General features: G+C 39.6%; 2 protein-coding genes and 1 pseudogene across 8 annotated transcripts; 1 reads left to right on the top strand and 2 right to left on the bottom strand.

Annotated features, from left to right (window-relative positions):
• Positions 1 to 23510: 23510 nt before the first annotated feature.
• LOC127643492 (homeobox protein PKNOX1-like) lies at positions 23511 to 41731 on the bottom strand. 5 transcript variants are annotated; one of them, XM_052126291.1, is made up of 11 exons: positions 41670 to 41731; positions 40440 to 40547; positions 36577 to 36728; positions 36264 to 36435; positions 33061 to 33231; positions 32860 to 32974; positions 32639 to 32736; positions 32290 to 32418; positions 30491 to 30567; positions 30224 to 30387; positions 23511 to 25661 (listed from the first exon to the last, which is right to left on the bottom strand). In XM_052126291.1, exons 2-11 carry the CDS (start codon positions 40488 to 40490, stop codon positions 25462 to 25464), a joined length of 1329 nt encoding a protein of 442 aa, XP_051982251.1. In that variant the 5' UTR covers positions 40491 to 40547; positions 41670 to 41731; the 3' UTR covers positions 23511 to 25461. The 5 variants fall into 5 exon arrangements, with proteins under 5 accessions (XP_051982251.1, XP_051982249.1, XP_051982252.1 ...); XM_052126289.1 differs by lacking the exon at positions 41670 to 41731 and adding an exon at positions 40007 to 40171 and having other exon boundaries at positions 40440 to 41619; XM_052126292.1 differs by lacking the exon at positions 41670 to 41731 and adding an exon at positions 40934 to 41619.
• Positions 41732 to 49493: 7762 nt separating this feature from the next.
• Positions 49494 to 132434, bottom strand: LOC127643491 (intersectin-1-like). Of its 3 annotated transcripts, XM_052126286.1 has the most exons (40): positions 132275 to 132434; positions 119709 to 119772; positions 116876 to 116971; positions 111065 to 111128; positions 109350 to 109510; positions 108865 to 109038; positions 108695 to 108773; positions 108480 to 108589; positions 105897 to 105960; positions 104676 to 104813; positions 104312 to 104424; positions 103854 to 104116; positions 97735 to 97884; positions 97479 to 97619; positions 97045 to 97132; positions 94687 to 94826; positions 87016 to 87125; positions 86709 to 86914; positions 86418 to 86539; positions 85900 to 85914; positions 83481 to 83800; positions 83122 to 83302; positions 80438 to 80643; positions 80000 to 80082; positions 78845 to 79011; positions 72316 to 72361; positions 71557 to 71678; positions 71081 to 71204; positions 69198 to 69389; positions 62951 to 63072; positions 62172 to 62278; positions 61683 to 61866; positions 58948 to 59046; positions 58585 to 58752; positions 58152 to 58364; positions 57938 to 58059; positions 54357 to 54439; positions 54168 to 54251; positions 53896 to 54069; positions 49494 to 51586 (listed from the first exon to the last, which is right to left on the bottom strand). In XM_052126286.1, the coding sequence occupies exons 2-40, from the start codon at positions 119734 to 119736 to the stop codon at positions 51438 to 51440; spliced, it is 5208 nt and encodes a 1735-aa protein (XP_051982246.1). In that variant the 5' UTR covers positions 119737 to 119772; positions 132275 to 132434; the 3' UTR covers positions 49494 to 51437. The 3 variants fall into 3 exon arrangements, with proteins under 3 accessions (XP_051982246.1, XP_051982247.1, XP_051982248.1); XM_052126287.1 differs by lacking the exon at positions 85900 to 85914; XM_052126288.1 differs by lacking the exons at positions 49494 to 51586; positions 53896 to 54069; positions 54168 to 54251; ... (6 more) ...; positions 62172 to 62278; positions 62951 to 63072 and adding an exon at positions 64594 to 66911.
• LOC127644107 (quinone oxidoreductase-like protein 1) lies at positions 130487 to 142631 on the top strand (annotated as a pseudogene).
• Positions 142632 to 144179: the final 1548 nt, after the last annotated feature.

The following is a 144179-nucleotide window of genomic DNA, read 5'->3' as shown; positions in this document are numbered from 1 at the left end:
CGATGCTTTCCAATTTTCTATATGTCTTTTGTTGTCCACTCTTGTTGTTACTGTCTGTTCTAACATGTTGTGATCACTGCTCTTGTCCTTGTTTCTCTGTATATAGTCTGTGTATAGTGTATTGGTATGTATTTATTAATTTCTGTGTGTAATATCAACCTGCCAGAGGGTCTGCAGATGGAAATTAGCCTAAGGCTATAATCTGACATATTTACATTTGTGAAAATGTTCATTAATATGTATTGTCCCTTTTAAGAAATTAAATTAAATTGTAGGTGCCTCACTGAAATCCAGATTTTTTTTTTCTTTAAAGGAAAGGAGGGACAAGTCACAAGTAATTTTGTGGTAATCAATATTACGCAACACATTTTGTTGACTGAGCTTTAGGCTACTTGTTTTGAACCCGGAATATTCCTTTAATGTTTGGGCCTGTACAGTTTTCATTTGTCTCAGTGTTTGTACATTTGAGTTGTTTTGCTAATTAAACAATACAACATTAAGAAGAAGGGAAAAAAAACTGAACACTACACAGCCAGGCAATACTTTATATAAAGACAATAAAATGATTACTTACAACATTTTATGTCATTCATATCTTATTTTTCAAGTTTGTTATTTTTTTCAAATACTGTTATTTTTTTATTAAAAAAATGAAAACAGTGGTTTGTTCTTTCCATACTTAGATTTAATGAAAGATGCCAAACAAAACATCTATAAAGATAACTGAAAACTGGACATAATATAAACTTTGTTTGACCAACTAACATAATGAATAAGGACAACTGCAAAATAAAAATAAAAGGTTTATGGGTGTAAAAGCACAAAATGTATACAAGAAACAACAATATTAGAGTTTAATGTACTTTCTAGGTAATAGTTACAGGAAAGGAAAAAATATTTATGAATAATCCTTTTAATCTTATTGATTGTAATTAAATATTTATGCGGTAATTTCCAGATTTTCTTCAAGTGTCAGGGTTTTTTTCTTTCTTCTTCTGTCTTTCTATATAATGCTGCTTTCTTGATGGTAAATCAAACGAGCTTCAGATTATCCCGTAGTCGTGACTACATGCTGGAGGGGGAGGAACGGATTATAACTATAACCGCGCAAAAAACGGTTCCGTTATCACACAAGCGTTTGAGTCACCGGTGCCTCAGTGCCCACTTCACCCATAACAACTGAGAAGGCGCTGACTAATGAACAGCTGCCTAAAACCCCGAACAACGATTCGTCATGCCACTGCAGAGGTGCATTAAAGCATTTTAGTGACGTCTGCTGGTAAAACGGCGTCATTACATGTATGTACAAGGGCCACAGTCTGCATAGACACACATTTATGTGATGATATTCAAGAAGATTTCCAAATGGTGGCGGAATCTCCAAAAATGGGCGGGACTACAACGAAAGGGCGGAGTTAATAATAATAAAAAAATGGAATCCCATTCATGATGCCAGTTTATACTTCAAGTGGTTTGTGTTATTGTCATCTCACATTTGACTAGTTCATCCAAGATGGAGAGCAGATGAAAGGAGAGTCCTGGCTTCTTCCCAGACAGCAGAAGAGACAGAATGGCCAGTTTCAGAGAGAGGAAGCCGAGGTGAGAGGCGGTTAAGGAAGCATGAAGAACGGTATTTCATGTCAGAGAGCTTGCTGGTGTCCTTGCGAGTTTGAAACATTTTAAATTCTAACGAGAGTTTGACAAGATTGTATTTCTTTTTTTTCACATAATTTGCCACACCTTGAGACACCCTCTCTCTTTCTCTCTGGCTGTCCAGCTCTTATTGTTTGTCTTTATCCATCATTCTCTCTCTCACACACACACACACACACACAAATTCATTCACTTCTATGACCAGGACACACAGGACCCCCATGTGCCTGTTGAGTTGCCCACTGAGTGATCTACCCCACTGCCTGTGTATTAAACACTTAACATTCAGATTCCACCCAGTCCCGGTGTGCCCATCATCAAGGTCCAGCCCTTTCTTGATGGTAAGCAATGTCACTGACTACTGATCACTTATACGGTTTATGGTAAACAATAGTCTTCTCCTATTTATGCTTATTTACTTATATACCATGTCAATGAAAAAGATTTACGCTTAAGTATGGAGACCATTGGGGGAATTTTTAACCTATTCCTTATGAAAATGTATCAACAAAAAAACATTTTTATTTAAAAAAATATTTATGTTGGAATAACACTTATACTGTTCCCAGTCTTTGTGTAACACCTTTTTCCCAATGCATGATGCAATAACACAGTTTTCACCTCTGAACTAATGTCTACTAGTTCAAATTGTCTGTAGACCTCCGAGACAGGATTGTATCGAGGCACAGATCTGGGGAAGGGTACAGAAAAATGTCTGCAGCACTGAAGGTCCCAATGAGCACAGTGGCCTCCATCATCCGTAAATGGAAGAAGTTGGAACCACCAGGACCCTTACTAGAGCTGGCCGCCCGGCCAAACTGAGTGATCAGGGGAGAAGGGCCTTAGTCAGGGAGGTGACCAAGAACCCGATGGTCCTTCTGACAGAGCTCCAGCATTTCTCTGTGGAGAGATGAGAACCTTCCAGAAGAACAACCATCTCTACAGCACTCCACCAATCAGGCTTGTATGGTAAAGTGGCCAGACGGTAGCCACTCCTCAGTAAAAGGCACATGACAGCCCACCTGGAGTTTGCCAAAAGGCCCATGAAGGACTCTCAGACCATGAGAAACAAAATTATCTGGTCTGATGAAACAAAGATTGAACTCTTTGGCCTGAATAGCAAGCGTCATGTCTGGATAAATCCAGGCACCACTCATCACCTGGGCAATACCATCCCTACAGTGAAGCATGGTGGTGGCAGCATCATGCTGTGGGGATGTTTTTCAGCGGCAGGAACTGGGAGACTAGTCAGGATGGAGGGAAAGATGAATGCAGCAATGTACAGAGACATCCTTTATGAAAACCTGCTCCAGAGCGCTCTGGACCTCAGACTGGGGCGAAGGTTCATCTTCCAACAGGACAACGACCCTAAGTACACAGCCAAGATAACAAAGGAGTGGCTACGGGACAACTCTGTGAATGTCCATGAGTGGCCCAGCCAGAGCCCAGACTTGAACCGATTGAACATCTCTGGAGAGATCTGCACTCAATCTTTAAACACATCTTGAGATCCCTTAGTTCAGATTTGCGCTCCATCAAGTGTTTTGAATGCAAGAACGTAACATGTGTTTGTGTTGTGCTGACTACTGAAGTGTTTTCTTCACTGTATAAACTGTGCGTTGCTCATATAGCTGATATTTCAATTACTGCCCTCTGGAGTAAACAGGTGGTACTACAAGCTTGCATTTCTCAGGTATCTTCTTTATTACGGTCCGGGGGGCATTGCGATTAATTGCGTACATTTTTTTAATGTGTTATGTTTTGTAAAATTAATCGCACTGAATTAACACGTTAAATCGACAGCCCCTAATACATATACATACATAAACATACATTTATACACACACAGACACAAACATACATTCACACATACACAAACGTAGTGCACAATTAAATACAAGTCTGTTATATAAAGTGCAAGGTAATGTAATGGCAGAAGAAGTTGGATGTGAAGGATCAATATAAAAATACTAGACTGTGAATTGCACATAATTATTGCTCAATGGGGCAGTTTTATCTGTTCATGAGATGGATAGCCTGAGGGAAAAAACTGTTGCTGTGCCTCACGGTTCTGGTGCTCAGAGCTCTGAAAAGTCATTGTGCAAATATTCACAGTGTAGGTTGGAAAATCATAGGCTAAAGACGTCAACAATAGCTAAATATAGCCATGAGTTGGCAAACCTGGGACCCAATTAATGAAACGAGATTGCAGGTGTGGGTTGGGTTTACTTTGACTTATAAAAAGCACTCAAACATTTTTAGTTTGCTATTCACAAGAAGCACCTTCTGCTGGAAAGGGTCCACAGTTATAAGAATTCTCAATAAATGGAGACAATTTATTACTGTGGTTACTCTCCCTAGAATTGGCCGTCCAGCCAAGATGACTCAAAGGGCACACTGCAGAGTGCTCAATGAGGTAAAAAGAACTCTAGAGTGACAGCTAAATACTTCATCATTGGAGTATCATTGGAACTGTCTAACATCTCTGTTCATGAGTCTACTGTACGGATAAACATGGCAGGACACCCCGAAGGAAGCCGCTGCTTTTCAACAAAAACATTGCTGTGCACTTGAAGTTTGCCATAGACCACCTTGAGACACCTCCACAACACTAATAGGAAAATGTTTTGTGTACTGATGAAACTAAGTTTGAATTGTTTATGAAGAACACGCAGAACTACGTATGGTATAAAAAGTGCACCGCATACCAACACGAAAACATTATCCCAAGAGTGCAATACGGTGGAGGGAACATCATGATTATGGGTTGCATTGCTGCCTTGGGGCCTGGACTGCTTGTCATCACCGAGGGAGTTTATCATGATATCCCACAGGATAATGTCAGAATGGCTATGCACTAGCTGAAGCTCAGTAGAAATTGGGTGATGCAGCAGGACCCTAAACATAAAAGTAAATCCACTACAGAATGGCTTAAAAAAAAAAAAAAAGAAATTCCATGTTATGGAGTGGCCCAGTCAGAGCCCAGACCTTAACTCAATAGAGATGCTGTGGAATGACCTCAAGAGAGCTGTTCACACCAGACATCCTAAGAATATTGCTGAGCTGAAGCAGTTCTGCAAGGAAGAATGGTCCAAATTCCTTCTGAACGTTGTGCAGGTCTGATTTGTGTGTTTAATTTGATAATTGTTTGTGTGTTGTTAGCTTAAGCACATTGAGTTTGTCTATACTTGTGACATTGATGAAGACGAGATCCCATTTTATGACCAATAAATGCAGAAAACCAGCTAATTCCAATCTCTCACATACTTTTTCTTGACACTGTATATATCAAATTGAGTCTGATGGAGAGTGATTTGGGCCAAAGACTGTCCAATAAGAACAGTCCAATGACTGACACTACATGGCAAATTGATCTCTACTGTATCTAAACATTTTAAAGTCTCCAGAAGACACAATGTCATTCAGAGTAATCTTTGATATCTAAAAAAGCAGCCAGCACAGAGGCACTCTCTGTTTCTCTGGTGTAAAGTAGAAAAACTATTTAAAATTCACTGAAATGTTAGAATGGCTGTGTCACGAACCCCGCCCCTCTGCCCCATCCCCGCTTTCGTCGCACGCACACACTCCCTCCACGAGCTTACACGCTCGCTTCCCTCCCTCGAGCTCACACGCTCGTTTTGCTCCCTCGAGCTCGCACGCTCGTTTTGCTCCCTCGAGCTCACATGCTCGTACGCTATCTCTTCCCCCGAGCTCTCGCGCTCGTTTTGCTCCCTCGAGCTCTCCTGCTCGTACGCTATCTCCCCCCTCGGGCTCTCATGCACGCTCCTATGGCCAGAACATTATGACCACCTGCACTCGTCTCAATCACCCCTTTATTCGTTTCACCTGCACTCGTCTCATCACCTTTATTCGTTTCACCTGCACTTGTCTCATCACCTTTCATTGTTTACACCTGCACCTTCCCCTATAAATACCACAGCACATCCGTTTCACGGGTGTTGGTTATTGTATTTAGTTTCCCGTGTCTTTGTCTAGTTTTGATCTCCTCTTGTCCTCCTCTTAGCTTGCCAGCTCCCCTTGTTCCCCTGTCTTTTGCTCCCACTAGTCCCGTCTACTCTGATCCTGTTTCCCGGCTTCAACCTCCCCACTCTCGTTGACCACTCTCTCCCGGATTTGTTTCCCCGGCTTTTGACCCTACGCTACCCTGACCATTCTCCCTCTGGATTTTCCGTGCTGTACTTTTGTTTGCCTGCAAATAAATGCAGTTTTGACATACATTGTGACTGTCTCATCTTGTGTGTGTGTGTGTGCGGGTTACAGAATAACCAACCTCACCGTAGACAGTCACAATGTATCACGCGGAGGATTCGCGCAGCTCACTAGAGCGGAGATACACGTCACATTCAGCGCGAGGAGCTACTGTTCGGACACTTGACCAAGCGCTCGCGGCCCAGGGGCAGCAGGTATGTGCTATGTCTGATTTATTTCACCCTGTTTCACCTGTGTCTGCCCCTGAGCCCGTTGATGCTCTCCATGCATCCGCGAGCGCCGTATGCTCTCCATCCCCGGAGAGGTTTTATGGCTCTTCTGACGCTAACCAAGGGTTTTTCATGCAAGGCAGCGGTTGTGTAACTCATAACCCCGCCCTTGACATTATGGAGCCAGCAGCCCGACTCTTGGTTTTGCGCCAGGGGAGCCAACCCTTGGAGGCTTATGTTGTGGATTTTTGTGCCCTGGCTAACCAGGTGAATTTTGATGAGGTGGCTCTGAAAGACATTTTTCAATATGGACTGAATGAGCCAGCCTCATCATTCATGCCTGGTGGTCACTGCTCTCTCAATCTGGCTCAGTTTATTGACCTCGCCCTACTGTACGCTGGTTCCTCGTTTACTGTGGGGGAGGCAGACACTGAACCAGCGCTCCACACCACGGCCCCCGTCTCGAAGCCTACCACGGCCCCCGTCTCGAAGCCTGACACGGCCCCAGTCCCGAAGCCTGACACGGCCCCAGTCCCGAAGCCTGACACGGCCCCAGTCCCGAGGCCTGTCACGGCCCCAGTCCCAAGGCCTTACACGGCCCCAGTCCCGAAGCCTTACACGGCCCTAGCCCCGAAGCCTGACACGGCCCTAGCCCCGAAGCCTGACACGGCCCCAGTCCCGAGGCCTGTCACAGCCCCAGTCCCAAGGCCTTACACGGCCCCAGTCCCGAAGCCTTACACGGCCCAGTCCCGAAGCCTGACACGGCCCCAGTCCCGAGGCCTGTCACAGCCCCAGTCCCGAAGCCTGTCACGGCCCCAGTCCCGAAGCCTGGCACGGCCAGCGAGTCAACGCCCATGCCCGCCACGGCCAACGAGCCAGCGCCCATGCCCGCCACGGCCAACGAGCCAGCGCCCATGCCCGCCACGGCCGGCGAGCCAGCGCCCATGTCTGCCACGGTCAGCGAGCCAGCGGCTGTAGCCTCGACCGCCCCCAGAGCCAGCGCCTGTAGCCTCGACCGTCCCCATGGCCACGTCCCCTGTTGGCCGAAGACGTAAGAGAAGGAAGAGGGCCCCTTCTCCCCAGTCTCGTCTTGTGCTCAAGACCGCAGAGGTTCCCTCAGAGTCTTCCACAGCTCTACTGACCTCTGCTCCGCCCTCAGAGTCTTCCACGGCTCTGCCGGGTTCTGCTCCGCCCTCAGAGTCTTCCACGGCTCTGCCGGGTTCTGTTCCGCCCTCAGAGTCTTCCACGGCTCTGCCGGGTTCTGCTCCGCCCTCAGAGTCTTCCACGGCTCTGCCGGGTTCTGCTCCGCCCTCAGAGTCTTCCACGGCTCTGCCAGCCTCTGCTCGCCCCTCAGAGTCTTCCACGGCTCTGCCGGGCTCTGCTCCGCCCTCAGAGTCTTCCACGGCTCTGCCAGCCTCTGCTCGCCCCTCAGAGCCCAGGGCTCCGCTTCACGAGCCTCCCAAGGCTCCTCCTCCCAAGCCTCCCAGGGCTCCTCCTCTCGAATCTTTCAGGGCTCCCCCTCCCAAGCCTCTCAGGGCTTCTCCTCTCGAGTCTTTCAGGGCTCCACCCCTCAAGCCTCTCACAGCTTTGCCTCTCGGGTCTCTCAGGGCTCCTCCCCCCCTCAAGCCTCTCAGGGCTTCCCCTCTCGAGTCTTTCAGGGCTCCTCCTCCCCTCGAGCCTCTCAGGGCTCCGTCCCTCGAGTCTTTCATGGCTCCACCCCTCAAGCCTCTCACGGCTTTGCCTCTCGAGTCTCTCAGGGCTCCTCCCCCTCTCAAGCCTCTCAGGGCTTCCCCTCTCGAGTCTTTCAGGGCTCCTCCTCCCCTCGAGCCTCTCAGGGCTCCGTCCCTCGAGTCTTTCATGGCTCCACCCCTCAAGCCTCTCACGGCTTCGCCTCTCGAGTCTCTCAGGGCTCCTCCCCCCTCAAGCCTCTCACGGCTTCGCCTCTCGAGTCTCTCAGGGCTCCTCCCCCTCTCAAGCCTCTCAGGGCTTCCCCTCTCGAGTCTCTCAGGGCTCCTCCTCCCCTCAAGCCTCTCAGGGCTTCTCCTCTCGAGTCTTTCAGGGCTCCACCTCCTTCCAAGCCTCTCACGGCTTCGCCTCTCGAGTCTCTCAGGGCTCCTCCCCCCCTCAAGCCTCTCAGGGCTTCCCCTCTCGAGTCTTTCAGGGCTCCTCCTCCCCTCGAGCCTCTCAGGGCTCCGTCCCTCGAGTCTTTCAGGGCTCCTCCTCCCCTCGAGCCTCTCAGGGCTCCGTCCCTCGAGTCTCTCAGGGCTCCTCCTCCCCTCCGTCCTCTCGGGGCTTCGTCTCTCGAGTCTTCCAGGGCTCCTCCTCCCCTCGAGCCTCTCAGGGCTCCGTCCCTCGAGTCTTTCATGGCTCCCCCCCTCGAGCCTCTCGAGCCTTCCAGGGCCCCACCTCTAGAGCCTCTCAAGTCTTCCACGACCTTTTTCCCCGAGCCTCTCACGGCTCTACTCCCAGAGACTCCAGAGCTTCCAAGGGCTCCGCCTCTCGAGCCTCCTACGGCTCCACCTCCAGAGCCTGACACTCTCCCTGTCCTGTGGCCTCTTCCCTGGCCTCCTGACCCTGTTCCTGTCCGGTGGTCACCTTCCAGACCCCCGGACCCAGTCCCTGTCCTCCAGTCGCTTTCCAGACCCCCTGACCCAGCCTCTGCCCTATGGCTGCCCCCTAGATCTCCCGACCACCCGCCTGTCCGCTATGTTCCCCTTGACCTTGCCTTGAAACTGGCCATTGACCCCATGGACTGTCTCATTTCCCTCTGTGCCCCTTGGACTTCCGTCAATTTTGGTTTTTGTGTTTTGTGGGTGGTCTGTTCAGGGTTTTTTTTTGTTTGTTGGGATCGTCCAGCACCGCTTCCCAGGGGTCGCGCTCCTCGTTGCCGGGCGCGGCCGTCGGGAGCCGTCCGTTGTTGAGGGGGGAGTACTTTCACGAACCCCGCCCCTCTACCCCATCCCCGCTTTCGTTGCACGCACACACTCCCTCCATGAGTTTACATGCTCGCTTCCCTCCCTCGAGCTCACACGCTCGTTTTGCTCCCTCGAGCTCACATGCTCGTACGCTATCTCTTCCCCCGAGCTCTCGCGCTCGTTTTGCTCCCTCGAGCTCTCCTGCTCGTACGCTATCTCCCCCCTCGGGCTCTCATGCACGCTCCTATGGCCAGAACATTATGACCACCTGCACTCGTCTCAATCACCCCTTTATTCGTTTCACCTGCACTCGTCTCATCACCTTTCATTGTTTACACCTGCACCTTCCCCTATAAATACCACAGCACATCCGTTTCACGGGTGTTGGTTATTGTATTTAGTTTCCCGTGTCTTTGTCTAGTTTTGATCTCCTCTTGTCCTCCTCTTAGCTTGCCAGCTCCCCTTGTTCCCCTGTCTTTTACTCCCACTAGTCCCGTCTACTCTGATCCTGTTTCCCGGCTTCGACCTCCCCACTCTCGTTGACCACTCTCCCGGATTTGTTTCCCCGGCTTTTGACCCTACGCTACCCTGACCATTCTCCCTCTGGATTTTCCGTGCTGTACTTTTGTTTGCCTGCAAATAAACGCAGTTTTGACATACATTGTGACTGTCTCATCTTGTGTGTGTGTGTGCGGGTTACAGGCTGCCCTATCTTATACAGTATTGTGAAGAAAATATTTACCCCCTTCCAGATTTTTGTGTATTTTTCATACTAAATTGTTTTAGATCTTCAAACAAATTATAACATAAAACAAAAGCAAGCCGAGTAAACACAAAATACAGTTTTAATACATAAATCATGGCCCCCATGGAGCCCCCCACAGATCATTGTGTATGTCTGAGAGTACATAAAGAGACAGAAGCAATTGAGACAGCCTGAATAGTTCGAAGAACTGTGGCGAATTCTCCAAGAAGCTTGGACCAGGTGTACCTAGGAGAATTGGTGCAGTTTTAAAGGCAAAGGTGGTCACACTGAATATTGACTTTTTTATGTTTACCGGACTTTGCATGACATTAAGTGATAAATGAAAACTATTTTTTACTCTTTTGGAGACATCCTCACTATGCAACATTTTTCACAAATGCCTATAACTTTTGCATAGTACTGTATATATATATATTTTTATTGAAGCCAAAAAGTTGAACACCTATATCACCCATGTGGAAAAACGAACTGCCCCTTTAAACTTAATAGCTGGTTGTGTATAATGTGTGACAATAATAAAGTCTTCTTTATTAGTGTTTCACAACACTGTGGTGGAATTTTGGCCCGCTCTTCTTTGCAGAACTGCTTTAGTTCAGCCACATTGGAGGGTTTTCGAGCATGAACTGCCCATTGAAAGTCCTGCCTCAACATCACAATTGGGTTCAAGTCAGGACTTTGACTAGGCCACTCCAAAACTTTAATTTAGCTTCTTTTGAGCCATTCAGAGGTGGACTTACTCTTATGCTTTGGATGATTGTCTTGCTGCATAATCCAGTTGCGCTTGAGCTTCAACTCACAGACTGATGACCGGACAGTCTCATTTAGGATTTTCTGGTAGAGAGCAGAATTAATGTTTCCCTCAATTATTGCAAGTCACCCTGGCCCTGAAGCAGCAAAGCATCCCCACACCATCACCACCAATCTTGACCATAGGTATGATGTTCTTTATGTGGAATTCTGTGTTTGATTTATGCCAGATGTAACATTTTCGACTCATCAGTCCAAAGGACATTTTCCCAAAAGTTTTGAGGATCATCAAGGTGTGTTTTGGCAAAATTCAGACTAGCTTTAATGTTCTTCTGGGTTAGCAGTGGTTTTTGCCACGCAACTCTTCCATGGGTGCCATTTTTGGCCAGTGTCTTTCTGATAGTGGAGTCATGAACAGTGACTTTTATTGATGCAAGAGAGGCCTGCAGTTCCTTGGATGTTGTCCTTGGCTTTTTTGTGACTTCCTGGATGAGGAAGTCTCCGCCACCCAGATTGAGGTGAGTATCTGCGCCACCATGAGGACCTACTAAGTAGTGGGAATTGGGCATTCCAAATTAAAGGGGAAAAGGGGATAAAAAAAATAAAAACAGTATTTTTCTTTACTCAGATTGCCTTTGTTTTATGTTAGAGTCTGTTTGAATTTTTAAACAATTGACCATGAGATATACACAAAAACAGAAGAAATCAGGATGGGGCAAATACTTTTTCACAGCACTGTAAGATGGTGTTTTAAGCAGATGCTGTCTGTGGGATAATGTGTCTTAAAAAAGAAAGAGGACAACGACTCCTTTCTAAAATAATAAGGATGGATGATAAATGAGAGAGCTGTGGCTCAGTCTGACATGGCAGCCAAGATCGATTTGCTTCAATACAATAATAAATGGAGGCAGAAAAATGAGGCAGAATGGGAACATTGTAACTGTGTGTGTGGTACAGACAGAGATATTGATGCCACTAAACGTTTCTATCTTCACAGAAAGACTCAGTGGCACAGTGACTGTTCTCAAATGTATGGGTAAGTGACTAATTATGTTTTTTCTTTTAATTAAACATTTTGATCAAATAAACAATAATTACTCTCAAAGTGAATATTTTGTTTTTGGAGTTAAGAAATGTTTCCTCCATTTTGATCTTGGCAATGTGTATATGGCATTATTTGATCATTAGGCACTAAGCACTACTTAGGCAAGCATCACTATTGATAAAAAATGAATTATTATTGTCCACATTTATCTGGATACATTTGAAAATGGCGTTTTTGTTTTCGCCGGACAGCAATTCAGAGTAAACTTACCGTCACTTTTGAAGGTATACATTGTGAAGTTTGTATAAAGTAACATTTATCTATAACAACGCTGTCAAAGTGAAAATAAGGCACAACAACGTCGCTACAACATGGGCCTTCATTTTGATTGTTTTGTGTTGAATAGGTCACATGACTGCATCACATGACAACAAATACGTCATTGTTTTCAGATATCTCCATTTTCCCTGTACACACTACAATGTATCTACTTGGGAGAGTGTTTTTGAAAAGCTCAGTTTTTGCTGGAAAACCACACCATCTCAGTGTGGACAGAAGGCCAAAATGTAGAAAAAAGATGCCTTTCCAAATGAAAACATATTAGTGTGGATGCGGCCTTCGGGTTAGGGATTTATCCTTTTTTTTCAATTCAAATTTGTATTGATTCATATATATATATATATATATATATATATATATATATATATATATATATATATATATATATATATATATAAAACAAAGAATAACAACATATTGTTATGAATACCCTGTCTTGTTTCACTGTTGCCCTTTTGTTTACCATTGTTGTCACTTTTGCATTTCTTAGTTTTCACTTTAGTCCCTTATGTAACTCCATAGTCTCTTTTGTTAGTGTTCGTGTTTCCTCTGTTCATTGTTTTCACCTGTCCTCATTAGTTTGCCTTTTACTTCTGTTAATCACCTTGTTATCTTGTTTGAGTTCTGTTTGTTCATTGGTCCCTTTTTCCCTTGTTTATGTATTTATACCCTGTGTCTTTGTTCAGTCTTCGTCTATCGTTGTCTGATGTTAACCCGGTGTATCTTTCCCTCCCGAGTTCCCTGTTCGTGTCTACCCTGGTCAGCTTTCTCAGTTTGTTTCATTTCCCCATCGTGGGTTGTTTCTTTGTGTTTTTCCTTTGTACTTAATTAAATAAAGTTTAAACTGCGTTTGGATCCGCACCTCCTCGTTGCTCAAGCGTAACAGAATGATAGACCAACTATGGATCCAGCAGTTATACGGGCCAACTGCCGGTTGCTCAACCTCAAACAAGAGGGCCGCCCTGTTGAAGACCACATCAGCGACTTCCTCGCGCTGGCGAAATTCACAGACTTCCCGGACTCAGCCCTGGTGGTCTTCTTCAGGGACACTTTACACTGTTCGCTCAGGGAGCGTTTGCCGCCGGCAACGCTTGGCTGGACTCTCCACGACTTCCTGGAGGCGACCTTACTGGTCTGCGGCTCACCCTACACCGTGGTCTTCGCCGAGGAGGATTCCACCTCTCCTCCCACTGTGGTGACTCCCCAGTCGTCCTTGGCGCTTTCTGTCGCGCCAGCCCCACCTGTCAGCGAGCCCGTCCCCACGCCAGTCGCCTTCCATGAGCCAGCGCGGCCCACTGCGTCTGCCCGGAGGAGGGAGAGAAGACGGGCTTCCGCCTCCCGGCCCGCGCCAGCCCCGGTCTGCGAGCCAGAGCCCACGCATGTCACGGTGAGCGAGCTACAGCCCACGCATGTCACTGTGAGCGAGCCTGAGCCCTCGACCGTCCCCGAGCCAGCGCCTGTAGCCTCGACCGTCCCCGAGCCAGCGCCTGTAGCCTCGACCGTCCCCGAGCCAGCGCCTGTAGCCTCGACCGTCCCCGAGCCAGCGCCTGTAGCCTCGACCGTCCCCGAGCCAGCGCCTGTAGCCTCGACCGTCCCCGAGCCAGCGCCTGTAGCCTCGACCGTCCCCGAGCCAGCGCCTGTAGCCTCGACCGTCCCCGAGCCAGCGCCTGTAGCCTCGACCGTCCCCGAGCCAGCGCCTGTAGCCTCGACCGTCCCCGAGCCAGCGCCAGTGGTCGTGCCCATCCTAGAGCCAGCACCTCTCGAGCCTTCTAGGGCTCCTCCTCCCGAGTTTCCAGAGCTTTCCAGAGCTCCGCCTCCCGAGCTTTCCAGAGCTCCGCTTTCCAGAGCTCCGCCTCCCGAGCTTTCCAGAGCTCCGCCTCCCGAGCTTTCCAGAGCTCCGAGCTTCCCAGAGCTCCACCTCTCAAGCCTCTCGAGCCTTCCAGGGCTCCGCCTCTCAAGCCTCCCAAGCTTTCCAGAGCTCCGTCCTCCGATCCTACCAAGGCTCCGCCCCTCAAGCCTTCCAGGGCTTCGCCTTCCAGGCCTCTCGAGCCACCCAGGGCTCCGCCTCTCGAGCCTTCCAGGGCTCCGTCCCCAGAGCCTCTTGAGTCTCCTACGGCTCCGCCCCCAGGGCCTCCTACTGCTCCGTCTCCCGATCCACTCAAGCCTTCGACAGCTCTGCCCCCAGAGCCTCTCGAGCCTCCTGCAGCTCCGCCCCCGGGGCCTCCTGCAGCTCCGCCCCCGGGGCCTCCTGCGGCTCTGCTTCCAGAGCCTCCTATGTCTCCGCCTCTCGATCCACTCAAGCCTTCGACGGCACCGCCCGCCGAGCCTCCCGAGCCTCCTACGGCTCCCCGATCGAGCCACTCAAGCCTTCGACGGCTCCGCCCTCAGAGCCCCCCGAGCCTCCTACGGCCCCGCCTCTCGAGCCACTCAAGCCTTCGGCTTCACCCTCAGAGCCTCCTACGTCTCTGCCCCCAGAGCCTCCAGAGTCTTCCTGGTCTCCGCTCCTAATTTTTCCCACGGTGCCGCCTACCTCGGCTCCGCCTCCTGAGCCTCTTTCAGCTCCACCTCCTGAACCTCCTTCAATTCCACCTCCCGAGCCTCTCCCGGCTCCGCCTCCGAAGCCTCCATTGGCTCCGTCTTCAGAGCCTTCTTCGCCTTCGGCTCCACCTCCAGTGGCTCCGCCTTCTGAGCCTTCTACACCATCGCCTCCCTTGGCTCCGCCCAACATTGTTCCGCCTCCTGACCTGCCCAAGGCCTTACCGCCTGAGTCTGCCACGGCCCTGCCTAAGCCTCCTTTGGCACCGCCTCCCAAGTCTTCTACGGCTCCGCCTCCGAAGTCCTCCTTGGCTCCACCTCACACGGCTCTGCCAGCCTCTGTCCTGTGGCCTCTTCCCAGACCTCCTGACCCAGTCCCAGTCCCGTGGCCTCTTCCCAGGCCCCCTGACCCAGTCCCTGTCCGGTGGCCTCCACCCAGGCCTCCTGACCCTGTTCCCGTCCTGAGGCCTCCCCCCCGGCCTCCTGACCCTGTCCAGTGGCCTCCTCCCAGGTCCCCCAAACCTACCCTTGCCCGGTGGCCAGCTCCCAGACCATTGAAACCTGTCCCTGCCCGGTCGATACCACCCCGGCCTCCTAAACCTGTCCCTTTGTGCCCCCATGGACTGCCTAATTGTCCCTTTGTGCCCCCCGTGGACTGTCTCATCTCCCTTTGTGCCCCCCGTGGACTGTCTCATCTCCCTTTGTGCCCCCGTGGACTGTCTCATTTCCCCTCGTGGCCTCCCCGGACTTCCTGCCTGCCCTCTGTGCCCCTTGGACTGCCTCCTTGTTCTTGTGCCCCCCCTGGTCTGCCTGTCTGCCCCCGGTGCCATCATTTTGTTCTCTGTGGGTTTTTTGTCTTTGTCTTCTAGGATCGTCTGGAAGCCGATCCTTTTGAGGGGGGGCTCTGTTATGAATACCCTGTCTTGTTTCACTGTTGCCCTTTTGTTTACCATTGTCACTTTTGCATTTCTTAGTTTTCACTTTAGTCCCTTATGTAACTCCATAGTCTCTTTTGTTAGCGTTCGTGTTTCCTCAGTTCATTGTTTTCACCTGTCCTCATTAGTTTGCCTTTTACTTCTGTTAATCACCTTGTTATCTTGTTTGAGTTCTGTTTGTTCATTGGTCCCTTTTTCCCTTGTTTATGTATTTATACCCTGTGTCTTTGTTCAGTCTTCGTCTATCGTTGTCTGATGTTAACCCGGTGTATCTTTCCCTCCCGAGTTCCCTGTTCGTGTCTACCCTGGTCAGCTTTCTCAGTTTGTTTCATTTCCCCATCGTGGGTTGTTTCTTTGTGTTTTTCCTTTGTACTTTATTTAATTAAGTTTAAACTGCGTTTGGATCTGCGTCTGCCTCGTTGCTCAAGCGTAACACATTGAATCAACTTTTAACATTTAACCCCTACTATTACCCCTCTCCCCTCCCCAATCACCAACTCCACCCTGTCCCCCAACGAACACCCCTGTGGTCACATATGAATACAAACACACAAAAATAAATAAAACAAAAAGAAAATATTATAATCATACTTATAATATAATATTCAAACTAAACTTCTCTCTCCACAGCCCCTCCCAGTGACTCCCCATAAATGCTAAATAATTGCCCCATTTCCTATCAAATAAATCCCAAAACCTCAGCCTTCTACTTGACACCTCCTCAAAAGCTGCCACCCTCCCCATCTCCGCACACAACTCCAGAAAAGAGGGTGCTACATCCGACTTCCATCCCTTTAAAATAACCTGCCTACCAATCATAACAATGGCCAGAACCCAATTTTTATGTGTTTATCCTCCATATTGATGACCACCCCATTGCCCAAAATACAGAATCTGGGGCAAAATGAAATTTGAGTGCTGTTAGTCACATATTAAACTCTGAACCTTCAACCAAAATTCTTAGATCTTAACACACCACCAAAAAACATGGGTTGCATCTCCATCTTCTGATTGGCATCGCCAGCAGTTGGGTGTGTCTTTAAGACCAAGCCTATACAATCTAGAGGGGGTCCAATAGAATCTATGTAAAATCTTTAATTGCATAAGGCGCACCCTTATATCTCTAGTTGCAGACTTGATGTTTTATAGAATCCTAGCACACACTCCCTCCACCAATAACAAGTTTAAATCTTTCTCCCATAATCTCTGATAGAAGTTAAAGCTCCATCCCCAGACTCTTAATTAACAGGGAGAATTACACTGATGCCTCATGTCCTTTTCCAAAAGCAGTAATCACCTCTCCCAGAGTATCTGCTGCTTTATGGGGGCATGTGCTACTCCCAAAAACAGTACAGAGCAGGTGGCACAACTGTAAATACTTATGGAACTGAGATCTGTGAATCCCAAAATATTGAACCAAATTTTCAAAGGATCTCAACACTCTACTCTCACATAGGCCACCGAGCATATTAACCTCCCTCACAATCTACTCTGTCCAGCAGAAAGGGGACTTATTAATACATAATTTGGGTGTGGCAGGGCGGAGGGCGGGGCCGGGTCGTGATCATACACAACCGGTCCCTTATCAGCCTTTATCCCTCTCCAAGGCTTAATTAGCCTGATAAGGGACCGGGTGTGTGTAATCACGACCCAGCCCTGCCCTCTGCCCTGCCACATTGGGGTTCAGCCATATGCTCGAGGCAACATTTAAATAAATGTCTGAATTAAACACTCTGGACACTTTTGTTCATACCGAGTGCAAATGTGAGATAACAGGGTGTAACTTAACTTCTCCAATTTGTTTGATAGAAAGACTTTGCAATGACAAAATAGGGGCAAGAACTTCCTGTTCAATTCAAAACCAGGGAGGGGCTCTCTCAGGTGGAAGCAACCAATGGGATAAATATCTGAGACCGAATGCATAATAATAAAACAAAATCTTAGGTAGGCCTAGCCCACCTTTGTCAATCGGCAAACCTTTGTAACTTATTGAAATGTAATCTGACTTACCATTCTTTCCATTCCAAGTTAAGGACTTTGCTATGCTATCAAATTGCTTGAAATAAGAGAGGAGGACATCTATAGGGAGAGATTGAAGCTGGTATAATACCATTAACCTTCCCAATCATAGATAAATGTAATGAAGCCCTCCTGCCCACATTGCTCGAAAGCCTTTTTATAAAGGGTTCAAAATTAACTCTAACTAAATCAGACAAATTTGCTGGAAATAAAATGCCCAAATACTTAATGCCCTGTTTAGGCCACTAGAAGGCACCCGGCTGGAAAGCCCAAAATGCCCAAATACTTAATGCCCTGTTTGGACCACTGGAACGCGTCCTGCTGAAAAAACGTTACTGGGCAGTACGCTGTCAGAGCAAAGCTTCATATTTAGACCAATTGACTCTGTATCCTGAGAACTTAGAAACGGAGTTAAGGCATATATATAATGGGGTCAGAGATGAATAATAAAATATCATCTGCATAAAGCAAAATCTTATGCGCCCTACCTCCCACCACCCCTGGAAAATCATCTTCCCTTCTTAACGCAGCTGCTAATGAACAATAATGGGGAAAGAGGACAACCCTGCCGGGCACCCCAATCCAGAGTAAAATAATCTGAAATTAATCCATTTGTTTGTACTGCTGCTACCGGGTATCTATAAAGTAACTTAATCCATCCAATAAAAGACTAAAGTCCAAAATCTTAAAAAGGTAATCCCAATCTACAATATCAAATGTCTTTTTGGCATCAAGTGAGATGGCAGTTACCGGAGTCTGATCATTTGCCACTGACCACATAATGTTATCAGAAGAGCTGCGGCCCCGAATAAACCCCACCTGATCTATATGTATAAGAGTTGTCATAACATTATTAATAAGTCTAGCTGGATCAGTGAAACTGGATGGTACCTCTTACACACATTTGGATCTTTGTCCTTTTTAAGGATCAGACTGATCCAGGCTTGTGTTATGGTTGGATGAAGCTTTCCATTCTTTAATGATTCCATATAAACTTCTAACAAAAGTGGAGCCAATTCTGTAGCATAAGATCTAAAAAATTCAGTGACAAAACCATCTGGCCAGGAGCCTTACCTATAGGCAAGGCCTTAATTACCTCGCCAAGCTCTTCCAAAGTTATCTCAGAATCAAGAGAATTTTGCTCAGTCATCAGTTTAGGGAGTTCTAATGGTTCCACAAAGTTCCTAATATCTTCGTCAGTAGATGAAGACATGGAACTATAAAGATCAAGATGTGATCAAGATAAAATATCCCCAAAATAAAAAGCAATATTAATAACAACGGCCGAGGTAAATATTTCCCCACCAGCAGATTTCACAGAGGGAATGGTAGAAAAAGACTCCCTCTGCTTTATGTATCTAGCCAAAAGCTTTCCTGCTTTGTCCTCCGACTCAAAGTATGACTGCCTTGCCCTGAATAACCGAAACTCCACCATCCACGACAAAATTGTTTTATATTATATTCAATCGGGTCAATTTTCTGAGGCCATCAGACAACATTCGGTGCTTTAGCTCTGCCTCGGCACTTTTAATATTCCCTTCCAACTCCATGAGATTGTTTTGGTGAATGATGCAAACTGTATGATGTGTCCCGTAAGAACTGCCTTAAGTGCCTCCCAAGCAATGCCCACAGAGGATACTGAGGACCAGTTGGTCTCAATATAAACATTAATTTCAGCCTTTAACATTTGTTGAAAATCAGGATTTTGCGAAAGGGATACATTAAAGCACCAACTATATGATTTCCTTTTCTCTGTATGTGGCAACGCCTCTAAACTCACCAGGGTGTGATCTGAGACTAAGATGTTTCCAATTGAGCAATCAACAACAGAATAAATGAGGGACTTAGATAAAAAAAAAAAAAAATCTATTCTAGAATAAATCTTATGGACTGATGAAAACATGTATAGTCCCTACCTAATGGGTTCAAAAGTCTCTAAATATCTGTAAGACCAAGATTTTACTCATCCTGTGAAGCGTCAATGTTGCTCTAGGGGGCTTACACACTTTTGCTTCACTATGATCAAGGACTGAATCCATCAATAGATTAAAGTCTCCTAATATTATATCATGAGGGGTACTAGCGGCTTGCAATATCCCTTCAAGATCTAAAAAAAGCCCTGTCATCAGCATTAGGTGTGCAGATATTAGCCAAAATCAAACTTTGCCCCTGCATTTCTATCATTAATCTGTTTGAGACATTTGAATTGTAGATGCTTACTTATCAGTGTTATGACTACCCTGCTCTTACTTGAGCCAGCAATAAAGAAAACATGTCCACCCCATGTCTTCCCCAGATTTTCATCTTCCTGCAGGGAAAGATGCTTTCTTGAAGAAATACTATATATTTTTTACGTTTAAGAAGAGAAATAACTTTTCTTCTTTTTATGGGGTGCCCCAACCCATTCCCATTTCACATGGAGAGATACAATCCACCCATACTAACATTTGACATTTTTACATATTAGAAAAAATTAATTGTGTCAAAAATTTAATTATAAAGACCGCATTCCACATTAGTGCAACAATCAAACCCCCAAACCTCCCCCCGAACCAAACAAACATAAAAAAGAAAAACATGTGCAAATAATCAAAGAGTGGTATTCTTAGTTGTACATAGATTCAGTTCTAGCATAAAAAAAGAGCATACTGAGTAGATACAAGGGTATTCATTGCCCTATTAATCAAAGACTTAATCAGTGGCAAAATGCAGAAAGCAATAAAGGCTAATATCAAAAGGATTACACCAATTGGGATTAATGCATTCAGAAATAGCTTCATCCAGCTATTCAGCCAGGCCAAAGTTTCAGCATCAATTACTTCTCCACTTTGTAAATCATTAGCAACTCTTGACATGTTCGGCAAAATGTCATCAATCAAATGGCCATCAGCATCGTTATCAGGGATAAATGTATAGCATATTACTCCTACAAGAACACAAACTCCTCCTTCAGGTTCAGGTTCTCCAGAACTCTCGATCTCAGATTCTCCTGATCTCAGTGGCGCTTTCTCTCCTGGGGCTGCTTTCACCCATCCAGTGTGGATCCACTGCAGCTGTAAGTCAGTCAGCACCCCGGTCCGTGTCACAGCAATGACAGTCGTGGGTCCCAGGTACCTTGGCTCTCCGAACTTAGTGGGCTTCAAATACTTCACCAACACTTCCTGTCCAGGAACCAATTAATTAGTTGGCTTTTCTGTGGGCTTAGGAAGAGACAAAGAAACATCGCTATTGATTCCATTCAAAGTTTTGATTAGGGAATCCACATAATCTGAAATCAGCACCTCTGTCTCCTGTGGAAAGATTGCCAGCACGACCTTTAAACCATGGGGTTGGGAAAGGTTTACTCATTCATATTTCAAAAGGTGACATCTTTGTGGTTGAGGATGGGGTCATTCTAATCTCTGTTAACACCATAGGAAGTACATCTACCCACTTTAATCCCGTATCTAAGCAGGCTTTAGTTATTCTCACCTTAACTATTCTGGTAGTCACAAGCATATACTTATTGTTGCCATGAGGTGGCATGTGTGTGTGAAGTCTATCTGTAGATGCTGGAAAAGCAATTCTGGATGTGGGAGGGATTTATGGGCCACTGAAGTACTGTATGCCTATTCGTCTAGGCGCATACCAAGCAGGAATCTAGCGAAAAAGAGGCAATCTTTCTCACATTCAGGATACAGAACAGTTTGTTAATGTTTTGAACAACTTTCTCCTTGGCAACGTGTGATATACCATGATTGTGTCTACACAACATTACTAGAGCAGTGTTTGGGATTGCTAATCTGCTTTGTTTGTACATCGTTTGCAGCCCAATGTTCTAAATCACTCTGACTTTCATGTCTAAATCCTCAGTTAACATAGAATGGATTATAGGCACGTCCATGCCCACTTTGTCCAGAAATGGACTTACCATTGCTTCCTTAGCTGCCCATTTGGCAACCACGTCAGCAAATCTGTTTCCCTTTGCCTCATCTGATTCTCCTGCAGCATGTCAGCCAACCTTGACTACTGTCACTATATCTGTGCTGCAGATATAAGCTTGGCCATAATGCTATAATTAGCAATTGGTTTTCCCCCTGAAGTTTTAAAGCTTCTCTCTTCCCATAATTTAGCAAAATCATGCACTATACCATATACGTATTTAGAATCAGTGTATATGTTCACGCACTGTTCTTTTGCCAGTTCACAGGCTCTGGTTAATGCAGTTATTTCTATTCCATCTAATCATGAATATTTTACAGTGATTGATTTATGTTCTGCTTTTTTCAGTGTGCCAGTGGACCTTGTGACACAGCCACTGCTCACATTCACACAGGTGGGATCCAATACACGTGGACATGCCTTCCTCAAGGGTTCAGCTATTCCCCGGCTATGTTTTCTGCTGTAGTGCACAACGCCCTGAAAAACGCACAACTGCCTCCCAACACCTGCCTGTTTCAATACACAGATGATATTCTGGTCACTGGACAGTCTAAAGACTTGTGTGCTGCTACATCCACCATTGTTTGCAATATCCTCACTGCTGCAGGATTTAAAGCCTCCAAAGCAAAACTTCAATGGGTCCAGAGGAAGGTGGAATATTTGGGACATATCCTTACTGCCTGTCTCCACACAGAGTGAAAACTATCACTACATTCACTAATCCAAAAAACAAGAAACAGATGCAAAGCTTTCTGGGACTGATGAATTATTGCAGATCCTGGGTGCCAAACTTACATTTACATTTATGCATTTGGCAGACGCTTTTATCCAAAGCGACTTACAGTGCACTTATTACAGGGACAATCCCCGTGGAGCAACCTGGAGTTAAGTGCCTTGCTCAATGACACAATGGTGGTGGCCGTGGGGATCGAACCAGCGACCTTCTGATTACTTCTTATTACTAGTTATGTGCTTAAGCCCACTACGCCACCACCACTCCCTAACTATGATAAGACTTTGCTCACCCAAAACCAACTGAATTGCATCAGAAGACATTGACATTGAACCACTGAAGTCTTATGGATTACTTTTATGCTGCCTTTATCTGCTTTGTGGAGCTTTTGGAGTTCTGGTCACCATTCACTAGCATTTTATGAGCCTACAGAGCTGAAATATTCTTATAAGGAAAGAAAGTCATACACATCGGAGTTGACATGAGGGTAAGTAAATGAGTCATTTTTGGGTGAACTATTCCTTCAGAAACCAATAAGCTGAGAAACCGCTGATGTCCGATCAGTGACTCGAGAGTCGGATCATTCTGATTTGTTTTGTGTAATGGAGAAACCCAATTCATTGGAAAGATCTGACTCACCAATAAAATCAGACAGCTAATAATAATGTTTTCAGCACTAATATTTATTTCAGAAAATTTAAATCTAGTTTCTCTTATGTTTTTTTTTTTGGTTAGAAAGAAGAGGATCAGAGTCAGTCAGCATCTCATAGTGGACGAGCTCCTGCTGAATCATGGATCTGATAAATTGAAAGAATTTTCATACGTACCGTTTTACATGGCCTAGCAGCCAAATATGGTTTTTATAAGAGAAATATGCCATATAGTGATGTGTGGTACAGTCATTTTCAGAGACACTGATAACAAATATTCACAGTTGACAATTTATTTGCAATTTATTGCACTATTAATTTATTTGTGACCAAATTATTCATTTATTTTGTCATTGCATATTTATCACTGGCTCCATGCATATCTAAGTGTATATTTTTGTATTAAAGTCCAAATATTGTACACACACTTAGGATGTGATGCTTTAATATTTATAATCTTCATCAAATTTGTTTATGTAGATATTTATGTCATATAATACTTTAGTTTTTGAGTCTCTATTCTGCTCCTCCAGAATGTCCATATTCTATACACAAAACTCAGAAATAAATAATGATATGAAAAAGTATAACACAAAACCAGAGATAAAGTGAGATAACTGATGAATATTCCCATGATCTACATTACAATTTTACCCCCAAGTCAAATAATTTATATGTCTGTGCAGCAGACTGAGTCAGTGAAGGTTACACTAAAAATAATCTCTGGCCCCTATCATGAATGCAGCTCATGATCTGTGAAGACACAACAAAACTCAATAAAGAAAATCAAGCACAACAAATGTTTTTCAGGTAGTGTTTTTTATTACAAAATTAAGAGTCTGAAAGGCAAATCTGTGTGTGTTTGTGTCTATGTGTGTGAGAAAAGCGATTATAGAAGCAAAGAAAAAGATGCTCAAAGCGCTAAGTTTAGCATTTAAACCCCCCATGCTGAGCTAACGGAGTTGACTGTCTGCTTTTGGGTTAGTCATCTGACTGATGGTATCACAAGACTATTGATGCAAATGAAAAGCTGCTCAGAACAGACAACCTAAAGCACTGAATACGCTAAATAACAATAAAACAGGATTTATGAGTTCAATTAATGAACTGACATCTGTAAAGAAAGAATTTTAGGTCATAAAATAAAGTAAAAAATTGGGGCAAACCAAGTAAAATTCATATTCTATATTGGCTTTTAAAAACCTTGAAATGCCATGCATGAAACTTATCATTGAGAATTAATTTAATAAGTCAAACTGGTCAATGGTACAAATTTCAAGTGCTTTACATCGTGAGATAGATTTGTGTAATCTGCTGCGAGCGTTTGAGCATATTTTCTAAAACAAAAAATAGTCAATGTTTCTTTACAATAATAAATCAAAACCCATGCAAACAATCTATAGATATTGAAAAAAAATAAAAAATTCTTTAGGAAATGTCCAAGATAAAAAAAAAAAAAAAGTTCTGCCAAAAATGTACATAAATATAAAGCTGATATCGTTGATATCTGTCTGCATTCCACTTCTGCAAGATTTTTTTTTTTTCTTCAATGTAACCATTAAAAAGCAATAAAATTGCAAGCATTGAATATCATAAATATTATCACAACCTAGCACATTTTTGGAAATGTTTTTATCCTGATTGTGCAGGACATCAGTGATGTTTCAAACAAATATGAGAGCGTTTCACATTGTTCCATCAGAAATGTAAAAACGTAAGGCTTCTGAGTCTATGCCTCCAGCTGATAACTTTTCTGGAATTTCTTTCGTTGTACTTAGTAGTTACCACAATTCAACCCCCCCAATAAAAAAACAAACAAACAGGGGGACCTGTTTTCTTATTTTTTTTTCTCCATACATTCCTTACAAAACATAGCAAATAAGAGCCAAAAAAAAAAAAAAGAACAAATATTTGGCACCAATCATTTCTGACAGTGTACTATAAAAATAGTTCCTTCTTTTCCTGGTGCCTGGCAATTAATGCAAACACAGGCATGCATAAGACGAAATCTCATTGTCATAGTATCCAAGACGATTAGGATAAGTACATATCTTTCAGCATTAAGGCTGAAGTTCACCAAAAAAAATGTTCTTCATTATTTCCAGTACTCATGTTGTTCCAAACCTGTATGACTTTCTTCCATGGAACACAAAAGGACATGTTAAGCAAAATTTAAACCTGAGTCACCATTCACTTTCATTGTACGTTCTTTATGTTCCACGAAAGTAAAGCCATACAGGTTTGGAAAGACGTGAGTAAATGAGTTTTCATTTTTGGGTGAACTATCCCTTAAATTTTCTTTTTTTTGTACATTTTCTTTACCTCTTTCAAACTGTGCTTTGAACACTTTTAAGTTTACAGTATCATACAAAAAAAACTGCACTCGGCTAACTGCGTCGCATAACCGCAGTTCCTGCGAAGGAAATGCTTCTTGTGTTCGACCGCGTGAGAGAATGACTGTGCACTTGTGCTCTTCATTTTGACTGTGTACATGAGCATGTGTGGGTTGTTTGTGTGTGTGTGTGATGGCTTTAAGCCCTTTCTCTGTTCTCCAAACAAGCTGTTTGACAACTTGAGGACGTGTGCAGTGATCTTCAAAACATCAGCCAAGGTTTGTTTGCTTGTATGTCTCTCTCTCTCTCTCTCTCTTCATGTCTACCTACCGTCTTCCACTGTCTTTCATCTTAGTGCTCTGATACTCCTCTGAAAAATGTCTTTCTCCACATCACTGTAATGTCAGTGTAAGAGTGTGTGTGTAGTTGTATTACAGCGAGTCGCTAGTCTCCAGGCCCAGCCTGGTCATGTCAGAGTGAGAAGGATCATCTTCTTCATCATCTTCCTCATCATCTTCATCCTCCTCCTCACTGTGACCTCCCATCATGACCTGATGCATGGCCAGCGTAGCTCCATCCGATGAGAGCGTCTGCAGCCCATCTTCACCCACACCGACTGTTACCGTGGTACCTGGAAACGACAACCAAAACATTTCTAACCTTGCTAAAACAGGCAAAAATGTCATTTTCCGTTAATACTAGCTATTGTAATGATATATTATGCATTTATAATAATCGTAGCTGTGCTTGATATGGTGAATTTACAATTGCTCATACTTGGGGTTCTGCTCCTTATGTGCTATGGACATGAATGATACCTCATATCCTGTGGCTTCTTGAGGAGAAGTGTACTATTACTTTTCTAAGTAGACAATGTTTACTTGGCAGGTGATAAATGGGTGAAAAATCCCATAGACTAACATTAAAGAAGGGACCCAAATTATATCGGAATCATCAAGAGTCTTGACTTTGGGCAGTGAGCAACCACCCAGAAATGACACAGAACATTGTACAGGCTTCCCACCCTTTTGGACCTATGCTATTCAGTGACTTATCCATGACCTTTCCAAGTGTTTGATTATTCAATACAGATTTTTATAAATATTTTTTATTCAAACCAATTCGCAACAGATTTGTTTTGATCAGTTGTGTCGCATCACTGACCCAAAAGAATGATTCTCTTGCACATTGGACATAATTCTGTCTTTCAAGCAAGTTTTAGGGTCCGTTCACACCAAACTCATTTTCCCATCCGTCTGCATTGCTGTGTAACATAAATGGGAACTCCTTCAATACTGTTTGAAAAGCATCCCAGGGTGATACCTCAAGATGTTGGTTGAGAAAATGTCAAGAGTACATGTCTGCAAATTCTAGGCAAAGAGTGACTACTCTGACAATGCTCAAATATAACACAGTTTTGATTTCTTTTGGATTTTGTTTAGTCACAACATAATTCCTATAGACCCATTTATGTTATTCCATAGTTTTGATGACTTTACTATTATTCTAAAATGTGAAGAAAAAAAATTATAATAAAGAATGAGTAAGTGTTTCAAAAGTTTTGACCGGTAGTATATATATCAGAAACTGCACCAATTATTCTGTGAAACCAATACATCAGTCTACCTCTAGTCTGTAGGGGCTCTTAAAGCTGGACTATTTAATTTTTTTTGTTAAAAATTAACAAATTGCCATTATTGATTAAAGTTTTTACCTTACCCCGAGTATTGTAAGCTGTCGGGTCCAATTTAGTGCGAAATCGCTGACTTATGACGTACACCCTTGCGTCATAATGTCATGTCAGTGAACATAGAAAAGAAGAACTGGCTGTCTCGTTCCCATGTAAACAGTAGATGGCGGGAATGTAACTGTTTTAGTTTACAAGTAGCTGTTAAAAATAAGAAACTACAGTTCATTCAGTCACACTCACACAGTTCAGCACTCCCGACACTTCACTGTTTGTATCACTCCGCTTGTTCGTACCGTTCTAAACTAAAGTGTAAGAGCAGTGCTATACGTGTCTCTTTACCTTTAATTTTGTGACTTAACATATTTTAGCCAACAGCCACCATTTTTGTGTGTAATATGAGCCAGTTGGTGACATGAAGCCAGTCAGCATCAGTCAGTGTTTTCATTCATCAGCACTACGTGATCACTTGTATTACTACTACACTAGGAAGTAGCTTAAAACTAACAACTTCAGCATTAAGGCTCACAGCAGAGAGACAAAACAGACTGATTAATTACACAAACTCAAGGTGCTTAAATCCTACCACAGTTTCCACATTGGAGAGGACATACTGTTCAAAATGGAAGAGGAGATTGTGGTTTCAATAGTGAATGATCCTTACGCACAGGCTAACGTGAAATAGGGAGGAATACCACCACATGGACGGCTAATTTACCACTGAGAAAATAGGATGAATTTGATAGGTGATCGCACAAGCTCAATATCTCTCTCTTGCTCTCTCTCTCTCTCTCTCTCTCACACACACACAAACACATCCTTGTTTCTCCAATAACTTGTTAGAATGAAGGTTTGGACGCATCATTTGGTTTGAAGAAGCAATGGCAGGTTCTGATCCATCAGGTAAGAAAGTAATTCATGCACAAATGTATTTTTTATGACCATCCTCAGTTTTTCCAATTTTCTTTTAAATTTACTTGTTCAATGAACTGTTGTATATTAGAAATATCACACCCGCAATCATGCTCTATGGCCCTAAATCAGCACTGCTGTGAATACCTATGGCAAGAGGCCAGAGCAGTGCTGATGTAGGGCAATATAGCAGTCTTAAATGTGTGATATTGCTTAAATATTAATGACTTCTGAAAGTGACTTCTTGTAATGGTTATATTGCAATTTTAAGCATATAATTTTCATGTTTAATTAAGTATATCTTATCCCCGTTTTATGTTTTAGTTTGCGGTTGTGTGCAGTGCATAGACATACTATTGTAGTATTATGGTTCACTTGCATTATCAACCGAGGCACAATATAATATAACAATAGAAAGTCTTCCACTGAACTCGTATCAGCCATATCACGAGTATCACCTCTTAAATTGATAAGTGTAATACAATACAAACATTAGTAGTAGATTAAACACTTGAAAAATAATATTAAAATATACTGGTGGTGATTTAGGTGATTGAGTCCCCTGTTCTCTACGTAAAAGCGCTTTGAGTGCAGTGTCAGAAAAGCGCTATAATTAAAATTCATTAATTGAAAATATGTGAATACAAGTGTTATTTATCTTCATCAAAGCAAGTAATATTTGAGTTTTAAAGGTTTAATCATATAACATTATATCAACATGAAAATGGCACCTTATGACACCAGCTCTGAATATCTCCAGTCATGATCACACACAGACAAAGCTCAAATCATGAGATTCATCCACCAGAAGGGCAGTGCCGAAACACGACTCAAAGTATTCTTCCGCAAATTACTTGAAATTTAAAGTTTCAACCACAGATGTCGCTAGAGAGCAAAAAGTTACATAGTGCAGCATTAATGCAGTAATCTCAACGAGAAGCCACACGATTGTAAATTTCACTCAATGGACTTCCGATAGCGAAGAATCCTCCAGCGCTAGCCACAGAGGATTTTTTAAAAAGATCAGCAACTATCAGCACAGGCGATTCTGTGAAAGCGATAGATCGGTCTACTTCTAGTCTTAACAGCCCCTTAAGGCCCGATCACATTTACCTTCAATTGAAATATTTCCACGGCCGAATCACAGTCACCACAATAAGATATCAGAGCAATCTTGAATTTCGCTCAATGGTCTTCCGTTGGCGAAGAATTTACCCTGACAGATTACATGTCCATTGACCAACAGGAAGTTACTTGGTTTGACAGTGACCTCGGTGTTGGCGGTGCTTCATACACAGCAACAATGAATATTAACAATGGACAAGATATAATTTTAGAGGTGAGTTTCTTTTTAACTAGACTCTCCCAGAGTATTGAGTGCAACATTAAAAAGAGGCTGCTTGGCAATTCGTTTATTGCTGGTTTCACATGCACTCAACTTCCTTCCGCGCCGTAGCCATGGGAATTTCGCCATGCAAAATTAAATCTGACCATTCCATTACTCTTCACAAGAGCAATATCTAGTGGAGGAGATATTTTTTGACCAGTGGAAAACAAGAAAAATTTACATTCATTATAGAAATTTGCATTAATTTTAAGATTTTATCAATTTCCAAGAATTTACCAGGCGTTTAAAATGTCCTGATATTTCCAGTTTTTCCATCACAGTGGGAACCCTGATAGTATCACACTAAGAAAAAGTCAGAACACCTTAGCAACTGCTTAACACACCCTGGCAACCACCCACAATGCCCTAGCAGCGTGGTAGTTAGTTTTGCATGGGCAAGGACCACTCACATTTTCTTCAGAAATGTACAAATCTAGTTCAAATGTATAAACCACTGTTCCCTAAATCAATACTCTGGCCACGTTCACGCAGTCAGTGTTTGGGATTGACAACCGCATTTACTTACAGGTGTGAGACTTGAAATGTCCTGTTCATACAACATCTTACAGTAGCGGCTTGAATACTGTTTGTATGAACGAACAACTGAAATCACAACCGTATTCTGACAGCTATAAACATAGTGACAGTGACTGAAGTAAATATTATAGATGGCGACATCGATCACACCGGGATGTCTTATCACAATAAGGCTGCATTATTAAATAGTCCAAAAAATTAGGGTCAAATTAAGTGCAAGTTCATTCATCAGACCAATATTAGCCGACAGCTGCTTTGAATGATTTTTAACCACGTGCAGAGCTCAGCATTAGACTTGCGGCTCACAATTGCATGCAGCTTCGGTAAAAGATAGCGGTTGGAACTTCGGATGACATGCAGCTCATATAGTGACAGGCATGCTCTTGTACAGTGCAGCGTGGCTTTCACATTATATGATCTGACAACTAGTTGTCCAGTGCGGTTCCATTCACACATCACAGGTTTGCCACGAATGCGGTTGAGAGACCTGAAAATTTGCTGGTGTCAGTTTGGTAAGAGAATGTGGTTGTTACACACTGTAAATAGCCATCCTTTTTATGAACACAACCATATTAAGCACTTAAAACAGGTCTGACAACCGTATTCTGCTACTGTGTGAACGTGGCCTCTGTGACATAGCTCTCATTTATGAAGTTCTTTTTGGCCATACCGTCTTCCATGGTAACTTTTTGCTGGGAAACAGAAGAGGCGAGGGTGTTGGGCCAGAAGCGTTGGAGGGGGCGTGTCTGGGGCGTCTTCTTTTTGCTCTTGGGTGTGTCTGAGGAGCTGGCGTCTAACATGGGCTGCAGGATTCGTCTCCGTGCATTTATGAACCTGAAGAGATTCGGCCAATCATAAGTTATCTAGACATGTACACTGATCTACCTGGGTCTCAAGATGTTTCCGGCCTCTGTTTTACACTAATCTAATAACTCACCAGTTGTTAACCTGCAGCAGGGTCAGGTTGGTCTGCAGGGCGATCTGTTTCTTCTCATCTTCTGTAGGATAAGGGTGCTGAAAAGGGAAAGAAAGATCTGAACTTAAATTTCGGTAACTTCTGAAGACTTGGAATATAGTGCATGAGTTGCACTGACGACAACTGTGGTTTTGTGCTTGTTGGAGTAGGAAAGCATTGCAAAGCCATATCAAATTATTCCTTTTGTGTTTCACGAAAAAAGTCCTGGTTAGGAACAAACTTTGGAGAAAATAATGACAGTATTTTCATTTTTGGGTGAACTTACACTTTTAAAAGGAGGTAAAGGGTAGACAAGAACTTTCTCAAACTCACTTGAGTCTCTTGCCTACCTTCTTTTCTCACCTATATCTTTCAGTCAAACACACTCTTCCTATTTTAAACTTCATTAGAACAATGTCTCTCTGTGAGCTTCCCATCTAAACCGATGCCTGACAGACAATCTCCCCCCGGCAGGCTCTTCGGCTCTTGAACTTTTAGCGCTCTCTCCAGAGCCCCAGTCATATGAGGAGCTGACATTTGTGAATGTGTGTGACTGCTTCACGTGTCAGTCATCCACACCTCATTCCACTTTCTCAGCAATACATTAAAAAAATACAACTAAATAAAAAATTCAGTATAAAGCAAAACACAACAAGCTGTTTTTCCTCAGCTTGAAAATTAATCTGTATTCTGTTAAGCTTGGGTGTTAATTAGATTTCAGTTCCCTCCCCAGTTTTACCATGGGAAGGTGCTAAATTTTGTAAAAAAAAAAAGTAGCTCCTTTTTTTTTTTTATATATATATATATATATATATATATATATATATATATATATATATATATATATATATACACATACATGCATAGATACATACATAAAGTTTTGTGCAAAAGTTTTAGGCACTTAAGATGTTTCACAAAAACTGTCTTAAGATGGTTATTTATATCTTCAGCTTTAGTGTCAATAGGAAAAATACATTTTAGACTACCAAACATTCCTTTTGCAAATAGAAAAGATTAGAATAGAAGTACAGGGCCCTCTGCAAGAGATGGCATGACCCCCACAAAGCCCCCCACTGAACATCAAGTCTGAGATTACATAAAGAGACAGAAGTTATTGAGACAGTCTAAATAAATAGAAGAACTGTGGTGAATTCTCCAAGAAGCTTGGAGCATCCTATCTGCCAACAGCCAAGAAAAACTATGTTCAAGTGTACCTAGGAGAATTGGTGCTGTTTTAAAAGCAAAGGTGGCCACACCAAATATTGATTTAGCTTTTTTATGTTTACTGGACTTTGTATGATGTTAATTGATAAATGAAAAGTATTTATGGCATTATATTTGAAGACATCCTCACTATGCAACATTTTTCACAAGTGTCTAAAACATTTGCACAGTACTGTATCCAATTGTATTTTTCACTATTACATCACCTTCATCAGACTAGGTATTGTTAAATGTGCTAATATATTCATCTGTCTGCTGTCTAGGGATGTGCTCGATTAACTTGAGTACTCCTTCAGTTTTAAATATTTGACTAGTAAAAACACTACTTGAACATTGCAATTTGATTTTCCTTTGTGCCTTTGCCTGCAGTTGGCAACATTGAAACAGCTTCTCCCATCTAAACCTTGCGCTTAATCAAGTACTCCATTTATTAAAATGATCAAGGACACGTTTATTTTAATTTTGCATTAAAGCATGTGAATGACCACATTTTTGTCTGCAAGTCGTTTTGCCACTTTGCTTTTAGGCTAGCAAAACCTCCAACACTGACTTACACCGATGTGCTGGAAGAGCCAAGAGCGCATGACATTGGTTGCATGTTTGGGCAAGATGCCTCTCTTTGCCTTAGACGAGCTGTCCTCCTGAGTGAAAAAACTCAGATCCTGGTTTAATTGCAGCTGAAGCTGTGGGTAAACAAACACAAGTGTTTGGAGTCTGTGTGTCTTGAAGCTTCATAATTAATTATTATTAATAAACAGTATAATACATGAAGTACACTTAATGTTTAAAGTATATATTTGAACATCCTGATTACAAACTATGTGGAGACATTTATTTTCATTCGTTAATGCTGGAATTTGAGCCATCTCCAGAAAGAGTGTGGAAGTTGAGGACATCACTCACCTGTGAGTTCTGGATACGTATTGTTCCAGGTGACAGAGTCTGTGTGACCACCTGCCCCTGCTGAGTAACAACTGTAACGGGCTGATATACCGTACCACCTGGGCAAACAAACAAACAGACAGTCAATATATGGAAAAATGAGAGACAAGAAAATATACACAGATATAAACAGAAACAGAGAGAAAGTGTAATAGTAAAAAAAAAAAAAAATATCACTACACCTGTGACCACCTGTGTGGGGTTTACAGCTGTGACAGTAACATTGCCCTGCTGTAAGGCAGATGCTGGTACTATAATACCTTGAGGACTCATGGCTCCAGAGAATGAGCTTAGTGGCTGAGAAGAGAATACACACAACATTCATTTGTTTGATAGACATCTGAGTAAAGATGGAGACAAATTTAGGGGGTCTCTTTTTGTACCAGTGTCTGTGTTGGGGAGTAGGGGCTTCCTGGTTCCCCGCTCAGCAGAGTCTCGCTGTTCATCTTGGTCTTGAGGCAAGCGATGTAGCGGCTGCAGAAATCTTTACACAGGTCGCTCACCTTCTCCAGCTCCAGAAGGTGAATCCGCAGCACTTGGATGGCCTTCACCATCTGAGCGAGTACACCCAGATGGACAGAGTGTTTGTGCACATGCTCAGAATGAGTTACGTTTGAAATACACATATGAAATATTTATATCTTCATTCACTATGAAACCAAACTCGATGCAAACCCATAGTTATACATTACTGACCCAATCCTGGCCCAAAAACCCCCCACATTTCGTCAAACCCATGTGCTGGGAAAAAATAATTAAAAATAAAACAGCCCAGCTGGTCAGTGCTGGTTCACTAGTCAATTTAATTATTAACTGACCCCATCATATTAATCAGTATAAAGCATGTTATGGGCAAATTCATGCTGGTTTTGGTTGGTCACCCATCGTGGCTATACTGGTCAAGCTGGTCTACCTGCAAAAATACAGTGGCAAGAAAAGTATGTAAACCCTTTGGATTTAGCTGGTTTTCTGCATTAATTGGTCATCAAATGTGATCTCATCTTCATCAATATCACAAGTATAGACAAACAAAATGTGCTTAGGCTAACAACACACAAACAATTCATAAACAAATCCCATTAAACATTCACAGTGCTGTGGGAAAATAAGTGATCCCTTGGGTTTTAAAACTGGTCAGTCCTCCTTTGGCAGCAATAACCTCAATCGAACATTTTCGACAGCTGCCGATTAGACCTGCACAGCATTCAGAAGAAATTTTGGACCATTCTTCCTTACAGAACTGCTTCAGCTCAGCCATATTCTTAGGATGTCTGGTGTGAACGGATCTCTTGAGGTCATTCCACAGCATCTCTTTTGGGTTAAGGTCTGGGCTCTTACTGGGTCACTCCAAAAGGTGGAATGTCTTTTTTGAAGCCATTCTGTAATGGATTTACTTCAATATTTAGGGTAATTGTCCTACTGCATCACCAAAATCTACTGAGCTTCAGCTGGCACACAACCACCCTGACATTATCCTGAAGGATATCTTTAAAAAAAAAAAAATGTTCTCCCCTTTTCTCCCCAATTTGGAATGGCCAATTCCCAATGTGCTCCAAGTCCTCGTGGTGGCATAGTGACTCGCCTCAATCAGCGTCTGAGACCGGCACTCCGTGCATCTTATCACGTGGCTTGTTGTGCGCGTTACCACTGAGACATGCGTGTGGAGGCTCACGCTATTCCCTGCGGCATTCACGCACAACTCACTATGCGCCCCACAGAGAGCGAGAACCACATTATAGTGACCACGAGGAGGTTAACCCAACGTGACTCTACCCACCCTAGTAACCGGGCCAATTGGTTGCTTAGGAAGCCTGACTGGAGTCACTCAGCACACCCTGGATTCGAACTTGCGACTCCAGATGTGGTAGTCAGCGTCTTTACTTGCAGAGCTACCCAGGCCCCCATCCTGTAGGATATCTTAATGAATTTGGGAATTCATTTTACCCTTGATGATGGCAAGTGGTCCAGGCCTAGAAGTAGCAAAGCAGCCCCAAATCATGATGCTTCCTTCACTGTACTTCACCGTTGGAATGTTTTCATTTTGGTATACAGTGCCCTTTTTACACCATACATAGTGCTGCAGGTTCCCAAACAATTTGTGGTTTTGAACCATGGACACTATGCCTTTTTAATGTTTTCCGTACAGTAGACTCATGAACAGAGATGTTAATCAGTTCCAATGATTCCTTCAAGTCTTTAGCTGTCACTCTAGAGTTCTTTATAACCTCATTGAGCACTCTGCAGTGTGCCCTTTGAGTCATCTTGGCTGGGCGGCCACTTCTAGGGAGAGAAGCCAAAGTAGTGAATCATCTCTATTTATATATGTCTAACTGTGGGCAGATAAATATCTAATCTCTTCTTGAGAACTTTGTAACTCTTTCCAGCATAATGCAAAGCAACAATTCTTGCTCGTAAGTCTTCTGAAATATCTTTTTTGCAAGGCATGGTCCACGTCAGCAGAAACTTCTTGTGAATAGCAAAATTTTGAGTGCTTTTTAAAAGTCAAAGTAGATCTAACCCACATTAATTAATTAATTGTATGCCAGGTTTGCCAACTCCTGACTCTAATTAGCTTTTGTTGACATCTTTAGCCTATGGATCACTTAACTCAATGTTTAATGGGATGTGTTCAATAAAGACATGAAAGATTATAATTGTTTGTGTGTTGTTATCTTAAGCACACTGTGCTTTGTCTATACTTGTGACATTGATAAAGATGAGATCATAATATATGACCAATTAATACAGAAAACCAGCTAATAGCAAAAGGTTCAAATACTTTTTCTCGACACTGTAACCAGCTTGTGTTAGTAACACACCAGCATTACCCATTTAAAACCAGTTAAAAGGAATGTTCCGGGTTCACTACAAGTTAAGCTCGATCGACAGCATTTGTGGCATAATAATGATTACCACAAAAAAAATTATTTCAACTCATCCCCCCTTTTCTTTAAAAACAATAAGCAAAAATCTGGGTTCCAGTGAGGCACTTGAAATGGAAGGGAATGGGGCCAATTCGTAAACATTAAAATACTCACTGCTTCAAACGTTTAGCAACAAGATGTAAACAATATGCATGTTAACATGATTTTAGAGTGATAAATGCTTACTAAACTTTTCTGTGTAAAGATATATCCACTTATACAACTTTGTTGTCATGACGACATAATGCTGTAAAACCCTTAAAACGACCACAAAAACAATTATTCAAACTACTTTACAGCACCAATAATACATTGGTTTTGACAGAAAAATTAACATGTGCTTTTATCAAATTATAAGCTACACATTTCTGTTTAAACAAACAAACAAAAAAAAAAAAATATTGGCCCCATTCACTTCTTTTGTAAGTGCCTCACTGTAACCTCGATTTTTGCTTCTTTTTTTTTTTTTAAAGAAAAGGAGAAACGAGTTGAAATACATTTTTGTGGTAATCAACATTATGCCACAAATGCTGTTGATTAAGCTTTACTTGTATTGAAACCAGAATATTTTTATACAGTAATTTAAGGTGGTCCAAATTGGTCTAATATGTCCATCTGAAGGGCCCAATCTATGGTAACATTTTAAAGACAAGTGTTCTTACCAGATTGTCTAAATCGGGGTCCTCACTGAAAAAAGCCTTGCCTTCTTTCTCCTGGTTCCGTACAAAGTTTTCGATGTCCACATCGAAACTGGCTGAAGTCACGCAATCGGAGCTCTGAGTAGATTGCTCACATTTTTCAAAGAGCAGTGCCAACAGAGGAAACAAGGGATGTCTGAAGTCAACAAAAACATTGTTTAACTGAAGATTCACACTGGATACTAAGCATAAATATTCAACTACACCTCAAAAACATGCCCAATTTGAAAGTGAGAGAGAGAATAGACAAAGAAAGTAAGAGAAACGAATGTCTTACCTGTAAATGGCTGTCTTGTAGAGCTCCATAGGAGTCTGTGTCTCAGATGGCACTGAGCTGCTCTCCTCCTCCTCCTCCTCCTCCTCCTCCTCTCGCTCCTCTTCTTCTAAACATTCTTCTGCTTGTCCCGCTGTCTGTTCCCCCATTTGCATCTGCATGGGAAAGCGGAGTGGGGGGTAAGGGGGAGTAATAGATAAAGAAGATGTTGAAGGCAGTTTGTCTGTGCTGGGTAAGGTATGTGGAAGTTAGCATTGTCAGCCGCAATGTCTTCGGGCACTAACTTCCATATGTGGGCCATAAACACAGCTCCTCTTTCATAGTACAGACCCCAGGGTGAACGAGACCTTCAGGGTTGACATGAGGTTTCAAAGCATGTAATAAAACCTCATTTTCACAAAAAGGCTTCTCTCTAACTTCTCTGACTACTTCATCATCGTCTGTCACATTTAAAAAAGGTTTCACAGATTTAACACAATGGCTTTCCACATTAGTTTCAGACTTTGGCAGGGGAAATTGAGGAGATACAGAATTAGCAACACCTTAAGTGGCTTTTGGGACTCGAAAATGCAGAGTAGAGCATGTATCTCTCATATCTTGGGATAATTTGCATAATTATTAAGAAAAAAAGATATGAACAACCAACCTCAACATCCAGACACAATGCAGTCAACAAAGAAAACTGATTTATTGCTCAAAATATATTTTATTGGCTGTGTAATCACTTTCATAATTTGCATAATGAACATAGAATAATCTTTCATATATTAAAATTATGGTAACACTTTATAATAAGGTTCCATTTGTTAACATTATCTAAAAATGAACAATACTTTCACAGCATTTTTTAATTTGAATGTTAAATTCAACATATAGTAATACATTTTTTTAATTAAAAGTTGCATATGTTAACATTAATTAATGGAATATGAACAATAAACAATTGCATTTTTATTAACTAACACTAATATAATGAATAAATATTGTAAACAATATATTGCTTATTGTTAGTTCATGATACTTAATGCAAACTTACTATAAAGTGCTACCAAAATTATAATATATTACAACAGTGAGCTACTCACCCCCAGTTTTGCTGCTATGCTTTCTTGTTAAAGCTTTTTTCTTTTAACTTTATAGTTGGACAGGCCCACATGATTGAGTGCATGTGATGGAGTGCAACAATAGCGTTGATTGAAATGGGGGAAATGTTAAAAATATTTCACGACTGCCGGAACATCTCGGGTTAGTCTCGAGTCACTCTATCTCTCCATCCGATACCACAGAGTTCTCAGAATTCAAAAGAAATCAGGATGTAAGATTATAGCAATTTATTTGTTGATTTTACTGGAATTTATAAAGATGTGTACAATTTATTTAAAAGATGATGGAGCCCAATATAAGCCTCATTTATAAACAATGCTGATTTATGAGTATTTATCTGCCATCACCTGCAACACAATGCAGTTTTCTAAATTTCAAAGAGACGATCTAGACTTTAGATGTTCATACACTCACTGAGCACTTTATTATGAACACTATGGTCCTAACGTGGTCTTCTGCTGTTGTAGCCCATCTGCCTAAAGGTTCAACTTGTTGTGCTTTCTGAGATGCTATTCTGCTCACTACAATTGTACAGAGTGGTTATCCGAGTTACCGTAGCCTTTCTGTCAGCTCGAACCAGTCTGGTCATTTTCCATTGACAGGGTTGGGGAGTAACAAAATACATGTAACGAGATTACGTATTTAAAATACTAAATATTAGTAACAGTATTCCACTATAGTTACAATTTAAATCATTGGTAATCAAAATACAGTTAGATTCAAAAAGTACTTTAATTACTGAATAGATTACTTTGCCTTTTATTGTAATTTGTTTCATTTAATATTTAGTTAATGTTTAGTTGGAAAACATTTATCCATATAAATGATGTGATTTCAACAGTGCATGATTGGTTTCATTCATAAGAGCACTTTCACTCTGTTGTGAGTGACCAATGTTGCCTTTAACCTTGTACAGAAAGCTATAATACATTTTACACCCTCATTCTATGAACAGAATCCACATACGATCAGATGATGTGAAAATGATGTGGTTGAGTACACTCTATGAGTTTTGAACTTTAGAGCAGCAAAAATAGTCAGCCTTGTGTAAATTGCCATGTGAACATTTAGCTTTATGCTACGATAAAATGCTATTTCTTGCCTTTACATGCATCTATTACCAGGTAGGATTGTATTTTATAATGAATTCTATGAAGAAAATTCACAATAAAGCATAACTTTTTTCTTCTTCTATTAAGCTCTTTGATATTGGGGCAAAGATGTACTGCAAACATTTTATTCTTAATGAGAATTTAAATTCTCCTGTAAAAATATATTAAAATCCTTAAAACAAGATACATTCCTTGAGTAGCAAAATTGCACAAGATATTTAGGTTTCTTTTCAGAAAATTTGTTTACAGAGGAGTTATTTTCTCACTTTATTCACTTGTTTATAGTCAAAAATCTGCCAGTGCTTAAGTAATCCAAAGTATTTAGATTACGTTACTGGCCTTGTGTAATCTAAAGGAATATGTTACAAATTACATTTGACAGAATATATTCTGTGTATTCTTAACATTTTATCATCAAAATGGCGTTTAAATGAATGAATTCATTAAACTTTAAATCAAATGAAATTATAACAATTGATTTTCAACATAATGTTGTATTATATTTTATCAAATTAAGTGCTTTTATACAGAACCTCACAGCACAGTCCAAAATACAGCATTGGAGTTATATTTTGTCAAATAAATGGCTGCATAACAGAGTATCACAGATGTGAGATATTGCTCAAATAAAACACAATTACTATTGATTTATTCATGTTATTATTAGTAGTAGTATAGTGAATATTACATAACTTTACATTAGTAATATATTTCTGTCATACTTTTCTTGTAATTAAATTAAGCTTTTATTTTGAAGTGTTTCTGCATGATAATGGAAGGTTTTCAGTCTGAAATGTGTCGCTACAGTCTTGTGTCGCTACGTTACACAAAGTGATTACTAAACAACAAAGGCTGCTATTTAATTAAATAAGTATGTACTCTGTTTGTGCCTTGCACTACTATGTGAATTTGCGCTCTGTTCGGTCATCTGCTACAGAGCGCATGTATGAGCCAAGGAAGAGCTTTAAAAGTTATGAGCAGCTGGCGTCGGCACAACACTGTCTCCACACATACACAATTGCTCACATTTGATGAATGCCATACATGCCAACTATATATTTATCTCATTGAATTTTGCACAGCTTTTGCGGTTAAATAATCTCACTAGAACATATCGTGATTACAATTTTTACGAGCACAAGTAGGAGTACATGAGTGTGGTATCAGACCTGATTCCGATACCAGTATCGGGATATTCCTATTTAAAATAACCTTACCAACCCTGTCCTTTGACCGCTCTCATCAACCAGGCATTTCCATCTGCAGAACTGTCGCTCCTTGGATGTTTTTGGCACCATTCGGAGTAAACTCTAGAGGCCGTTGTGTGTGAAAATCCCAGGAGATCAGCAGTTACAGAAATACTCAGAGCAGCCCGTCTGGCACTAACAATCAAAACAGATTTTTTTTTACCCATTCTGATGGTTGATGTGAATATTATCTGAAGCTCCTGACCCGTATATGCATGATTTAATGCATTGCATTGCTGCCCAATGATTGGCTGAATAGATAATTGCATGAATAAGTAGGCGTACAGGTGTTCCTAATAAAGTGCTCAGTGAGTGCATGTAAACCTTTCTAGATCATTAAAACACAAAACAAAAGTAGTTGTTGAGCAGTATACAGAGGCACTAGCTCTTTGGCAACACAAACCTGTTCGGCCTCTTGGTAATCCTCCATGGACACTGATGGGGATGTCATCATAGTTACTGTTGCCTTGGACAACGCTTGGGCATTCTCTAAAGCTGAACTTCAGCACCACTAAACCAACACAGCCACAACAATGAGAAACATTTATTTGGAAGAGCTGCAAGAGAACATTTCAAACTCTTTTTTTTTTTTTGTGTGTGTGTATTTGAATTTCTGTATAATGAAGACTGAATGTTAGTTGCTATGCATTATCTATAAATATAACACACCACTGCATCAATTAGTAAAACAAATAATAATAAGAGTGTAATTTTGCTTTAAATGTACTGTATAAGGGAATATGAGTACAGGGTGTTCATGAAATTTTCTGCATGCACATTACAACGAAACATTGTTCTAAAAGATGAATAAAGTCATTCTTTATTGGAGTGTATGACAACTTTAAGATTAACTTGTGCAGTATCAGACATATAATATGTGAAATTGAATAAACACACCTACTCGTTTGCGACCAAACAAATACAGTATCGCGATATAAATAGTAACAGCAAAATAATGCCACTGCAGTAGGATATTCAATGAGTGGTTCACTTTGAATTTGAGAAAGAATAACTGAAATGATGTGCATTTGTTCCCAAATTCGATTAGCGAATTAATTGTAGGGAATCATTAAGTTAATGGCAACCGTGCTCATGTATCAGACGGTCTTTCATATTCTATTACTGTAGGCGCCATGCTTCTAGTGAGCTTCTAGTCTGAACCACTCCATATGTTCAGGTGAATATATAGTTGTTATTCGATGCGCTACAGAATCAATTAATAGTCCAATTGTTACGTCATAATGGAAAAAAATATTCCGCTTCGAATAAAACGTTTTCGATGACTTATTTAAAAAAAATCGCCCCTGTCCCTTTAAATATAATAAAATGCCTGCCCATAATCGCCTATCAATCAATCTAAGGGACATCAGGCTATCCCTCCCCACCAGCGCAGCCGCCATCGCCGTTCGCACTTCTACAAAAGATCATAAAAAAGAGCTGGGCCTAGACTGTGTCGAGCCAGAAAAATCTCTCCCGAAACAGCCGTCCAAACATCCGATTTCACCCCAAAACGTCCAGACCTCGCGACTCCCGCGCAAACCTCGAGCTTATGTGCCGCGTGCATTTTAAAAGCGCGGCCCAGATCGCCTGATTGATAGGGAGTCGGAAAAGAAGATTTTGAGTGACAGCTTACCTTAGTGCCAATCTTCGTCACAATGACAAGCGGCTGCAGCAATCGGGACCCGCAGTACTTCCATGTCGTCATAACGTAACGGCACGCAGGCAACTTTCCTCATGAATATTTATGATGTGGGAGGAGAAATTACGGTATAGGGGAAAAAGTGCTCGCCCCCAGAGACTTCTATGAGGGGGTCATGTGTAACATGTTTAAAAATGTGTATTTGTGTGTATACGTTATAAATGTGTACAGTTGTTGGTAATTTTCAGCAGTCATTCATAGCGTTTTATAAACTAAATATTTGAAAATGGTGAAACAACTTTATTGTTTTGCTTTCCTTTGCAGTTGTGTACAGTTCTGCCACTGCAGAAATAAGTTAACTGTATATAAATTGAATATAAGTGACCCATAAAATATAATATTCATAATGTGAATTAGATATTTCAATGCCATGGTGGGTGTTTTCTTTTCGAGCTGCCTTCATCCATAATATAAATATATAAAAATATAATAACAGAAAATAATCAGAAACTATTGATTCTGGATCATCCAACATGCCTAATAACTAACCCAAAAGTGGTTTAACTCAAAAAGAGTTAAATAAATTGTTTTTTTTTTAAATAATTATATATATATATATATATTTATACATATATACACCAGAGAACTTAAATTCTGGAAACGCTGTCCACCCCCGTAGTCTCTGGAGTTTGGCAAGTTCTTCATTGAAAGCTTTCTCATACTCTGATCCTGCATATTAAAGACCACCATACACTCAATGGGGCAGGATTAATCATATTCAAATCCATTGCTATGAATGGAATGTTTTAATGTCATTCGGCTTATGAAATGTATTTCATACCAGCTCTTTGTGGAGTATTCACAAATCTAGTCAAGAAAGAGTCTCTGTATTGGATCAAACTGAAGTGCAGATTTTACAGCAGAAAGCAAGACAAGCACAATAGATCTTATAACTTTTAATAACTATGAATTCTACTACTATAATATAATTCAACTTTGTGTATGATTTATAGCATTCTTGTTATAATTCTACTTCGCTCCAATGCCTTTTGAAATTCAAATGAACCAATATTCAAATTTGTAATAAATTATAAAAAATTATAAACGCAAATGATCTCCATTATGCCCCTGGAGTTTGCTAGTTCCAATCCCAGGGTGTGCTGAGTGACTCTAGCCAGGTCTCCTAAGCAACTAAATTGGCCCGGTTGCTAGGGAGGGTAGAGTCACATGGGGTAACCTCATCGTGATCGCTATAATGTGGTTCGTTCTCGGTGGGGCACGTGGTGAGTTGAGCGTGGAAGCCGCGGTGGATAGCATGAAGCCTCCACACACGCTACGTCTCCGTGAAAACGCGCTCAACACGCCACATGATCAAATGTGTGGGTTGACAGCTGGGCAGCTGGGATTCGTCCTCCGCCACCCGGATTAAGGCAAATCACTACACCACCACGAGGACTTAAAAAAAGCACATTGGGAATTGGGCATTACAAACTGGGAGAAAAGGGGGAGAAAATCAACAAAAGAAAAAAAGAAGAAAAAAGTAAATTATAATATTCATGATAAAGAATATCAAGGTACTTGGTTAGTCCACCCTCTTGTGGTAAACATCAGAATAAGTGAGAAGATAAAATGACTTCAGATTTCACAAGTCAAGGCTTTGCTACAAATAAACCCACATAGATTCAGCACAGATAAGCAGAATCAAATATCTGTATTATGAGAAATTTTTTACAGAAGCTGTATACATAAAATACACGTTCACTTTGTTGTTACAGAAAGTTAGCTCTTATATTCAGACATATTTTAGATTGATAAGATGTAAAATACACTACCTCATGTTTTAACAGCATGGCATGTCTGCATTAAACTCTTCTAAAGCTAGCATGGATTAATGCAGTGCATATTTTAGGTCATATTCATATTTTCTACGAGGAAAATAAGGCTGTGTATCCCAGATGTTAGAACTAGACATTAAATTAAAAACAGAAAGCAAATGGACTGTAAAGAAGGAATAATATTATATAAACCATGCACAAACTTTTTTTTACCGACACCAAACTAATGCATTTTATTTGGGGAGGGGGAATAACAGAAGCATTATATGAAGCACAACAAGGTACAAACTTCTTATAGAAATGTATATTTAAAAGGCAAAACAGAAAGATTTAAATCTATGAGTAAACCTATTTCAAGAACAATTTAATCTCTGGCTATAATGTGGTTATAGCTAAAAAGTATATAAACATGAGCTTGTGGACGCTATCTTTATGGTAATTTATCACTTGCATTGTCTTACAATATCGTGATATCGAGCAAAATCCGTCTACCAAAATGAAGGAGGTTGCAAAAATCTAAGGATTACTCTTTATTTGTAAAATACGGATTGATGAAGGTGTTGATTGCAGGAAAAGTGGCATACCTTCAGGCGACTCTCCAACTACATATGTCTGCACCTCTTCATCTAAAACCCCAGTCTGCACTAGAACTGGGTCCTTCAAATGATTAGAGCTTGGAGCATCACCAGTCACTTCTGCTATACCAGCTACCATTCACCAGTTACCAGCTTCACTTACATAGGCTGATGTTCTCAACAACTGGAGGTTCCTCAGTTGGTTCAGGTGAAGGTACCTCTGGGATGAGATAAGAGACTGCTGCTTATTCTGGTGTTGCAACAACTTCTTCAAGAGAAACTTCTAGAAGGGTTGAAACTTTAGAGATCACTACTGTAGCTTCAGGAGTGGCTTGGCTTTAGAAACAGCTGTGCCATCGTGCACCTCTTTATCTAACACTTTGGTTTGCATTTAAACCAGATCAGTCAAAATATTGGAGACCACAGGTCTCCAACTGTTTCTGTCAAATCAACAACCTTTTCAGCGGCGCTTACCAGTGGCGGCTGCTGGTCTTTCAAAGAGGGGAAGCTCATTTTCGGCCTACATTATAAACTTATTTACCCTATTTTTTGCACTAAATCAATCTTAGGTGTTGATCTGCCCTGCTGTTTAATTCTAATTTTTTCCTCGTAAGGAAGACTTTCAAATGGCTTCGCCAAAATCAGGTCGACAATATTAGCACTGTCTGCCATCGTGCGCAGTTTCACCCATACTAACGCTAGCCTAGCCTACTGTATGAATGAATGAAATGAGCGAACGAACGAGCGAACGCTCTAAAACAAAATATATTAAACTTGGTAAAACTGAAACAAGGAATGTGGTGTATAATTGTGTGAAATGTATTATGCAAATTGACTAGCAATTTCGCCAAACAAATATAAAGAAATAGGTTGCAGCAGTTTGTCTTTCGACTACACTTGAGAAATCCATGATGGGACTGAGCTGAAATAGCTTCAGTGACTTCTTATAGTACAGATTCAGCTGTCAATCAAAAGGAGATGCAGTCTTTCGACAGATCCTCCAATCATCACGCGGAAGCCCGGAGTCCGGGCCAGCCCACTCCTCATTCACTCCCAGAGACGCTGAGCGTCCGTGGGTGGGATATAATCGCAGCATTTATCCAATGACCGTCTATTTTCAGAGCACTGAAAAAAACTGTTCAGAGCAGCCCCATTGAAGTCAATGGACGCTCGGCTTCAACAGGGAAATGCACTGACGCTACGGGAATGTATGAGAAGCAAATCCAGTCAGCCGACCTGCTATATGTAATGTAGCTGATTCTGAACGAACTCGTCTTCGAGATGAACGTGTTCTAATGCATTTTTAGTCAATAAATTGTTTACACAATAGTACATATTTAGCCATTATTTTTTTGACATTATAGGGGAAGCTGAGCTTCCCTTGCAGTCTTAAAGAAATCCCCACTGGCGCTTACAGGCGCCGATATAGTCTTGGGATGTTCCTCACTTGGCTCAGGTGAAAAACCTTCTGGGATGGGGTCAGCAACTGCAAACTCCTGGAAGGGTTACAACTTCACCAGATCTAACTTCTGAGGATTCAGCAGTGGAAAATACCCAATCTCTTGGCTAGAAGATGGTTTATCTGCATGGACAATTGAAGACAACATAGCATCCTCAAGTGGCAGGAAGAGACTCTAGAGAATGTATGGATTAAAGAAGCGTTGTAGGATCATGTGCAGATGCCACATTTACATAAGTTGAGGCATTGGTTGCTTCAGCCACGGGAAAATAAAATTTCAGGAGTTGCCATAACTTTGGAGGTAGCCATACTACCAGGAGTGTACACGGTTTAATTGCTAGCAACTCATTTCTGTGTAAATGTAGAAACAAATACATCTTTAGATACAGAAGTGACTTCTCCAAGATGGAATGACTTCTGTGGCATCTGTTCAAACAGAGTTCAGAAACCGAAATTATCTCTTTAGTCATATCACCTTATTACCATATCACGCATTAGGGGAAGGTTTAGTTTCAAAGGCAGTTCTATTCTCTGCTGTTGCTTGAAGAACATGGGCATCCTCGGCGGCTATGGTAGCCTCAGTTTTAGAAGAGTTGTGAGTTGTAGGCCTGGCTACTGCTCCAATATCTGCAATGACTTGAGATCGTCTTTCATCCACAAAAGTGGTAGCTATTGACAAACCTTGCACAGCATCTTTTGCTGGAGGGATACTGGTCATACTTTTAACTTTTGCAGTGGGAATAATGTTGGCTGTGACAGCAACCTTAGCATCAGATTGGTTTGGTGTGGCAGGTTTGGTAGTACTTGCAGCAACTTTCAATGCAGTGGCAGCAATCACAGCCTGCTTCCACTATTTATTTTCCCTAGTCTTTTGCTGCAGTAGTTTAGCAATATCAAGGAGAGTTTTGGGTTTTGCCATTTCTAAGGTAATGATAATACAACACACAATATTAATACTTGTATTTTGTGACTTTATTGCTTTAAAAAAAAAAAAAAAAGAAGTGATGCGACACAAATCTGTACTTCCTTGGAAAGTGCTTGTTATATGTACACTGTTTACTTTTTGTGTTCAAATGTTTAACTTTAGAGACTGTGAACATTTACCTTTAAAACCCTTATGCCAAGCACTCTGGAAGGACATTATTGCGAACATCCCTCACAACAGTACTCAGGACGATTACTTATTTTGTATAGAAAGCCATAAGGGTCAAAATTCACGTTTTTTTTTTTTATCGCCGTATTAAGATATGAAACGCCGTTTTCTAAACGCCATGAGTCATTAAGTAAACGGTGTTAGGCGTTACAAAAACGCTGTACGCCATCACGCCTTAAGTTAATGCATGTTATTTTAGCTCCTCACATAACTTAATAAGCCTTCATTTGCTCATGTACATAACTCCTCCTCTATCACGATTGAGGGATCTATGGCATGTCGGAGGATTCAAATCATTAATGACAAAGAGAACCTTTGTTTCACATTGCAAACGCACATTAAATAACTGCAGCCAACTTTTGGCTAAGCTGGATATTCGCTAACAAGCCCCTATTTACTAACTTTAATTCACAAATTGGTATTCACTTACTGCAGTGTGTGTGTGTGTGTAATATTACAGAATCAGGGTTGCCAACTCTCACGCATCTGGCGTGACACTCACGCATTCAGCCTCACCGTGAGATTGAGGCTGAATGCGTGAGTGTCACGCCAGATGCGTGAGAGTTGGCAACCCTGCAGAATAATGCCGTTTACTTAACGCCTCATGGCGTTTAGAAAACGGCGTTTCAAAGCTTAATACGGCGATAAAAACCACGTGAATCTTTACCCTTATGGCTTTCCATACTTTTGGGAAGCGTAAACATGCAGTTTTACGTGAAAGGTATCCCTGAAGAACGTGCAGAACGAAAACAGCGCGAAATACTTCAATATAACGAACAGTACGAGATGACAACATTGAAATAGTAAAATATAACAATGCAGGCAAAGGAAATGTGACAAACAAGTTTTTATCCTTTCGAAGCTTAACTCTTGCTCTCTTTCGACTGTGATATTTTTTCATAGGCACCGCTTGTTTACTTGTTAATCTTGAATGAGGACTGCTCGAGCTCAATAGCCATATAGTATAATATAGAAGCTGTTCAAACAGGATTAAAATGACTTTTATTGAACAACGCCCGCAGAAACAAACACAAGCAGGATTGCTGTACAACAAAGAAAAGTATAAGTATAATAAATTGATAAAAACGTTGCGTAATCGAGGTCTGAAATGCCACGCCCCTTAACATGCATAAAGAGAGAATAAACGTTGTCACAGGACACTGTCACTGTGGTCAAGACATTTTTCTCAAGAACTTTCTCTTTTCACAAGACCAAATGGCTCAAACCGTAAGAAAAAAAGTGGTATTTATTTGAAAAACAGTAGCAAATTTAGGAAATCTGGAAATTACCCTTAAGTACAGGTTGGCATTTAATTTAACCTGCTATGCTACATGTTATATATATCGTAGACGATTTTAAAATATATTTAAGATTGATTAAACATGGTTTGACACCATATTGAATATTTGTACTTTAGTTTATTTTAATTATTTTAAAATTGCAATTTATATTAATAAAAAAAAAATTGACCTTAAAGGGATAGTTCACACAAAAATTTAAATTCTCTAATTATTTACTCACAATCATGCCATCCCAGTAAATGGGGACCAAAACTTTAAAGGTTCTAAAAGCACATAAATGCAGCATAATTGCAATCAATATGACTCCAGTGGTTAAATCTACATCTTCAGAAGCAACATGATAGGTGTAGATGAGAAACAGATCAGTGCTGTAAGCGATTTTTGTTTTTCATGGAAAGGTATGCACATTTCTTTACTACTCCCGAAGGGATATTAATGAAATAAGTGCCCTGATCTCTCACGTCTCTGACAGCTCTAGGCTCTGTAAACGGCAAACAAAAATGTGTCCATGGTCCACGGACAATGACACTTTCTGCCTGTCAATCATTTTGCACGTTCTCATTTTATAGTTGCAGCAAATTATTGAGGCATAATGCCACTTTTATGCCATGTTGCTCATAACGGTTGTCAGTTGACGGGCAATTTTGCTGCTGTTGTTTTTGACAACCTTATTTGGTATCTTTGGAGTGCAGGTTTTGGATAAAGGGGGTGGCTACTCCAACGGTTCAGTTTGTGGAAATTCTAGAACGGTTAAAATCGCTTACAGCACCTTAAAGTCCTTTTTTACTATAAATCTCCACTTTCACATTCTTCTAATATTTTTTGCCGATTTGCATTCTTTGTGCATATCGCCACCTACTGGGGAGGGAGGAGCATTTAGAGTTAAAAGGACTTAAATATTGATGTTTCTCACCCACACCTATCATATCTTTTCAGAAGACATGGATTATACAACTGGAGTCTTATGGATTATTTTATGTTGCCTTTATGTGCTTTTTGGACCTTCAAAACATGAATTGTATGGACCTTCAGAGATTAAATATTCTTATAAAAATCTTAATTTGCGTTCAGAAGTAAGTCAAACACATCTGGGACGGCATGGGGGTGAATAAATGATGAGAATTTTCATTTTTGGTTGAACTATCCCTTTAAAGTATGCCAAAAATTGAAACTACCTATGTATCATAATATCAAATGAATACTACCGTATTCCTTGACTTAAACCATTGTAGTAAACTTTACATTTATGCATTTGCAAGAGGCTTTTATCCAAAGCAACTTACAGTGCACTTATTATAGGGACAATCCCCCCAGAGCAACCTGGAGTTAAGTGCCGTGCTCAAAGACACAATGGTGGTGGCTGTGAGGATCGAACCGACAACCTTCTGCTTACCAATTTAGTGCTTTAGCCCACCACTCCATAAATGAGAAACATTGTAAGCAACAATACTATGACAAATAATAATGATGTTTTGGACAACCATATTTACCTTGGTCCAATTGAGTTTTATTTGCAACATTAAGACAACACACTGCTTCTACATTGATAACAATACACTGTCATCAACTTATTTACTTCTCAAGTTGTAATATATTATACTCCATTCAAAGATTTAAACATAGACATATATTACTGTTGAATCAATGGGACTTTGCAAATCATCTGGTTTTAAATGTTCAGTGTGGGAGATATCCGATGGGGCAAAGTTGGGAAGGTCAGGATAGAAAGAGAAGAGGGGATTGAAGATAAACATGTGACCATGTCCCCTTGCATCATCTAAAATATTATTCGAGAGGGGGTTTGGGAAAGTGACCCAGCAAAAACCATTCAAAGCACTCAGAATCACTCTCTCACGCATTGACAAACACAGAAAGACCAAGTGGACTTGCTGGCCCCAAAATAGCTGTTCACCTTGATCACTCTGACATCTCACTTGCACAGCAGTGGAATATTAATATGTGTTTTGCATCTTGACAAACAACATACACAAAAATGTAATGATACAGATCCCCTGCTACAGTCTAAAAGGAAACAGCACATTTCTCAGGCTCAGTAGTGCAATAACTGGGGTGTAAACTAACAAAAAATTGTAAAATCCACACAGCCACATTTGATCATACCATGTAAAACAGTTGTCTCTTTCTATGATGCACATATTTGGAAAACTTTTCAGTAGATATGGGTTACGATTGATCCCTTTTGCTCTCTGGTTTAGGATTGAACTGATTGTTGTAATACCATTTCTACCTACAGTAACCTTGCAAACCTGTAACACTATATTCCATCTTGCTATTCTTTGCAGACAATGAAAAGCAAATAAGAACACAGTTCAACAAAATATTAACTCTTGAGATCTCTCTTTTTACAAATATGACAGTACTACAGTGTTTATCACTATGCCTAACAACAGTACAATACAAAAAATCAAATACATTAAACCGAACTGTGAACTCAATTGTTATGCAGTATTAACTTAAATATAGCACTATATATTAAATAGCTTATTCTGAAAACTAAAAACTCAGGGTAAAATTGAAGAATCTCTTTATGAAAATAAATTTGCGGAATTATTGCTCAGACTTATAAACTCATGCTGGAACATATTTGAGCTTATCATAATGGCCTTTTAGGAGCGTTTCAGAGATACTCTTGTAGTCTGTTTTTTTTAGTGCATGTTATATAAAATAAAAAAAATACCCCAATTAATTTTGCATATATTAAAATAATCGTTTTGCAGAGTTTGTGGCCATATTCAGCCAAAACACTTAGATTATTTTTTATCCTAACTTGCTCAGGTTTAATAGACCCACAAAAACAAACATCTAGACTTCATTCAAGTGTTCAATTGTCACCAATATCTTTCAGAAAAATGAAATGAAAACAAATAAACAAGTTGTTTTAGACACTAGAGAGGTTTCCCTTATCAAAACCTGGGTTTAGTTTTTAGTGTTAATGACTGAAATAATGGAATAAAATGCTGAACAAACATTAAGACTATAATGAGACTTTCACTGGAATGGCACATCGCTTGGAATGCATGTTTATTCTAGAATGAATCTGTGCATTCTAGAATAAAGAGTTCTGAGGCACTCCTGTTCCTGGAGTATTTTTACTATAAGCAGTAGCTCTCTGATCAGAATGGATAGAATCTTTAAGACTTACAGCATCCTGAGATGTCCACCATTCAATTACAGTACATCCTTTTACACTCGCACACTAGACTTGTCTTTAAATGGTACCAAGGACATAAAAATTAATCTGGATCACAGATTAAGACTGTTGCAGCTTTCTGCAAACTCGCACAATACACACATTCACACTCTGCGACTCATGATACTGGGTGGAGTGGGATTGTCACATTAGGCTGGTGGGCTTTCACCACAGAGGAGTAGCGGATATGGAATCTGGGGGTCAAAAGGTCAGGTCACACAACATGGGTCAGGGTTCGTCAAAGAGCTGAAGGTCCAGTCGGACCACAATTTCTCCAGTAGGGACTTCGTGTAAAAGCAGACGCTTAGTGATAGGGCCTTTAGAGCCCTGGTCCTTCTTAATGTCAGCCAGTCGAATCTCCGTCCTGCCCAAGAAATCTACCAGGACAAGGAAGAGGAATAGGGTGAGAGAAGTTGTTGTGTGGCTGAACTGCTATACATTATTTACACTTGAAAGCGGCAAAGAAAAATGAAGTTAAGCCACAGTCACACTATACTTTGCACACCATTCACTCCCATTCAAATGCATCCGAACGTGGGAGACCAGAAAGGCAAGCTCACGCTTAGAAATATCGCATTTCGCTGCAAAAGAATGGAAGAATACAAGACCGAAACATCACACCTCTTTGTTAATACAAAGAATACTTATTTAAAGATGGTTTTTATTGTTGCAGGAAAGTGAGTAGATGGTATAGTTTACCATTCTGAATATAATATTATGTGTCTTTCGTGGTGTATTATTTATTAAAATAAGAAGAACTCCCACGTTACATATTATATCCTGGTCCCTTGCGCAGGCAAAAAAAGACTAGTGTGACTGCCCCTTAATACGAAAAAACAAAAGAGCAGGATGTGTCATATATATAAGACAAGATGTACATTTTACTGTTTTGAATCTTTTGTTTTTAACTCATTTTCCATCATGTGAAGCTATTTATGCACTGATGTCAGACTTATCACGGAGCGTGTTTGCATGATATGCCGAAAATCTGCTTTTTTTTTAATAATCCGACAAAGCAAGAAAACCGCATTTACATAAGATTTTAAATAATTTTGTTATTTTGTTTTTGACGTCAAACCGCGAAGAGGCATGTGCGCAACACTTGCGCACATTGGATAAGCCAGTAAGAACGTGCTAGGCGGCGGCGTTGTAAAGGAAAGACGTGTAATGCGTTTATATGACCACATATGTTGTCGGCTTAAGCATAATCGGTGTAAGAACGTGCATGTAAATGCGCTCAATCACTCATTTGTTAATGAATAACCTTACTCTTTTGGTTTGCATTAATCAAGCTCTGAATAAAATGATCAATAATAAAAAAAATAATAATCTAATAAAGTACCTTTTATTTATAAAATATTGAACCCCTTAAAACGCTATGTGGGGTGCTATATTGCAAAAAAGTTGACGCTTATAACGTTAAAGTCTCAGTATACAGAAGTCAGACTTGTGAGGTATGATTTGAAAATTAGATAGAGATAACTATCACTTCTGCATTTGTTACTTAAAATAACAAAATAAGGCCTCAAAACATTTGCATTGAAAACTAGCACTCCCTTGAGGTAATGGGGTAAACATATTTATATAAAAATAGAAGTCCTTAAAATAGCACCTAAATGGACAAGTTATATACTGCATCAAGTTAAAGCTCTCATTCTCAGCGACTGTACATATCATTTTGTTGCCCAAAAATCTTTCACAGTTTGAAAGATTTTCAAAAGAATAAAGTGAAATATGGTTTCTGTAAGTGATGTAAAACAAACATCTCTTTTATGCTCCAATAACTGCTGCTGTAAGCCCCAAGTAGCCCAAACCTTTATATATCTGCTTTTACCTTTAGGGAGTTCTCTAAAGATTTTGTACTTTTCTGTGAGCTTGCTTGGCTGAATAATCTAATGTTATATCTTAGATGTCCTGAACAAAATATGCCATCCATTTTCTACCCAATTTGTCATGTCCAATTCCCAATGCTCACTAGGTCCTCATGGTGTCACAGTTGCTCACCTCAATATGGGAGGTAGAGGACAAATTTCACTTGCCTCCGCTTCTGAGACAGCCAGCTCGTGCATCTTTAACACATGGCTTGCTGGGCGCGTTACTGCAGAGACTTGTCATGTCATGATATTCCCCGCACACAAATTACAATGCGCCAATCGAGAGTGAGAACCACTATATCGCAAACAGGATGAGACTAACCCATGTGACTCTTCCTTCCCTTGCAACCAGGTGAATTTGGTTGCTTAGGAGGCCTGGCTGGAGTCACTCAGCACACCCTGGATGTCAGGTGTGATGCCAGGTGGGTTAGTCAGCGTCACTGCTTGCTGAGCTACCCAGGCACCATAATGGGTGGTGCTTGAACTGAAAATTAGACTGAATGTCTATGGACAAGCACATCTGTGAGGGCTAAAATTTATTAAAGTGCCACCTACATTTCAGATCTGTTTATTGTGATGGAATGTGAAAAAGAATAAATTAGACTTTGCAAAGTGAGGTAGAGTGAACAGAAACAAAATTACATGCTTACAAAGTTGAAGTTTAACATTTTTTTTTTTTTAAATCTGATCTGTTTCTCATATGTTTACAAGTACATACAATATTATTTATGAATAATTAGATTATATTTTGAAATAAAAGTACTAGATATAAAAAAAATGTTTTGGTCATGTTGCCCATCCCTAATACTAACCGTCCGGGGAGAACTGATCCCTTTCAAACACAGTGACACACAGCACGTCCTGCTCCAGGTCTTTGATGAAGAACTGGCAGTTTGAGTTCCATTTGGGATTCAGGGTGTCCTGCAGCGTCTTAGTGATGTGACACTGAGAGCCCATCGTCACTTCACAGTATGGGTTACTCTTACCTGCACACACGATGGACATTTACGGTCAATGATCCTTACAGCCCAGTAAAAGTAACCTTAAAGTATAAACCAACATCTATATTTCAACATGACTTTACCATTTGAACGGCAGGGCTTCAGCTCAATGCCTTCAACAATGTTCACCATTAGCCTTCCAATACCTGTAGCCCTCTGAGACCTCACTGCAATCATATTATGAACACAGAACTAATGCTCAGTATATTCAAAGCTTCATTATTGCAGTATAGTGTTAATATGAAGTGTGTAGAGAGATCTGTGATACAGACCAAGGTAGGCTTTCTCTCTCTTCTTCTTCTCTGTTTCGATAAAGAGCTCAGAAGCTGCTTTGATCTTCTGCACCCATGCAGTCCTGTGGGATTAAAGGATGGAGACAGGAGAACATCATGTAGCTATGTGTGATTAACAGCTTTAATGAGAGATCTATGTATATGCTCCTTGAAAATGTCTGTGTATGCAACAATGTAGAGCCTACGTTAATGGAATGTTTAACCCAAAAACCATTTACTTCCTCATGTCATTTAAAAATTAATTTGACTTCCCGTGAAACACAATTATTGCTAACACCATATGCTAGGCAGAATTTTTATGCTTCACATTCCCATACAATGAAAGTAAAGTTAAGCTCCAAACTGACTGAGGTTTAGGCTAGATTAGGGTTAGGTTTAGCCTAACCCTGTGCGCAACATTCCAAACACAAATGAGAATCAATGGTATTTAACATCATTGATGTAAAACCTTAATGCACAATATTTAAATGAACATGTTTTGAAAAACAGCACTACATTTATCATGTTTTTTTAGTCATTTTTAAAGCTTTTTTAAGTGTTTAATAAAAACAAAAACAGGGTTTTACCTTTGACCTTCATTAATGGGTTTACTATTCTTATAAACAGTTTTTATTTGAGTGTGTGTGTAAAGCACTATTTGGATATTTACATTAATGCATATCCAAAACGACACACAAATGAGGAGTTCAATAGAAACTATTCATCCTAAGGAGGCAGTAATACAAAGCTGCAAATTGCTTGGAGAAAAACAAGTAGAGAGGAAGGTGAGAGACTGTAGTGAACAAGAGTGAATTTAGATTTATTTTTTTATTTTATTTAGTAGAGAAAGACAGTTTTTGCAATAGTAGGATTGGGTCAAGTGCTCGTGAAAGAGATGTGTCTTCAGGCTAGAGAATCAGCAGCTCGGGTGAGGTTTGGAAGGTCATTCCACCTGCGAGGAATGGATTATGTGAAGGTCTGGGAAAGTGATTTTGTGCCACTGCGAGATGGTACCTTGAGGCGGTGCTCACCCTCTGATCTTAAGCTTCTGGACAGACTTGAAGTAGCCAGTGTATAGAGGGGGGTGCGGAGCCAGTGGTTGTTCTGTAGACAAGCATCAATGCCTTGAATTTGATGGGACCAACCATTGGCAACCAGTGCAGTTTGATGAAGAGGTGTGACGTCCACTCTCTTGGGCTCATTAAAGACCAATCATGCTGCTGTGTTCTGGATCGGTTATAGAGTTTTAACTGTACATGCAGGAAGTCCTGCCAAAAGAGCATTGCAGTAGTCCAGTCTAGATATAACAAGAGCCTGGAGTTGTGTAGCATGCTCACATAAGAAAGGTCTGATCTTACTAATGTTGTACAGCACAACAAATATGCATGATCAGGTTGTTCTTGCAATGTGGTCTGTGAAGTTGAAATGATTGTCAAACACTAACCCAAGATTTCAAATATTTAACGTCAATTCGCACGGGATAAGCGATGTTTGTAAAAATAGCAGAGATGGGTGTGGCAACAGCATTTGCACAATGATGTCACACGTTACTGACTGACCTTTCAGAAAATGTAAACTGTGCTGATTAATTATGCAGGAAATATATGTGAAACATGAGCATATACTGCATCTGTGCTTATTAGAAGAAATTGATTGGAATATCCTGGCTAAACCGAACTGGTGACATTAACAAGCCTGTACTCTTACATTAAATTCTTGAATTAAAAATATGAACAATACTTTCACATTATCTAATTTTATTTGTCCCTCTGGAATTTACACTGATGAGATAAAACATTATGACCACCTGCCTAATCTGCTGTTGGTCATCTGTGTGCCGCCAAAACAGAACCAACCCGCCAAGGCATGGCCACTACAAGAACCCCTGAAGGTGTCCTGTGGTATCTGTCACCAAGACATTAGCAGCAGATCCTTCAAGTCCTGTAAGTTGCAAGGTGGAGCTGCTGTGGATCGGACTTGTTGGTCCAGCACATCCCACAGCTGCTCAATCAGAGTGAGATCTGGGGAGATTGGAGGCCAGACTAACACCATGAACTCTTCATCACGTTCCTCAAACTATTCCCAAACAATGTGTGGTGTGGCAGGGTGCATTATCCTGCTGAAAGAGGCCACTTCCATCAGGGAATACCATTGCCATGAATGGGTGTACCTGGTCTGCAACGATGTTTAGGTAGGTGGCACATGTCAAATTGATGTCCACATGAATGGCTGGGCCCAGGTTCTCAGAGCAGAACACTGCCCAGAGCAACACACTACATCCACCGGCTTGTCGTCTTCCCACAGTGCATCCTGGTACCATCACTTCCCCAGGTTAACATTTACATTTATGCATTTGGCAGATGCTTTTGACCAAAGCGACTTACAGTTCACTTATTACAGGGACAAACCCCCCGGAGCAACCTGGAGTTAAGTGCCTTGCTCAAGGACACAATGGTAGTGGCTGTGGGGATCGAACCGACAACCTTCTGATGACCAATTATGTGCTTTAGCCCACTACGCCACCACTCACTAAACGGTGTACACGTACATGGCCGTCCATGTGATGTAAAAGAAAACAGGACTCATCAGACCTGGCAACCTTCTTTCACTGTTCCAGGGTCCAGTTCTGACGTTCACATGCCCATTATAGGTGGTTTCAGAAGTGGACAGGAGTCATCATGGCCACTCTGACCGGTCTGCAGCTACACAGCCCCATACGCAGCAGGGTGTGACGCACTGAGTGTTGTGACACACTCTTCCTGTAACCATCATAACATTTTCTGTGAATTGTGCCACAGCGGACCTTCTGTCAATTCAGACCAGAGAGCATAGCCTTCGTTGCCATCGTTGGCCTCATGCATCGATGAGCCTTAGGTGCCCAACACCCTGTAGCCGGTTTGTGGTGTGTCCCTCCTTGGACCACTGTCAGTTGATACTCGCCACTGCTGACTGGGAGCACCCCACAAGCCTCACCGTTTCAGAGATGCTCTGACCCAGTCATCTGGCCCAAAAATGTGGCCCTTGCCAACGTCACACAGGTCTTTACTTCTGCCCGTTTATCCTGCATTCAACACATTGACTACAAGAACTGATTGTTAACTTACCATCTAATCTACCCAGACCTTGACATGTGGCCTTGTTAGTAGATGATCAATGTTATTCGCTTCACCTGTGACTGGTCATATTTTTTTCATCTGTGTATGTTCTGAAATACAATCTCAACTCAGTTTCCCGCATTCACTCTGCTCAAATCATAATCAAAAACTGCTAGTTTCTCTTTTATGGGTAAATAAACACTCAACAGCATAAAAAGCTTGAGAAAAACATGCATCGGTCCAAACGTAACAGTGTTTTTTGAAGATGTGAAGCTTGTCTTAAATTTTCTGGCAATATCTCTTGTCCAACGTTAAGAAACAGCTATATTTAAAGGGCTCAAGGGCTGAATCTTGCAGATTTATGGAGTTTTTATCAACAATTCAATCTGCACTGGATTAATATTACTAGGTTATTTTTACACCTAAGGTACTACTGATGTGCTAAAAATATACTGTAATTTATGGTGTGTGCATGTATGTAAATACCGTTCGTTAATGCTCTCAGCGCGTATGGTGTAGACTCTGTCGATGTGAGATATGTGGAATATGGGCTCATCTCCTGAAGGATCAGTGGGCAACTTCACCAGAACCTCATTCAGAAAGATGGGCTGCAGAGGTTGGGTCAAAGGTCAAGGATCAAATATCATATTAACAGTCAAAAGGTTAATGCATGTAAATGAGATCTGAGTGAATGACTCACCGTTTTGTACATGCGATACTGGAGGTGGGATTTCGAACTGAAGACTTTGTCTGTTCCAGACGAGCCCAGAGGTTTGATGATCTGAGTGAGGAGCAGGAAGTCATTAAACAGGAAGCCGAAAAGCTCCTTGTTGCTCTTGGCTTTGTAGAGTTTACCACTGTGCAGGAACTTCCGAGGGCCCAGGCAGTTTGTAACGGAGTTGAACACAAGTTGCTGTAAAGAGAGAGAGAAAAGCTTGAGTTTTGACCGACATGTAAATGATCATGAGAACAAATTCAAAACAGAACTTTTACTTGTTTATGATGATACATTTCAGTGGTGTCGAGGGGAACATTCTGTCACTTTCCAACATATTTGGACAATATGGAAATATAAGGTGCAGTGTGAACAAAGCCTCTGACTGTGTGTATACACTATGTTTGCGTTAACATACCTCTGACAGCCCCTCACACTGCACATGTGCCTGGATCCACTCCAGCCGGTCTGAGTTCTCTTTCTCACGCACACCTTCATTGACCTGCGAGCACAACTCCTCTGCCTTCTCCAGAGCCAGCCGCAGGTGACTGTGATCCGGGTGGCTTTCAGGAGTGTTTTCTAGAATCTATGTACAGGAGAGAAGGGAAGTGAGATGAAGGGCCTGCCTGATGATAAATGTGCAATGTTTAATACATTTGTTTAAGGATTCATAATACTGGTGTTAATGAGTGCTTTAGAAAGAGTATGATATCAGTGGCAAGGCATGTTGATTCTTGATGATTAGGGAGTTGTATGTTTACATATAAGAGGCTATAAATACATTTTTGATGATGAGGGGGTATCGGGTGACTCTCTGCATGGGTTTGAGCAGGAAACTGGACAAGGGCATTCCCTTACAGCCGGGGTCCATCGCCAACCTCTGTAAAACATACAAACATCCCATAAATGCCTACAATACAACTGTTACTTCAAAGAAACAACAAAAATCATTAGGGGTTCTTGCTGAGGCAAGAATCACTATTATTATGTCTACATACAGTGACAAGAAAAAGTATGTGCACCCTCTGAATATGCTGGTTTTCTGCATTAATTGGTCATAATATGTGATGTCATCTTCATCATAGTCACAAGTATAGACAAACACAATGTGTTTAAGCTAACAACACACAACTTTCATGTCTTTATTGAACACATCCCTTTAAACATTTACAGTAATGTGTAAAAAGTAAGTGAACCCTTGGCTGTAATAACTGGTCGATCCTCCTTTGGCAGCAATAACCTCAATCAAGTGTTTCTGGTAGCTGCAGATTAAATATGCACAACATTCAGAAAGAATTTGACAATTCTTCCTTACAGAACTGCTTCAGCCATGTAGGATGTCTGGTGTGAAGTGCTCTCAAGTTCATTCCACAACATCTCTATTGGATAAAGGACTGGGCCACTCCAAAAGGTGTTTTTTTTAAGCTATTCTGCATTGGATTTAATTCGATGCTTAGGGTCACTATCCTACTGCATCACCTAACTTAGCTTCAGATGGCGCACAGTCATCCTGACATTATCCTGTAGGATATCTTGATAAACTTGGGAATTAATTTCCCGGTCCAGGCCCAGAAGCAGCCCCAAATCATGATGCTACCTCCACCGTATTTCACCATTGGGATGATGTTTTCACGTTGTTATGAGGTGCCCTTTTGACACCATACCCCAAACAATTCAACCTTAGTTTCATCAGTCCAAAATTTCTTTACCAGTAGCATTTTGGAGTGTCAAGGTGGTCTTTGTCAAACTTAAGGCATGCAGCAATGTTTTTGTTGGAAAGCAGTGGCTTCTTTCTTGATGTCCAGCCATGGACACCATGCCTGTTTAATGTTTTCTATATAGTACACTCATGAACAGAGATGTTAACCAGGACAATGATTCCTTCAAATATTTAGCGGTCACTCTAGGTTTCTTTTTAACCTCATTGAGCATTCTGCGGTGTGCATTTTGAGTCATCTTGGCTGGACGGCAACTTCTAGGAAGAGCAGCCACAGTTTAAATCATCACCATTTATAGAAAATTTGTTTAACTGTGGACAGATGAATATCGATGCGCTTATAAATAACTTTGTAACCTTTTCCAGCTTTATGCAAAGCAACAATTCTTGATTTTAGATCTTCTGATTTTTTTGTGAGGCCGTGTCAGCAGATGCATCTTGTGAATAGCAAACTCAAAAAGTTTGAGTGCTTTTTATAAGTCAAAGTAGCTCTAACCCTCACCTCCAATCTCGTTTCATTAATCAGATGCCAGGTTTGCCAACTCCTGACTCTAATTAGCTTTTGTTGATTTCATTAGCCTAAGGGTTCACATACAGGGGTTTTTCCAACCTACACTGTGAATGTTTGAATTATTTATGCAATATGCACAAGAACAATACAATCATTTGTGTGTTATTAGTTAAAACAGATTGTGTTTGTTCCTTATTGTAACTTATATTAAGATAAAACCAGATTTTAAGACAAATTTACACCTAAATGAAGGTAATTCCAAAGGGTTGACATACTTTTTCTTGCCACTGTATCCTAATAAAGGAACTTCAGCACATAACTCGTCCCTCACTATTTGTGCTACTGCAATGGATGATACGATACTTGTGTACTATTCCTCACAGCCTTGCAACCATCCACAATGCTGTAGCGCTGTACTTTATATTGGCAAACAGCACTCAAAAGTTTTTCAGAAGATGTAAAAATCTACTATGAATAAGCTTTTATATATATATATATATATATATATATATATATATATATATATAAATAAATAAATGTAAATTCGCAGCTTCAATAACACATTAAACAAATATAAGGTATCGCAATAAAAAAAGGTAACTGGATACTTTCGGCTACTACAAAGGGATTGTTCCCCCAAAAATGTAAATTCTCTCATCATTTACTCACCCTCATGCCATCCCAGATGTGTATGACTTCTTTCTTCTGCTGAATACAAAGATTTTTAGGAGAATATCTCAGCTCTGCGCAACTGAATGGTGGCCAGACCTTTGGAGCAACATAAAGCACATAAAGGCAGCATAAAAGTAATCCATAAAACTCCAGTGGATTAATCTATGTCTTCTGAAGTGATCTAATCAGTTTTGGATGAGAACAGACCAATATTTTGCTCCTTTTTCACTGTACATCTTGGCATTGCAGTCTCTAGGCACGCAGTTTCTTCAAGCTCGATTATATTTCCTAGTGCTCAACACATGCGTCTCACCCAAAACTGATTGGATTGCTTCTGAAGACATGGATTAAACCACTGTAGTAGTATGGATTACATTTATGTTGCTTTTATGCGCTTTTAGGAGCTTTTTTGGTCACCATTCACTTGCATTGTATGGACCTACAGAGCTGAGATATTCCTGTAAAATTCTTCCTTTGTGTTCACCAGAAGAATAAAAGTCACACACAACAGGGATTTCATGAGGGTGAGTAAATGATGAGAGAATTTTCTTTTATGTATGAACTATTCCTTTAAGCTTCACAATATATCACCCTGATGACTGGTTGTCTTTCTCACCTTAACAAACTCTTTGAATTCAGGAACCTCGTCTGTTTTCTGCTGAATGAGAGTGGCGCCATTGAGCTGGCAGCTGCAGAAGCGGATGTATGGCTGCATATGAGGAAGCTGAGCCGTCAGGATGTCACCAATCATCTTCACCGGCATACGTTCACCTGACATCTTCTTCCTCACCCGCAGTGCCCTGGATACCAGAGAGGGGCATTATGATTAGCCACATAACAACCATAATATGGAATTACATTCAATCTATTTTAAGATTTGTACAACCATCTCTCTAATAGCTGTGAAGTGTGAATATTTCATGTAATGACCTGACACTGCATTACTTTAATAAATACTCTAATATACTGCAATCTCAATTTTGGCTTCGAGTAACAAAGGAGCGAAAAGCAGGAGAATAGTCAAGGGGGTTCATTGCATTTTGACTAATGAACTTGAGGTCAAGAGTCCAAATATCTTCACTTTATCAACCAGAAGGGGGCGTACTTGAGCAGCTTAATGTTGCACATTATCAGCTCTTTCCAGTTGACAAAGATCATGGCCACCTCCTTCTCCGTCAACAATTCCGACTCCAGCAGAGGCTTCTGGAAGATCTGAAACCAAACCATAACACACGATTTAAATATACTTTATATATTATATAATATAACTGTATCAAGGGCGTAGATTTGCCTTGAACATTGGGAGCATGAAGCATGTTTTCATTGAACATGGTATAAATAACGGGGGATTACATCTACACCCCCGAACTGTATACAGATAAGTTTAATGCCAAAAAGTCATTCATTACTGATGAATACGTGTTGCATTATGACACAATTCTCCCCTCAAGTCTTAGTTTAATCTCAATCTCATTACTATAATGATGAAAACAATACAACTGTAGGTACAACACAATTGTAAGTATACGTAAATGTAACATTTGTCAACTAACTTTAATTTATGCTGATGTTAATAAATAAATAATTGCGTCCAGAGTTATCTCATAACTAACTATATTACAGTAATGAGACTCAGATTTTTTTTATCACCAAAATAATGTCACAATGCAAAAAACTCTTAATGGTCTCAAAATAGGCATAATTTTCTTTATGTAAATATTAATTTTGGGGATGTAATATGACTGTGGTATTTCTTTGTGAGATAAGCACCATTAACTATATTATATTCTCATAAAATCACATTACGCAGCCAACAACCATGCCTATACTGTTAACCTTAGCCTGGCTAGTGGTCCGTTTGAACTCATTTCCTGCTAGCTTTACCTCAGTGACTAGCTGCAGGTCATTGACATAGTTCTCCTCTGTAACGATAAGTTCGTGTGTGTAACCCTGTCTCTTCCGTTCCATTGGTGTCAGCATGTCAAGGAGGTGGAGGTCGGCACACCCTGTAGAATGTACAGAGGTCGTGCACAGTCAAATCACACAGGCTTAGATTAATATGTTAATAATTAATCAGCATGTTAATTAGGCTGTAACTGAAGAAGACAAAAATCTAGCACTACTGTCCTAAAGTAAAGAATACAACAAAATCGTATTGTTCACTTTAGGACAGTTAGAATAATAATGGAAATTAATGCTTTAAAAGCACTTTCGTCTTAAAGGGATAGTTCGCCTATCATTTACTCATTTACCCTTATGCCATCCCAGATGTGTATGACTTACTTTCTTCAGCTGAACACAAACAAAGAATATTTCAGCTCTGTATGTTCTTTCAATGCAAATTAATGGTGGCCAGAACTTTGAAGCTCCATAAACCACATAAAGGCAGCATAAAAGTAATCCATAGGACTCCAGTGATGCAATCACTTTGGGTAAGAAAAAGATTCTTTGGGTTATTCAATAATAATAAAAAGAAAGGTTAAATATTGATGTTTCTCACCCAGACCTATCATATCACATCTGAAGACATGGATTAAACCACTGGATTCTTACTATTACTTTTATGCTGCTTTAATGTGATTTTTGGAGCTTGAAATGTCTGGTCACCATTTACTTACATTGTATGGATTTCCAGTGCTGAAATATTCTTCTAAAAATCTTTGATAGTGTTTTGCTGTAGAAAAAGTCAAACACATCTGGGATGATATAAGGTTGAGTAAATAATGAGAACATTTTCATTTTTGTTTTATAACATGGCTTCTTACAAAATAATAAAACAAACAGACAATAATAAAAAATAAAAAAAACTCAAATTTAGTGGTCATTACATCTGGCTGAAGAATGCTTGGCCAATCTGAATCAAGTATTCCAGGGGGCCATGTAATAAAGCAAATTCATTTCTTTTTCACATTTTTAATTTTCAATTAGAAAATGCCTGCCGGCACATTTTTCAAGAAATACTGATTCCGGGGCGTGGGTAGCTCATTGGTAAAGAAGCTGGCTACCACCCCTGGAGTTCGCTAGTTTGAATCCCAGGGCATGCTGAGTGACTCCAGCCAGGCCTTCTAAGCAACCAAATTGGCCCAGTTGCTAGGGAGGGTAGAGTCACATGGGGTAACCTCCTTGTGTTTGCTATAATGTGGTTGGTGGGGCACGTGGTGGGTTGAGCGTGGATGCCATGGAGAGTAGCGTGAAGCCTCCACACACGCTATGTCTCCATGGCAACATGCTCAACAAGCCACACGATAAGATGCGCGTGTTGACGGTCTCAGATGCAGAGGCAGCTGGGATTAGTCCTCCGCCACCCGGACTGAGGTGTGTCACTACGCCACCACGAGGAATTAAAAGCGCATTGGGAATTCCAAATTGAGGGAAAAAAATTAAATAAATATGGATTCCTCTATATTTGCCCAAGATGTGGCTTGCATGTTACTGTGCATTCAAAAACCTTGAGTGATTCAATGATTTGAGAATGACATTTATCTGGTAGCAGATTGAAAATAAACGACCAAGTCTGCAGTTGCCATGGATTTCTTTAATGGTTATACATCAAGTTTTTTTTATAAAGGTTGTATGACACTTTCTTTAAAGCTAGGAGCTGTTGTATATAGTTGAGGTTTTAACTGTACATTCATTTTATTTTTGATAAAATACTTAAATAACCAAGTACAATAGTTAAAGTTTTGGACACTGTTGTGAGAGATTCAGAAACAGATGCATTTTTACACAGTATTGCAGATATTGGATGAGAATGAAGCATTTGTGCTTCTGTAATCCAAGAATGCTTATAGTTCATTTAAAATAAAATAAAACCTCCCAATAGACTGATTGTGGACATGATGGAGAGTCCATCCAGCCAATAATAAAGCAGCAAACCTCCAATCCTTTTACACGGTGGAACATAAGAAAGCTCACAGTTATGGAATAAACTTGGAAGGGAATTTCATGTCTTTGTTTCTCAGCATTAAAATTACAATACTGTTATGAGGCAGATAAAAAATAGAAATAAAATCAGAGCTTATGTGTTGTCCGTACAATATTGCAAGTGTATAAATGAATGCAGTGTTTTTTCTAACAAGCAGAAAAAACACATTGGATGATCTAATGAAATTCTTCTTATATTTATAAGAAAATCACAGTCCAATTTTTATTTGACTTGTAAACTTCTATTTATTCATAAGCATTTGTGATTAGAAGGGTATTATTCAAGTAGATTAATTTTCCCTTGATGCTGTTTGCTCAGTTCAATACAGTTTCAGTCAAAGCATGACAAATTTCAAAATCCGACAAAGTCGAAAGTTTCAACAGAATTTGGTGGTACTTTCATTTGTACGTTTTCCAAAAAAGGACTGTTTTTACTACATACTACAGTGGATATTTTTTTAAAACACTATGCATAACATTTTTAATCATTATAAAAAATAGTGAGCCATTTTATTAAGAGCAACTTGAAATATATTGTTCTTTAAAGCAACGTCAACGTTTCAGAAATAATTGCAAATTCAATCAACACAAGGACAGTAAATTATAAAAGATTAAGAATACAAACCAAAGCATTCATTCATCTACATGGGAAATACAATTATACAGGAAATTATCAATTAACCCTCAGAAACTCCAATTATTCTTATGAACAGGTGAGGGAACCCTTCACACTTGCACTACTCCCAATAAAACGTGTACGTACATTTGTCTATCACTGTACCATTATGCTTAAGTGGCAGTTGTGCAGTTATTTTTTGGTTTGCAACACCAATTCTCAACCCTGTCAACACAAACACTACTAAACAAACATTAAACAAAAACAATAAAAATCAAGCACACAACACAAATCTATTCATCCACTGTTTTGGTATGAACATGTAACAAACAATGACACATAGAGGCATGTGACTGGACTGGATGAACGGATGAATGTCCATCCTGTCCGTCAAATTGATTGACAGCACCTGTGTGTACTGGAGGGGTGAGGGGAGGGGGTTGTTCTGAATGACACACAATAGTATTCTACATGTCCAAACATATCCAACCTTTTGTCGACACTTAAAATGTCACATATTTTAGGATAATTTATTGTGACTTGTTTTGATTTTGGCATCAGAAATGGTTAAAAGTACGCCATTTAATGTGATAAAATAGGATATGCAGAACACATCACTTTGTCTCAAATCCACATATCAGAGATCTAATGAGTTTGCAATGACACTAATAGCACGCAAGTTATGTCACATGTTTGTTACTGCACCCCGTTACGTCATGACTCATGAATAGTGGGTCATTCTGTGGTGCTATGATCCTATGAGGAATCAGGGAGGGGTAGAGCTTGAAGGAGCAAAAAGCGTGCATTAATAGGATGGAGTGGTGGAACTTAACACTGAATGGAACCATTTTGATCAGTCACTTCAAAACGGCTTTTTACCTACAGAGGCAGGGCTTTGGGACTACATCACAGAAAGCCACAAAAGGACCCACTATCCAGCATTTTCATTTGATTAGTGTTTAAATTCATAACACAAATTCAGTGTGAATGATTAATTTCATGAATTTGTAATTTGAAAAACAAAGGAAAGAAATCCTTCAAATATTAGGCATTCTTGTTTATTTAATTGCTTAAATGCAAAGGATGCTGGCTGGAAATTTTGGCGAGTGTCTAGGGTTCGGAATATTGTTGTTAACGATTGCTCTCTGTAGTATTTGTCTCTTCTGGCCACAAAGCCAGCTGGGGGGGGGGGCAGTCACATGATCAATGTTCCATCTCCCATCATCCCGCTGGGCACAGTTTAAGGGATAGTGGGTCGCTTTGAGGACTTTCGAGGCTGAGTGGGATATGGGCAACATAAGAGTCCTAGAAAAAGGAAAACACAGCACATAAGCAAAAAAAAAAGAAAAAAAAAAAAATCCACAATGTGCAATACTCTTTACGAGCTAGGAGAACTAAAATGGACTCCGCAAGACACTTTTCACAGGACACCACAATGACAAGGACACGAGCATGCAGGCTGAGAGAGAGAGAGATGAGGTCGTTCTACGTAATGCTCTACAAAATGGAGGTGAGGGGTTGCTTGGAAAGGAGGGGCTTCAGTGTGGCAGAGGATAAGGACTGGTCATTGGATGCTCTATAGCTCACCACACCACGAGGAGATATCTTAAAACTAACTTTGAGAAGGTCCTCAAATAGGCTGCAATGTTTATTATGGAAGTGTTGTACACTTTAAAGGAATAGTTAACCCAAAAATGAAAATGCAGTCATTGTTTACTCACCCCTCTGTTGTTGTAACCCTATATCTATCTTTTTCTTAACACAAAAGAAGAAATTGTGAAGATATTTGGTACTCTGTGATATCGTACAATAGCAGTTTATGGTGACCACCTCTTCAAGCTTTAAATGAGACCTATTATGCCCCTTTTTACAAGATGTAATTTAAGTGTCAGGTGTTCCCAGAATGTGTCTGAAGTTTCAGCTCAAAATACCCCACGGATCATTTATTATACCATGTTATAAATGCCTATAAATGCCTTTGGGTGGAATCAAAAACACGCTGATTTCGTGTGTGTCTCTTTAAATGCAAATGAGCTGCTCCCCACCCCCTTTCCGGAAGAGGGCTGTGCCTTTACAGCTCCTGCTTCGGATACTACAGCAACAACAAATCAGAACCTATATGACTGACAGCGTAAATACCGGAGTTCAGCCATATATGTATGAATATAAATATGTCTCCGTGAATACAATCAGAGACAGTGGTACCTTTAGCTGCATTAGCCGTGGAATCAGCTAACAAGCACATTCGGAAAGGTGATTTGGAAATATTCACAAAATATAAAGTGTGATACTTACATCTTCAGGATATAAAGCTGGAACACGAACAGTTGGTACTGATCCATGCTTGAGAATAAAACATTATGAAAATCCTGCTTTATATTGACACTCATTCACAAAGCACTCTGGTGTAAAATGATTTGCATAAACATACACACATTTTTGCATGTTTTGAGGGCACATTTCCTTCAAAAACAAAACTTGTCCACTGCGTCTTCAGTGGCTCTGATGCCGGGAGAACACGAAGACACTTACGTTCACTTTTACAGCCAACAACAGAACACTTATGACACTTACGAAGCAGAGACATTATTCTTCTCACTGTATCTGCTCCAGTGCGGAAAAAATGGCGGACTGTGTGTAGATCACTCAGGGGAGGATCTATGATATTAGGGTGGAGTCCGAAGTTTTTAGCTGAAGCACTGATGCATTTCTATGTCCAGCCTTATATTTTTGAAAGTTTTTGGACCGATTCACAGCGGACAGAGTTACCTGCTTCATGCCGAAAATAGAAAACAAGCTATCAATAGAATAAACCGTCGATTGTCACAGCTGGTTAAGAGAAAAACTTTGATTAACATAGAAAATATACATTATATAGTGTGTCATTTGGTGCCAGGTTAGAACATGGTGTGACTGTGGCTGCCTGTGTTTCTGTTTGATTTCCGAGTACTCCATTAAATAAAAACAAGGCTGGGCATAGAAATGCATAAATTCTTCGACTATAAACTCTCCAGACATGTTTAATAAGTTCTGTTCTCTGTTTTGTTTGCAGCTGTGTTGTGTTCTGTTGTCATATCACTGTGGCAGACCTGTTTTTGGACAGGTTTTCGCTTGAATGCCATAATGTCGTGAGGGGGCTGCATGAACTCTTGCTCTCGTGCCATATCATGAACGTGCAGAGGAGATCAAGGGTCAACATTCGATTTCAGTTTGTTTCTCACCAAGCCTTATCATATGCTTTCAAAACACATGGAATCATTTATTAGACTTCTGAAATCTTTTGCATTATTTTGAAGCTTGAAGAGGTGGTCACCATAAACTGCCTTCACTGATCACAAACGTTTTTCACAATTACTCCCTTTGTGTTAAGAAAAAGAAAGAAAGTCAAATAGGGTTATAACAACACAGGGGTGAGTAAACAATGACTGAATTTTCATTTTTGGGCGAACTAATCCTTTAACTGGATCTAATTGACCAACTTAAAATGTTTGCAAAGGGAACTGAATTTATATGATATCTTCAATTCAATTACGCAGGATAGAGAGAAGTATAGCGAGAGTGTGTGTTTGTAAGATAGGAGAAAAGACTCACATTGTTGGCTGGGGTCTGTGTCGGTGGTCAGCTTGACGTAGTTTGATGGGAAAAGGCCGACAGAACCATTCAGCTCTCCTTTCCACCAATCAGGATCCTCTCTGCTCAACACGTTGATGATTTGGCCCTTCCCGAAAGGCAGCTCATCATCGTTTTGAGCCGTGTAGTCATACATGCCAATCACCTGGCACACTGTGGTGGGCAAACACAGACAATCAATCAATCAATCAATCAATCAATCATCAATTAAGATACACGAAAACATATCTTTCAAATATATTAGCATAAAATGTACAACTCCAACTGCAAATTTTGCCTTTTTCCAGAAAAGAATCAACATGGAAAAATTCAGCAGCTTTAAATATTTATGGATTTAAACTGTGGTTGGTTTTCTGGACGTAAATTGAATTAGGGTAAACGGTATGTGTTGAAATTACAGTGTAATCTATGTACAGGTTTGACATTTTGACAAATGGATATTTAATGGCCACTTCAACAATACGGATCTAATAAAAAAATAAAAATAGCAAGAATGCTAGAAAGCTCTAAACATTATAAAGTTGAGGGAGTTCTGCAATCAGGAGTTGGCACAATGTTCTAATGTAGGAAAATGACAACACCAGCTTTTGATATTTTTTATTTTTTTTAATTACTTAGAAAAATAAATGCATAGTTGACCAAATTAGATACGTTTTTAATCAACATTGTTCAAATAGGGATCCAACTATCCATGCATGCGAGCATGTTGACAAAACACCCTTTTAAGGCCTCGATATACTGCATACAGAACAGAACAATGAATGGGTGTGACGTTATTTAGAACAAAATCTAGCCACAAATGAGTTATTGAGCTCGTTTCGGTGGTTCATCACAGCTCACCTGGGCAAACTTTAAGGAAAACTTCTTATTGGTTGCTAAACACCTTCTTACTGCCAATGGCCCACAATATCATTAGATGTGACCTGGAGCTCCCCCTACTTTGAGGCTGACAGCTAATTCCCGTTCACGGCGTTCAGTAAGTCAAGATCAGTCAACATGAACACACCGGTGGCAGTTATTAGCGAGCTGGAGCAAATTTACCTAAATCTGTACGATGGTTCACGTAAAGACATTTTCCAAGAACATGTCATGCATTCTTTTGTTTAATTAGTCTACAAAGGGAATCAGATCTACTCAAATACTCTTACATGCACATTCACTCTTTTGTTTTATATGCTGTTTCACTCATGTGCCTTCAGCAGTGAAAGCCATTCACACATCTGCCCCTAGTAAGATATGTAAGCCTATCATCATCCTCTTGTCTGTATTTTTCCCATTAACTCTCTTTTATACACCAATCTATGCAGTTGTATCAGTGTCATCATAAATTACAATAAAAGTGTGTAATCGGTGCATATTAAAGCCATGTGTGTTAGCATCATTAATTCAGAATGTAAACACAAATTTTCTACTGCATATATATTACTTTAAATCATCATTGAGTGGTTAAAACAACTTCTTTTACTGACCTCATGTGAATTCTGCTTGTAGAATGAGGCATAAAGTCATTGATAACACATTTTGATGTCACTTTTGTAAAGGTTTTACTGAGCATCCTCATATTTAAATGTACTTCAAAACTCCTCCCACAGCGGTGTGGCGCATGTCTGAAAGTTTGCAAGCAGTATACCGTTTCGAACTTATTTTACAACTGAACGAAGAACAAAGAACTTCTCCGGAAGTATCTTGGGGCTTTTATGGTGTCTATTTACCTTTGCACATCCCTGCAAACTTAGTCTTATAATAAACTACATGAGTAAATAAGCTTTCATTAAGTAAAAAAATTAAGACATCATTCAACTCCTGTATGCCCTGGGAAGCCATTTTTTTTCTTTGACTTGTACCTGCATTGGGTGTTGGCAGCTTGGGTGGGATTGGATCTGTGGGTGTGGTTTTATTGGTGCTGGGGCTCAATAATTTCACATAATTAGCTGGAAACCAGCCAATCTGACGCTTCTTTCCTCTTGCCTGCAGAAATAAAGAGCAGTGGCCGATTAAGTGAATTTCAATCAGTTACAGCACAAAATCTTAACGAAAGCAAATCAGAAGGACAACAGTTATGTCTCGCTAATAGCCATATCGATATCAACAAACAAGTACTGAAACAAACAATGAATGTCATAATTGAATAAAACCTGTAAATAACAAAAGGAAACATTACAGAGAATCAATAACATGCCGTTTCTATAACTACAGTGATTATATCAAAAGCTTTTCTGGTATTTGGCAGAAAAACTTGCAAAAGTTGTAAAAGGTTTGTGTTAATGTGGCAGAAAGTGTGGGTGTATTTAATAGCTTGTCTGTTTGTGTTTTTCCAGACCTGAAGTTCTCCTTCCCACCAGCCTCCTGGGTTTTTCTTGCGAATGAGAATGAGCTGGCCAGGTGCTAAAGTGAGCTGCTCTGTCCCGGTAGCTGTGTAAGGGGCAATCACCTGGGCAATCTCTGAACACAGAGGAGAGAAGAGAAGGGCTGGACTATAGGATCAATCTCTCATATACATATCTACCAAATGAGGTTTAATGAGGATTACGATTTATTATTATTCACAAGATACGAGTTGGAGACCAGATGTATGTGCCCATGGGGCACATTTCCATAGTCACATTTTGCTTTGCATGACCTTGCTTCAATTTAGAACACTTAACTCTCTAATCAAAATAACAAAATATGGATTAATATATTGTTAGTGATGACAGATTTAGATACAGTAAATCCCCATGAGGAGTCCGTGATTTTTTTTATTTGACGTCTAGAGGCTGCTGTTATATAACCAAGGTGTTCTAACTGTAGAATCCTCCAGTGTCGGCCACAGAGGAACAGGGAGGAAAAATCATAATTAAAAAAAGAATCTGTAACTATCGGCATCGATTTTTACCGATTAATCGGCGCCGAATAGATTCGTTTTGGAACTATCGGCACTGATTAATTGTAATACCGATATATCAGTCTACCTCTAGTTTAAACAAAAGAAAACCTTCTGAAACGTTACTTGGACAACAACCATTTGCAAACATGAAATCCTTATGGTAGAGATTTCAAGGTTTCACAGTATTGTTATTGCATGGTTATCAGCACCCACCTGGTTTCTTCCCTAAACTTCCCGTTTTTCCAGCAGATCCCAAACCCTAGGCAGAAAGACAGAACACAGAATGCTTTTATACTGATTTAATTGGTTTAAAACTTTCCATCCATTATTTGACTACAACAAAAATGCTCCAACCAAGGCTGTGCAACAGGTATAAATTAACATTCAAAACTTAAGTGTCTATCTGACTAAATCCTGTGCCTAAAAGCCAGACATTAAAACTAAAGTTTTTTTTTTTTTTTTTTTAAATATGAGTAACTCAGATTATTCAGAATGCACCACAGTTCTGATTTTAATAAATTATTTGTACTAATTATCTATGCCAAGGTTTCCCAAATGGGGATCATATACCCCCCCCCCCCACCCCCACCAGAAAGAACACAACTTTAACCAACACATCAATTGTGTCTATGCAGGTTCAGCCTCTTTCTCTCTCGTGCATGTGCGGTGTATGTGTTTGAAAGAGACAACGCTAGAGAGTGAACGCTCTAACCTGATGAGAAATACGCACTTTTTAATGCAAAAGTAAATTACACGCTACTCTGCATACAATGTTATAACATACAAATGACTTTCATTATCAGCAAAGCAATCATATTAAAAAAGAAAACCTTAGTCATTAACCTGACATTGTTTGCCCCATAGTCCATTAAGCAATAGCTGTTGGCTGTACCTCCTTGGCTTGCACGGTTAACCAATTGTGCATTGGTTTGGTTCACTGCAGAGCCGACCGGTTGACAGAGGCTTCTGCTGGGTCCAAAATTTGTCGTTTAGGCAGCTAGCTAATATTTCCTTGCACGGCTATTGAAACTTTTAATATTTAAATAGAATGTCTAATTTCCTAAAGATATTTCTATTAGTAAAGGGAACATGACCCTCACCCCGTATTATAATGGTTGCTACAGCCCTGGCTTTGTTACTTCATCCATCCATCCATCCATCTTCAACCGCTTATCCGAAGTCGGGTCGTGGGGCAGCTGCTCCAGCAGGGGGCCCCAAACTTCCCTATCCCGAGCCACATTAACCAGCTCTGACTGGGGGACCCCGAGGCATTCCCAGGCCAGTGTGGAGATGTAATCTCTCCACCTAATCCTGGGTCTTCCCCGAGGCCTCCTCCCAGCTGGACGTGCCTGAAACACCTCCCTAGGGAGGCGGCCAGGGGGCATCCTTACCAGATGCCCAAACCACCTCAACTGACTCCTTTCGACGCAAAGGAGCAGCGGCTCTACTCCGAGCTCCTCACGGATGACTGAACTCCTCACCCTATCTCTAAGGGAGAAGCCCGCCACCCTTCTGAGGAAGCCCATTTCGGCCGCTTGTACTCGTGACCTAGTTCTTTCGGTCATGACCCAGCCTTCATGACCATAGGTGAGGGTAGGAACAAAAATTGACCGGTAGATCGAGAGCTTTGCCTTTCGGCTCAGCTCTCTTTTCGTGACAACGGTGCGATAGAGCGAGTGCAACACCGCCCCTGCTGCCCCGATTCTCCGGCCAACCTCCCGCTCCATTGTCCCCTCACTCGTGAACAAGACCCCGAGGTACTTGAACTCCTTCACTTGGGGCAATACCTCCTTCCCTACCTGGAGTACGCACTCCATCTGTTTCCTGCTGAGAACCATGGCCTCAGATTTAGAGGTGCTAATCCTCATCCCAGCTGCTTCACACTCGACTGCCTAGCGATCCAGTGAGAGCTGAAGGTCACGGACTGATGATGACATGAAGACAACATCATCTGCAAAAAGCAGCGATGAGATCCCCAGCCCACCGAACAGCACACCTTCCCCACCCCGACTACGCCTCGATATCCTGTCCATGAATATCACAAACAGGATTGTGACAAAGCGCAGCCTTGGCGGAGACCAACCCCCACATGGAATGAACTCGACTTTGTGCCGAGGACCCGGACACAGCTCTCGCTTTGGACGTACAGGGATTGGATCGCCCTAAGAAGGGACCCCCCCACCCCGTACTCCCGCAGCACCTCCCACAGTCTCTCCCGGGGGACCCGGTCATACGCCTTCTCCAGATCCACAAAACATATGTAGACCGGATGGGCATACTCCCAGGCCCCCTCCAGGATCCTTGCGAGAGTAAAGATCTGATCCGTCGTTCCACGGCCAGGACGAAAACCACATTGTTCCTCTTCAACCCGAGGTTCGACAATCGGCCGAACCCTCCTCTCCAGCACCTTGGAGTAAACTTTACCAGGGAGGCTGAGAAGTGTGATACCCCTGTAGTTGGCACACACTCTCTGATTCCCCTTTTTGAAGAGGGGAACCACCACCCCATTCTGCCACTCCTTAGGCACTGTCCCAGATTTCCACGCAATGTTGAAGAGGCGTGTCATCCATGACACCCCCTCCACATCCAAAGCTTTCAGCATTTCTGGTCGGATCTCATCAATTCCCGGGGCTTTGCCACTGAGGAGCTGTTTGACTACCTCAGTGACCTCCCCCAGGGAAATAGAATCTGATCCCCCATCAGCCTCCAGCTCTGCCTCTAGCATAGAGGGCAGGTTGGGATTTAGGAGTTCTTCAAAGTGTTCCTTCCACCGCCCAATAACCTCCTCGGTTGAGGTCAACAGTGTCCCATCTTTGCTCTATACAGCTTGGATGGTTCCGCGTTTCCCCCTCCTAAGGTGGTGGACGGTTTTCCAGAAGCACTTTGGTGCGGACCGAAAGTCCTTCTCCATGGCTTCTCCGAACTCTTCCCACACCTACTGCTTTGCCTCCCTCACGGCCGAGGCCGCAGCCCTTCGGGCCTGTCGGTACCTTGCAACTGCCTCCGGAGACCTCCGGGACAACAAATCCCGGAAGGCCTCTTTCTTCAGTCGGACGGCTTCCCTGACCACCAGTGTCCACCACGGTGTTCGAGGGTTACCACCCCTTGCGGCACCTAAAACCTTGAGGCCGCAGCTCTCCACCGCGGCTTCGGCAATGGAAGCTTTGAACATTGCCCACTCCGGTTCAATGTCCCCAACCTCCACAGGGATGCCTGAAAAGCTCTGCCGGAGGTGTGAGTTGAAGATCTCGGGGACAGGGACCTCCTCCAAACATTCCCAGTTCACCCGCACTACTCGTTTGGGCTTCCCAGGTCTGTCCAGAGTCTTTCCCCACCCCCTGACCCAACTCAACACCAGATGGTGATCGGTTGACAGCTCTGCCCCTCTCTTCACCTGAGTGTCCAAAACATATGGCCTCAGATCCGACGACACGATTACAAAATCGATCATCGACCTTCGGCCTAGGGTGCTCTGGGCCGAACGTACACTTATGAGCATCCTTATGTTCGAACATGGTGTTTGTTATAGATAATCCATGACTAGCACAGAAGTCTAATAACAAACATCCACTTGAGTTCAGATCGGGGAGGACGTTCCTCCCAATCACGCCTTTCCAGGTGTCCCTGTCATTTACCACGTGTGCATTGAAGTCACCCAGCATCACTATGGAGTCCCCTACTGGGGCCCTATTCAGGACTCCATTCAGGGTCTCCAAGAAAGCCGAATACTCTGAACTGCTGTTCGGTGCATATGCACAGACAACAGTCAGAGTTTTCCCCCCCATAACCCGTAGGCATAGGGAGGCGACCCTCTCGTCCACCGGGGTAAACTCCAACGTAGTGGCGCTCAGCCGGGGGCTCGTGAGTATCCCCACACCCGCCCATCGCCTCACACCCTGGGAAACTCCAGAGAAGAATAGAGTCCATCCCCTATCCAGGAGTACGGATCCAGAGCCAAAACTGTGTGTCGATGTAAGCCCCACCAGATCCAACTGGTAACGCTCCACCTCCCTTACCAGTTCCGGCTCCTTCCCCCCTAGTGAGGTGACATTCCACGTCCCCAGAAATAGCCTTTGCTGTCCGGGTCTGGTCCGTCGAGGCCCACGGCCTTCACTGCCACCCATATGGCAGCGCACCCGACTCCTGCGGTTTCTCCAATGGGTGGTGGGCCCAAAGGATGTTACTTCAATGAAAATTTATTTTTAAAGATTGAAAATGTAAATATTGGCTATTATATAGACTAAATATTGAATAAAGTTATCAGGGAAATGAAAACAGAAATGACAGATAAAAAGACCATTTAACCCTTTATGCTCTGAAGGTGTTTATAAAGATTTCCTTTTTCAGCAGCATACCCAAAATTAAAGGTGCTATATGCAAGATTGACAGCAAGCGTTTGAAATGGGTACTGCAGTCCAAATTCAAACTATTGGAGAGTTGTCTGCCCCGCCCCAGACTCGAAGCTCATGCGGGTTGCCAGAATGTTGATACAATCAGCCAACTCAGCATCTGTTTTAAAGGAATTCTGGGGTTTAAGCAGTCTCCATCTTCCAAAGGAATCTCCAGTATTTATCCTTGTTATACTACGCCTCTGGTCATGGTGGATTTTAGACGGATGGCGAGGCTTTTTAGGTCGGGTGGTCAGATCGTTTGCTGGCTTCCATGGCTGCAACACGCAGTGTTGTTTGCCTGCAAACTTGTTCAAATCTGGCAACTTGGCGGTGATGAAATACTATTGGTGAGTGGCAGTGGGCGGGATCACACAGGCCAAAACATACAGAAATTCCGTCCGGAATGGAAACCTCAAAAGTAGAATAATACTAGCTGTAGCATTGTTATCGGAGAAGCCAGTATTTCAACTTAGAATGTTTCCTAATTATCTAATGACATATTAAAGTCATTTTATGATTTAGTACAGTACAAATATTACATATAGCACCTTTAAAGGCTTATAACTAAAAAAACAAAAAACAAGGAGGGTCAATCCTTTGGTTTCATTGTAAAGAAAACTTTATAAATATTTTCATTATATAAATTATTATACATTCTGAAGCTCTCACCCTAAGAAACTACAAAAAAAAAAAATTTGCCAATAACCTTTTCCTTATTTTTCAGATTTTTCAATTATATATCTCTGGGTGTAAATAAGGTGGCACCAAAAAACTTATTTTGTATTGTTCCCAATCATGTCAACTGTGATTTTGTGTTGATATGACAAAGCAAACAAAAGTTATAGCATTACAAAAATGATTTATCCTAGTGTCCAAAATAGTCTTCATGTGTCCACAGAATGAGTGCCTTTTGACTCGATGAGTCTGCATTATTGACTCTGTGTCATGTAATTGGCACCATCTCCTGGTGGCCATATGTAACAGTGTTTCGTGTGGATTATCTAATGATCTGTGCATCCAATTTCCCCTTGTGCTCGTTTGAAAGACAATTACCTCTTCTAATTAATGGCATGTGATATTTTATATTCCGTTTATATTTCGTATAAGCGAAAACGCGGCATATAAGTAACACCAACATAATTGCTGAAGACATATACTTAGCTATTATATTTTTGTCTGTGAGTAAAACAAATAGACTGGTTTCATTCTAACAGCTTGTGGCAGGACGGAGGGCGGGGCCGGGTCGTGATACTACACACCGGTCCCGTATTAGGCTAATTATGCCTCCGTGAGGTTTAAAGGCTGACTGCAGAGGGCCGTGCGGGAGAGAGAGATCGTTAGCGGACATGTCCGTCATGTGTGTTTGTGTTGTCTTTTAAGTTTTCCATTAAACTATGATTTATATTGTCAAGCCGGTTCTCGCCTCCTCCTTTCCCATCCTTTAACTGTTTTACACAGCTTTTCAACAATATATGACATATGGCTATTTGATGAGTTTGATGTTTTTACTGATTGCAATAATATATACAGTGCAAATTTGTTTATAAATTATGCAAATTTCTAAGCAGTTGTTCAGTTTTGGTCATAATGGCTGCATACAATAGAGAGTAGAACTTCAAAGCTTTCAAATGAAACCTATTTTAAGTTGGTCAAGACTGTAGTTACGAATATTTTGTATTAATATTTTTTTTTTAGCGTTTTACTACTGTGATGGATAATGATTATATGATGTGGTGAAATAAGTAGAATAAATGTATAAATATTATAAGAAAATCATAGATATGTAAAAAAGGTTCGAAACATTTAGAAAAGTTGACAATACTTAAAGGTGCAATATGTAACAATTTTCATGCAATATACGCCTTATTTTTTGCCAATGTGTGAACGGCTTGTAATGCAAAAAAAATTCAAATTTGCCCTTCCCAGACTTCCTAGGTTGCCTATTAAAGTCTGTAGATGGATTATTATGCGAAGGGAGCGGGTTATGCACGCTGCCGAGAGCCTTGCCTCAGTGGTTCTCTTCCGCTATTCAAAAGCGACTATCTTAGATGAAATCCAGCAAACGTCCAGCTCCCAGCACAACACCGACTCCTACACAAACTCAAAGCAAAAAAAAAACATTTATGGCTGCAGTTCACTTAACGTGAAGCGTCACTAATAACAAGGGTTTCTGAAGCTTACATACTGCACCTTTATAATAGCGGGGATTACTTCAAGTAAATTAAGGTAAAAGGGGTTTAGCTGACAAAAACAAAAAAAGAAAGTTTGGGAACCCCTGCTCTATGGAAATGTGCATATAAAGTATTTTCTTTCACTAATGATGCTTTTATAGATGGATTTCAAGTCATTACCTCAGAATCTTTTAGTTTAACATAATTGGACGGGAAAACTCCAGTCTTCCCGCTCACTGTGCCGGTCCACCAATCTCCTTCTTTCTTTGTGACTGTGATGATATCACCCTGCTGGAAGGTCAGGTCACCCTGCTCACTGCTTTCATATGTATACATGGCCACATACTCTGCAATGCCACACCAAAATCATATATTCAAAACAATTAAAAGAGGTACAAAGAAAGAGAAAGTGATAAAACTCATGAGCATATATATATATATATATATATATATATATATATATATATATATATATATATATATATATATATATATATATATATATATATATATATTGTATATACATACATACATACAGGGTTAGGAGGGTTACTTTTGAAATGTATTCCACAACAGATTACAGAATACATGCTGCAAAATGTAATTTGTAACGTATTCCATTAGATTACACCAGATCAGTAACAAATTTTAAATACTTTGATTTTTTCACTTGTTTTGACCATAAACACTCTGATCAAACTGATCTTGTTTTAAGGATTTTTAGATATTTTTACAGGAAACAAAACAAAAATTATTATAAAGAATAAAAATTTTGCCCTAATATCAAAGGTCTGACTAGAAAAAAAAGAAATTATGTTCCTACTTAAATTTTCTTGATAAAAAAATATGAACGTGTCTGGTAAAATGGGCATGTAAAATGGCTAGAAATAGCATTTTAGCTTAGCATAAATCTGACAATTTACACAAGGTTTATTTCTATTTCTTCTGCTCCAAACATACTTCAAACTTCTCTGTCTGCTCGTATAAATGTAACACATCATAAGAAAGTGTTTCACTGCTGTTCAAATGCACTTTGGATCACATCATTTATATGGATAAATGTTTTCCATCTGAATGGACGAAATATTAAATGAAACAAATGACAATAAAATGAAAAGTAATCTCTACAGTAATAAAAATACTTTTTGAATGTAACTGTATTCTAATTACCAATTATTTGAATTGTAACTGTAGTGGAATACAGTTACTTATATTTTGTATTTTAAATACGTAATCCTGTTACATGCATTTCGTTACTCCCCAAACCTGTAAATATATATATATATATATATACACGAGTGTGTGTTAATATGTGGTGTTTGTGTGATTTCCCACCTTCCCCGAGATCTGTGGGTTTGTTTGGAGAGGGGCTGGGTCTCTTAACACTGGGAGGGCTTTCTGAGGAGCCAGACTCAATACTGAAACATAACAACAGCATTCACAAGCTTAATGTCAAAATCTGAGCTAAATATCAATTTATACAATAATAATCCTACGGGCTAAATATTAAAACAGCAAACAGAACCATAAAATTCTAATTTGATTAGAATAGTGATTATAAAGGTTCTGCACAGCCTAATTACATTTTTTTTTTATATAGGGTTAGGATTGTATACAATCAGTTTTGGCACAAAAAACAATGGACAATATTCATAGGGGATTATTTTCACTTCACTGATGAATTTTCTTGTCTTTCCTATTTTCGTTTGATATGCAACTCCACTCTCAGTTCCACCCCATCCTGCTATTGATCCATCCGTCACTAATACACACCTCATAGATTTCCGGACAGGCCCAGAGATGAGTTTGACGTACGATTTGGGGAACCAGCCTCTCTGCCCCTGGACCTCCCCGAACCACCACATATCCTGCTGCTCCAGTACGGTGATCACATCGCTCTTGTTGAAGTTCAAGTGATTGTCCTTCTTTGCTCTCCACGGGTACAAAGACTGCGCCTGTAGACCCTCCACCTTCTCACCCTGAAAAAGAGATGGAGTACACTAATTGAAATCAATAATGTAAAAAAGCTAATGTAGAAAACACTAAGGGCTAATAAAATTACATTTAATATTTCTACAAGCCGTGAGCGTATTCCCGTGTAAACCTCAGAGCATGATTCAGCAGTTTACAAACTGTATGTGAGGGGTCGGCAAACTAAGGGGTAATCACTGGCACACCAGCAAAGGCGAGAGAGGACTAGACCATTTTAATCATATGACTTCCGCACCTGCATTCCAATCTATAGGTGTGATTCACCGAAAAGGACAAAATAGTTGAGCTGCTTGTGATGCGCGAATGGCTTGCACACGCAGCATGAGCCTCGTCACACTTTAATAGTGTTTAGCCTCCCATTCAGCTGATGAAAACACTCTGCATGATCATGAGGAAGGATTATATCAAGATGTAGACTGGAATGCAGGTGTGAAAAACATCAAATAAATAAAAAAGCCTGCTGCTCTCTCGCTGATGCTTGCGTGCTATTGATTACATGATTACAATGACATAATATAAGAAATATATAAGATTCCACACAATTTTGTGATCAGTAATCAAATAAGCCAATTTGTGACATTAACTGTGTTAACTCATTTTGTACAAAAGGACAGGTTTCCTTTCATTAAAGCACTTTCACAAGATGCTCTGTGAAAATTCACATGCAGGATCATGAGTATATAATAATCATTGGGTTTTGCACAACATTTTCACTCAAACTGTTATGCTTGTATCATTTGTAATTAAAAATAAATGATTCAATTAGAAAAATGCAAAATAGAAACATTTTCACAAGTGGAAAACTGCATACATTTGCATGTTTCAGCACAGCCATTGACCAGGAAAATAAAAAATGGCACTCCATGTCAAAAAGGTTGCCGACCCCTGCTGCATTGTATTAAAGTGAGAGCAAGATGCTTTGTGGAAAAAATTAATTTTTGAGTAATTTTTTTGCCTATGAATGTTTCCTCTGCTTTTTGAGAAAAGATCCTCAAGAGTTCTCAACAACTACTGTCTGATCAAGTTGAAAACTGTTTTTTTTTTTTTTCAAATGGTGATTCTTGACAATCTCTTAGGGATTTTTTATTTTTGTAACTGCTCTACAGCAGTGACACCTGTACAGTAAGTAGGATCCAGGGGGTGCACAAAAACAATTGGAATTTGCTTTGTTACAAAATGTTTGACATAAGAAAAACATAAGAGATTTTCAGATCAATTACGATCTTCAATGTAATGTAAATGACTAAATGAAGCATCTCCATATCAGTTCGGTACTGCTTAAGTGCCTGTTCAAAATATCAATGTAAATCAGGAATGGGCAACTAGTGGCCCGCCAGACAATATTAGACTGAGGATTGATTTTAGTACATTTAAAAAAGAATCATGTGAAGATTGCGCTCAGGCTAGGATGTAATTTCTGCTATCAACCTGAAGAGTCAGATTGTTCTAAACAGTTTATGTTTGCCAAAATGAGTAATAAAAACTTCAGTATCTTGCCCAACACTTCGGCATGTGGAGTCACGTGGGCCGGGAATCGAACCGCTAACTCCGCTAACCACCTGAACCACAGCCGCCCGTGTGATAATAGTTGGATTTTGGAGGTGGGGTTAAAACAAGATCATTGTTGGTAATGTGCAGACAATACAAATGAGACATTGAATTTTCTTGATAATATGTATTGTAGAAATGAAATTGCTTGTCAACTGAACATGAATTTGTTGATTTAAATGTTATATTGTACTGTATCATACAATGTATACAATCCCCCTCCACATAGATTACCCATATTTAATTATAAGCATAAGTCTGTTCTATTTGTGCAATTAACGGCACATTTTGCCTGACTGTGTTTTTGTTGCATTTGATAAACGTCATAATCACATCAGGGATGTTACAATATTAATGAAACGCATTTCTCATAAGGATAGTTCAAGCATAACATTTTAAAAAACATTTAAAAATGTATATGAACACATATAGTGTTTAGTTTAGGTGCTTCGAGTTGCCACTATTACTTGTCCACCATTAAACCATTTTTAATCCCCTTTATGCTTCCACTGGTTAATTTTAAATAAGCCGGCAGTGTGACAAATTCATTTTTAAAATAGTTTTTAAATATTACATGCAGCCTCTCAATTGAACAGGTCATAAAAAAAACTTCAAACAATTACCAAAATGTTGTTTAAACAAGGTTGGAGTATAGCATGTCACACCACAAGACTTGTTAACAACCCTTATAAGCTCTAAAAGACAAATTCAAATGTCTATCAGTGGTAATCAAACTGGATGCCACAAATGCAGCACATAGATATTAGGTTAAAAAGAACCCAAAATATTGCTTTAATAATTTCTTTAGAACTTATCAACCTAAATCTCATGTGATGTTAAAAACTACAAATCAAAAAATAGCTTAAAAGTGAATTTGGGGAAAGAGCAAGTATTCGAAAGAATAATCACACAAATACCTGTCCGAGTACAGGTGAGGGTGAGGAGCCAGAGAGAGTGGCAGGGGTGAAAGCAGAGCGCTGTCTCATCTGCCCTCCGCTGGGCACAGACAGGGATGGCTGTGAGGGTTGAGTGGGCTGAGTCGGCCACGTGTCCCACCCGTCGCTGTCCTGCTTCTCCACAGCAGAGTTAGACGGCCAGCTGAATAAATTTAAATTATCCATTTAATCAATGCAAAGTCTTTGCAAGTACACAAAAATGTTTTTTTTTTTTTTAATGTATAACTACATTTAAATGCAGATTTGCAAGCAAGTGAAGGGGAAAAAATATCAATAACCAATCAAAGAAACAAATATGTGCATAATTTCAGTAAACTTACGTAGTGCTGAAATCTGCCCAGTTACTGGATGTTGAAGACGAGGACGAGGCGGGGCCTGGAGGGGCTGTGGCTGAAGAGGGAGGGGCTATTGATGGAGGCTCTGTGGAGATTGGCTGAATGGGTGAAGCAGTAGTCGACAAGGGTGTGGCTGTCAAATGGGAGCTCAATTTAGGGGTGGAGCTAGAAGCGGCACTGGCCCTCAGACTAAGAGGAACATCAGATTCAGGGATTTTCTCTGCATAATTGGCAGGGAACCACCCAGTCTTCCCTTTGATCTCTCCTCCTAACCATCCAGGTTCACCTGTCTGAGATTCGTCCACCTGATAAGAAAAACACAGATGGAGAATGTAAATTAGAAACATAGAACATGAAAGCACACAAAGCAGAATGATTTCTGAATGATGAAGAATTATGTAATCTAAAACAACCACAACAGCTTCACTGTGAGTTTGAACAGTAAAACATACCCCTTTGTACACAATGGAGGAAAGCATACAAACACACAAATCAGAATACACAGTGCACAATCACTTTGTATGGTTTTAACATGGACTCATTTAGTTGCTGTGATTCAGAAAATGGGTTGTACACCGATCAGCCACAACATTAAAACCACCTGCTTAATATTTTGTAGGTCCCCTTTGTGCTGCCAAAACAGCGCCATTCCGCATCTCAGAATAGCATTCTGATATGATATTCTTCTCAACACAATTGTACAGAGTGGTTATCTGAGTTAACGTAGACTTTGTCAGTTCAAACCAATCTGGCCATTCTTTTGACCTCTCTAATCAACAAGGCATTTCTGTCCACAGAACTGCTGCTCACTGGATGTTTTTTGGTTTTGGCACCATTCAGAGTAAATTCTAGAAACTGTTGTGCATGAAAATCCCAGGAGATCAGCAGTTACAGAAATACTCAAACCAGCCCGTCTGGAACCAGAAATCATGCCATGGTCAAAATCACCGAGATCACATTTTCCCCCCATTCTGATGATTGATGTGAACATTAACTGAAGCTCCTGACCCATATCTGCATGATTTTATGCACTGCTGCCACACAATTGGCTGATTAAATAATCGCATGGATGACTGTTGGTGCCAGACGGGCTGGCATTTCTGTAACTGCTGATCTCCTGGGATTTTCACACACAACAGTAGCTAGAATTTACTTTGAATACTGCCAAAAACAAAAAAAAAAACATCCAGTGAGCGGCAGTTTGTGGATGGAAATGCCTTGTTGATGAGAGAGGTCAACAGAGAATGGCCAGATTGGTTTGAACTGACAAAGTCTACTGTAACTCAGATAACCGCTCTGTACAATTGTGGTGAGAAGATTAGCATCTCAGAATGCTGTTCTGAGATGTGGGTTGGTTCCGTTTTGGCAGCACAAGGGGGACCTACACAATATTAGGCAGGTTGTTTTAATGTTGTGGCTGATCGGTTTATGTGGTCATGGGTTGGCAGAAAACCCAAGATGCATCGATGAACTTGCCTCTTAAATCTCTGCAAATGACTCACAGATACGGACATGTAGCCAAATACACACACTGAGGACTTTTTTAGGAACACTATACTATTAGGTAGGGCCTCCCTTTGTTCTCAATACTTCATGGCATGGATTACATGGAAATATTCCTTTGAGATTCTGGTCAATGTTGGCATAATTGAATAACGTAATTTCTGAAGATTTGTCAGCTACACATTCATGATTTTGTGCAAAATTCTGACCCTACCATCTGTGCGCCTCAGCAGAAATCGAGATTCATCAGACCAGGCTTTTCCCACTGCAGCCTCAGCTTTCTGTTCTTGGCTGACAGAAGTGGCACCCAACATATTCTTCTGCTGTTGTTGCCCATCTGCCTCAAGGTTCAACGTGTTGTGCATTCTGAGATGCTATTCTGTTCACTACAATTGTACGGTGTGGTTATCTGAGTTTCCATAGCCTTTCTGTCAGCTCTAACCAGTCTCCGTTGATCTAATCAACAAGGCACTTCTGTCCGGAGAACTGCTGCTACCTGGACGTTTTTGGCACCATTCTGAGTAAACTACACAATGTAGTGCATGTAAATCCCAAGAGATCAGACATTACAGGTATACTTAATCCAGCCCGTTTGGCATCAACAATCATGCCAAGGTCAGATCAAATTTTTTCCACAATTATGATGGTGTGAACATTAACTGATGCTCTTGACCGGTATTTGCGTGATTTTATGCATTCAACTGCTGCCACACTGATTAGATAATGGCATGAATAAGAAGGTGCACAGGTGTTCCTAATAAAGTGCTCAGTGAGTGTATATTATGATCTCAATACAGGGCCAGTCCTAGGTCAGTGACTGAAGAACAATACAGAGAACAATAAAAAGGAAAAAGACAAGCTAGATACAAAGGTGGATGAGGGGCAGAAAACCTAGACTTACCCACTCCCCTTTCACCTTCAGGCAGAGTGAGCACAGAAAGGACAGAGGCAGGGTCAAAGGTCAGTAACTGTGTGCTCAGGTGCACAACAAGACAGAAAATCACACACACTCTGTCAAGTACACGTCAGAACTCAAATGCACACACTCTAGCGCTGAAACGATTCCTTGTGTTACCCAAAGGACTTAAATAGAAAACAGTTCTCTAAACAATTACAGTAACAGTCGAGCATACTGAATTTGTTGAACAATGTTTACTAGATATACTTTAAGATTATCAGAATATCCTGGTGCATAATTTTCCAAATAAATAAAAATGCTGAAAGATGATTATCATTTGCAATTTTTTAGATGCATCATAGAAGATTTACAAAGAAGTATGTTTAAAAAGCTAATTGGTGTATATTTTCTCCAATTAGATCATCAGAATATGCACATATTTTCTTTATTACAAAACCAGTTGTAACTAATTATCTGCTTACGCACGCGCATGCGCACACACACACACACAGCTATCTTACCATCACTATGTCTCCAGGATGGATGGTGATCTCATCATGACTGCGGGCCTCAAAGGGGTACAGCGCTCTGTAGTAGACCACTTTTACCTTCTCCTGATTAAAACCAGTCACCGGGAGTTTATCTACAACACACAAAGACAAATAAAAAAAGTTATGTGGATTTATGACACTAAGGGTCAGGACAACAACAACAAAAAAAAGCCACAAAAATCATCCAATTCATCTCTCTGACTCAAGCTAATAACAAACATAAAAATATAAATAATTAAATATTCTTTGTTCTCCTCTCACCTGCCATAGACCAATGGGACTGGCCCTGCAGTTTGCCTGGCTGTTGTGTGAAGAGTTTAGAGAGGTTGTCCTGAATGTCAGCTCTGTTTTGGTTCTCCTCTTCACTCACTCGGCTCATCCAGGCATGGGGCACAGGAGGAGTAGGAACTTTACGCAAACCATCATCTCTCCACACCGGAGACACACCCTCATCTGATCCTGACAATCTGGAGGAAAGAGAGAGAACGTTTAGTTGTTTGACTGACACTACTAAATGCTACAATCCACTGGCATCAACAAATCATATGTCACACAAATACAAACACACCTGGACTCTTGTTGCTCTGTGGACTTCCTGTCATGTGATAACTGGGTGATGTCAGCCTCCAACTCCTTTTGTTTCTGCCTCTGCTGTTTGTTGTGGATTTCTCGCAGCTCCTGTAAAGCATGATGGGATATTGGAGGATAGGTAAGGGGAAGTATAGCGGGCAACAGGGGTTGTTCAGTTTGCACACTCTCACTCAAACACATACGCGCCCAATAAGTGCCTAGCTGTGCCCTGCAGGCACTTTCGGGACAATATGTTTGAGGTCTCAGTTAAATAGTCTCTATTTTTCCAAAAATAATGGAACCATGGTACAGAATTAACACTTGTTACATGATAAATGTGACAAAAATATTTGCCTGCTACTGGCTGGTAACTTTTTAGAAGTCATTTTAGATAATAATGTTTTAATAACATTCTGCAAAATGCATTTTCATAGTTAATACAATTTCTCAGCTCACCAGGCATTGGCAGATGGCAAAATGTTAATTTTGGACCCTGATTTCAACCCTATTGTACTCTGCGGGCCATGCAGACTATATGTAATAATTTTACTAAGCTATTAGAAATTAGTGGTTGTTATTGTTTATTTTAGATTTTTAGAACTTTAAAATGATTTAGAAAATGTTAGATTCAATATATAAAAGATATTGAGGACTCGTAGGATATAGCAATACTACTTAATGTGCCCAACTATATTTTCTTAAAGATTTACAGCATTCTTGTATCCGTTCTTTTTTTTCCTCCCCTTTTCTCCCCAGTTTGGAATGCCTAATGTCCTCCAAGTCCTCGCAGTGGCATAGTGACTCGCATCAATCCAGGTGGCGGAGGATGAATCTCAGTTGCCTCCGTGTCTGAGACGTCAATCCTTGCATCTTATCACATGGCTGGTTGAGCGCGTTACCACAGAGACCTAGCACGTTTGGAAGCTTTACAATATTCTCCGTGGCATTTACGCACAACTCACCACTCACCCTACCGAGAGCGAGAACCACATTATGGTGACCACGAGGAGGTTAACCCAACGTGACTCTATCCACCCTAGCAACAGGGCCAATTGTTAGCCAAGGAAGCCTGACTGAAGTCACTAAGCATGACCTGAATTTGAATTTGCAACTCCAGGTGTGGTAGTCAGCATCATTCCTTGCTGAGCTACCCAGGCACTCTTGTAACTGTTCTTGAAATTTAAAAGTACAGTCATTAACTTTTGTCTTTGTGTCATATTGGACATACATTGACACCTTGCGGCTTGGATGGAGCATCATTTAAATCAATAGTTTTCAGTTTCAGAGACCATTGTAGAAATGTAGTATTCACAGTCAGCCATGACTACTTTAATCAATGAGTGAAAGTGTCAAATATCAGGAGGGTGTCTGTTTAGATTAGGTGTTGGCAACCTATGGTACGAAGTGGGGTAATCACTGGCACACCAGCAACGGGAGAGAGGAGTAGACTCTTTTATTTAAATAAATTCCGCACCTGCATTCCAATATACATCTTGATGTAATCCTTCCACATGATCACGCAACGTGAGCTGAATGGGAGGCTAAACAAAATGTTAAAATGTGATGAGACTGCAGTATACCCAACAGACTTGTGCAGCACGTGCAAGCCATTCACACATCACAAGCCAGCGGCGCTTCGCGTTCGGTTAATCGTGCCCACTTTGCTTTGGTCAGGCTGCATGGATGACGGCCTACATTCAGTGTTTCATTTGTTTCTTTTTGCTTTCAGAACAACACATGAAGTAATAAGAAAACACCTCTATTCATTTTTCAGATTTCCAGCTATTGACCAGGAAAATACAAAATGTCACTCATTGTCAAAAAGATGGCCATCCCCAGCCATAGACTGTACTTTACTGTTAATGTAGACTGCGCAGTCTGCGTACAGAGAGCGGCGGAACGGCAACTCTGTACATATCATAAATGGGTCATTCCTACAATTCGGTGACAATCAGACATGTTTCATCATTACAGGGACATATTAAAGATACTATTAGTCATACTGGTCAAGCTCTATTATTTTAATTTATATTAATTTCCCATATATCTTCCTATAACAGGGTGGACATGTTATGCTTGACCACATATGACTAACACCACAAAATAAAGGAAAACATAAATAAAACAATAGAGATATAAACCTCAAATAACTCAATGCAGAATGGGTGATGTAATTTCCTAGTATCATGACATAGCAATAAATCAAGGGACACACAAAAAACCTCGACTATCAGTGTTAAAATTACACATTTACCACAAATGAATACATGTTAGTCAGAGAATGTAGTATTAAACTCTTAACTGTATGTGGGGGAAACATAGAAATCCAATCATTTAGCACTTATTTTTGTCAAAGGTTTTTGAAGTTTTTGGGACATGAGAAAATGAGATTTCAATTATTTAAAATTGAACTTTTAAGCTCACAGAAGTGTGAAACATTATTAAGTCTTTATTCTTTTTAATAAGCTTAACAAAATTGTAATCGGGTGAACTTAAACAATATAAATACCACACACACACTTGTAATGGGGACTTAAATGACACAGAATTGTAGGAATTACCTATATTTACAGGCGTTCCTGTGCGAGACGTTGCTTTACATTGAAAAACAGCTGGGACGTACGCAAAAACGCGTTCACTGTGAATGTCACCTACTAAACTTACAATGAAAAATGCTTTACTACAATGACCAGGAAGAAGAGAGAAAGGGAGAGAAAAGGCTTAACATGAAAACAGTGTATTTCTCCTCGGATTAGTGTAGTTGTTTTGGCAGTAAATAGTGTTTATCATGAGGGAAATAATAATACGTTTTTCTTCCCTCTCTCTCTCTCTCTCTCAATAAAATGAAATGGCATGTCATGAATAGGTGCGTTTACTGGTGTTTTAAAATCCCAATGGTGGGAAACACTTGAATGCTATATGATTTTGACAAAATGATCTTTCTTCTCACAGAAAACTCTCGCAGACTGTCACTGATTGTCCGTATAAAGCAACAGTCGATATCTCACACAACTCACGTGAAAGGTGTGTGTTTCAGGTAAATTTATTTATTTTTGTGAAACTTTCTCAGCAGTTTGGGTGTGTAACGCTAAAATCAAGGACACATGGCATCGCATATGGATTTCATACGGAACACAATTTTTTCCCTTAATATAACACAACCGTAGATTATGGACTTCTGAAGCAGCAAAACAAGTGGGTATAAGCAAATATTGATTCTTTGAAGTCGTATACGTGCGTATGGCCCCGACTACACCACTGGTGATGTCATACCATTCCACCAATAAGCAGGTTTTCTAGAGTCAGATGTACACACCTATTGCATAAAGACTACTATGCTATAATCCCACTACGATTTTACCAGAGTCGAAACAGTTCTTGAGCCTACATTTCTGCTCAATGCTGAATGCCACATAAGCACAATTTGCATGTATTTAAACATCACAGCAAGTGGTTTGGTAACAGATACAGACTCAAGAAGGATATTGAGTTAGCCATTTGAGTGTAAAACACACACACACACACACACACACACACACATGCACACACACCGAAGCAGTGTCAGAGGCCGTCAGTGTTTAGATTTCATGAACCAGACATGTAATTTTGAATGGCTTCTAAAGTTCAAACTCTATAAATGTGAGGTTTGCTGCTTCAAACAAGTTTTACAGATACAGTTATTTATCTGATTTTATGCACTGCACTGCTGCCACACTATTGGCTGATTAGATAATCACTTGTGTATTGTTGGTGCCAGACGGGCTGGTTTGAGTATTTCTGTAACTGCTGATCTCCTGGGATTTTCATGCACAACAGTCTCTAGAATTTACTACGAATGGGGCCAAAAACAAACAAAGAAAACATCCAGTGAGCAGCAGTTCTGTGGACAGAAATACTTTGTTGATGAGAGAAGTAAACAGAATGGCCAGACTGGTTCGAACTGACAAAATCTATGGTAACTCGGATAACCACTCTGTACAATTGTGGTGAGAAGAATATCATCTCAGAATACTGTTCTGAGATGTGGGTTGGTTCTGTTTAGGCAGCACGAGGTGGACCTACACAATATTAAGCAGGTGGTTTTAATGTTGTGGCTGATCAGTGTATATCAAACCCAGAATATTCCTTTAACGTAATTATAATATCAACCCAGTCTGTGGTTAAAACAAAAAAAGAGATGATTGCAGTACTATATATACACGACGCACACTGCTTCACGCATTGAGATGCCTCGTTTTGCTTACAAAACTGATTGCATATTTTTTCACACCAAAAATGTGGACTATGGTCAAACCATTCAAGCTCAAGAACTAGTCATTCTATTCTAAAATTGTTTGTGGTACAAGCAGTCTGGAAACTGTTCAAAATCATGTGTCATGGAGAGATATAAATTGCCCCTGATGAAACTGGTGACCAGAATGTAAATGTAAAAAGTAAAGACATTGAAATAATAGAGGTTGTAATAAAAGCTAAGATTTACAAAATAATTTTTAAATTATGCATTTACGTAAATAATAATATAAATAAATAATTTAAAACATAAACAAATGATGTCCGGGTTCATGCATAAGGTAGTAAGCTTCATTGGTTTGATTGTGAAATTAATTGACAGCGCAGCACAAGGCTTGAAAGAAAAGTAGCATGATCAACCTTAAGCCGTTAATAATGGTGATTTAAGACCAGCTTTTCCATTCTCAGAAGTTAAACCTGTCCATTAGAGAAAGAGCAAAACAAGTCTCAGATCAGCGCAAAAAAAAGGAATAGCCTTTTGACGACACATTAAGGTTTAGAATAGGTACAGTGCTGCCTTTGATGGGATTCTCAAAGGGAGCTGGAGGAGGTGCAGTGAGGCATATGAACGGGGGGAACGAGATGTAGGGTGAGGTCAAAGTTCAGTGGGAGAGGAAGGGATGACCTGGAAGTAGAAGTGTATATGATTCAAACAGGCCAGCAGTGCTGCGAGACAGTCCAACACCACCTCGTCCGCCGAGCTCCCTGACTGCAAGAGACACAGATCCACCCAAACTGTGAGGGGTCAAAGGTCACACCACCACCACCATCATCATCATCATCATCATCATCTTCATCACTGTTTGTACTCAGCTCACAGTAAGTTATTCATAATCATCTTAAAGTGACAGTTTACCCAAAATTGAACATTCTGTCATTATTTACTCACCCTTGTTTCGACTACATTTTCATTTTTGGGTGAAATAATACTTTAAGTATAGAGCGAGAAACAAACGGGCCAGACACAACGTTTGAACCCTGTTTCTTGAAGTATTTCAGATTTTTAAAAGTAAAGGGAAGTAGTCAAGACACAACTGGAAGCACACTACTCTTAAAAGGATAGTAAGCCCAAAAATGAAAATTCTCTCATCATATACTCACCCTGATGCCATCCCAGATGTGAATAACTCACTTTCTTCAGCACAACATATTTGAAGAAAAATACCTTAGCTCAGTAGGTCCTTAAAATGCAAGTAGATGGTGATCCGACCTATGAAGCTCCAAAAATCACATAAACGTCATCCATACGACTCCATTGGTTAAATTAATATCTTCTAAAGCAAAACAAATCACTTTTGGTGTGTGAAAGCAATTTTTAACTATAAATCATTGCTTCCAGTCAGCAGCACTATGCGCATTCACAAGAGGGCAGAGTTCATGCCTGTCTCTCAAGTGAAATATTCGCACTGGCGTGTTACGGAAGTAATCTCAAGTTTTGCTCTCAGTTGAGACATCCAGGATGAGCACACAAATGCACCATTGTGAGTAAACAAAAACAAAAAAAGATACAAATAAAGATCTAAACAAAAATCACCAAAGCTTCTGTACAGCATTCCTTCTCCTCAGTTGTAACAGCGCCACTCTTCCGAGTGTGTCGTACGAACATCTGTTCTCACATGAACATAGGGCTAGGTATCGTTCCAAAAATTTTATATAGATATCTTGACTTCAATTCCGGTTCCTAAACGATACTTTTTTGATACCAATTTTATGAAATCGGTTTTAACAAGATTACCAACATTACCTTAAAAAACTTTAGATTTGGGAACATCTAGCATGCTACATGCTTATCACTGACATTGACGAGATTAGCCCCTTAGGTATCGAAATATAGTAAAAAAAGTACTTAAATATTTATCTTTTTCACACCAAAAGCAATCGTTTAGCTATAGAAGACATTCATTTAACCAGCAGAGTACGGATGACGTTTATGCGGACTGTCTGTTCTTTTTGGAGCTTCAAAAGTTCTAATCACAATCCACTTGCATTTTAAGGACCTTCTGATCCAAGTTATTTTTCTATTTTTCTTTAAATGTATTCTGCTTAAGAAAGTAAGAGATACACATCTGGGATGGTATGAGGGTGAGTAAATGATGATAGAATTTTCATTTGTGGGTGAACTAACCCTATAACTTCCCTTGTAAAGGGAAGCAGAAAGCACAATGCTGTGAGTAGGGGTAACAGTTTAATGGTGGAAGTTTTCTGGAGAGGGAAACAACATTTCTGGGTTGTCTATCTGTTGCCACCTCAGCTCTTCAAAGATTTGCTCCGACTGCAGGTTCTTCATCTTGGCAGCTAGTCTGATAGTACAGCCTCAAAGACTGTACCACCATGATGGGTGAAGGAGGAGGAACCACAAATAAAGTGGGCTAGCAAAGCCGCAAATACACGAAACGGGTGAGTTGGGAGTCGGTCAGCAGGAGCGGAGGATGAGGACGGTGGGGAAGACGAGGGGTGGGATGAGCAACATGCAGATACAGTGAGAAAGGAACAAGAAAACTATGACGTACTGAAAATGCTTTCCCGTTCAAACTCATTTACTCTAATTCTGACTGAACGCACAAAGACGACATGAAGAGTGTTGTCTTGGTTTTATCATAACCACTGTGTGTAGGGCAGGGTCCAAAATGAACTGAGCCATTACCAGAATATTTTTTCATTATTTCCTTGATATATAATGTTGTCCCTATGATGAAGGAATTATTTAGCTGTTTTTCTTATATATTTGCAGCAGACAGCACAGGTCAATGTGCTAAACACAGCATATCTCTGTTAAACAGCACCTCACACAAAAACTTTCAGATGTCAATTTGGTCCTAATCGTTTCTGTGCAACATGTTCTGTTCTGGAGTTATGACATTAAAACTGGCTTCCTAGATCAAGTTCTTATGGTAAATTCTCCCTAAAGGATGAAGTTGTCAGTCATTGACTTCTTGAAATGATCTTATCAAATAATAATAATAATAATACAAAATAATAATAATTCAACCACACATTATTTTGCAGTTTGGCCAACATTTACTTGCCAAAGCCAATATTTTTACTAGAGGTAGACCGATATATCGGTACCAATTACCAATCCCCTTTTTCACCCAATTTGGAATGCCCAATTCCCAATGCACTTTTAAGTCCTTGTGGTCGCGTAGTGACTCGCCTCAATCCGGGTGGCGTAGGATGAATCCTGTGAATGGCCAATAAATCTAAAAATGCACTCTCTCTCTCTTATTTCCTCTTTCATAAACTCACACAAAATGAAACGCAAAACATAAAAGTAATAAAACTATCATAAGTAACCAAGATAATAAAAACTCTGAAGGCTTTTGTCTATGCACAATAGGAGGCTGTCACTTAGTGTTCTGTTTAGATATTTCAGTGGTACCTTTAGCTGTGTGTTGAAGGCGTCAATCTCCAGTAGTTTGGAGCGCGTTTCCTTCTCCACAGCATCCAGCTGTTCTCTCAACTGCTGTTTGGTTGATTCCTTCATTTCTATGGCTCTTTGAAGACTGGACAAGGAGTCTCCTACAAAACAGAGACAATGAGATTTAGGCATTAAATATCAAGCCTGAAAAGATGATATCCTAAACCGTCCAGACAATAAAGAGCAGCTTCACTTGTCACTCATTTACACTGATGCCAATGAGTAGTAGTTTGTAATTGGAAGAAATGTAATATAAAAAAAAAACAACCTTTACAGTATTTTGACACTTAAGGTACACTTCAAAATGTATTAATTGTATTGCATTAAATAGCAAAATATCAAACCCAGTAGATGTGGGTAAATATACAGATCTTCATTTGAACGATCTCGATATTGATTCTTAAATGCAAAGATCGATCTTCTATTCTATGCACAGCCCTCTAAAAATCGATATATTTGGCAACTGGCTGGTAAATGTTTACCTTTCATTCACCACTAATTGTGTGGCATAGTGGCGAAGCATTCAGCAGCGAGATCCTTTCATTGCGTGTTGAGAGTAAAAGTTGTTCTGTTTAATGTGTGTCCAAAGATGAGATCCACGAGACACATTTGCCATTGAATAATGTCTCTTTAATACCCTTTCATTATGCTTGGAACTGAGGCCAAACAGTTCAATTTTCATTTCATCAGACCAGAGAATCTTGTTTCTCAGTCGGAGAGTCCTAGGTGCTTTTTTATGCGATTTGCACTAAGAGGAGGCTTCCGTCTGGGCACTCTGCCATAAAGCCAAGATCAGCAGAGTGTTGCAGTAATGGTTGCCATTGTTCTTCACACATGATCTCTGGAGCTCAACCAGAGTGACCATCGGTTCTTGGTCACCTCTCTTACCAATGCCATTCTCCCCGATTGCTCAGGTTGGCCACGCGTGAGTTCTAGGACGAGTCCTGGTTGCTTCCAACTTCTTCCAATTAAGAATTATGGAGCCCAATCAATTGAATTTGCCACAAGTGGACAAGTGGATCAAAGTGTAGAAACATCTCAAAGATGATCCAGAGAAATAGCATGTGATCAAGTGTCATAGCAAAGGGTGTGAATACTTATATCAATGTGATATATATATTTTTCTTCTTTTTAACAGATTTGCAGTTATGAAAAATCAGTTTTTTGCTTTGTCATTACGGGGTATGGAGTGTAGATTGAAGTGAAAAAAAATATTTAAAGCATTTTCGCATAAGGCTGCAACATAACAAAATGTGAAAAGAAATGAAGGGGTCTGAATACTTTCTGAATGCACAGTATTTAAGTATTTAAAAACAAAAAACATGCAATAAGCCCACTTCTCAAGCAAAACATTTCACAAAAATGCATTCATTAGGCTCTATATCATAAACCAATTGATCATACAGATCAAAATTAAGATAAAAACTATTTGGACACTTGCTGATTGAAAAACATGTCCATAGATAATGTGGTTACTCTGCTACTTGAGGGAACAGTAATTATGACAGTTCACAGTTTTTATTTTAAGTGTTACAAATTCTTTATGTGGGTGCGTTAAGGGCGAGGACTTTGAACAACGCCTTAAATTGTGTCTTGAATTTCAAGCTTGAATTTCCAGTCATGTTGGGCTGATCATCAACATTTAATCTGACCAATTTATGACAGAAACCAAATGAGGTGACAATAATGGCAGAACGTAGAACCTCAGGTGTTATCACCTCACAGACATTGACATTTATGCATTTGGCAGACGCTTTTATCCAAAGTGACTTACAGTGCCCTCACTAAAGGGACAATCCCCCTGGCGCAACCTGGAGTTAATTTCCACTAGCAAATAGGATTAGATTTTTATATAATGTATAAACGGTCCCAAAGAGACATGGATCACGTGTGAATGAAAATATATGTGTTTTAAAGTGTGTACCAACTCCAAGCTCGATTCTATGCAGAATATCCCATTTCATATAGCATTAATTTTGGTTTTTAATAGCATTCAAAATATCTGATTATTTTGCCTGTGGAAAATTCAATAAATATATTTAAAGCATAGTTTGCGAGACAACAAATGGGCCAATTTGTCAGACTCACAATTTAGCATAAAACTAGTCAACGTCTTTCACAGAAATGATCTATTAATAGATTGTTTATCCACTTGGACTCAACAGGCCACCTATATATTGATGAAGCATAGTCTTTCATAGACTGCTTCAAAATTATTTATGCTGGACGTTCTTTCTAGCCCAGTTCTACTGTGAATATTTGAACGGGAAACTGGCCAAGAGTGCTGGATCTTTAAAGCGTGGAGGAATGTGTCCTTACTGTGCAGACTATTCTGCTGAACCTGCTTCAGCTGGTCATTCAGACACTGTTTATCAGGAATCAACCGACTCAACCACTGCTGGGACTCCTGAGAAAGAGAGCGATAAAGAAAAGAGACATAAAATACAGTGATCACTTGAGCTAAAACAAAATATCTTTGATATCTTTATTGGGTGTATATGTGTTTGTAAACATGTATGTAGAATAATGAATGGATGGATGTAAACCAGTGTATCCTGTACTGCATGCAATGTGCAAAAAACTTCCCAAAGTCTGCTGCTAACCGTAACGTAACACCACAAATTGGAGAGAAGGGACTCATTTAAATAATGTGAAAACTGAAAGGAAGCACTGACTTGTGCTGATGCTCCTGTATGAGGTGTGAGACAGAGGATTGAGTGAGGGAAGTGAGGAATAAACAGACAAATACAAACCTGCAGCTGCTGTTGGAGGCTGGTGATCTCTGCAATGCGGAGCTCTCGCGTCTTATTTGTGCTCTCGATCTCGTGTCTCTGAGCAGAAAGTCGGAAACGAATGTCTTGCAGTTTACCCTCCAACTGAGTCTTCTTGTCATTCTGCAGGAAAAAGATTGCAAGAACAACAGAGAAAGAGGAATCAAACTATCCAATTCAAAATGTGGTGACATTCAACAGAACAAATGTAAGTGTTGAGCTTATGAAGTGTATGTACCAGAGCCTCCAGTTCAAACTCGAGTGTTTTCTTGCGGGCTTTGAGCAGGACGATGTTCTCCTGCTCTCGGTTTCTCTGAGTGAGCAGCTCCTGTCGACGTGCTCTTTCCCACTCTAACTGACGCTGACGCTCCAGCTCACGCTTAGCAGCCTTCACATACAACAAACACAGGGTTACACACACCGATCAGCCACAACACTAAATCCACCTGCCTAATATTGTGTTGGTCCCCCTCATGCCACCAAAACAGCGTCATCCCGCATTTCAGAGCAGCATTCTGAGATGATATTCTTCTCACCACAATTGAGTGGTTATCTGAGTTACCATATACTTTGTCAGTTCTAACCAGTCTGGCAAATCTGTTGGCCTCACTTATCAACAAAGCATTTCAGTGCACAGAACTGCTGCTCACTGGATGTTTTTTGTTTTTGGCAGCATTCAGAGTAAATTCTAGAGACTGTTGTGCATAAAATCACAGGAGATCAGCAGTTACAGAAATACTCAAACCAGCCTGTCAGGCACCATAAAACATCCATGCAATTATCTAACCAGCCAATCATGTTGCAAAGCAGTTCATTGCATAAAATCATGCAGATATGGGTCAGGGGCTTCAATTAATGTTCACATCAACCATCAGAATGTGAAGAAAATTTTATTACAGTGATTTGGACAGTGGTGGACATTTGGATTGTTGGTGCCAGACGGGCTGGTTTGAGTGTTTCTGTAACTGCTGATCTCCTGGGACTTTCATGAACAACAGTCTCAGTTGCAGAATAGTGCCAAAAACAAAAAACATCCAGTGAGTTGCAATTCTGTGGATGGAAATGCCTTGTTGATGAGAGAGGACAACAGAGAATGGCCAGATTGGTTAGAACTGACAAAGTCTACGGTAACTCAGATACCCACACCGTACAATTGAGGCAAGTATAGCATCACAGAATGCTATTCTGAGAGCCGGGTTGACTCTGTTTTGGTGGCACGAGGGGGACCTACACAATATTAGGCAGGTGGTTTTAATGTTATGGCTGATCGTTGTGTATACTTACAGTACATTACAACTTTCACAAGTGCAACACACTGATATTTAAGGTAAGACGAGGTCATTTGCATATAGAAGTCTTAAATGATAAAGGCATACAGTAGCTAAAACAATCAACTAGCACCTGTGGCCCTTAAAATATAAGCCTAAGGGCAACTTAGGCATAACTAAGTTTTAAAAGCTTTTTTTTTTTTTTTAAAGAACTTTGAAGGTCCAAAAAGTATACAAAGTCAGCATAAAAATATACAACTCCAGTGGTTCAATCCATGTATTTAGAAGCAATATGATCTGTGTGGGTGAGAAACAAAATTGAAGTTCTTTTTTAACTATAAATTCTCCACCCTGCCTAGTAGGTGGCGATATACACAAAGAATGTGAATCGCCAAAAACAAAAAAAGAATGTGAACGTGGAGAATTTTAGTAAAAAGGACATACAGTAATACTGATCTGTTTCTTACCCACACCTATCATATCGTTTCTGAAGATATGGATTTAACCACAGCAGTCATACTGATAACTTATGCTGCCTTAATATGCATTTGGACCTTCAAAGTTCTAACCACCATATTTGCTTGTGTTCTGGAGAAGAAAAAAAGTCTGGGCTACGGATTAAAATTGTGAGATAATTTTTATTTCTGGGTGAACTACCCCTTTAAGAGCTGTAAAGTTGTCTAAATCGCCCTTTTAGAGTCAAGTCATTTTCATTTGTATAGCGCTTTTCACAACACACATTTCAAAGCAGCTTTACAGAAAATTATGCTTTTACAGAAAAGGCTGTAATATAGTAAGATATTCAAGTCATAATAGTCTCCGTGATGTCGTCATGGAGGAGTGGAAGAGGACTCCAGTGGCAACCCGTGAAGCTCTGGTGAACTCCATGCCCAAGAGGGTTAAAGCAGTGCTGGAAAATAATGGTGGCCACACAACATATTCACACTTTGGGCCCAATTTGGACATTTTCACTTAGGGGTGTACTCACTTTTGTTGCCAGCGGTTTAGACATTAATGGCTGTGTGTCGAGTTATTTTGAGGGGACAGCAAATTTACACTGTTATACAAGCTGTACACTCACTACTTTACATTGTAGCAAAGTGTCATTTCTTCAGTAAGATAAAATCAAATATTTACAAAAATGTGAGTGGTGTACTCACTTTTGTGAGATACTGTAATGCCAATATTAGTTATTTCTGTGTAGTCCAAGACAAGATTTAAAATTAGTAAACTAAGTAAGTGTTTGGGGCCAATATTAACACAAAGCTTTTGTATTAACTGTAAGATTAACGACCAATGTCTACAATGTTTACATTCTTATTTAACTGCAGTAGCGCAAACAGACACATTGTCCTTTGACATTTGGCTGACTTATTATCTATGTATTCTTCTTTAAGTGTGCAGTCCATCTTTTCACCAAGGTGATGCAGGCAGAGGTCAGTAAGGTGCACTGCAGTTCGACTGTAAGCTTGTGGCAGATTAATTTCCGATGGAATCCATCTTAAGTCCAAGTTTCAGGCAGTGTCCAGTGAAGTATCCCATGTCTGACGGTTGGTGCTGGCATCATTTCATCCTATGTGAAGTCCATCGTAGTAGACAGAAGTGATATCTGGCTGGCACTGGCTGCAGTTATTTGTCACCACTCAGCAACACGTAGTAGTGGGAGCTGGATCTGGCAGGCTCTGGTAACCTCAAGATATGTATCCCGAGGTTAAGAGAGAGAAACATATAGAATAATATTAGCGTATATGCCTTTCACTTTAAAACATGATTATAGAGTATGAGAAGTGTTTCCGGTTCCGGTAGACCTAAATAATGCAGCATAACTACGAGATCATAGATAAATTAGGTGGTGTATGTCTGGCTTAGAAAATAAAAAATAATTGAGTCTTTAGTCTAGACTTAAATTGAGTGAGTGTTTCCAGAGTCATCTTCCGAAGACTATTCCATAGTTTAGGAATATAGCGTGATAGAAGGACACATAAGCACTCTGTAGCTATACCATTCAAAGATTTGTAAGTGGTTAGAATTATTTTAAAATGAATATGAAATTTAACAGGTGTAGCGACGTTAAGATTGGGCTGATATGATAATATTTTTTGGTTTAAGTCAGCACTCTAGCTGCTGCATTTTGAACTAACTGAAGTTTATTTATGACACCTGCAGGACATCCTCCCAGCAATGCATGGCAATAATCTAGTCTTGAATCATGAACGTATGAATTTGCTTTTGTCAGTAGAAGGACATTTCTAGCCATCCAATTTTTATATCATTGATACACTCTGCTAACTTGGAGAAATTTGAAATTTAGTCAGGTTTTGAGGAAATATAAAGTTGGATATCGTATGCATAACAGTGGAAAGTTATTCCACGATTCTTAATAATATCTTGCAAGGGAAGCATATATAAAGGAGAAAAGCAGAGGCCTTAAAACTGATCCCTGTGGTATTCCAAACTTAACTTTAGTTAGTTTGTCAATTCCTTGTTTACACAAAGCGGTAGCGGTCAGATAAATAGGACCTAAACCAAGCTAATGCAAGTCCACAAATGCCAACATAATTCTCAAGCCTATTCAAGAGAATTTCATGATCTATGGTGTCAAAGGCTGCACTAAGATCTAAAAGCACTAGAAGAGAATTGCAGCCACGATCAGATGATAAGAGCAAGTCATTTGGGAAGTCATTTGACACTGATAAGTGCAGTCTCTATACTGTGATCTGGCCTAAATCCTTAGTGAATTCTTCATATATACCTTTCTTTTTTCTTTTTTTACTTGACACTACCGTTTCAAGTATTTTCGACATATATGGGAGAGTTGAGATCTCTCTATAATTAGCCAACTATCCAGTATCAAGCTTCTTGATAAGTGGTTTAATAACTGCAATCTTACATTTTATTGGGACATGCCCTAAGGATAATGAGGAGTTAATAATATTAACTTGATGGTCTGATATTACAGGAAACACCTCTTTTAATAGCTTGGTCATTATTGAATCTAACATTATGTTGTTGATTTTGATGTTTTGGTAAGTTTGTTTAGCTCTTCCTGTCCTATGACAGCAAAGGATTGAAGTTGCTTGTGGGGAATAATATGAGACACTGTCTTCAGAGTTGCTATTGCAGATGGCTGTATAATTCCAATTTAGTTTTGATGATTTAAATTTTATTATGAAAGAAATATATAAAGTTTTTACTACAGTGCTGCGATGGAAAATCTGGTTCAGTTGAAACTTTATTCTTTACTAATGTATCCACAGTACTGTATAAACACCTAGGATTATTGCGGTTATTTTCAATGAGTTAGCTAAAATATTTTATTAAAAATAATAAAATATAAAAGCCCTGGCAGCTTTTAGAGCATTTCTGTAGCTACAGACACTATCATTAAATGCACAACGAAACTCAACACAACACGTACTCTTCCACTTGTGCTCCATTTTTCAAGCTGCACTTTTGAGAACATGAGTGTGTTCATTATACCATGGTGTGTAGCTTTTCTCTATAAAATGTCTTTAATCGAGGGGGCGACACTATCAAGAGTGCATCTATATTTTCTGTGATTAAATTAAGTTATTCTAAATTTTTTGGTTTACTGTGTCTTCTGAGACAAATCTGGAAGGTTATTAGTGAAGCTATCTTTAGTGGTTGACAGAATAGTTCCACCCAATCGATAAAGCGGCATAGATTGAGTGACCTTTGCTAAGCGCAGCACACAAGAGATGAGGTAATGATCCGAGATGTCATCACTCTGTGGCAGAATTGCTTTATAATCAACAACAATTCCATATGACAGAATTAAACCTAAGATATGATTATGCCGATGAGTTGATCCTATCATCACATTTTATCTGACCTCAACAGAGTTGAGAATATCAATAAATGCTAATCCCAGTGTATCATTTCCTTAATCTATGTGAATGTTGAAGTCACCAACGATTAAAGCTCTATCCACAGTAACAACTAGATCTGACAAAAAAAAGAAATCTGCAAATTCTCTAAGGAAATCAGAATATGGCCTTCAGTGACACTAATCAACTATAAACCTCATCACCATGATGAGCAAGGATGAGCATATTACAGTGTCTGAAATAATTCAAACACCTTTAACATTATCTTTAGTGATATCTGACTGGCAAGACCGGACATTGTTAATGCCGACATGAATAACAATCTTAGAAAATCTACGTTTGCCATTAGCCAGCACTAATTTGATTTGATTTGCATTTTACTGTGATGGCTGGAGTTTCTATTTCCATGTTCAATACAATAGAATCACCTATAACCAGGGCGTTTCCAACAGGCTTCTAAGTGGGTGCATCACTGAGTAGGTAGAATCTATTGAATATCCTAATAGTAACGGGAGAGAGGTAATGTTTTGCCCTACGAATATGCTGCTGAGACATCAACTTAATGCCCTGCTGCAGGGGCTCTACAGCCAGAAATGTAGTGTGATGCTCGCTGTACTAACAGAATATAAAGCAATATCTAAAGACTTCTCTTTCTCACTGACATCCACTAGCATTCGGATCCATCTCTAACACATTAATCTTCTCTGTCAACCTGACTAATTCCTACATTTATCACATGGAAATCCCTCAGAGCTGACAGATGAAGCTATCATAAACATGTGGCATGCAGTGCAAGTAAGCAATAACGTGTGCTGATGCTATGACTTACCGCAATTGTTTGGTGTGGTGCTTCTCGGGCAGCGTGGGTTTGAGATCGATGTGAATCCCTCACACAATTGTTTGCTGTTATGGTGGTTTTTGATAAGTAGTGATGGGTGCACGCGATGAAATTAACGTAGTTTAATCACAATAAAAATAGAAGTGGATGCGTGCAGAAAAATGCACGCAGTTCAATCGTGATAAGAGAATAATGTGGAAAAACCGATGCATGCTGAAAAATGGCAGAGATTAAAGATTAACAATGAAAACAGAAAGATAAGCAATGCTAAAAAGGCTAGCAGGCTACAAACACAGACTCGAGCTAGGCGCCAGGTGGAACTACTTTTCTACACAGATGAAATTGACATGGTTATGACAGGGGTTGAAAGATTGGGGACAAGTGATGGGTTCTTTCTTATCACCTCTCTTCTTTCAATCTCTTTGCGTCTCTCCTCCTCCCTTTGTCTTTCCAGCTCTCTCTGTCTCTCTAGCTGTTTGTCCAGCTCCTGTTGTCTGCGTCTCTCCTGTTCCAGTCGTTCTCTTTCTTTTCTTTCCTGCTCCTCTTTCTCCAGTGCCGCCAGTCTCTCCTGCTCTTTCCTCTGCTGCTCCAGCAGTGCTTGCCGACGTTTCTCCAGCTCAAGGTTTCCACGCTCAAAGTTCTCGCGTTTCTTATCCTCAAATGTGACTGCGAGAGTTCAGAAATATGATTTTAAGACATTTACACAAAAGAAATAAATGTAGCAGTTCCCTGTGCCAGATGACCAAAAAAAAAAAAAAAGATACATTGGTGCTCAGGATCGAGACCACAAATATTTAATGTGGTGGCTAATAAGTGAATTTCCCTGAGAAAATTATTCAGCATTGACCTTTGACACCTCACCTGGAAGTTTTTTCTCTAGCTCTTTCTCTTCTTCCTCCCCAGGCTCTTCCTGTGACCGTAGGTCTGTAGAGTGCATACTGGTCAGAGACACTCCACTACCTGAACGAATTCTCCTATACAAAACCACAAAGAACCAAATATACAGTTATGTCAAGTGAAATCAAGTGAATGTAAGCCACAAAGAAACACATATTTACAAGCTGACCTGTAAATGTAACAATTTCCATAATTGCAATAAAAATTCATTAAACTTTTAAAACAAAAGAGACTGCATTTAATTCTAAACATGCTGATAATTGATCAAGTGGTTTAGTGAAAATGTCTTTGCGTAAGGAAAGTTTGTGACGTTTGTTGCGTCTCTCACCTAAATGTTGGAGGTATAAGGTCAGGGGTCAATAAAGGGGGGAGGGGCAGACCAGACATGGCCATGTCAATCAAGTGCATGGCCAGAATAAACTCCTCTGCTGTCAACTTCCCATCCTGGTCTATATCTGACAGGTTCCTATAGAGAGAAAGAGGCAGTGCATGTCAAAGGCAATACAAAAAATCTCAAGAACAGTATGTTAAAACAAAATCAGTCTGACGAATTTATAACAGAAGCCAGATAATAATCCTTGGGCCAGATCATCTCAAGTGGTCAATACAGGCTACTTGACCAATTTTTATTTTTTAATGATTACATATATGTATTGGTATTGCAAAATCACCAAATTTTTATTTGCATTTTTCTTGGTTTAACCACAACGGCCATCTTTGTGTCATGACACACAAAAGTGTGGTTATACAGCTGTTTACGGAAACCTCAATATCTCTTCTCAGGATGGTCATAGCTCCTTGTAACAAAAACTGACCTCTAGAGCACATTACAAGGTTCATGAACATATATAAACATTTGACACATTCTTGTTCCTTGGATTTAGATCTTAAGTCCTATTTTAATGCTCAAGAATGCTAAAAGTTCCACTTTTAGGGTCAATTTATAATGGGAAGGGGTCGAGTTTCAGTCTGAATTTTTTTAGGGGCTACCTAGGTAAGTATAGTGTGCATGCAGAACATTTCAGGTTTGAGACTTCTTGAGGTGTTTTAAAAAAATATATATGTTTATTGGGGCGAGAAAGAAACATTTATATTAAATTCTTCTCACATTCGGGTTGAATATCTCTGGTGGGGGACCAGATGCAGGATTGTGCTGCTTTGGCGGCACAAGGGGGACCTACACAATATTTGGTAGGTGGTTTTAATGTTGTGGCTGATCGGGTCCCCCACCAGAGAAATTGCACTTTCTCTCACTCGGGAAAAAATGAAAAAAATCTCAAGAAGTCTCAAATCTGAAATGTTATGCATGCACACTTTACTTACCTAGGTAGCCCTTATAAAAATTCAGACTGAGCCTCGACACCTTCCCATTACAAACTGACCTAATTAAAAATTAAAAATGGTCAAACAACCAACTTTACAATTATTGGACCACTTGAGATGGACTGACCCCTTAAGTTTACACTGATACACATTTCAAAATACACTGAGTTTTGTTTAGGTTTTAAATGCGAGACAAAGACACAGTAAGAATATGTTGGACATGCACCAGATGGTGGCCAGCTGGGTCTGCGGTAGACTGGACTGCATTAGAATAGTTCTGGCCTGTGGACCTGGAGCACAAAAAGAGAAAGACATGCAGGAAACAAAAGTGAAACTGAAGTTGCTGAGTATGTTGAATCAGCACCCTTAGCTTCCTGTAACGTTTACGGATTTATCATTGTTACTCATCACAAGTACTCTTGAGGTCTGCAAGCACATCACATAAAACAAGAATCTAGAGAGGTCACAGGTTAAATTTATATTGTGAATAAATTAACTTACAGCGCCATGGTTTTGCATCACAGGAAAACCAAATATATAATTCTCAGGGTCTTCATGAATTCATACATGAGGAATGAGCTTGGGTTATTTTTCTCATATGGACATGGAGTGGTGGTGGTAGCGTAGTGGGCAAAAGCACTTTACTGGTAAGCAGAATGTTGTCAGTTCTATCCCCACAGCCACCACCATTGTGTCCTTGAGCAAGACACTTAACTCATGCCATTAAGGGTGGTATTGATACTACTGAACCCTTCCAGCCATTATATCAAGTTAAGATTTCTGGCAACATGGTGGCTAAGGTAAGTCATAATTAGGAATGAGGTGACTAGTTATTTTTCTATACTTCCATCAAAAATGTTTGTGTTGATGCGACAAAGCAATCAAATGTTCTAGCATAACAAATATAATTTATCCTAGTGTCCAAAAATGTCTTGGAACAAATAAAACATAATAATTGTACATAAGAACTAATTAAACATGCACACAACAATGAATAAATTATGCTCTCTCTCCAAAGCATGGCTTTGGCATGTGCCATTTGAGTCATCATTGTGTCTGTGATGTACTTGGCGCCATCTCCTGGTGGCTTATGTAATTAGTGAACAATCCTCTCTGCCCATATTAGGATGTCCTCCATCTCTAGTTGCAACAATCTGAATCCTAATACAATTGCTTTAGCGTTCCATGACTCTTTACTACATCATTTCTGATGAAGTCATCTGATCCAGGAAAGCTAACAATTGTGCTTTGTGTGGATTATCTAATGATCTATGCATCAGATTACATTGAGTGTATGCTCGTTTAAAGATAATCACCTCCTCCAAGTAATGGTATGTGATATTTTATGTTCCATTTATTTTTTCTAGGGCTGTCAATTTAACATGTTAATTTAGTGCGATTAATTTTATTTAAAAAAATGTACGCAATTAAGCGCAATGACCCCGGATTGTACCAAGGAAGAAATGTTCCTGAGAAATGCAAGTTTGTAGTACCAACTGTTTACTCCACAGGGCAGTAATTGAAATTTCAGATGTGTGGCAATGCACAGTTTATACAGTGAAGAAAACAACCATCCAGCAGACACACAACACAAACATGCATTACGTTCTTGCGTTCAAAACACTTGGAGCGCAAATTCGAACTAAGGGATCTCAAGATGTGTTCTAAGTATTAAATTATATTTAACTTGACACAGTGACCTAAAAATGTTATGTTTATGCAAAGCACCCGAGACGGTACACAAGCATGTATGACACTTGTTGAAATTGACGGGTCCTTAAACAAGTCCTCATAATAAATCTCCAACTGATTGACAAATTCACTTGTGAAATGGATTGCTGTGAACTGTGTGCCAATGATTGGCTTATGGTCAATAATATGGTACTAAACAATACATTGTATTCTTAAGACGCTTTTTGTATTGTTTTATCAATTATTAACTCTTCTGCCACAAGAATGTAATGCATTTTAATTATCTGAAATATATATATATATATATATCTATATATATCTATATACATCTATATATATCTATATATATATATATATATATATATATAATATATATAAATATAATTGTTTTATATTTGTATGAAATAATGTATAATTATTTCATCATTATATATTGAATTATTTTTATATGAGGGGCTTTCTCAGCAAATATTTGTATACGATTAATTAATCGGGACATCATGTAATTAATTTGATTAAAAATGAATCGATTGACAGCTCTAATTTTTTCTAAAGTTATAAGAGCAAATGTGGCATATAAGCAACACTTGTTTACATGTAGCATGTGTGTCAAAGACATATACTAAGCTATTACTCGCCACATTTTTGTCTGCGAGTAAAATAAATAGGCTGTATTTGTCTCTTTTGGAGTGACATATGGCACTTGGCAATTTGATCAGTTTTATGTTTTTACCAATTACAATAATTTGTGCAGTGCAAAATTTTAAAAGAATTATCAAAACGGCAGACTTTTGATTTGTCTGCTAATTTCAAAGCACTTTTTTAGTTTTGATCATAATGCCTACATGCATTGTAAAATGGTTTCTATTTTATTTTGGTCAAGATTGTAGTTATGAATATTTTGATAAAGGGTTAAGTAAATATTAAGTAAAATAAGTGTTCATTTAAATCGGGCAATTTTGCGTATATCTTATTTGTTATTAAATCTATTAATACTGTAAATATCAGTATTAAATCACCCATAAGCCACCCAGCTCTCTAGGTTTCGGCCATTGAAAAACCCACATTGTTCGTCCACTATCTAAGAGTATGGATGGTTATGCCACAAAGGCTGTACCTGTGAGATAACCACTCATCATTTTGTCATGGCTGTTGAAGAGTTGCCGGTACTTGAGCCGGGAGGACTGAGGCACGGCCCAGTCTGCAGGCGGAGGAGCTGCCGGAGCACTAGATATGAAAGAGAGAGAGACAATGTTGGTGTGTTAATATCTATAAAGTGTCTTTTAATGTTGCGTGAAGTGTCAGTGTATGCAAATGAGCAGGTGTATGTACCTGGGTAGCTCTACAGACTGGCCCTTCTGTAGTTTGATACTGGAACGGTTGAACGAAGAGGTTTTGTTGAGTCCAGCAGCTGAGAGACAGAGACACTTATAAATTAGCATGCTTATTAAACAGTCCAAATAGGTCTAAGTAAGTGACACAGGTGAGTGTGCTTAGATTACATGGATGGGAAAATCCAGTCATAGGTTGTATCATAGCGGGTGCTCCGTTGGCCAGGGATGGTACGGGTGGGGCTACTGATGCCACCAGCGGAGGAGACACACCTGCTGGCAGAGGGGGCAAGGGCATGGGTGGCACAGCTGGCAGGCCTGGCATGGCACCCATACTAGGCATCCCTGCAGCAGTAAACAACCAAAAACATGAGTACAGTGACAAAGAGCTAGATCTTGTCTGCTAAGGTACATGCTTATAAGGTTTGAATACACAGAAGCCTTTACTTATGACACTTTAATTTAAATGTTTTAACCAAAAACTTGATGGATTTGTTAACTGGCCAGGATTACAAAATAAACTATAAGGGCACTTTTATGAATCTGAGGGAATGAATCAGGAACTTCAACAGAGACTAGGTCTAGTCTACTGTAGTCCTGAACTAAGACCTAATCGGTGGCATTCAGTGAAGCTATCAATATGTGAGCGTCCTCACCGAAGGGTGGCTGTGGGGGTATGGAGAGGGGCTGCTGTTTCATGGAGGGCGGCAGGGAAGGAGGGAGAGGGTGACCCTGCAGCTTCAGTTTAATCAGCTTCATGGCTATGGAAAATTCATGCATGTCCATCTTTCCATCGTTGTTCATGTCGGCCAGAGCCCTGCGAAAAATGGTAAACACTCTTTAATGTTGCCCCTCCCATTTGAAAAAGTAACGATTTCACTGGAAGACAAGTTAAACATCATGCTATTCTATTTCATTGATTACTATCATTCAGGATTAGGAACATGCTATAAAATCAATTTCCAAATGTATACACATACAGTTGAAGTCAGACATTTACAAATACTTTAGCCAAATACATTTAAATTCAGTTTTTCACAATTCCTGACGTTTAACCATAGAAAACATTCCGATCACTACTTATTTTATTATATAATAATGTAAATTGTCGGGGGCATGGGTAGCTGAGCGAGTATTGATGCAGACCACCACCCCTGGAGGTGCGAGTTTAGTGGATGCCGCGTAGAATAACGTGAAGCCTCCACACACGCTACGTCACCGCAGTAACGAGCTGAACAAGCCACGTGATAAGATGCATTTATTCCAAAATTCAACTGCCTGCTACAATCTCTCCCTATAGATGTCCCCCTCTCTTGTTTCAAGCAATTTGATAGCATAGCGAAGTCCTTCATTTGGAATGGTAAACGTCCCTGATTACATTTCAGTAAGGGACTTCACTATAAAAAAGCATCTATTCTAAAATAAATCTTATGGACTGATGAAAAAAAATGCATAGTCCCTACCAGATGGGTTCAAAAATCTCCAAATATCTGTAAGACCAAGATCTTTTCACATCCTGTGAAACTTCAATTTTGCACTAGCTGAGCAGCCCTTCATTTTATGTCAATACAAGACTTGTTTTACTGTGGATATAGATACTTGTCTACCTGTTTCCTCCAGCATCTTCACAAGGTCCTTTGCTGTTGTTCTGGGATTGATTTGCACATTTCACACCAAACTACATTCATCTCTACGAGAAAGAAGGCGTAGTCTACCTGAGAGGTATGATGGCGGTATGGTCCCATTGTGTTTATACTTGCTTACTATTGTTTGTACAGATGAACGTGGTACCTTCAGGCCTTTGGAAATTGCTCCCAATGATGAACCAGACTTGCGGAGGTCTACAGTTTTTTTTTCCTAAGGTCTTGGCTAATTTCTTTTGATTTCCCATGATGTCAAGCAAAGAGGCACTGAGTTTGAAGGTAGGCTTTAAAATACATCCACAGGTACACCCCAAATTCAGTACACCACCAATCAGAATCTAACTGACTAATTGTGTAAAGACTTGACATAATTTTCTGGAATTTTCCAAGCTGCTTAAAGGCACAGTTAACTTGGCATATGTACAGTTCTGACCCACTAAAATTGTGATCTAGTCAAGTAAAAGTGAAACAATCTGTCTGTAAACAATTGTTGGAAACATTACTCATGTCATGCCCAAAGTTGATGTCCTAAACGACTTAACAAAACTCTAGATTGCTAATATTAAATATGTGGAGTGGTAGTTTCAATGACTTAAACCTAAAGTGTAAACTTCTAACTTCAACTGTAAGTAACTCTCACTATTACTATAAGCACTAATTACTGATCACTTGCACATACTGTATTAAGTCTGTATTGGAAAGAAATATGCCTTATAGGAATTGCGTACCATATCTGGGCCAGGATGGGAGCAGGTAAACCTGACTGGAGGAAGAAATTCCTGGCCTGGTCACCTAGAGTGAAAATAAGAGGTTGAATAGGTCTATAATAAACATTTCAGTTTGTCAACGAACCTTAACCCAATATAATTGTGTTTGAAATGTTGTAACACTAAAAGGGATAGTTCACTCAAAAATGATACCATCCCAGACGTGCATGACTGACTTTCTTCTGCTAAACACAAATTAAGATTTTTAGAAGAACATTTCAGCTCTGTAGGTCCATTCAATGTAAGTGAATGGTGACCAGACTTTTGTACTTCCAAAAATCACATGAAGGCCACTAAAATATGAATCTATTTCTCACCCACACCTATCATATCACTTCTGAAGTAGAGGTCGACTGATTAATCGGCCGATTTTTTTTTTTTGCATTTTTTACATAATCGGCATCGGCCAATATCCACGCATATCAAGCCGATTATTAGGCAGGCGCATCTGTGGGCAGCCTAGTGTTGTTGTGGAACACGTGTTCGACTCACGCTGCCCCTAGAGTCATTTTCCAGCAGAGTGAGCTGACCTCATCCAGTGCCTAAGGAAGGAGCTAAGTTCCTTGGAGAAAACAGTAAGGGTTAAATTTGTATAACTTGCTTTAGATTTAATTAAAAACTTTTGATATGTTACTGCCAACTTCAAGAAAAAACGTGACAAACGCGATAGTTGACATGACGTTCGGCTACTTTGGATATTGATAGCGTAGTTGAAGTTGCATTATCACAGCAGAAGGGTTGCTATCATGTCACAATAAGGAAGCAAGAATTTTGCAATTACAGACAGTGAATCTGAGACATTTATTTGTTCTGTTTGTGTGTCTTATATTTGAGAGGGTTGTCACTCAATGCAGATAAATAAGTAATAAAAATATACCAACGCAGTATAGGCTATTGAAGGACTGGCTTTGGTAAGCACGGACGTTATCGGTTCTGCTGTCGGTACTGGAGAAATTAAGAAAATACATTCTTTATTGCTATAAAGAGAAAGTTATTTTATCTCGCCAGCCATTTCTATGTATAATAATATGAAACCATTTGTCTGTGATGCAATTTAGCTATTCGCAGTCAGAGAGAGAGAGAGAGAGAGAGAGATATCGATATCTCACGCGGTGCCACAGCGAGCAAAACACGAGCCCTGCTAAATGAGTGACAGAACTAAACATTCAAACATAGCCTGGTTTAGATCTGTGATTATTAGTCTGATTTTATTTTAGATTTCAGCCTTCCAAAGATTATAAAAAGAATATTTATACATAAGCTGCATTCTGTCTAGCACAACTTCCTTCCCTTCACAGCGGTGCACTGACATTTCTCCCTAAAACTCAAACTTAACGTCAGAATCAGCACGATCGGTGATTGTTGTAAAATACAGTCTAGCTACTGTTGCTAAATTGCGGGACGCGTTTAATAATAAAAAGAGCGCAAGAGATACCGTTCCCAAGGCGTGGCGCTCTCCGAAACACACCGCAAAGAGACGAGCAAAGTATAGACTACTTTGGGTTTCATGCGTCTAAACGATCAAATATACCCAAAAATATGTCAAAACGACAGGCTTGGAGATTCACTTAAACACAGTTTATGTCTTAAATGGACGTAGTTATGGAAATAGTTGGGGAGAAAATACGCTTCATCAGGAGCCTATTAGATCTGAACTCGGTCTTAAAGGGGAAGCTGTCTATTAAACATGTGACGATTGAGCCATTACTGCGAATCAAACAACAAAAGGCAAAGAGAAAATCACTTACAGCTCTTGAATGAATAACTTCTGCATTAATAAGCATTAATCTATCTATGATAAACTATGCAGTGTTATTTTACAATTGATTACTTTATTAGATTTCTTTTTAGACCACACCTGAACAGTAATGTTAGTAGACCTTCCTGAAATAAAATTTTATATATATATATATATATATATATAACAAAAAGAACCATTAAGAATACTGTTAAAGTACCGGATCGATAAGCAGTATCGGTAAGATAGTAATACCATTAAAACCTTAACGATACCCATCCCTAGTTATGCCTGTGCTTCTCTTGGATGCTCTGAATATTGGATTACGTGTCTGGATTGCCCCTTAATTAAAGCTGCATTTGGATCTCAACCTTCGTGTCTCGGAGCAGTTAAGTAACACCTGCTTTGTTTATTTAATATATTTGTTATACATTATTTATACAATATGTTTTTACATTATACATTTTTAATTTTAAGTGTACAAGTGTAGATTGGTCAAGTGTTCAATAAATGTATTTGTTGAGAAATGTTGTCTATCTTAAGTCATTATTTGTGTTACATTTTATCTTTCAAATAAAAGGTTCAAATAAGAGGTTAAAAACAAGCACATATCGGCCAAAATAAATTGGCCGCATTAATCGGCCATCGGCCGACCCGGATTTCAAAAGATCGGCATCGGCATGAAAAAAACAATATCGGTCGACCTCTATTCTGAAGTTTTGGATTACACAACGGTTGTATAGATACATTTTATGTGGCCTTTTTTTTTTCTTTTCTTTATGTGCAGCATCGAAATGTCTGGTCACCATTCACTTGAATTGTATGGACCTACAGAGCGGAGATATTCTTCTAAAAATCTTCATTTGTGTTCTGCAGATGAAGTAAGTCCCACATGTCTGGGAGGCATGAGGGTGAGTAAATGATGAGAGACTTTTCTTTTTTGGGAGAACAATCCTTTTAATTATTTTGTGCCAGATAACTTTAACATTGCCTACTAATATAAGTTAGTTTTTAAATGTTTTTAGTTACTTTTTATAAATTATGTGTGGCTTGTAGCTTCCACAACAAGCAGAATAGGGGTATATAGAATGAGTAAATAATGAGAGAAGTTTAATTTTTGAGTGAACTATCCCTTTAACCCAAAATGAATGTCGTGTTTGAAATGATGTGACATTAAAATGCTAAAATAGCTTTATAATACTTGTAAAGCATTGTTAATATAATTATAAAGAGAGTTACAAAAATCCCATATAGACAGTTCTGTCAACAAAAGGGTTTATTAACCATTTGATGAGTAGTGTCTAAATTACCCTGCAGTCCCCTCTGGAGTTAACCGTTTCTGCATGTGACACAGCACAGCTGGAGTGCAGACGAGTATAACATTTGTAATTATTATTTTCATTTTTGATTTCTTGTCATAAAAAAATACTGTATATAATATAGTAAAAATGTGAACAAATGGGTTATGTCTGCTGTACAGTTTTTGTTTTATTTACTTTTTATAGCTGTAAAAACACAAGCAAATGAACAATATCAGCAGTCTGGTTTACCTATGCACTGTATGACTTCAGACATTGTGTTTTTGTGTATGTATGAGACGAGCGCTAATGTTAACAGAATTGGCTGCATGCATTGCGCTTAATCAGCATGTTTTCACTGTGAGTATACGAGTTTTAAACTTGTGCTATTGTGATTGTTTGGGTCTTTTTCAGAAAAAAAAAAAAAACATTATATGCCTGAAAAGACTGTTTGAGTTGCTCTTTGTGTGAATGTGGCTGCATGCATGGGAAGATCGCATTGAAATACGATGGTTGTGTATATAGAAGCTGTGAACTGTTGTCATGGTACTTTGATGACAGTTTGTTACGTAAAATAAACATTACGTGCCTGAAAAGACTCTTTGAGTAGCTGTTTGTTTGACGAATGATAACCTCTTCTAAATGTAAACAAATGGCAGCATGCATCGTTGATGCACTGACTGTGCCTATTAGAGCTGTACACTTTTTATCGTGGCATTTTGGTGATGACTTGGATATATGTATATAAAATATACTTATTCTGTGGATTAAAAGACTGTATTAGTAACTGTTTGAGCTAATATAAATAACAGATGCTTGACCAGTGCAGCCTGTATTGGCGCGAAAGCCGTTCTGGCAGTTGTAATGTAACTGGCTGTTGCAGAAAGAAATGTGTGCGACGCTAGTCTGTGGGATCCAGTTATTAACAGTCACACATGTCTTTGCACACATGCCCTAAGAGACAAAAAAACTGATTTCCCATCCATGCCTGCCTGACTGTGGGCCACTCACTGTTCCAGGCATCCTTCAGTCAACACAAAGAGGCTCTTTGTGACTCACTGGTCAACAGGATAACCCTCAAGTGCCATCTCTTCACTAGACATCCAAAGTCCAGCTGGAACAAGCTGGAATTAGAGTACTATTTGCATTTTATGATTTTGATTGACTGTTTACAAGTTAATTAAGCATCTATCTATGTTGCACAAAGGGTTTTCCTTTCAGTGTAATATATAAAACGTTTTACATATCAGTTTTTCTCTCACAAGTAAAGCCTGAGAAAGAAGTACTAAGACCCTTCTGGAATTTTCTTAAAGTCCAAAGAGAAAGGCGGGTTTCTATGAGGGGGATAAATATATAAATAAATAAATGTTTCAACTGGTGACTACAAAAACATATATGCCATAACAATAGGACATTAATTGTGTGGAAATCAACATGCCACACCCTAATCAAGCTCCTTCGCCAACCATTTCTGAGTGATTCTGTGATTTCTTCTATTTGTGTGTATTGTTCATACTAAACTGTTTTAGAACATATTTGTGTAAATATGAACACTACTGTTCAAAGTTTTCCTCATTTGGAGATATTGTCTCTCAATGTGGTTCTTTGGAGTCCCAGAGCCTTTAAAATAACTTTGTAACCTTCTCAGGCTTTTTCCCTCATCATTTCTGGAATTTCATTTCACCTTGACATAGTGTGCTACTGGGTGAGACAATTTAGCCAACTTCATGATGCAGAAAAAGTTCTGTTTAGGTGTTGATTTGATTGAACAGGGCTGGCAGTAATCAGGCCGGTGTGTGACAAGTCAAGTTGAACCCCATTATGAATGCAGTTTTATAGATTGCGGATTTAGTAACTACTTTTTAGGGCAGTGGTGACTCAGCGGTTAAGGCTCTGGGTTACTGACCAGAAGGTCAGAGGTTCAAGCCCCAACACCACCAAGACACCACTGTTGGGCCCTTGAGCAAGGCCCTTGAACCTATCTGCTCCAGGGGCACCGTATCATGGCTGACCCTGTACTCTGACCCCAGCTTAGCTGGGATATGTGAAAAATAAATAATTTCACCATGTATATGCAGAAATGTATGTATAATTTGTGACAATTTATCCATTAAAAAAAAAAAATGTATAGGGCAAATACTTTTTCACACAGGCCCAGTTGGTATTGGACAACTTTTTTTCTTCAATAAATAACATTATCATTTAAAAACTGTATTTTATGTTTACTCAGATTTCCTTTGTTTAATTTCAGATTTTGTTAGAATTTCTGGAACAATTTACTATGACATTTTGACAATTTAGAAAAATTGCTAGCCTGACCCTAGTCCAGTTTAAGTGCATTTCCACCCACTGTGAGCGGAAAACAGGATGTGGTATGCTTTTAATAGTCTGTCATTGACAATATTATTGTGCATGGCCTTTTGAGGAGGATAACGGGTAAGTGGAAGGCACCCTCATGTTTTCTTGTTTCTAGCTGTCAAATCTGACCATGTAGATGTGGCATTTGCTCTTCCCCTCTGTGTATGAAAAGGAAAGCAATAAATATGTTTGACTGGACTGCTGGTTGACATTGGCAGATTTACAGGATTGAAAAGGAATCAAACAATTTGTTTGCATCTTACAATTTCAGAGAGCATCAAGACCCACAGGTCTTTAGACAACATCAGCACTAATGAGCATTCCGAGATTTCCATAGCACCTTTTGATTGCAAGAAATCCAACTGTGTGTGTGTTTACCTGTGATGAAGCCAGCAGGTGTGGGGGCCAAACTGAGGAACTGCTGGTCATGTTTCGCTCTCTCATCCACAGATATTACCCATGTGTCGGACCCCACTATAGAGATAGAGAGAGAGAGAGAGAGAGAGAGAGAGAGAGACAGACATATCAGACAGGCATCAGTGCACTGCTTTAACAAGGGTTTAACTTGTCAACATTTTCATAAAGGGTGCAGACCACAGCCTGGAACAAAGTTTAAATCGAGCACACGCAGGCCAACTCTAACTGGGGGAAGCTCACGAAAGCTTTAAAGAAATAATTAGGATAATATTTCACCCAACATCAAAAGAAAAAATTAGAATTTGTACTTCGCATAAAGCAAACAAAGCCTATTTTTAACCTACTTTTACATTGCGACCATATTTGAGACATTTAGGCATAATAAGTAAATAAATAAGAATCTAATTCTGATTACTATAACAGAAAAAAAGATCCGCTATACAATTTAAATTTGTAAAATAATATTGTAGGTATCCATCATAGTAGTATTTATTGTCCTGAATTTATGTTGATAAGACAGTGACCACATTTACATGCACAAAACTGTTTATTCCAGGGTTATTGCAGAAAGCGGTGTGATGATGTTATGTTAATGAGAACGCAGATATCCTTGCACTGTTTAAGGGATAGAGAGAAAGTGGTTTAACATACCTAGGTTTCTCTCGGAGAACGCAGCTTAACGTGGCCATGTAATCACATAAGTGGCATTCTAACAGGTTTTTAAGGACGGCATATGTGCTTGGAACAAACCGAAGAACAAAAGTCATAGGGTGGAGCCCAACAATAAGTCAACACAGAGGAAATAATTCAACATTTCTGGGACTACAGTAGGAAAAGCACATTCACTATAAACTAGACCCATTTATACGCACCAATGTAAAATATCAATGCTCCCTCACGTTCGCTTATATACGCTTGTACACTGGGGATATCCCGGAGAGCAATTGCGATGACCTAGAAATACAAGCGAAGCAACGGAGAGTAAAATAGCAAAGTCTTCCTCGGATACCATGTTTGATATTTACACAAGCATCGCTGGGAAATTCGGTTGCTGTGGAGAAAGCTGCTTACCGACTGAGCCGCATGTACACGGGTGTAAAGAGTACGCAGCTTATACAGTGCATGTAAACGGGAATGCTGCTTTCTCACAATAACCCGCCTTCTCACAAAAAGCCATGAAAAAAATGGTGTCCATGAAAACACAGTCAGTCAAATGTGCTTAATTGTCACAAAATGAATTTTTTTTTGTTTTGTTTTTAAAGGCGTGGACATTATTTCATAAGATTCACCCAACTGAAATTTTGTGGTGTTAAAATGAAAAACATCCCAGAGAATATTAAACTACCCTCTTAAAAATACATTTAACACTAGGGGTCGACTGATATTTGATTTTGCCAAAACGGTTACTAAGTTGGTGGATAAAACTGATAACGGATTAATCGGACGATATTGTTTTTAACTTATTGAATGTTATAAATGTCTCAGTCTTTTCTTACAGCATTGGGCACAGACATAAAGACAACAGGAGTCAAAAATGAATAAAATCAGACAATGACAGAAAAGACATCTATACACTTATATGACACGCTGATACACATATATGACACACTGATACGGAGACGTGCATGTAAATATACCTATATATATATATATTTATTTTTAATCACTTCATTATTTTATTGGCTTTTTTGTTTCCTTGGAGTGCAAATAGAATTTAGAAATGTATTTGATTGATGTTTTTAGTTTTTTTTTTATTAATATAATTTTCATTGCAAAATCACTAAAGAAAGAATATTCACAGATCCCTCAGCCCAGGGCTTGCAGATGTAATTGGATATTGATATATATATATATATATATAATTAATTCAAACAAAAGATGTATTTACCCAGACAATGCACAGATGAAGTAGGTTAGTTTCCAAAGAGTTGAAGTTGAACAAAACACATTTTAATTGCAGTTAATTCTTTTCCAGTTTAATTTTCATTTTTAGTTTAAATAAATAAAAAAAGAATTGGTAAAAATTTGAAATCAAGGTGTCTTGCTTGATTGTGTAGGCATAACCCTTACCCTACTTAACGAATATTAACCCATACCTAGTGTCCAACCAGTGCTAATACCGGATTTTTTTTCTGCCCAACCAACCAATCAAAACTTGGTCGACCAAGACTCTTCTCAGTGACTAACGTTTGGTCGACTATTAGGAGGCTGCCCTACTTGGTGCATAAAAGCAGGACTTTTAACTATGAACAAGCCCAAAATACATCATGGTCTCTAATTTTGTGTCCACAGAGGAACAAAAACAGAACTAGTTCCAAAAAGCACCTTTATTTAACACACTCACGTTTGCTCAGACCATTAACTTCTATTGTTTTATATACAGCTTACTATAATTATTATAATCTAACCCCTAACCCACACCCTAAACCTAACCCTAAAAGAAAACCTTTTGCATTATTACAATTTTCAAAATCATTATTTAATTTAGGTATGGATCCTTTTTCCAAATGAGGACGTTCCAAAATGTCCCCAAAGGAAGGGTTTGTCCAATTAAGATTGGACAAATTGGTCCCAAAACTATAGCTATCACACAGACACACACATACATATACAAGCCTGCAAATACCATAAAAACAATGTATCAACATAAGACCAAGTTTTTTCAGACATTAACTGGCTCACTCCAAAGTCTCTCTCTCACTCTCTCTCTCTCTCTCTCACAAAACACCCCCCTCCATACACTCATCCACCCACAAACACACAACAGTCAGTCAAGGCATGCAGCAGCTCTCACCTCCGAAGGGCGTGGGAAACTGAGCCATGGTTCAGTCCGTCAGCTGCCGTCCAGCAGCAAACTCCTGCAACACAGCATAAATGCAACATGAGAAATCACTATACAGTTAAATAGAGGAAAAGAGACTGCCTTGAGAAACCTAACGAGAGCAGGAAGTTAGACACCTAACTGTGAAAGGAAGGACAAAACAGAAAGCACCTCCCAAAACAAATTACCACTTTTTCTCTTACTCACATACAAAATCCTGTTTTGTTGAGATGTAATTCAGGTTTAAAAGTAACCCCACTGCCACACAAGGACACAAAATAGCTGACCTATCTAATCATAGCAGACCAACCTGAGACTATAGCAGAGAAAGAGAGAGAGAAACAGAGGAAGGAGGAGATATCTGAAGGCCCCAGTATGGGACTAGTTATCTCCCAGCTGTGTAAACGCAGTCCTGGAGAATTCACGTGCGCACACGTAAACCGTCTCCAGCAGAGACACCCAGGGGCACCTTGGACAAATATTTTAATCAGTGCCAGACTGCTCGCCCTATCTCTTCCCTTCTGTTCCTCCTCCCCTTTTCTTCCTTTCTCGTCCTGACATGCATAATGGAATTCACTGCTCCCTCAGCGGGATTGAATAAAACTCAAACTGAACGAGTTTTATAAATACAACACAAAGTACATAACAGCTCTGAGATTACAGCACTCACTAAAATGCTGATGATGCTTTTGTGATTGCTAAAGGAACCAGAATTAAATAGTGAAAGGTCAGAAGTGAATTAACAGCAACAAACGTGTGTAATACATACAGTGCAAGTTTTCAAAAGCCATGCAATATTTTTGTGTGAGGAAAACTCCAAAACTTGGGGATGGGAATCTAAGGATTATAACGATTCTGGTTATGATTCCTCTTGACGATTCAGGTTCCTAAATATTGGATCCATTAATTAATGTTGTTTTGATTCACTTAAAAGAACTGGCTCATAAAAGCCTCTGCATACTTCCTACGAAATCAAAGAATGAAAGACAAGAACGAAAGACATTGAAGTGATTTAGAACAAAATTTTGCCAAAAAGAAGGTGTTTTTGCATTTGTTTCAGCTCGGCTGGGCAAACTTTTTGTTAAATTTCTTAACGGCTGCTAAACACCTTACTGCCATTGGTTTACATCATCAGTAGGTGTGACCTGGAGCTCCACCTACCTCGAGGCCGACAGCTAATTCAAGGCATTCAAGGCTTTCAGTCAGTTAAGATCAGTCAACATGCACACCGGCGTGCAGTTTTTAGCGAGCTGGAGCAAATTTAGCTACTAAACAAGACAAATTGTGCATTTTACTTAAAATCCTCAATCGAGTGGTTAAAAAAAGCATATTTTACTGATCTCATGTGAATTCTACTCATAGAATGAGGCATAAAGTAATTGAGAACACATTTTAATGTCATATTAGTTGATGTTTTTACATGTAGTCTTCAGCGTCCTCATAATTAAATGTACCCCTAAATGCATCCCACCTAATTGTGGCGGGTGTCTGAATGTTTGCAAACAGTATGTCGTTGCTCAGATGTTTTGAACTCCTCTTGGCTCTGAGCGAAGATCGAAAAAGCACTTCTCCGTAGATGTGATGGGGCCTTAAGAGTCATTTGTTCAGAATTGGGCTGTGCGCTGGTTGCGCTAAAAATAACTGGCTCATAAGAGTCCTTTGCTCTGGAATGTTGTGTAGTGCTGCATGTTTTGTATTGCAGATATAAAAGTAACAGCTCAGCTGCTGAATTGCACTGGAGGAAATAATGTCAGAATATTTCATATGGTGTTCAGTCTGCATTGGCAGAAAACAGCATGCTTGGGAACAGTTAACGGAACCAAAAGTCATGAAAATCACATTGTAACAACCAGTTCTGAACAAGAACAGGTTCTCGATTTCTAAACCAACAGAGAATCAAAAACACTTGTACATCAATCGGAGTGGTTACTAAATTAATCTTACTGATGTGCAAGTTATGTCGTTCGTCATGTCCAGCTCAAAACTAAATAAAAACGCTTACTGTAGAAGTACTAAAAGAATCGGTAATATAACCAATCATTAGGAACCTGAATTGTCAAGAGGAATCGTAACCAGAATCGTTTATTTCCTTAGATTCCCATCCCCAAATTTTGGGGTATTCCTCACACAACATTATTGTATGGCTTCAGAAAACTTGCAATATAACATACCCGTTGTGTGGACTAACTTATGGCAGAGAAGGTCATACAAGTTTGGAATGATATGAGGGAGAATCATTTAAGGCTAAGTCCACACTAATAAGTCTTCATCTGAAAACACATCTTCAAGGCCTTCTATTCACACTATGAAGGCGTTTTTGACACCGTAAGCTGAGAATTTCGAAAATGGTCTTCCAAGTGGATACATTTGAAAACGCCATCTTCACGTTGTAGTGTGAACAGGGGAAAATGAGATATCTGAAAACGTTGTTGTATTTGTTGTCATGTGATCCATTCATCCCAAAACAATCAAGATGGCTGCCCATGTTGTAGTAGCACTGTTATACCCGATATTCACTTCAATAGCATTGTTTAATATATGTTACTTTGTACAACCTTCACATTGCATTCCTTCAAGGGCAGCAAGAAGTTTACTCGGAATTGCATTTCAGGCCGTATATGGAACGGCGATTTTTCACATGTGCAGTAAGGGGATTTAAGACTTTGCAAACGTTTCAGTGTGGACGAGAAACTTTTCGAAAATGCTTGAAACTGTCAGTGTGGACAGAGCGTTTTCTTTGCCATAACTGAAATCTCATTTGTGCATACACATATTAAACTTGGCATGTCAAAATGCGCTGCACCAGGACTATCATCAATAACTAAAACAGATTGTTACACTTAAACACCATTTATGTTATTTCAACTAACAGTTTTAATAACTGTTCTGAAGGGTTAGCAAGAGCAGGACAGAAACTGAAGGCATGTGGAAACTGGGATGTTCCACACTCACATTTTGCATCACTCTGCCCCACCCTTCACATCACCCCACTTGTAAACTGCAGAAAAATGCTGATGCAGCAATGTGCTTAATTTGGGATCTAATGGTTTAATACTAAGCAGTTTAATTTAGAAAATATGCATGTACCAGAACACAATTACTATCTGAAGTATTCATTTGCATGTGTTTAAGCATTGTTTTAGTACAATTTGTCCCATTTATACAGAACAGTTTCTATGTTGTGTGTGTGCCTCTAAAAAAGTATTGTGACATGATTGTACCATACATTACAAGTGGTATTTTAGTTTGCACACTGTATTTGAGGAAATGTGTTTTGTATGAATGCCATTTACCCCAAGGCGTGTTTGTACTGTCTGAGGTTTAATCTGAAACAGTGAGGTATTTCTCAAGATGGAGGACTAAGCCCTCCACGGAAAGCTTGACTCAATACTGAAAACTTCCAGTTCCCCGGATTAAACAGGACCCTGGTGCCTCCCCTCTCTGTTTTACACTCACTGGCAGAGAGCAGTGTCAAACACTGCAGTGCTAATGACACTGTCACACAGTAGATCTGGTCCTTGTCACGGCCCTACTAATGACCGTATGTGTGCGTGTGTGTGTGTGTGTGTGTGTGTGTGTGTGTGTGTGTGTGTGTGTCTTTGAGTATCTGACCTACTTTTAACCGTCACCACTTTTCTGATTCTAATGAAGCATTTCCTCAGGACAATGCTCTCAAACACTGACGGCATTTCGAATGAATAAATCTGAATGAAAGCCCAGTAAAGGGAAACGTTATGCAGAAAACACTAGAAACACCAACAAACCAATGCTTTGAGAGGATCTGCATGTCTCATTCAAGTTTAGTTTTACTCTTATTCATTACCAGCCTCACTGATTCAGATCTACACCCGTCCCCTTTGAATCAGAGCATACCCCAGAGAGGGCGGATAAACTGTGATGTCATAGGATTGGAATGCTATCACTAGGTGAGACAAATCTGGGTCAAGAGTTCAAGGCGTGTCTAGATACATTTTTATATAGGCTTGATTAACATATTCATTAGTGCTGCTTGCTGCACTAATGTTTCCATCCAGCAGTTTTAATGCGCAATCCCAAAATGCACATAAAACAAATTGATGGAATTAATTTTTTCTCTCTTTAAATCGTTAACAACCACACCCAAATCTTATGCACACAAACACGCATACATACATACAGTTTATTTGTCATCTTATTTTTCATATTTTTCCTAATGATATTCTGTTTTGAAACATGTTATTGTCCTGTATGTTCTAACATATACCCGTCTTTACACTACATGTACCTCCAATCTTTTTGATTTAAATAAAAATAAAAGTTGTCCTCCAAAGAGGGGGGGTGGAAGGAGGGCCATAAATAAAAAACATTGATGAAAACATAGCTACTGACAACATGATGTCTGATCTGCGAATAAATTACTCTTTTGAACAGTCTTTTTAAAAAGCAGGAAAAGTAGCAGTTTGAATCAACAGCGAATTAGCAGTCAGTGAGTTCGCAACTGGAAGTGAAGACAATTAAAAATAAGCGACCCTGAGGTATTTTTGGCTTGTTTATAATTATAAGTCCTGAATTATGTAACAAATCTGGTTTTGCTCTAGTTATAATTGGGATAATACAATAAACTGCATTGGGATTTAACTTAATTTTGGATTCGCTGTGTCTGGTATAGCTGGGTTAAACATTGATTGAAAGATATATCTTTCACTTTATGTGGCAACCCTCTATAATGCAAGTAAATCACTCGCATGTGCAACCAAATCTTGTGATATGCAACTAAAAATGTCTAAGATTAGCCACTGACTAGTAAATGATTTCACTCACCAGTGATTGAGTAGTATAGTGGAGAAGACGTAATTAGCACTGCGTGTTCAGAGTAAAAGTTTGGTTCAACTCGTTCTGTGTCCAAATACGAGATCCACAGATCCATATGTTATTGAATAATGTCTCTTATAATTTCCTTTCTGTTTTTTAGTCAGTTGTTGATTAAAAAGAAACAATTAGTTGTAAACACATGGATGCTCTTAATAAACTATGCAGGTCTTCTCTCGTTATATGCGCTTACTAACTGATGTAGTTAGTCTTAAAGAGACACTACCAATTAAGCCTGTGTTCTACATATCAATGTTAACACTTGTAAATAGTAAACATTATGCAGGTACACAATAAAAATTTAACAAAAATATATTTTCAACATAATATATGCAATTTAAAGACATTAATTGATGGAATAGACAGAATGCGAGTGGTGGTGGCGTAGTCGGCTAAAGCACAGAAATGGTAAGCAGAAGGTTGCCGGTTAGATTCCCACAGCCAAATTGTGTCCTTGAGCAAGGCACTTAACTCCAGGTTGCTCCAGGGGGGATTGTCCCTGTAATAAGTGCACTGTAAGATGCTTTGGATAAAAGCGTCTGCCAAATGCATAAATGTAAAATATAAATGTCATGAAAAAAAAATCTAAAATTAATTAATATTTTCAAATTGTACCTAGAAGGGTTGCCTATAAACGATCCTTTATAATTAAGAGCATTAGCGGAGAGATAATTTATTTTATATGTAAGCAAAATGGACAAAGTAACAGAAATGTACTCATATGAATCGATATTGAAAGCTTGTGGATCGGAATAGAATTTAATTGGGAAATCTGTATCAATACCGAGGCCTAGTATCTGGGCCACCCCATCACCGTAACATTTTTGAGACATTTTAGAACAGCCATCTAAATCGAGCAAATCTGTAATTGCAACAGTCATTTGGCTCCTTAATGTTTCAGTTTAGTAATGACTCCATAGTCATTTTTTTTTTTTAACCACACACACACACACACACACACACACACACACACACACACACACACACACACACACACACACACCTAAATTCTTTCCAAGACTGCTTGGGGTTGTCCATGAGCACAAAACAGCCAGACACACCCACAGGTTTTTGCATTCCTCACAAAAGCATAGCAGTTTGTCCTGGATAGTGTTTGGGTTTGACTAATGTACTGTAGTGTACTGGAAGACAACATAAGCTGTAAAACTCTCTGAGCAGAGCGAGAACTTTTTTCTACAAGTTCCCCAAAGGTCACTTTCACTGCACAAACAGTCATAACAGGACAGGACACTTCTGTAAAAGAGATTTTTAATCTCAGAGGTTTTTCTGGTTAAATAAAGGTTATAATATGAAGATCTAAATAATGAATACAAGTTCAACACTCTCAACATCAGCCAAACTACAGAGAAGCTGATGTTTCTTAAAGGGTATGACAGAAAGTGAGAGTTATCCTCACTGCAAGCTTTCCAAAAAGACGAGGAACGTTCAGATGCTTATGGTAGAACTGACACCCCCGAAATATACATTCACTACTGAACAAATCACAAACAAGATGTACCCCACCCAGGCAAATGAATCCATCTTTAAATGAAACCCATCTCAAGCTTTCATCATCACCGATGATAAATCATCCTAACCGTTCATTCATAAAACACTGAAGCACATATACAATGTTTTTGCAATCGTTTCTTTAGATCTACACTGCTATGCTAATAAAAGAAGTCGGTTTCATCTCTGAGCACCCCAACCTTTGCTCTTCTAAAGTTCTAAAGTTAAAACCCACAGCCCAACATCTGATCTTAGATAATTTTTTTTCCATTCTTAAGTAGTTCGGAAAGGCCATAAACACAAGAAACAGAAGTGCTCTCTCCACAGCTGAGGTCAGCAAAACAGATCAGCTATAACAGTGAGTGCAGATAGCTGATCTTCAATGGCTTTTGCTGGTTTTGTCAGAGCAGAATAGAGCCGATACAGAAATATTATCATCCATCAGACTGAATATGACAGCTTCCGGAAGAGAGCCTATACTGTTTGCTTCTGTCCAATGTGAAGACGAGGTAACAGTTACTGCTCTGTGCAAGAAGACACACAAATACAACTCCACAGCCGGTCGAAAAATTAAAGTCTGGTCTATAACTATCGGTGTGTTAACTAATTAAAGAGTATGTGTTTATAACTAAAAAGAGGCAAAAAGGCTAGTTAGTGGTGCTTGTTAAAGGAATGTTTCAAGTTCAATACAAGTTAAGGTCAATTGACAGCATTTGAGGCATAATGCTGATTAATACTCGTTCCTTTGTTTATTTATACAGTGGAAGTGAATGGGGCCAGTCAATAAATGCTATAATACACACCGTTTCAAAAGCATAGCCACAAGACATAAACATTATATATGTTAACATGATTTTTGGATCTTCATTGCTTACTAATAGGGCTGGATATTGATACAGATTTCCCTATTCGATTTCGACTTACAAGCTCTCAATTCCAAATACTTGTTATGGGTATATTTCGGTTATAATGTACATTGTGTTTAAATGTGAAAGACAGCTAATGCTGTTAATTTTACAGGGGACATTCTAACTAGGTATATTTAAAAAATAATGATTTTAAAAATGATATATTTTTTTCCTCATAATTTTGATCACATTTTAGCTTTTAAAAAATGTATTCCATTAATAGATATATTATATTGCATACATTATATTTTGTTATGTTTATACTATTTACATCAGTTTGTTGAACACATGCTAAAATATCTGCCGTCTCTTTAAGAAAACTGGCAGTTCTCTAAGGATCATCTGTAAATCGTATATTAACAAAAGATGACTCAAACTGCTTTTTCTCCTCATACATGCGATTCGAGATTAGAATTAATTATTTGTTTTTGTGTGGTTTTTGATCAACAATTGACTGTAATAAACAAAAAAGAATATTAAAAGAGAGATTATTCATGACAAACACTTTGTGTGGATCTTGTCTTTGGACAAAAAATAAACTGAACGAGTCAAATAAAACTAACTCTTAACATACTGCAATATACTCCTCAATCACTGATGAGTGAAATCTGAACATACAGCAGTCAGAGGCTAATCAAAGACATTTTTAGTCACATAGCATGGAATTTGGTCGCAAAAATACAGTATGCGAGAGATTTCCTTGCATTGTAGAGAGTTGCCCATATAGTAAAAGATCGTTCTTGGGATTTAAGAATCAATACCATTAAAACAAATATTGCGATTCATTGGAAAATCAATATTTTTTACCCAGTAAAACTTAACTTCTGTGTGAAGTTATATCCAATATTACAGCTTTGTTGTCATAATGACATAATGCTGATATACCATTATCCGGTAAACCCTGTAACACTGGTAAATCCCTAATTTGACCATACTAAAATCATCTTAACAAGTATAATACTTAGACCATGTGGCTATAATTTTGAAACAGTGTGTAATTTAATATTTACGGACTAGCCCCATTCAATTCCTTTGTAAGAACCAATCTTTAACCGCAATTATTTTTTTCAAACGAGGGATGTCTAAATTTGTTTTGTTTTTTTTCATCAACATTATGTAACCAAGGGTGTTGAGTGAGCTAAACTTGTATTGAACCCAGAACATCCTGTAAGGCAAGCTTCCCTTCCCTTCTGTCATGCATATGATATAATGTAAGCCGTGCAGCTTGTTAACGAGAGGTGTGCCATTACTGGTACTTAAAGTGATGACACTTACGATTTCCTGTTAGGCAATAAAATGTTGAAGGAGGGATGTAATTTATATCTAGCGTGCAACCACTTAGTAACCACCCAGAACACTATAGCAACACCCTGGCAACTACAACCAACATTGAAAATTTGGTGTATTATAAATTCTTTATTTTATAATGAATATTGCATTCCACAAAAAAAAAAAAAAAGAGCAGTCATAGCAGAGGCACCTGATCAAGAAGACCAATGTTCACAAAGAATAACTAGGCATCCGTGAATCCATAGCCATGCTAAAGTTGCAGGGAAAATTCTTGTCAGGCAAAAGACAGACAGGACAGGAAATTATTCAGGCCTAATGGAGCAGACTATTGGGGGGTGAAAGATTGAGGGTCCCTCCCTCTTCCTGTTAACCTAATTATCCAGACAAAAAGCTGCATCTGAGCCAACGATTGTACAAAGAAAAACACATTTCAAAGTGAGCAGCAAAAGGGCAGCACAGATATCAGCAGTGAACAAAAAATCAGCAGTGAACAAAAAAAGACTAGCCGTACACACAGAGCTGGCCTATCATTCGTCCCGCTGAGACTGCCGAGCTGTGCACGGTGGATTGGAGATCCCTTTTATCTCGCACCCCAGACTAAATCTCTGCTGTACACCTGTGGGTGATGGGGGATAAAACCAGAGTGAATCTATGGATTAAAGAGAGAAAGTGGCCAGATAAACTTGAATCACAGCCTCTAATGAATTATGAACTGCATGGCCTAACAATAAAGTCCACTTGAGCTTATGCATTTAAAGGGATAGTTCACCAAAATGTTTTAATTCTGTCATAATTTACTCACCATCATGTCATTTCTAACCACGCTTATGACCCGGGCCAAAAGATCCAGCTGCATTTTTCTTAAGAGTCCGTAAAGACCCAACAATCCGAAAGTGTTTACACAATGTCACCAGGGTTTGAAATTGACACGCCAGGCAGCCAAATGCGGGAATCTACCAGCCACTGTTGCGGGTGATCTGTAAAGGCCCCAATATACTTCCGGAGAAGTTCTTATTTGTTCAGGGTTAAAAAGAAATTCAAAACAGCCGAGAAACGGTATACTGCTTGCAAAACATTCAGACACCCGCATCACCACTGTGGGAGGAGTTTTGAAGTACATTTAAATATGAGGATGCTCAGTAAAACCTTAATTAAAGTGACATCAAAATGTGTTATCAATGACTTTATGCCAAATTCGATGAGAAGAATTCATATGAGGTCAGTAAAAGAAGTTATTTTAACCACTCAGTGATGATTTAATATAGATGCAGTAGAAAATGTTACATTTGTCTTGTTTACATTCTGAATCCATGACACTAAAGTGCTAAGACACAATACGTGGCCATAATATGCAATGATTACACTCTGTTATTGTAATATATGATGACACTGACACTACTGCAAAGATGGATGTATAAAATAATGTTTGTTTGGTAGAACAATGATTGACATATGGGCAGATGTGTGAATGGCTTCGCTAAAGTTTCACTAAACGCTCCAAAGGATCTCACACCCTCTCAGCAGATGCTCTGAATTTAGTTTGCTTTATTTCCATTTCGCATTTTACATGCATTGTGAATGCAAACTCTGCGGGTTCACTTTGTTTTAACATTGCTCAAATATTTGTGGCTATATACACAGCCTGGCCAAAAAAGAAGTTGCCGTTTGGATTTAAATAAGCAGATACTTAAGACCCTATGATTGGATCATTATTGCAGTGATTAATATGTTTTAGCTGGTAACAATTCTTTTAACCATAACTGATGCAGTGTGTAGCTTCTCGTTTCTTAAACAACCATGTCGGAAGATGTATCTCGTGGTCATGGAAACGATGTTACTATTTCAGAAGGGGCAAATTATTGGCCTGCATCAAGCAAAGAAAACAATTGAGGAGATTGCTGAAATCACTGGAATTGTGTTAAGAACTGTCCAACGCATTATTAAAACATGGAAGGATAGTGGAGATCACTAAATCGCTTTAAGTCACATCGTAAAAAATCAACAGAAGAACGCAAGGCTGTGCTTAATAGTGGAAGTAAGAGCATTTCCACAAACACAATTTGATGAGAACTTTGCATTGGGACTAAACAGCTGTTTGCCCACAAGAAAGCCACTTTTTAGTAAGGCTAATTGGAAAAATTACTTCAATTTGCTAGGGAGCATAAAGATTGGACTGTGGATCAACATAAAAAGGTCATGTGGTCTGAAGAGTCCAGATTGACCCTATCCCAAAGCGATGAGCACGTCAGGGTAAGAAGGAAAGCGCACAAAGCGATGAGCCTGTCATGCATAGTGCCCACTGTACAAGCCTCTGGAGGCAGTGTCATGATCTGGGGATGCTTCAATTGGTCAGTTCAAGGCTCAGCAACGATATGCGCTAATAAATGAAGTCAGCTGACCACCTGAATGTACTAAATGACCAGGTTATCCCATCCATGGATTTTTTTCAACTCTGATGGCACGGGCATATTCCAGGACATCAATGCAAAAATTCTTCTGGCTCAAATTGTGAAAGAGTGATTCAGGGAGCATGAGGAGTCATTTTCACACATGAATTGGCCACCACAGAGTCCTGACCTTAACCTAATTGAAAGTCTTTGGGATGTGCTGGAGAAGACTTTAAGGAGTGGTTCAACTCTCCCGTCATCAAGACAAGATCTTGGCCAAAAATGTGTCAAAAACTCAGAACGGAAATGTTGTGACGTTGCATAAGTCAAGTCATTTTTATTTGTATAGCGCCTTTCACAACACACATCGTTTGAAAGGAGCTTTACAGAAATTCAGGCAATGAAACTGTGATATCTATTATGTCTAAGAGTCATCATAGGTTGTCTATAACATAAAGTGGTCGAAATGATGCCACGACGAATTCGCACCTTAATCAAAGCTAAAGACTTTTTTTTTACCAGAGAGTGTGCCTTACCTAACATTGCAAATGACATCCAATGACATTCGGTAACTTGACATGATTGTCATCATAATTCAGTACAGCCTCAGAAATTATGCTTGAACAAGTTTCTCTTCTGTGCTTGTTCACTCTTTAGCCTGTATGTATATTGCAAAATTATCATTATTAAAAAGTAGTGAGTGTGTGTGTGTGTAAAAATAAATAAATAAATAATTGGGCATTGATCAGCTGGTGGGCAAAAAAAGTGAATTTCATACCCTGACTGTCACCCAAATTCAAGGCAAACCAGCCCTATCCACCCTTCTCCAGACATAATCAGAAGAGGGTAATGAACTTCTGTTTTGCTGACTCTCCAGACCAGCATCCACACATTTGACCATACAGGACTATTCGTGTATGGAAATGACAGAGCTGTAGTCATGCACGCACATGTGCATTTATTGATATATGAATCCATGTGGAGAGATGAGAGAGATGTTACTACCTTGCACATCCGAGATTAAAGAAGTGCAGAAATATACTCATGCAGAAAAAATAAGAGAGCAGCAGCTGTCAGCATGTGGCTGCTGGTGTTGAAACTGCCCCATCAGGGTATCTTCATCATCTGCATCTCACAGCAACACCAGCACGTTGGCTGTTACTCACTTTTACTGCATCCTAAATTTAACACACATTCACTTAAGCACGTCACGCGTCCAATTTAGCCCCCACTATTTCCTCGAGTTTTACCACAAATCCACATTACTTCAGTATTCGTGCTGCTGTCACTCATAAAAACATACCAGCAGCCGTTAGCCGGGGGTGCTAACTGAAGCACTAAATCAGTGCAGCGGTTTAGCTGCAATCTCTGCGTGGAGAGAGGGATCTTAAATAAGACAATTTTCGCGAATAAACGAGTATCGAAAGTATTACTATAGTTACGGAGGTGAACTGAACGTTAAAGTGACTGTTACGCGAATATATCACTGAATTCGCGCGAGGCGCGCTCTGAAATTCCGTTGATGACTCGCTCGCGCAGCGGCCGCAGTCACTGTCAAAAAGAGGAAAATCGGCCCGCGACACACGAACACTCTTACCTCATAGTTCAGTTTTCATCATGTCTCAAGCACTCTGTGGAGATATAAACTAGAGGAACATGGGATGAGAGGCGGAGGTCTCTTCCTTCTTATTTTAAAAGGAGAGATAAATCCCGAGCTTCTTTCTTTGCTCCTCCAGGCTCCTCGCTTCCTCCGAACAGCTTCGCTGGTAGTGAAGTAAAAAAGGAGGAAAACTAAAAGTACAAACGTCTTTCAGGCATCAGTGTCTGAACTAGTACTGCAGACAGGAGGCGCAATGCGGCCCAGATGAACTGTTTCGCCTCACAAACTTTAGGAAAATTTGATATCTCTTACGTTTGATGTCTCTACAACGTCTTTACAATAACACATTTCCAAATTGATCACTTCAAATTATGTTTGCTGTTATTATGCATACAATGTTTCATGTTTAAACACATTGGGACGTTTTATAGCTTTAAACAGGATGGCTAAAAAAATATGGTCTCCTCTAGGAGGAGCTCCGTGGCACAGAAAGTAGAATCTCCAATTGAACCTCATTCAAATCGATCAGGATTTTACTAATAGGGGATATTTGGGCCTATACGGGACATGTATTAATGAAACACACGACTATGTGTATCTAGAAATAGCAAAATGTATACAGCAACAGAATTAAATCATCCTATGCAGTCACATCCCAAATAGCACACGTACATCTCCGAGATGTCTGTTTTAGATTTTTTCATCTGGAAAGCATCACAATATAATTAACATCTGCTAAACATCTTTAAAAGATCAGATACAACCATTCTAAAATCATAGACCTCTATAAGACATCTGATGAATGTCTTATTGACATCTGAGACATACTTACTGACATACGTCATCCCTGATAGCCCATGTACCATGAGAGGTTTATGGTTTAGAATGGTTGTAAATCTGATCTTTTTAAGATGTTTAGCAGATGATAATTACATTGTGATGCTTTCCAGATGAAAAGTTCTAAAACAGACATCTCAGAGTTATATGTGTGTTATCGGGATTGGCACTATAAAGGAATAAGAGCTTGGGGGAAGTATTTCTATATCCTTGACGCAAACTCATAACTTGTTTCGTCTCATTTTATTTTGAATATATATTTTTTGTGTGCCTTTTTCCATTTCATCATATAATACAGTGTAGGGAGAGAAAGGATATGACCAGGGACAAAATGTGGGAACAGGATTGGAAAAGAGCCTCAGGCCTGGACTGAACTTCCACCGGTTGCCCAGCATACTATGGATGATGTCAATACACTGCCAATAAGTCTATGGCTCTGCTGATTATTAAACAAACAAACAAAATAAATAAATAAATAACAGAGTCTTCTAAATGTATAATATCCGATCTAGACCTAACCATTAACCAGATAAACAGACTACAAGCAAGAGACCGGCCATAGGGAGAACCGGGACTCTTCCCTACTTTCATTGGTTAGTTAAGAAATGCCAATCCTGGTTTAGAAACGCCCATTGATTTCTACACTGAGATTCCACTTTCATTGGTTAGTTTAGAAATACACATCCTGGTTTGGAAAGACCCATTGATTTCTACACTGACATTCTGTACTTTCATTGGTTAGTTTAGAAACGCCCATCCTGGTTTGGAAAGACCCATTGATTTCTACACTGACATTCTGTACTTTCATTGGTTAGTTTAGAAACGCCCATCCTGGTTTTGAAAAGCCCATTGATTTCTACACTGTGATTCCCTACTTTCATTGGTTAGTTTAGAAATACGCATCCTGGTTTGGAAACACCCATTGATTCCTACACTGAGATTCCCTAATTTCATTGGTTAGTTTAGAAACGCCCATCCTGGTTTGGAAACGCCCATTGATTTCTACACGGAGATTCCCTACTTTCATTGGTTAGTTTGGAAATGCCCATTGATTTCTACACTGAAATTCCCTAATTTCATTGGTTAGTTTAGAAACGCCCATCCTGGTTTGGAAACTCCCATTGATTTCTACACTGAGATTCCCTAATTTCATTGGTTAATTTAGAACGCCCATCCTGGTTTGGAAACACCCATTGATTTCTACACTGAGATTCCCTACTTTCATTGGTTAGTTTGGAAATGCCCATTGATTTCTACACTGAGATTTCTACACTGAGAAAAGCCCATCCTGGTTTGTGAACGCCCATTGATTTCTACACTAAGATTCCCTAATTTCATTGGTTAGTTTAGAAAAGTCCATCCTAGTTTGGGAACGCCCATTGATTTCTACACTGAGATTTCCTACTTTCATTGGTTAGTTTAGAAAAGCCCATCCTAGTTTGGGAACACCCATTGATTTCTACACTGAGATTCCCTACTTTCATTGGTTAGTTTAGAAAAGCCCATCCTGGTTTGGAAACGCCCATTGATTTCTACACTGAGATTCCCTACTTTCATTGGTTAGTTTAGAAACGCCCATCCTGGTTTGGGAACGCCCACTGATTTGAAAACACACATTACTGTTCAGCAGAGGCCTATAGTTTCCAAGTTTGCCGAAAAACTAATTTCCGTGTGAAAATTATCGGTGTTGAATTTGCCATCAACTCTAGATTTTCGTTAGGAAGATTATCTAACATAATCCTTAGGATGATACTGTGAGGTAAACTCTACTATTCTTGTTTCCTTTCTATGTGTGTATATTTCTATTTACGCTGACGACACATACGTCACGCAGAACGGCTCATGTCCAGGAAATGAACAAAATCCTACCCCAGTCAACTGTAAAGCTTGAGAAATGCAAATATAGTATTGGGCATAACGCAGTCTGATATTATAACATAGTGGCGCTTTAAACGGAAGCACGTCATGCGTGCAGGGGTTGTGAGGAATAAAAGTAGCCCTCTAGCTAGTATGCAAGAACAATGTTGGTGCATGATTTGGATCTTATATTTTAACTCTTGAGTTCACGTACAAAAGAGACTGCACACACATTAAATCGTGGTGAACTTTTTTGAGCTGGGTTTGTTTAGCAGATTTTTGCTTTAATATTATAACAACAATATTTCAGTATTTTTGCATATTGCTATAATCCTTCAATCATGACATTTCCGTCTGATTTCAGGTGTTTTTAAATAGCAAGAATTGCCATGAAAGACTTTATCGTAAACTGTTTGGAGACCAGGGGGGTGTGAAGTTTCTCTCACAGGAGACGGTGAGAGCGCACTGAGCATTTTCTCAAGCATGCATTGACATATCCATAGTCTGAAGAGATTTGTAATTAAAAATGGTCCACTGCACATTTTCCTTTTTCAACTTGTGTGATCTTGTTTTTTGTTACAGGATTTTCCCAATAACATTGGTGACCATCAGGTCAAAGTTTTAGTAAAAAGCTGTGCACTAAGTCCTGTTGATTTTAAGGTGATGGGTTTCTTTTCAACAATACTGTACCGTGTGGTTATGTCTAATATTTGAATGTGCTGATAGATTTCAAGTTTTGATCCCTATGCAATTGCACTGCAATTAAAGGTGCACTCAGTAATTCTTTGAATTTGCCGACTTGGACTGACACTAGCGGCGTGGATGCAGCATCATTCAAACACAATAAGTTTCAGTTACAGATGCCTTTGTAGAAACTCACTATTCACAGTCAGCCATGATTATTTTAATACACTAGAGAAAGTGTTTAATAATAGGGTGGTTACTGAGGTTAAGCAATTAGTATTCAGCTGGTCATGTGATTCTAACATGGCAGCCCCCATGTGGGGACCCTCTCCATGTAGAATAAAACTACTTTTATAAGGTTACTGATACAACTGGAGTCTTCATTTTAATGTGATTGGACATTCAACTGCAGCAGAAATTTGGTCATTTCGTTTTCTCACCATCATGCCATCCAAGATGTATATGACTTTCTTTTTTCTGCAGAACACAAATTAAGATTTTTAGAAGAATATCTCAGGTCTGTAGGTCCATACAGTGCAAGTGAATGGGGTCCAAAACTTTGAAGCTCTAAAATGGACACAAGGGCAGCATAAAATCAGTGGTTTAATCCATGTCTTCTGAAGCGATCCAATCAGTTTTGGGAGAGAAAAGACCAAAATATAACTCCTTTTTCACTATACATCTTGCCATTGGATTAAGACATGCATTTAACCACTGGAGTCATATGGATTATTTTTATGCTGACGTTGTGTGCTTTTTGGAGCTTCAAATGTTTGGACCCCATTCACTTGCATTGTAGGGACCTACAAAGCTGAAATATTCTTCTAAAAATCTTTATTTGCGTTCAGCAGAAGAAAGAAATTCAGACACATCTGGGATGGCATAAGGGTGAGTATTTTTGGGAGAACTGTTCCTATAAGTGTCTTTTTCTTTTCCATATTTATGTGTTTTAATAACAGTTCAGAAGCCTGAGAAAGTGAGCTGGTTTGATACAGTGGCGGTAATTAAAGATGGTCTCAGGGCCTACACAGCTCTCCACACTCTGGCTCGGATGGCAGCGGGTCAAACTCTACTAGTGCTGGATGGGGCCAGTGTAGGTATCTATGCAGAGGTCAATAGGTCAACCACTCCCTGATTCTTCCTATTACCATTTTTATTCATTAATACGTTTTTGTTGTGGCATATGATTACACAGCTTTCTTGGACGCTTCTAATGGGTGAATTGTGGCATTCTGTGTACAATTATTTTTTGTTTAATGACTGCTAATCTGTATACCAAATGTTGACCATTGTCCCAGTCAACAGGATTCCTAAATAGCTTTTCTAGTTTCATGTCTTTCACATCACTTCTGTTATCTTCTGAATTTTGTCATCGTGAACTTTCATGTGTTGTGTGCATGCAGCCCTTTGGAGTTGTGGCCATTCAGCTCGCCCACTATCATGGTGTGAAGGTTTTGGCTATAGCTTTGTCCCCCCGAGGACCAGAAGTTTTTGGAAGAGCTCCGAGTGTGGGTGAGTGCTCAACTGAATCATTGTTAGAGGAATGATATGGAAGATATTTGACCCATGAAGTGTCAGTTCTGGATAGACCCCAAGCCTGGCTTTCAAGCTATTGCTACACTGTGAGTGGTGATTCTCCATTTCATGCAACTGAGGCATGAGTTGATCTAAAAGTCTGTTACAAACACCATATAAACCTAAATGTCAGGCTTCTGAGTCAAATTGTGCAAATCACTTGTAAACTTGAAAAAACAAAACTTGATTTTATCTGACAGCTCATTTCCTGAAAAAAAAGAAAGCCATCACATTGGTATACTGTCTGTTTAGCAATAGACTTAAAGGTATAGTTCACCCAAAACTATACCTTGACTTTCTTCAGCTGAGCACATTTTTAAAGGGCACCTATCATGGAATTTTGAAAATTACCTTTCATGTCGTGTGTAACATAGATTTAAGTGAACAAAAACATCCTGCAAAGTTTTATATATGAAAGTTCACCGTAAAAAAGTTATTGTCTCTCAAATGTAGGAGTCGACTCTGAGTCAATGTAATGAATCATTTTTCCAATGAATCATTTTCCTTTTCGTTGTGACGTCAAGACGAAAAATTATCAAATTGGCCGCGCCCACTCATTGCGCGCGCAGACACCTGGGAAAACTTGAAAACATCATGTCGACAACAAGACGCTGTGTTCTTAAGTGCATAATAAAAGCGACCTTTTTTCACTGCCCAGGGTCGAGCATGTGAAGAATCAGTGGCTAGAGTTTATATTTACAACTATACCACACAAGTATAGCCCGAACCTTGTGCTGTGTTCGCGTCATTTTAATGACGATTGCTTTACGAACATGAATGCTTTCAAGTGTGGATTCATGAGCGGTTGATACTGAAGGAAGGTTCAGTACCAAGTTTATTTGGATCAGCTTCCTCCTCCGAATCACAACCTGTAAGTATTATTAATAATTGTTGCTTTTATGTGTTTTTTAGCATGCTTAATAAGTATTTGTGTGTGTTGTGTACTTTACGCTCAGCACAGCTTCTAGGTCTCCAATGTCAATGTTTTTGAAATATGTGAAATGTTTGTCGATGTTATTGGAGTTGTCATAAAGAATAGAGCAATAACTTGTAGTAATGCAGTGCTTTATCAGTATGTTTATGCGTTGGGCTAACGCAAACAATAACTGATTGGGTGTTTACCACCGAACTTTGGGCTATGATCGCTAACATAAATCAACTCAAATTCCTTCTCTGATTTAGATTTTTTTACTACCAATCACCGCAGATTAGCGTCACGCAAAGGAGGGGTTTGGAAAAATGAGTCGTTGAACGAATCATTTGGGAGTCGGTGAGCAAATCAGGTAAACATAAATGCATATTATAAGACAACAAAAGTGTTTTTTGTCATTGCATGCATGTAAAACTGTTGTTGGGGACTCCCAAAACAATATTAGGAACATTTTAAATGCCATAATAGGTGGCCTTTAAAGATTTTTAGAAGAATATTTCAGCTCTGTAGGTCCATACAATGCTAGTCAACAGGGTCCAAAACTTTGAAGCTTCAAAAACCAGATAAAGGCAGCATAAAAGTAATCCATACAACTCTTCTTAAGTGATATGATAGATGTGGATGAGAAACAGATCAATATTTAAGTCCTTTTTTACTATAAATCTACTTTCAAACAGGCCTCTTATTCGTTGAACGTTCTTCTTTTTCAGTTTTTTGTTGATTTGCATTCTTTGTGCATATCGCCACCTACTGGGCTGTTGTGCAAATATAATAAATGTATTATTTTCCTTTCCTTTATCCCTCCCTTTTTTCTTGCTCCTCGCTGCCCAGCAGTTGGCGATATGCACAAATAATATGAATCGCAAAAAAACAGAAAACAAAGTACTGTCATCAAATAAGAGGTTTGTTTGAAAGTAGATTTATAGTTTAAAAAAGTACTTAAATATTGATCAATTTCTCATCCACATCTATCATATTGATTCAGAAGATGGATTGAACCACTAGAGTCTGATGGATTACTTTTATGCTGTCTTTATGTGCTTTTTGAGCTTCATTGTTTTGAACCCTGTTGTCTTGCATTGTATGGAACTACAGAGCTGAGATATTCTTGTTAAAATCTTTGTTTTCGTTCTGCAGAAGAAATAAATTCATTCACATCTGGGATGAAATGAGGGTGAGTAAATGATGAGAGAAGTTTCATTTTTTGTAATGAAATGTAGAAGGTATTGTTTGTTGCTGAGGGCATGGGCACCACAGTCTCATATTTCAAATTTGTGCTGTAATGTCCTTTTTATTTTCAGTGATTTGCTGATCATCTCTTTGTCTTTCTTTGGCATTTGACTCCTGAAGCTTATTTCTTCCTGCTATTGCTTGAACTGCATCTCATGTAGCACAAATGGAAGAGCAATTGCACAAGCAATGCTGAATAGAAACTGATAGAATGTATACTCTGAATGCAGTAAAAGTGTCTGCCAAATGCATAAATTCAAATCTTTCTTTGTTCAGCTCGAGTGGTCAGAGTGTGGGACTCAAAGGAGGACTTTGTGGACTCATGCCTTGAAGAGACTGGAGGACTTGGAGTGGACATCATTGTTGATTCAGGAGGTTAACCATTTCAATATAGTTCAACTTAGATGCGCTTTTTTTATTTATCGTGTACATGTTAAAGAGTGGGTGGAAATTATTTTTTGAGTTAGCGTTGCTCTTAGCTGTTTATCATTTTGAGCCTTTCTTCTAAACAGTGAGACTCTATGAGGAAGAGCAAGAAGCACAGATGCATCTTCCGCATAAACATGACCTCATTACCCTACTTGCGGTTGGATGTCTCTGGGTCACCACTGAACAAAACTTACAGGTGCGTGGCACAACTTCCTTTTCTCTTTGTAATGCATCTAGAATACCTAATTTCTTACTTTAATTAGAATATTATTGGTAACGTGATAACTACTGCCTTATTAGCATTTCGTTTTACATTAAGCTAAACTTGAAATTAAAGGAATATTCCGGGTTCAATACATGTTAATCTCAATGGACAGCATTTGTGGCATACAAAAAGATTACCACAAACGTTTATTTTGACTTGCGTCTCCTTTTCTTAAAAAAAAAAAGCTAAATTCTGGGTTACAGTGAGGCACTTACAATGGAAGTGAATGGGGGCCGATCCGTAAACATTAAATGCTCACTATTTTAAAAGTATTCCCTCAAGACATAAACAGTATGTGAGTTAACATAATTTTAGTGTTATAAAATCACTTATTAACCTTTTCTGTGTAAAATTTTTTACAAGCAATTTTACAACTTTGTTGCCATGATGATGTAATTTCAACAAACCCTAAAACTGTAAAACGATTGTAAAAATGATTTAAACAACTTATATACATGAGTTTTAACAGAAGAATCAAGGTAGTACTTTTATAAAACTATAAGCTCACATTTCTACCTTTAAACTCTCCAAACATTTTCTCCATTCACTTCCATTGTAAGTGTCTCACCGTAATCTCCATTTTTGCTTGAGGAATGAAAAATTAATTTTGAAAATGTATTAAAAAAATTCAAAATTAATTTTGTGTTGAAATCATCAATATGCCACAAATGCTGTTGACTGAGCTTAACTTGTATTGAACCCGGAATATTCCTTTAATTAATTAATTTTCACCCTTTTTCCTAAGCTTGACCCTCCAGACAGCCATATACTCTTCCTGAAGGCAGTGTCTGTCTCATTCCAAAATGAGGAGGTGTGGGCAGCATCCTGTGCCAAGCAAGGCAGATATCTTCGTATCTTTTCATATAAACTTCATTAATCTTTAACCGAGCTCTCTGATTAGTGCAGTTCTACTACAAAGCAGTAAGGCAATGCCCTTTGCTGTGTTTATCAGAAATACCTTGACCATGTTTCAATCCAGGATAAAATAAGGTTTTCTTAAGGCAAAATCAAATGTATTTTTTATTTTGGGTGTAAATATGACCCAGACAGATTTGTGTTATTCACCAAGATACAAGAAAGACTCTAGGAAAACATCTCTGATACCATCTAGGAAGATCTCTGTTTTAGAAAAACACTAACAATTTACATTACAGTGAAATAAAGAACAGTGATATTATCAGAGCTGTTTTTCTGTATTTCACTCTGTTGAAATGAGGTTGGTGGCTTTCTCAGTGTGCATATGGCCTGTCCATGACAATTTGATATGTTTGGGACCTGAGGGTTTTCTCCCAGTGTCCTCTGGCTACTGGAATGACCTTGTTAACAATGTACAGGACATGTGGCTTCCTGCCTGTAATTGGGTTATCTGCCTTCAGTCTATTCATTCTCAGATATCATGAAAGATGTGGTGGAGAAGCTTTCCACAGGGACTTTCAGGTGAGCAATGTGGAACAAAGAAGATAGCCTTATTTTGTGTTTACAAAAGAATTTAACCCTTGTGTTGTGTATGTTTATGCTAACAACTTTTGTGTTCCCGGTCAAAAATGACCGGCCAACTGAGATTGTTAAGAAATCTCTCATTTATTATCCCAAGATATTGCATTACATCTTTTTGTCAACTTCTTTTTTAGTAATTATAAAAGGCTTTGTACTTATTATTGAATATAAAAATTATTGATTGAAGGATTCATCATGTAAATTTATAGCCATTAGCTTGGGGGCCTGCGTAGCTCAGTGGTAAAGACGCTGGCTACCACCCCTGGAGTTCACTAGTTTGAATTCCAGGGCGTGCTGAGTGACTCCAGCCAGGTCTCCTAAGCAACCAAATTGGCCCGGTTGCTAGGGAACCGCGCTATGTCTCCGTGCTCAACACACTCAACAAGCCACATGATAAGATGCGTGGGTTGACGGTCCCAGATGCGGAGGCAGCTGGGATTCATCCTCCGCCACCCGGACTGTGCAACCACGAGGACTTAAAAGCGCATTGGGAATTGTGCATTCCAAATTGGGTGAAAAATGCAGAACACACATCCACATATGTGCTCATCTAAATGATTGGGATGCTCCGAAATACTTCATGTTTCTGTATTTTGTAGACTAATCCATTAATTTCCAATGGCCGGTCACTTTAGACCGGAAACAGCACAGGTGTAACAAAGTAAAATAAAACCAATACATTTTTATGAAAATGATCTACATTTTTTATTTCAACTGTGTTAAATAAAATTCAGCTTTCAAGTGAATCGGTCAGTTTTGACCGGAACACAATATAAGGGTTAAAAATGAAAGAATGGGAACATAGGAAATTGCTGTATAAATTAGTTCCTGAGTGTGTCAAGCTGAGAGGAAGAGTGTAAAATCAGTTCTATCATAATATATACATGTTGTGGATTTTGACAATTGTCTCTGTGCAGGCCGCTCTTGGAGAACCCTGTGCCTTTATATGAAGCCAACGTCTCTATGGAGATGGTTCAGAGAAAGCAAGTCAGAAAGAGGATAGTCATCAAGCTTTGAAGTGGACTCCAAAAATGTGTTTTTCATAAATCTGTAAATTTTAGTCATTATAAATCTCAGTCTGTGTGTGTGTTTTTTAAGTCAGTATGTTGTCAGTTTGCAGTCTCAACAGAAATTTAAAGCACATAAAAAGCCATCTTAAATGGAAATCAAGGTCACAAATTTTCAATAACCTTCTGTGGTAGTACATACTGTATCAATATGAAACATCATAGATGCATCACAAAGCAAAACATATATAATTTTGCAATAGTAAACATCTAAAAATTCTTGCATCAGCATGCGCTAAGGTAAACATTATATTGAGGAACTTTGGCCTAGTTCTGGCATTCTGTTCATCTATATTCTAGCATTACCAATGGATTATTAACAGCATCATTTGATCCGGTTTCTCTTGCCCACTAATGTCAGCAGCACTGGGTAGAAAAGGACTAACAATACTGGCCTAGATTTAGCATCACTATGCTCGGAGGTATGCAAATGATTATCAGTAATCTCAATCTACCAAAACCTTAGCATGTAGCTCATTCTGGGATGAAGAGGAGTTTCATGTCTGTTAGGATCCCATTGCCCTAAATGTTCCCTTGACTTTGTGCACAGTTCCCAAGACGTAGGAGAAAAGATGAGTGAAAGTTTTGTCTCCAAAAAGTACCTTAAAAGTCCAACAAGTAGTCTACAATCACTGAGCACTTTATTACAACCCCATTTAAAAAAAAGTTGGGACAGTATGAAAAATGCTAATAAAAACAAAAATGTGTGATTTGTAAATTATTTTAACCCTTTGCTATATTGAAAGCTCTACAACTACACATTATATGATTTAAATTTCATTATTTAAAAAAAATTTACAGGAATTTAAAATCAGATGATTGCAACACACTCCAAAAAAGTTGGGACAATTGAGTGTTTACCACTGTGAAACATCACCATTTCTTCTAATAATACTTGTTAAGCATTTGGGCACTGAAGACCGAAGTTTTTTAAGTTAAGAAAGTGGAATTTTCCCTCGTTTGATGTTTGAGTTCTCACAGATGTGCGTAGTTACCCATGCCATGGGCACTGACACACCCCTGGCCCATACAGACACTGGCTTTTGATGCTAATAACAGCTTGGATGGTCCTTTTCCTTTTTAGAACGGAGAACACAATGATTGTGTTTTTCAAAAAAACTTTTTGAAATTAAACGGCCAAAAAACACATTTCCACACTTCTACTTTCCATCTAAAATGAGACCGAGCCCAGAGAAGTCAGCAGCGCTTTTGGACAGTGTTGATGTAGGGCTTCTGCTTTGCTTAGTAATGTCTTAACTTGCATCTGTGTATGCAGTTGCAAATGGTGTTGTCTAACAAAGGTTTCCTAAAGTTATCCCAAGCCATGTTCATGATATCCATTACAGATGAATGATGTTTTTTAAGACATCTGAGGGATCGGAGATCATACACATTCAGAACTTTACCCTTGCCCTTTACGTCTTGCCCTTTACGCACCAAAGTCTTACCAGATTCCTTGAATCTTTTAACTGTATTGTGCACTCGAGAGGGTAAAATGCCCCAAATCCTTCCAATTAGTCTTTGGGAAAC

This window comes from Xyrauchen texanus, chromosome 5 (genome assembly GCF_025860055.1).
Source record: "Xyrauchen texanus isolate HMW12.3.18 chromosome 5, RBS_HiC_50CHRs, whole genome shotgun sequence".
NCBI classification, from domain to species: Eukaryota; Metazoa; Chordata; class Actinopteri; order Cypriniformes; family Catostomidae; genus Xyrauchen; species Xyrauchen texanus.
The sequence above is the reverse complement of the archived record's forward strand: the minus strand, read 5'-3'. Positions and strand labels throughout refer to the sequence as shown.

What these genes read in the sequence shown, in the direction of transcription:
- LOC127643492 (XM_052126289.1), bottom strand. Translation starts at nt 40,087, where the DNA reads ATGGTGCCAAAAACATCCAAGGAGCGACAGTTCTGCAGATGGAAATGC. An exon ending in GCGGTCAAAGGACAGGGTTG is followed by an intron (nt 36,729 to 40,006) that starts GTAAGGTTATTT and finishes TTTCCCATGCAG; the next exon opens with ATGCAAATGGGGGAACAGAC. An exon ending in ACTCCCCAACACAGACACTG is followed by an intron (nt 32,975 to 33,060) that starts GTACAAAAAGAG and finishes TTCTCTTCTCAG; the next exon opens with CCACTAAGCTCATTCTCTGG.
- LOC127643491 (XM_052126286.1), bottom strand. Translation starts at nt 119,736, where the DNA reads ATGGCTCAGTTTCCCACGCCCTTCGGAG. An exon ending in CTTATACCTCCAACATTTAG is followed by an intron (nt 104,425 to 104,675) that starts GTGAGAGACGCA and finishes GGTTTTGTATAG; the next exon opens with GAGAATTCGTTCAGGTAGTG. An exon ending in CCTTCAACACACAGCTAAAG is followed by an intron (nt 87,126 to 94,686) that starts GTACCACTGAAA and finishes CATGCTTTACAG; the next exon opens with GAGCTGCGAGAAATCCACAA.